General features: G+C 39.6%; 3 protein-coding genes across 22 annotated transcripts in view; 1 reads left to right on the forward strand and 2 right to left on the reverse strand.

The window, feature by feature from the left end:
* Nucleotides 1–43,547: 43,547 nt before the first annotated feature.
* LOC107828292 (septin and tuftelin-interacting protein 1 homolog 1) lies at nt 43,548–62,141 on the reverse strand. Of its 20 annotated transcripts, none has more exons than XR_012706840.1 (7): nt 61,964–62,140; nt 58,620–61,533; nt 57,459–58,064; nt 48,040–50,813; nt 45,598–45,714; nt 44,722–44,828; nt 43,548–44,557 (listed from the first exon to the last, which is right to left on the reverse strand). XR_012706840.1 is itself a non-coding variant. In XM_075248401.1 (4 exons), the coding sequence occupies exon 4, from the start codon at nt 50,802–50,804 to the stop codon at nt 48,222–48,224; it is 2,583 nt and encodes an 860-aa protein (XP_075104502.1). In that variant the 5' UTR covers nt 50,805–50,813; nt 57,459–58,064; nt 58,620–61,533; nt 61,964–62,140; the 3' UTR covers nt 47,839–48,221. The 20 variants fall into 20 exon arrangements, 2 of the variants coding, with proteins under 2 accessions (XP_075104502.1, XP_075104503.1); XR_012706837.1 differs by having other exon boundaries at nt 43,548–44,544; nt 45,598–46,676; XR_012706836.1 differs by having other exon boundaries at nt 45,598–46,676.
* A 30,832-nt stretch (nt 62,142–92,973) lies between these two features.
* LOC107828293 (uncharacterized) lies at nt 92,974–104,060 on the forward strand. The gene is made up of 6 exons (XM_016655574.2): nt 92,974–93,028; nt 93,102–93,250; nt 93,337–93,457; nt 93,554–93,635; nt 103,346–103,499; nt 103,602–104,060. Exons 1-6 carry the CDS (start codon nt 92,974–92,976, stop codon nt 103,734–103,736), a joined length of 696 nt encoding a protein of 231 aa, XP_016511060.2. The 3' UTR covers nt 103,737–104,060.
* A 32,428-nt stretch (nt 104,061–136,488) lies between these two features.
* LOC107828291 (3-oxoacyl-[acyl-carrier-protein] synthase 3 A, chloroplastic-like) overlaps nt 136,489–144,179 on the reverse strand; it is a 10,188-nt gene continuing 2,497 nt past the window's right edge. Inside the window, exons 2-9 of the mRNA NM_001326199.1 lie at nt 142,355–142,519; nt 140,101–140,249; nt 139,658–139,794; nt 138,609–138,714; nt 138,328–138,446; nt 138,026–138,090; nt 137,747–137,948; nt 136,489–136,765 (exon numbers count right to left, since the gene is read on the reverse strand). Of these exons, the coding sequence (NP_001313128.1) occupies nt 136,544–136,765; nt 137,747–137,948; nt 138,026–138,090; nt 138,328–138,446; nt 138,609–138,714; nt 139,658–139,794; nt 140,101–140,249; nt 142,355–142,519 (1,165 nt within the window). The 3' untranslated portion in view covers nt 136,489–136,543. The remainder of the gene's footprint in view (nt 136,766–137,746; nt 137,949–138,025; nt 138,091–138,327; nt 138,447–138,608; nt 138,715–139,657; nt 139,795–140,100; nt 140,250–142,354; nt 142,520–144,179) is intronic.

Consider the following 144,179-nt stretch of genomic DNA (forward strand, 5'->3'; position numbering starts at 1 on the left):
GCCTTAAATTTCCTACCCTCTCATATTTCCCTAGTCAACCCCTTTTGAGCCTTTAAAATTTTTCTTTGGCAACCATATTACAAGCTTTAACCCTCCATTCTTTATTGATCTATCTTTTGGCATCCTACCTCCCTAAGTACTTTGAAAGTGTAAATATGTGCTAAAAGCCTAAGTTTGGGGGTGAAGGTTGGAAAAGTTGTGATGTGGAAGTTGCTTAAAAGGTGAAAGGTAATTTAAAAAAAAGAATTAAAAAAATCATGCAGGATATAATGGCTGACATTCACATGAATGTCGTCTAGTATGCATGCAATGATCAAGGCTCTGGTGTATGAGACATCCGAAACATTTCCACAGGGTGATACTCTGTTGCAGATGATGTAGAGCCATATTTTGGCTTCAGCTGTGAAGTCGATAGACTTCAAACCCTTTCTCTTATTTGCCCATTTTGCTCTCTTGTCTGCTAGATAAAGTTTGGAAACTAGCCAATCTCCGTTTGAGTAGTGATCTTTTCCTCGCACCAGCTCAAATGAATGGTCAGGCAGCCCTAGAATGTTATTGATTTGTTCAGTTCCAAACCTCACTATTTTGCCTTTGATAGTGAGTTGTGGGTCGTTGAAGTTTGTTGTCATGACCCAAAATTCATTAAAGGTCGTGATGGCGCCGGACACCACTGTCAGGCAAGCCAAAAATAAATACTTAATTAGGTTCTCATTTTAATATTTTTGAAATCATATTTCCTTCAATTAAATGGTAAAAGATGGAATTTACAGAGTAAATAATAATATTATTAACAATTTCAATACAGGACAACCCAAATCACCCCAAACCCCGGTGTCACAAGTGCATGAGCATCAACTAGGAATGTAAAATAAAATACAACATCTGTCCGGAATACAAATTGGACAGGAAAAATATAAATACTCTGAAGGAGACTCTGCTGGTTGTGGATCGTAGTATAGAGTGCAGCTCACCTAAGTCCCTGCTATAATAGCGCCTCTGCGCCCACGAGGCCACTAGGAATATATGTACCTGCACAAAAATGTGCAGCAAGTGTAGTATGAGTACACATATCAACGCGTACCCAGTAAGTATCCCTCCTAACATCGAAGAAGTAGTGACGAAGGGTCGGCTCCGACACTTACTATGGGCTATAAATAAAATACTAATGATATAATTTAGCATGGATTACGTAGAACGGTTGTAAGCTCAATATCATGAAATAAGTAAACAATTCTTTTGTTAATAAGAAATTTCAAAATTTATTTTTCATCGTTTATCATTTTGTACCTTAGGCCAATGAAGCATTATCAATTATCATAAATTCGAAGGCAAACAATTCAATCATGTGCAAATCATGTCGAGGTCGTACGTCCCGATCCAACATAAATATTTATATTGTGCCCTGCCAAGGGTCGAACGGCGCGAATCATAGATGCATCTATCTGTTCCACAAAAAATAAAACACATTAAACAACCAATTCAAGATTTATTAAGGGGCAAATATTCTAAGAATTTCAAATTCCCATTTAACGGTCAAGTAAATGAAGTTTAACCTTTTTACAATTCCTTTATCGATTTTCTAAATGTTTTAAACAATTAATTTAACAAGTAAGACACAACATCATAAGTACAACATGATATGGGTCCTAGACTACCCGGATATAAGCATAATAGTAGCTACGCACGGACTCTCGTCACCTCGTGCATACGTAGCCCCCACAAATAGAAGCACATAATGATTTGATTCACTTATGGGGTTAATTCCCTCTGACAAGGTTAGAAAGAAGACTTACCTCACTCCGAAGTTCCATAGACGGCTCCCAAGGCTTTCCAACAACTCAAACCGATTCCCAATGCTCCAAAACTAGTCAATAAATGTGCAAACCCATAAATATATACTCTAATACTCATTATAATTCAATTTACAACAATTTCCAATTCCGCTCGAAATGTCGATAAAGCAACCCTCGGGCCCACGTGCCCGAATTCCAAAAATTTTCTAAGACAAACACTACCCATAGCACTACAAACTCAAATATATAATTTATTCTCGATTTCATGCCCAAATTCGTGATCAAAATCCAAGAATACCAATTTCTAGGTTTTTCTTCAAAATTCTAAATTTTTACAAATTTTCATGCTTGAATCCATGTATAAATCTTGTATTTAACTCACAACACACGGAAATTAGTTACCTTGACATAGATGATGAAAATCCCTCCTTGAAGCTCTCCAAAATTGCCCCAACCAAGTGAAAAATGAGTGAAGAAGAGCCAAATCCCGCTCTTAAAACGATTCTGCCCAGCGATGTTTTACGCACCTGCAGTGCCTTGGCCACATTTGCGGTCCCGCACCTACGACAAAATCCTTGCAGGTGTGCATTTCCCTTACCTGGCCAAGCTCCGCATCTGCAGACAAAAAGGGACCGCTTCTGCGAGCCCATCCGCTCCTACGACTACTGCTCTCGCATTTGCGGTCACGCAGGTGCGCCAAAACTTCCGCACCTGCGGTGGCTGGGCTGCCCTCACTCTTCGCTTCTGCAGCTCGTAGCTCGCACCTGCGAGCTTGCACCTGCGGCTGGCCAAGCGCAGGTGCGATTATGACAGCAAGTGGGAGCTTCAGCTGTTGCTCCTAATTTCCAACTTAGTCCGAGCCTCGCCTGATTACCACTCGGGGCCCCGGGGCCCCGGGGCCCCGCGCGAACATACCAACAAGTTTGGAATCATGAAACGGACTTGCTCGAATCCTAAAATCATGCCAAACAACATCGAAATCATGAATCGCACCCCAATTCAAGCTTAATGAACTTTAAAACTTCAAACTTCTACATTCGATGCCAAAACCTTTCAAATCACGTCCGATTGACCTCACATTTTGCACACAAGTCATAATTGACATTACGGACCTACTCCAACTTCCGGAATCGGAATCCGACCCCGATATCAAAAAGTCCACTCCCAGTCAAACTTTCCAAAAACCTTCAAATTTTCATTTTTCGCCAAATGACCCCGAAATGACCTACGGACCTCCAAATCCACTTCTGGACACACTCCCAATACCAGAATCACCATACGGAGCTATTCCCAGACTCAGAATCCCAAACAGACATCGATAGCATTGAAATGCTCTTCAACCCAAATTTATGAAATCCGTCCAAAAATGCCAACTTCCACAATAGGCGTTGAAATGCTCCCGGGTCATCCAAACCCCAATCCGGACATACGCCCACATCCAAAATCATCATACGAACATGTTGGAACCTTCGAGTCCCGATTTCGAGGTCGTTTACTCAAAAAGCACACCTTAGTAAATTCTTCCAACTTAAGGCTTCCGAAATGAGAGTTTTCTTTCTAAATCAACTCTGAACTTCCCGAAATTCAATTCCGACCACACGTACAAGTCATAATACCTGAAGTGAAGTTACTCAAGGCCTCAAACCGCCGAACGACACGCTAGTGCTCAAAACGACCTCTCGGGTCGTTACATTCTCTCCCACTTAAACATATGCTCATCCTCGAACGTGCTAAAACCTGCTCTAGAGTTGTCTGAAACCACTGTTTAACACCTCGTGCACCTACCCGTGCTACCACAACTCAGTTGAGCACATTAGCTCGAGCAAATTTGAAGATCCTCCCTTTTATTTAGGCAAATGGGCCTTAGAGCCAAATTCCAATATCCGAAATTCTCTACTAGGCCTGCTTCCAACATACGAACATCGTTTCAATCAGTACATGATGTACCAATACATGATTATATACTCTCACTGAATTCACACTATGCACCGCATTATTCACATGACCATAATAACATCCTCTGACAATAATAGCCGAAATCCCACGAATTTGATGCTCACAACACACCTCATGACACATATAAGTCTTGTTCCAATTCTTGAAATGCCACGACAGAGAAGATGTGTAGAACTCAGCCACCTACCGAATTACAATTTATGGAGTCTCTCCTCCCGATAAGAACCATTACCTCATTCTGGACTGAATAATAATATTTACTCTTTAATATGCTTTATATAAATCTGACCGCACTGATCCCAGGTCCAATAATCTCTTCTCACCCAGTAAAAGCTACTCAGGTAATAAACCACCTCAGACATTGCCAAAATTTCATATAAGGCCACAATGTGCCCACAAGCTACAAACTCGAATGTGATACATAAGGAAACGACCTCTGGAAGGATCTACTCAACCCACGTAACTAATTTAAACAACCGAAAAGATGTTATGAACCTTTCTCAGGAAACGAGAAGCAAAACACACAATAATAGATGTGGGAAATTGTACTCAATAACAAACTGTTACGGCGTGCAACCCGATCCACACATGATACCGTTGCGGCGTGCAACCCGATCCAACCATGATACCCGTGGCGGCGTGCCACCCGATCCAAACAACATATCTGTGGCAGCATACCACCCGATCCAACCATATACCCGTGGCGGCATGCCACCCGATCCACACATAATAATCTAAAGAAAACACACATCGAGCCGTAATGCTTATACTCACGAAATACCCGAATGTCAACCATAAGCACGCCAAGTGCATAATACAAATCCTGGGGAGACGGATAGCGCCATAAGCTACAAAACTCAAGCACAACTAAGGTGCAATAAATGACCTGCATCTCGAGAGCCATCCTGCTCATATAACACCACAAACTATACGGGATCTCAATACGAGTGCGAATAATTAAACCGCCTCACAACCCACATGGCGCAATAGAGACTACACGGAAGGGCCGACAACAGAAATAACATCCAAGGCCCGAAGAACCCTCCGAAAACAACGCTATGCTGAAATGAACATATCTGGCCTGATATAGAGCCCACATTCACATTTAGATCCATCCACGGACCTCAAGCCGATTTTGATCGTACCGCACTGGGCTAATAACCTTTTAAGGATCCATAATAACCCTTTTCCCATAACACACAATAACAGCCGCCAAATCCGAAACAAACTTCCACAGTCCATAATCAAATGAACTGAGCGCCCTTCAGGCATAAATTCTCAAATTAGCGATAGTACCACGATCTCCATACTTGGTTTCAATCTTTAATCAAGCAAGTGACTACATGTCACACTTACAAAATCTTCCCGTGGGACACGCTCCCATGACTTTCCGCACCAGATAACAAGTTTACACATCCATACCACCGGCCATACTAATGCTGTAAAGCAAATCAAGAATCCGCAATCAGTACGCAAAGCCTTCTACACAGGACACCGATCTCAGGTGACGCTAAAGACAATATCAACTTACTCTAACCATCTGAATTCTTTTTCCTGCTCATCCGAGCTTGTGGCATTCTTGTCAACACCGAACCACAACCTTGATCCTCAACTTCCAATTCCCATGCTACTCACTGCACCTAATCATGCCAATGCGCAAGAGTACAAGAATTTCATTATAACTCCTGAACCACTAATAGAATACACACTTCATCATACAGGAACCTCTCACTTGACTCATTTCAGGAGAACCATTGCAACACGTGATTAAATTCACATAACTGCAGAAAATACAAACTTCAAGTAGTGGTCTAAACCACCATAACTCTTCCGGGATCCATCTATACATAATAGACCATAATACTCGAATGCTTCCGAATAAAATCAATTATGGAGGCCATCAAACCTCGCACGTACCGCCACAAGTCACATGTATACTTAGCACGCTGAAGAAACTGATCATTGCCACAACCATTATGCCAATTCAACCATTGCTAACTGATCCGACTTCTTCTAATTTACTCTGGACTTGCCTTAGGAATAATAATAATGGTTTCATTCAAAACATAACGAACCCAAATCCGCACTTATCCTGAGTGACCTCATTTCACGAGACCATGTTATCTCAAAACCCACGAACCATCTCACACCCTCCTTGTGCGCATATTTGCATCTTCAACTGGTACACCCATTCTGATTATCCCTCTATGAATCCGAAGTTACTTTCCTCCAATTCTACACCGCAGACCGAAGATAACGTAGAACACTCCAAGCCATTTTTCATAATCCACTTCAAAAGCTCAATACTTAACCATACTACTGGCTCAAAATTCTTAGGCGCCGCACTTTGAATCTTTGAACCCGCTAGAACCATTGTTGAGAGTCACCCACTCTGACTTGTTCCCAATTATGATCAAACTCCAAGGCCCTGCTAGCACATGAACACCTTCTCAAAGAAGCACTCGACTGACTCACTTTTCTTGTACATCACATCTACACGAAGCATAAACTCCGAGTCTTCCCAAAGCCTGAACATAAATCGATAAGGCTAATTGTAGCACACATTCCTCAAATCCTTGGCTCAAATCACCACTGATGTTCTCTTTCCTTAGTCGTAACAACCCACTAATATGCCGATAACCAGAAACCTCACAAGTAGACAACCATGCAATCCAATTGTAGATGGTGGGGCGCTCCCACTTAGCTTGGAGCTACCATTGCATAACTCTAGGACTCACCAAGACTCCTTATCCCCCATTGACATGATTTTGCACAATCAACTCGCCAAATTCCTCGAAATCCTTCTGTTAACACTTCATAAACATTCTGAATCACTAGCCACATTTACATATCTGACCTCTTACCGGATAGCCAGTAGAATCCTTCGCAGAAGCTTTGTCAACACCACACGACCGCTAACCTACTCACAGGAGATAACCCACATGTGGAAATTACATGCCGACATCTTCCAACAGCACTGCATCGAGTACAATTACTATGAAATCATTAAAATACCCTAAGCCTGTGCTCATTCACTAGTTGTACAAGTCCGTTCACTCCCCATTGACATCAACTAAAGGTGTGACGATACATTCCGATCCAAAGTCATGTTGCATCCCTCTTCATATTAAGCAACTCCCTCCTATCACACCCAATCTTCCTCAATATAGCAGCCAATATTCCAAATTAAGCCTGTAGACCTAGTCACTGTCCCCCATGAATCCCTCAAATCACTCTAAACTTTCCTTAAGGCATGCAGTTATCCTACCACATAACCCATATGCTACTCTGCCATTCTCCCACTTTGGTCAAACCCTCTCTTTTAAGCAACTATTAGACTTATGTTTCCTTACACTTGGCCTTCTAGAAGTTTAACCACCGCAAGACACCTCCCACATGTCCTTCCTCATCCTTCGCTGCCCAGTTGTTGCCTTAACTCAAAATTTATCTCCGTATTACCCGAACCAACAGATCGCTGCCAACTCTAAACCTCCCCGAAGATCATCCTCCTTGAGCCATCAACATTAGGATTATCGATTCGATTCTGAACCACAGCACACTGCGACATCTGACAGCCGCTTCCCTGGCACCATTCACAATACTCTGCCCCAAAGGCGATTTGAAGAAGGCCATAACACCGGCGAACTTAACACATTCAATCAAGGATGATGACATCCTATCTCGGATGAAGATTCCACCACACTCAAAAATACCAAGTCTTGTTACTCCATCAATCCAACCTGAACATTCTTAGTCTGATTGCCTTTCCTCCGTTGGAAATAAAACACTAAACCTCTAAATCATGCATTGAGAAAAACCTCCTTTCGATTCATTCACTGCCCCTACACGTAGACAAATATCCTACCATTACTTTAATACTGTGCGATAACAACTCATGAACATCATAGCAATTGGTGCATAGCCCCAAAACCATCAGAAATATCATTATTGAGCTGAGATGATAGAACACCCTTCCACAAGGTGACGACATTAGCCCAATCGAATACGCAGGGAGAAACATCCTACTCTACATCAGTAGTGCCATGAGAATTCGTCAATTCTAAATTTATAACAAGCCCTTCACATCGCATAAGATCGAATAGGAAGGAAATGAAGGCATAAGCCTCAGAGGAATCAAGAAGGGAAGTGCTCTTAACAGTCCTGTAGCCTCTCGAAGATAAGTACAGACGTCTCTGTACCGATCCACAAGACTCTACATATGGTCATAGAGATGTATTTTTCTCATGCTAGATGGTAATATGACATTTGGTAACCTGACATGTATATTGGCATGTAGGCATAGAGTGTATTTTTCTCATGCTAACTAGTCGATGATAAGTCTTATCTGAGGTTGGGAATTGGTAAAACACAGTTCTTTTGATAAACTCATGTTTAATTGAATTCTAGTGGTAATATTTGGACTTTGACTGTTATAGTTGAAAAGCATGTCTACTTTACCATAGCTCTGAACGAGTTGAGCATAATATATCTTAAGTTATCTACTTCTTCTGTCTTCATCATATTATTATGAATTGTTATTGGCTATTAGTGTTGGACTCTAACCATCTTCTGAGCTCGTCACTGCTTTCAACCCAAGGTTAGGTTTGTTACTTATTCAGTACATGGGGTTGGTTGTACTCATACTACACTTCTGCACATTGCCTGTAGATCTTGGAACTGATGTTGATGTGATCGATGGGAGCTGGCATTAAAGACGTACCTTCTTTTAGGACATAGTTACCCCTTGTCCTTGGTAGTTTTAGATTCATATTCTGCTTATGTATATTCTAGACAGATGTTGAATTTATTTTCATACCAGCTTTGTAAATCTAAGTCTTAGTGGTTCATGACTTGTACTACCAATCCTTGGGTTATTGTATAGAGATTCAGTTATTTCACTTATTGATTCCTATTATCCTCATTTGAATTTATGTTTACTATTATTTGTCTTACCTAGTGAGTTGGGTTAGGTGCCATCCCGACTAGTTGGAGACAAGTTGGTTTCAGAACTCTTGGTTGATAGGTTCTTCTAGTTATGATCAATGTCCTAGTAGAGTCCTACGAATCAGTATGATGGAGTCCGTACCTATCTTCGAGAGGCTACAGGGCATGTAGGAAATCTTCCCCATCTTTCCTTCTTTATCATGTGGGCATTTATTCAGCGTGAAGCGTATATCTTTGATTTACTTCCATCCACATGTATGTTGTTGAGCACTCGGTACCAGTTGTGCCGCGATGGTTTGTGATGTCACAGATGATGAGCAAGATGTGTTCTTTGTGTTGTGGAGATAGGCCAGTCTGGGGGACTTGAGGCTAGGATCAGATCACTGCTTGGGCTCAATAGTTTCAGTTGTATGAGTTTGTGCTTTTGGACTTATATATCTGGCAGTGTCCCTAGGAGCGGGATTGATGACTCAGTGAGTGGTTGTATAGCTATATGATGAGCATTATGTGACTGAGAACCATGCTTAGATGATTTGAGTGTTGACGAGAAGTATTTTACTAGGGCTGCGAAAGGTCTATGGATGCTTGGTTTCGGTCTTGATGTGTTGTACGGTCTTGAGTTATGAGTGTGTTGAGGAATCCTTCAGATGTATATTTGTGGAATGGAGTAGATTCTTATATCCTGTTGATGAGTTCACACTTGGGAGGATTTAGCAATTACATAGTGGTCGCAACCATGATGGAGTCATAGAGGGATGCCAGTTTGAGGCTAAGTAGGTGGGTAATATCCTGCGGGATGTTTTGATGCTGTGTGATCCCTATGATGTTTCTATAAAGAGTTTCCTTTCTAACAACGAGGTGCGTATGTGATGCAAACTGAGTTTGGATTGCTTGAAGGAGTTTGCACAACTATCTCGAGGATGGATATGCGCTTAGCAGGTGATTTGAGGTATTTTATGATTTGTGCTATATGAGTTTGTGAAGGATTCAATTGATTTACAGTACGTGATCACGGCAGTTACGAAGTAAGGTATTACGGACTATCGGATATTATGTTATATGGCTTCGAGCTAAGTGGGGGAGTCCACTATCGGCGATCAGATTGCATGGTTATGTGTTGTATTGGTTTCGGTCTTAGGTATATTTGTGGAGAAGTTAGGAATTGCAGGGGTTGGTTTTGAGGATGACTTGCGCAAGGAAATTTCTGGATGCATGATGTATTGCAATTTATGGATATATGGAAATCTTGGGATGATTTGGGTTTTTTACTCGTGATGGATGTTGTATGTTAAGAAAAGGGAGTCACTCGGTTGCGTCAAGGTGGAGTTACTTCTTTGGGTGTTGGGGTGCTAATGGAGCACATGTCGTTTGGCTCGTTTGGGCAGTGCATTTGAGATTAGAATAGGGTGGATGACTCTCGAGAGGGTTCTAATGGGTTCAAGATTCATATGTGATATTTTGAGGAAATTTCGGATTTGTAAAAGGCTAAGACCTAAGATTTGCATTGGATGGTGTTGGGACTTGCGGTATTTTTGTGTCAATATGGATTATACATTCTAGTATTAAAGAGGTTAAGGAAACAACTTCAGATTCGCAGAAGGTTTCTTCAGAATGGGCCTTTCGATTGCGGTACTATTGGTTGCTCAAAAGGGAATACAATGGCTTATGGGCTTTAGGGCGACGTAGATTTCATGCTAGGATCTCTTATGGTAAGCTTTGGTTAAGGATCGTGGTTTACTGACAAGGTGAAGTGTTAACTTGAAGTCAAGTCATGAGGGACTCGAAGAAATAGGACACCTTGGTAGTAGGCTGGATCAACATGGTAATAGAAATGATCGGTTCTTTCGGTCCTTTTGGTGTGAAAAGGATTTCTAGGTGTGATGTGGCAACGCTCCTAGTTTTGGCGATTTATATAACATGGTTGAGTTAGAGGGATTCATTTTTTATGGCTTGGTTATGTGCAAATAGGTTCAGAAGAGTTCCCGATGGTGTCGACTACGACTTGGGACGGATATTTTCTACATGCATGGGGAGTTTGTTGCGCATTGTGATTTTCTCCTGGATGAGATCAAGTGGAAGGTTTCTAGCTGATTAAGTATGTATCCTACTTTTGATTCAGAGTTGATAATGGAATTCTCGTGCTTTCATAAGATGGTATGTTAGAGGTGGTTCGTCGTGTGGGAGTGAGATTAGCATGTACAAGTTTTTGGTTCAGTATCAAAGGGAAGGTCATGAATTTCAAATAGTATGGACAGTTACAGGTATTTAGAAGAATGTTGGAACTAGCTGGTATCACCTTAGAGGGTGCGCATTTCAGAAGGCGCACTATGTTTTGACTTGCAGATGCTTGACTGGTATAACGGTAACTGCCTGGTTGATCGACTGTTGATGTTCAGGTTTTGCTATGTGGCACGGCAGAATTTTGGAAGTATTTCTTATAGGATGATTGTGTATGAGGGACGTGTCAGTCATTTGAATGGTGGAGTTAGAATTGGACATTGGAATTTTGGTATTCTAGAGATTTGAAGACTAGGAGAGTTCGTCGAGGCGGATTATTCCTCGGTTGCGGACGGTGAATGTATGTGGTGAGGTTGAAGACTGGTTATATGTACTATGGATATATTATTGTTGGTTTTTCGGAGGTTATCTACCTATTTCCGGAGGATCGGAATTGATTTGGAGGTCACTAGTAGGCCTAACTAGGATGTGTGTTCAATATCGGGTCAGATTCGTTTAGCACAGCTATGGTTGAGGGATATGTCATCGGATAGAGTTGATATTACTCGTGTTCTGATATGTCCCATGTGTTACTCCTCTATACTACTATGAGTTGTGAGACTAATGGCTATTTACATACGTGATGCGGTTCTATTTGGGCCTTGTGGCAGAATTCGAGCAAAATGGCTCATGGGGTGTTGAATGGTTGATTGCGCCTTGGGTATGGTTTTCTTGTTCGTGGTATATTGTGCTATCTGTTCCTCCATGGTTATGATCATGCACTTCGCGTATTTGTTGTTGATATGCATTTGGTTATTAATTGTGAGCATCATGCCTCGAGGTATTCTATGTAGATCGGTGTATGGATTCGGTCACGCATCGCAACGGAGTTATGTTGGGATATGATATTTGTGCTCGCTTCGTTTGTTTTGCTTCTCCCTAGTGGTTGTGCTTTGTGGTGGTATTTATTGAACTTGTTGGGTGGTTCTCTTATTTAGCTCTCCTTCTATCTTTGGCTATATTAGAGTTGTTGCTTGTTGGAGGCACAGATTGCATCATTTGTGAAAAGGTGGCTTTTGGCGTGACTTGTTGGTCGAGCACCTTGTACTGGATAAGAAGAGGATTACTGGACCTGGGATGAGTAATATCGGAATTGATTAAGGTATGCTTGGAGAGGAGATGACATCACTAGTCAGCTTAGAATTTGGCTATGGTTCTTGTTGGGTGAGAGAGCTCCACAACTTGTTGATCTTATGAGTGGTTATGAGTTTCTGCATGTTTCATTCATCGTTGGTAGTGTACAAAGGTTCAACACAAGGTTTTACTTGATACGAGAGTTGTACCGGTACCGGGTTTGTTATTGAGTAGTTATTATGATCGGAAGTCAATGCTATGAATATTTGAGTAATGTGGTATACCATGTGATTACACCTTGGGTTATGGTTATGGCTTGATACAACTTTTTCAGACTTATACAGTGTGTAGATGCGAGATTCTGATCTCATGATGAGTTCCTGATGTTGGAGGTTTGAATCTAATGTCTATGAACTAAAGATGAAGTAAGGATCTTCAGTTAGGTTGCGTTGTAGGGTTTATATGGATTGGGCGATGTGGGATCACCCATGGGTATGTGTATGGTGAGTTTATACAGTGATGTGATGGCTTTGGAACGACTCTTCAAACGTTCGAGGACAAACGTATGTTTAAGTTGGGGAGAATGTAACGACCCGATAGGTCATTTTGAGCATTTGCATTCAGTTTGATGGTTTGAAGTCATGATTAGCTTCATATGTTGTATTATAACTTGTGTATATCATCGATTTTGGTTTTCGAGTGGTTCGAGATTGGTTTGAAAGAATAATTCTCAATTTGGAAGCTTTAAGTTGGAGGAGTTCACCAAGTTTGACTTTTGTGAATTTGACCTCGGATCAGAGTTTCGATGGTTCCGTTAGGTCCAGATGGTGGTTTTGGGGGCGTATGCCTGGATTTGGATGTTTCTAGAAGGTTTTGGTGCTAATTAGCAAAAGTTGCCAATTTGAAGGTTTGGAAAGTTTATAGGTTTAAGCGGGAGTTGACTTTGATGTTATCGAGTTTGGATTATTGTTTCGAAAATTGTTATATGTTCATTATGTCATTTGGAACTTGTGTGCAAAATTTTAGGTGATTCTGAGTTGTTTAGACGTGTTCGACGTAAGTTTGAAATTTGAAAATTTAAAATAGTTCATAAACTTGATTTTGAGGTGCTATTCATGGTTTTGATGTTGTTATGTGTGATTTGAGGCCTCGAGCAGGTTCATGTTATGTTTTGGGACTTGTTGGTATGTTTGGACGGGGTCCCGAGGGGCTCAGGTGTGTTTCGGGGTGGTATCAGACCATTTTTCCTTCATGTTTGATTGTTGGTTTGCTCTAAATTACTGGTGCTGGATTTCCGTTTCGCGATCGCAAGAGGTAGACCGCAATCATGATTTGTAAAGTTGGAGCTAGGTACATTAACTCTACGCGTTCACGACTGGAAGATCGCATTTGCAGGGCTTGAGTGGTTTGACCATCGCGGTCGCAAGATATAGTTCGCCATCACGAAGCAGCGTGGGTGTTGGGCGAATTGTCTTCGCGTTCGCGTGGATTTGGGTGCGTTCGTGTAGTTCTGTTCATGTGGTCATCGCGTTCATGTGGGCCTTGTCGTGAACGTGATGTGTATTTTGGGCAGTGCCATTTATCATCTACGCGATCACGTGGGATATACCGCGATCGGGATGAATATATCTAGGCAGTGTTATAAAGTACTCTATTTCAAAATTTGAGCTCATTTTATGACATTTAAGTTGGGGAGTTCGAATTTGGGCGATTTTGGAGAGGATTTTCATCACATGGATTGGGGTAAGTATTTTTTACTCATATTTGATTATTTACATGATTCCATCTTCAATTTTGGCATTTTGATTATGAATCTAAAAGAGAAATTGGGGGGGTTTTTCCTAAACTTTCCTAAAAATTGGGTCTTGAACATCGATGCGGAGTTGGATTTGAGTAAAATTAGTATGATTGGACTTGTATTCGAATGGGTTGTCAGAATTTTTGAGTTTTGTCAGGTTTCGAGGTGTGATCCCGGGTTAACCTTTTAGTTGACTTTGAGAATTTAATTAAAGATTCGACCTTTATCACTTGGGTTTGTTTCCTATGGCAATATTTGATGTTTTTGAGTTGCTTATGGCTAGTTTCGAGCCGTTTAGAGGTTGATTGCACGAGATGGCATTTCTAAAGTACTGTTTTGGCTTGTTCGGTATTGTCTTGGCTTGTTCGAGGTAAGTAACATATCTAAACTTGGAATTGAGGGTATTTATCCCTGAAAACTATGATATTTTAGATGTGTTGCGGGGGACGCACGCGCTAGGTGACCGGCGTGTGTGCGTACACCGGCGTATTCATGATCCAAGTAATTCTTAGGCTATTTTCTGCCTTAGTTTGCTATCATGCTTCTTTGATATCATATTTTTCCATTTGTATGACTAGGGAGTTACTATTCATGCTAGAAATCGTGTCTAGGCTATCTATTTAATTGTTTGAGACATGATAGGGTTATTTTTGCCATGTTGAGCTATTTGCCTTAGTCGTAGTCATACTGTTCGTCATAATAGTTATATCCACATGTTATATCTCTGTCTCTGTACACTTTTGATATACTGTCTCATATGTTATTGGTATCTTTGTATGTGACACAAGTTTGAGCTGTATCTATGGCACATTGTGTTATTCTGTGTTGTATAATTGGATTATATTTCTGTGAGTTGTGAGACATTGAGACTTGAGCGGATTTTTGACTGATGTGGGCTATAGAGCCATATTGTGATTGTTACTTGGATTGTGTGCATGCTACAACAGGCCATATTGGCTTTACTATTATTTAGATTGGGTTGCATGCCGCAACAAGCCATATTGGCTTTATTTATATTAGAATCGAATTGCATGCCGTAACAGGCCATATTGGCTTTTGATTAGCGCTTGGGCTAGGATGCGCCCCTCTGGAGTCTGACATGCCAGTAGTGAGTGCAGGCACAGTGATTTATACATGCTTTGGTGAGGGGCATTGATTCCACGCACTCGTACAGTGCTTAGTGATTGTGTGTGATGGTGTGGGGCTTTGAGCCAGGCACCTGGAGTGTGCTAAGAGTGTTTGTACTTGATGGTATCACTATGAAATTTTTTACTTGACATGTGTATTTGACATTTAGGCATAGAGATATATTTTTCTCATGCTAGATGGTAATATGACATTTTATGACTTGACATGTATACTGACATATAGGTATAGAGATGTATTTTTCTCATTTTAGATGGTAATAAGACATTCGATGACCTGACATATATATTGATATGTAGGCATAGAGATGTATTTTTCTCATGCTAACTAGTAAACGAAAAGTCTTATTTGAGGTTGGGAATTGGTAAAATATAGTTCTTTTGATAAAATCATGTTTAATTGAATTTCAATGGTAATAATTGGACTTTGACTGCTATACTTGAAAAGCATCTAGACTTCCCCGTAACTGTGAACGAGCTGAGCATAATATCTCTTAAGTTGTCTACTTCTTATGTCTTCATCATATTATTATCAATTATTATTGTCTATTGGTGTTGGACTCTGACCATCTTTCAAGCTCGTCACTGCTTTCAACCAGATGTTAGGTTTGTTACTTATTGAGTACATGGGGTCGGTTGTACTCATACTACACTTCTGCACCTTGCATGCAGATCTTGGAGCTGATGCTGCTGTGATAGGCGGGAGCTGGCATTGAAGACGTACCTACTTTACGGACATAGCTACCACTTGTCCTTGATAGTTTTAGATTCATATTCTGTTTAGGTATATTCTAAATAGATGTTGTATTTATTTTCATACCAGCTTTGTAAATCTAAGTCTTAGTTGCTCATGACTTGTACTACCAATCGTTGGGCTATTGTATAGAGATTCAGTTATTTCACTTATTGATTCATATTATCCTCATTTGAATTTGTGTTTACTATTATTTGGCCTATCTAGAGGATTGGGTTAGGTGTCATCCCGACTAGATGAGTTTTGAGTCATGACAACACGCACGTCACCTAGCACGTGTGTCATTCCCAACACATCTCAAGAATCCTAGTCCCAACACACCTCGAACAAGCCAAGACAATACCGAACAAGGCAAAAGAATGCTCTATAAATTCCATACCGCATGAATCGACCTCCAAACGGCTCGAAACTAGCTAAAAGAAACACAAAAACATCAAATAATTCCATAGGAAACAAACTCAAACGATAAAGATTAAATCTTTAATCAAAAACTCAAAATCAACCAAAAATTCAACATAGTCTCGTACCTCGAAACCTTACAAAACTTACCAATTCCAACAATTCATTCGAATACGAGTCTTACCATATAATTTTCATCCAAATCTGACTCCGAATCGATATTCAAATCTCCATTTTTCACTTTAGAAAAGTTTTGCTAAAACCCTCTTTTCTTCATTAAGATTCCTTGATTTAGAGCAAAAATCAATGATAGATTCATGTTGTAATCATAAATTCGAGTTAGGGTTACTTCTCCTAATAAAGTAGATAAAAACTCCCTCAAACATCGCCTCTTCTCGAGCTCCAAAACCTTGTGAGAAAAAGTAACTGAATTCTGAAATAAGTAAAAACACAGCAGCTGCCCCTGCCCGAATCAGATCCTAGATAATCCCGAAACTCATATTTGATAAGCCCAACATGATCCTTGCGCGATTATACCCAAGATAGTCTTTTGAATCACCAAATTTGGACTTAAAATGAGGGAGATATGATGTTTTGAAGTTTTAAAGAAATACTGAAAAATTTAGGGATATAATCGGTATTTTTGGAATTGCTTACACTAGAAAAATCAGTGTTTACCCCAAAAATGAGTAACAATTATATTTGTATGCGGTTATAAGGATACGTGGTTTAATTCGATACGAATAATTAAGAACAACATGTAAATGAGTTGAAGATAAAATAAATGATCAAACCAATCACAATGTAATGACCAAGCCTGATCTTAGATTGAACAGTGGAATTCGTCCTCGATTGGACCCTCGATACAAGCTCGGTCGCGAGTGAAGAAAAGAACAAATGAATAATGCCTTGAACAATAGCTAGAAGACAAAAGTAAACTTTTATTGCTTTGATTTGCGGGTTACAATGTGTCAGAATAAAGAAAACCTTCCACTTTATATAGTAGGAGAATTTTAGTCCTAGTACAAGTCTAAAAAAGGTAAAAATCTTCTTTTTCCGGTAAATTTTGATCTACAGCTAATATTGAACGGTATTTGTGCCGTAATATCCGGTTGAGGGCGAACATTACGGCCTCCTGCTCGTCATGCATAACCATTCACCGCACCCCCCGAAGTCCAGAAGATACATTTGGCTCGGGTCCGTCATTTCACCGTATTCGATCTCAGGTACATCGTTCATTCCTCCCAGATTTGGATACGAGGGGCTCCTGCCTTCGATTATAATTAATTCGAGTTGTGCTTACCCTTTGTTGCTTCATCGGGGAATCGGGGAAAGCTTTGCCCCTGATTTAACACGTATACATATAGTCCCCTCATTTATCGAATAGTAGATTTATCGAAGCAACGTGAAGCAATACCTTAACCCATGTTACTTCTTCCGCACGCTACAACCGAGTTGACGGGTCAGCAAAATGTCCCATCAGTCGTGACGTTCTGACTTCGGACACCTTTCAACTTCCGGTTGACCATCCTCGAATACAAAATGTCACGCATTTATTACCCTTTCTCTATAAAAGCTTTGACCCCTTTTTCACTTTTTTACTTTTTGATTCCAGAGCTCCCCGACTTACCCTCAAATTTTTCACTTATTTCTAACCCCTTCAAACCTTCCTCCATTGTTTTCCAGATCTTCATATTTTTATCTTCAAAAGTTCATACTCCTTCTTCAAATCTTCAAGTCAAACCTTCATCCCTATCTTTAAATCTTCATCTTTACCTTCAAAACTTCATCTTTACATTCAAACATTCATATTTTCCAGAATTCGATGGCAAAAACTTCCAAATCTGTGTCTCAACAGACCGCCCCTTCAACTTCCAGCCCGGCCACGGATGCGGAGGTGGCCATTCCTAAGGTGGCCCCGGATCCTCCTTTGAAGAGCTTTGTCCCCAGGGGCTGTTCCATTGAGAACGACTTCAAAGTCAAGAAGGCATCCAGTCAACAGGACCGAGGCGAGGGAATATAGAGGTAGATATGCTCCATTACTGAGGACATACTCCCCACAGTTCGGGTGGACTGCAACTGGGAGGGCAAGGAAGTGGTTGTCCCCGGGCCCAGCGAAGACATCACCAGTCATATGGAGGGGTATCTAAGTGTTTATACTTACCCCTTCACACTCGCCCCGGTGGACCCTATAATTCTCGGCTTCTGCAAAAGGTACGAGGTCTGCCTTGGGAAGATTCACCCGTCCATTTGGAAGATTGTAATCCTCCTCCGCCACTTCATCAACAACACCGAAGCACCTCGGTTCACCCTTGACCACCTGCTTTGTCTTTACAGTCCCCGAATCTTCCAAGGGGGTTGATCAAGCTCATTCGTCGAGCAAGCAAAGCTTCATTCTCGAGCATCGATGAAGATCGAGATCGAGTTTGGCAGGGGAGGTTCATTCGGGTGAAAACCGAAGACCTCATTTCCCCTGAATTCTTACCATTCCCTGAAAAATAGAACTCATCCCGTGAGTTTTCTCACCTCCCTGAGCACTCGGCATGCCTTTTATTCTTTTTCTAATTGCCTGTGTCGACCGTTGTGCAGCGGTCGCCCAAGTTCCTAATATAGTCCAAGCTTCAAGGAGTGGATCAAGGGGATCTGCAAGCAAATGTCTTACTTCGAGCACGAATGGCGCAAGTTTTCAAAGGGCAAGTGTCAGGCATGTTCCCATGGTGAGTCTTCCTCCCAAATAATTCCATTTTCATACTTAACTTTTATTTCTGCTAAGTCTTTTTCCCTTGCATAGGTTTTCCCAAAACCATCAAGCTTCGGCCGTTGGATGAGGACGAGGCCCGTCCTCGCTTGCTGAACCCTCCGCTTCGGGAAAGCCCGGGGCTGCTACAAAAGAGGAGAAAAAGAAGAAAAAAAGGAAATCCTCTGGCTCCCCGGACGCCGAGGTCAAGAATAAAAGGGTAGATGTCCGGGTCCGGAGAAGCAATAAAAAGAGTACCAAAGCTAGGGTATCGGACCTCGATTCCCTCTTCCGCCTAAGGTATTACCTTGAGGACAATGATCTAGAGTTCGTCGCTCATGGGTTGACCATCGACGAAGGAGAATAGGCGGCAACCGGAGAAGGTGGCCGAGAGGCCGATCCCCCTCTAGCACGGGAGCCAGAAGGAGAATCAAGATCCACGGTCTCCCGAGAAGCCGCCCCTAACCTGAAGGAAGTAGCTGGTGTCATCGACATCATGGAGACACCGTCTCACACAAAGTCTATGTTTGACGAGCCTCAAGCGTATAAAGGGAAATAAATAAGATGGCACGGGGCAGAGATGATGCCCTCAACATGTTTTTCGATGGGATAGACATCTTGGCCACCTGGAGGTCCCAAAAAAGGACGTTCCATCAGGAGCGGGCGACCCGAGCTCGAGCCTGAAGCTAGTGAGGCAGTCCCCTGCTCCGAGTGTGGATCCCGACCGTAAAAGAACGGCCGTGCTTACTATCCCGATGGACGTTGGGGTGTTGTCCGCTCTGATAGGTGTGGCTAGTTATCTTCGTTGCCTGGTGACCGAGGAGGACCAGGCGAAGATGAACGAAGTAGGCACATCAGGCCTCTTCAATGAGGCACAACAGGCACTGAACCGGGTAAGATGTCTACTCCTTGTTCCCTTTGTGAATCTTACTTAGTTTTGGCAAGCTCTTACAATCCTATCGTTTTGCTTTTCAGGCTTTGGTGTTCCACCATGAAAGCTTCCTTCGGTCTTGAATGGAAGTCAGCCAGCTCGAGTTCGATATCAAAGAGCAATTTCGGCAGAAGGACATGTATAAGGTTTTCAGTGAACAAAAAGATGAGGCCCTCAAAGATCTCCCAATTCTCCGAGCCGAGCTAGAAAAGGCACAGAAGGAGGCTTTGTCCGTGAAATAGGAGCATACCGAGCTGGTCAAGAAGGTATGGATTTTTTAGGTTAAAAATGAGAGGTTATGCGTAGTGACTAACGACGCAACCTCGTAGGTCCAAGAGAAGATAGACTTGATTGACCAGCTTCGTGCCGAGATGAACAAGGTCAAATCTACGGATGAGGCACTGAGGAGCAGGATGGACTGCTAGCTTCATAAAAGAAGGATACAAATGAGGAGTTAGCATCGGTCAAAGACCAGCTATTGGTGGCAAAGGACAAGTCCGAAAAGTGGTCTCGGCTAAATGACGAACTCCGGGCATAACTGGATTCATCCACCTCGAAACTGGATGCCCTTGGCCAGGAATATACTGCGCTGAAGTCCAAATTGAAGCAACCTCGATTGATTCCTCCGAAGTCGAGGAAATGTTGGCTCAGTATATAATAGATGTGGAGATAGCCGAGGTCCGCTTAAGAATGAATACCGAGTATGTAAAGCGGATGTCCCAGAGGGAGACCCTCGAGGAAGTTCACGCGTGGGTATTCGACTTGTCGGCTGATATTGAAGAAGCCAAGAGGCTTGAGGCCGAGGCAAAAGAACTTTATAAGCCGAAGGTCCCGAAGGTTCTGAAGGTTCTAAAGGTTCTGGTGCCGAGTAGAGCTCCTGTGAAGATCAAGATGAGATGCCTTAGCTATTTTTTGTTTCCTTTTTGTACATTTTCTTTATTGTTTATTTTGAGACCATTTTATCGTGCCTTTGTAAATAATTTTTGAGATACATATAAAGTTTTCCCTTTGGAAACATCGTGTTTTTAATTTCAACATCTATTTGTAATTTTTTTATTTGTGTATCGTCTTTAATGCCTTAGCATAGAATCAGATGCAATCTGGAGTATCCATTCTCCGAAAGCCTGAATGTGGCCCAATTTTGCTGATAACTCTGGATTGCTCGTGGCTTCAAATTTTCAACAAAAATCAAACGCCTTTATTTAAGTGTTTCAGTCATATGCGATGATGTTTAGCCTTACATTCTGAGTACGGACTTCGGACGTCTCCGAGCCGTTTTAGGGCGATCGTAGCCTTTCGTGATCGAGCCCTGACTAATAGGCTCGGTGCCTCCGGGGTTTGATAGCCCGGGCCATCCAATTTTTATCGTACGACAGTCGCCGAGTCGAGGTAGCCCATGGGCTTTAGGATTTAGGATCCGTTGTGAAGCATCGAAGAAGCGAAATGCGTAGTAATAAAGTATAAGGGAAGTAGAGATTCCTTTCATTGTTTTATAAGTAGGGTACATAATCGGAGGCCCATAGGCCTTATGTCGTGCCAGAGTGGGCTACATGGGTACGGTTGGTTTGACCCTTACAATGAATCCTAACTACCAAGCCTTGGCTTTTTATATCAAGTGATTGCACCTTCTAAAGATCTTAACCTAGTGGTAATGGCCCCCAGTATTTGAGGCCGAACTTGTGAGGGCTCGAATATAGTTGGTTTGGTACAAATGATCAACAACTCTAGTTTAGGGTCGACATTTGAAACTAAGGTATCACATTTTACTGTTGCCTCGTTAAAAATCTTGCTAAAAAAACCACTTCGGGAAAAAACTTGTTCAAGGGAAAAAGAGTACAACACGTACTTTTAGACCTAATAGTCATATTTGCACTCGGTCGAGCACCTGCATAAGTTAGTCCGTAATAAAATGAAATTAAAAAGGGAATTAATCTCGTACCTTAGCAGTAGTACCGCTTTAAGTGTGCCACATTCTAGTTATTCGGTAGTTGTACACCATTTCCTGACTCAAGTTTATACGAGCCTTTCCCGATTTTTTCGGCAACTCTATACAGTCCTTACCAATTCGGGCCCAGTTTCCCGTCGTTTGGGTTCCTAGTGTGTAGCGTTACTTTTATCTATTGGTATTAAGGCTTCTGCTCCATAAACTAGAGAGGACGGGGTTGCTCCGGTACGTGACTTCAAAGTTGTACGGTATGCCCACAAGACTTAGGGCAAGATTTCCTTCCACTTTCCTTTTGAATCGATTAATCTCTTTTTCAAGTTTTGGAGTATAGTTTTATTTGTCGATTCTGCTTGCCCGTTCTCACTAGGGTGGTAAGGCATTGATAATATCTTTTTGATTGTGTGGTCTTCAAAAAACTTACTTACCTTGCTGCTGACGAATTAGTTTTTGTTGTCGCAAACAATCTCGATCGGTATCCCAAATCGACATATTATATGATCATGGATGAAGTCGATGACTTCTTTCTCCCAGACCTTCTCGAATGCCTGAGCCTCGAACCATTTGGAAAAATAATCGATCATGAGTGGTATGTATTGGGCCTTACCGGGTGCCCATGGCAGGGGACCGACGATATCCATTCCCCATTTCATGAACGGCCATGGCGACAGGACCGGGTGAAGCACCTCTCCCAGTTGATGAATCATCGGGGCATGTCTTTAACACTCATTACATTTTCGTATAAAGTCTTTTGCATCCTTATCCATTTCATTCTAGTAGTAGTCGGCTCTAATTAGCTTCAGAACCATGGATTCTGGCCCTAAATGGTTCCCGCAAGTGCCCTCGTGGACCTCTCTCATGGCGTATTCGGTCTCTCCCGGACCTAAGCACCTAGCCAGTGGGCTGAAGAAGGATCTTCTGAACAATTTCCCTTCGACTAAGCTAAACCTTGCAGCTTTGGTGTGTAGGGCTTTCGATTCCTTAGGATCCGATGGCAATTTTCCTGTCTTTAGATAGTTTATGTATTTGTTTCTCTAATCCCAATTCAAACTTGTCGAGTTTACTTCGGCGTGACCTTCTTCCACCACCTAGTTCATCCGCTGCACTACTTCCCCCGAGTCGAATTTGTCAGAGTCAACGGACGACCCCAAGTTGGCCAGTGCATCGGCCTCACTATTTTGATCTCTAAGTACGTGCTGCAGAGTCCATTCCTAGAATTAGTGCAGGTTCACCTGCAATTTACCTCTGCATCCGTTCCTCTTTTACTTCGAACGTTTCGTTGACTTGATTTACAACGAGGAGGGAGTCACATCTGGCTTCGATCACTTCGGCCCCGAGGCTCTTAGCCAGTTCTAATGGACTGTCTAATTATGTTACCCGCAGGTGGTTGTAACACTATACCGAGCCCATACCTTTTTGCATTGTAGGCACCATCCGTGAATAGGGTCCAGATCCCCAAATTAGCCCCCGAAGTGAGCAGCAATTCCCTTTCGACCTCGGGTATCAAGGTCGGCGTAAAGTCAGCCACAAAATTCGCCAAAATTTGAGACTTTATGGAAGTCCAGGTTTTGTACTCGATATCGTACCCGCTGATCTCTACGGCCCTTTTGGCCAACTGGCCTAAGAGCTCGGGCTTATGCATGACATCCTCAGCGCGTAAGAGGTCACGACACATATGGGGTGGCATTGAAAGTACGGTTTTAGTTTCCTGGAAGCGCTTAGTAAGGCGAGCGCTAATTTTTCTAGGTGAGAATACCTTGTTTCGGCATCGCCTAGGGTTTTACTAACATAATAAATAGGAAATTGTGTACCTTCTTCCTCCCGAACTAGTACACCACTTACCGCCACCTCAGAAACCGCCAAGTAAAGGTATAACTATTCGTGTGCCTTCAGAGTGTACAGCAAAGGGGGGATCGATAGGTATCGCTTGAGTTCTTCCAAAGCTTGCTCGCATTCTGGAGTCCAAGAAAAATTATTCTTCTTTTTCAATAGTGAGAAGAACCGATGGCTCTTATCTCATGATCTCGAGATGAACCGACCCAACGCGGCTATCCGCCCAATCAGTCTTTGAACTGCCTTGACGTTGTCAACTACGGTGATATCCTTTATGGCCTTTATTTTGTCAGGGTTGATCTCTATTTCCGATTAGATACCATGAACACGAGAAACCTGCCCGAACCGACCCCAAATGCACACTTTTTCGGGTTTAGCTTCATGTTGTACTTCCTTAATATGTTGAAGGTTTCCTGCAAATGTTTCAAACAACAAGCATAAAATAAGGTGTGTTATGGAGATTCGTATCAAATCACCACTATTATCCTTAGCCCCACGGTGGGCGCCAAACTGTTTACTCCAAAAATAAGTAACAATTAAATTTGTATGTGGTTTTAAGGATACATTGTTTAAATCAATACGAATAATTAAGAATAATAGGTAAATGTATAATAAATTATCAAACCAATTGAAATGTAATGACCAAGTCTGATCTTAGACTGAACAATGGAATTCGTCCTTGATTGGACCTTTGATACAAGCTCGGTCGCGAGTGAAGAAAAGAACAAATGAATAATGCCTTGAACAATAGCTAGAAGGCAAAAGTAAACTTTATTGCTTTGATTTGCGTGTTACAATATGTCAGAATAAAGAAAACCTTCTCCTTTATATAGTAGGGGAATTTTAGTCCTAGTACAAGTCTAAAAAGGGTAAAAATCCTCTTTTTCGGTAATGTTGATCTACAGATAATATTGAACGAGATTCGCGCCATAATATCCAGTTGAGGGTGAACATTACGGCCTCCTGCTCGTCATGCATAACCATTCACCGCGCCCCCGAGGTCCAGAAGCTACATTTGGCCCGGGTCCGTCATTTCACCATGTCTGATCTCAGCTACATCATTCATTCCTCCAAAATTTCGAGTCGTGCTTACCCTTTGTTCCCTCATCAGGGAATCGGGGGAAACTTTGCCCCCAATTTTAACCGTACATAATAAGCAATCGAAAATTCTTCGTTTTAGCAACCAAAACTCATTCAGAATCTCCTGGACACAAACCATATATGCATTTCAATCATAAAATATGCTACAAACATACTCGCGCACTCAAAATACCGAAAATAGGTCTTCTAGACCTGATATTGACCGTGGTCAAACTCCAAATCCTTAAATTAACTAGTCTCTCAACCTTTGATCCAAAATACACCCATGCCCCTCGGGACCCCATCCAATCATACCAATAAGTACAAATACATTATCCAAACTTATCTAAAGTCTCAAAACACCTACAGAAACATCACAACAAAGAATCGAGGCTCAAACCGAATAGAACTTCTCTTAAGTTGTTAAATCTTCATTCCTTGAAAAGAGTGTCCAAATCACACCTACACACTTCGGATTACTTCCAAACATTGCACACAAGTTCAATTCAACTATATAGACCTATCCAAAGTCTCGAAACACCAATTGGAGTCCAATAACATCAAAGTCAACTCTTGGTCAAACTTATGAACTCTTAAGTTCTTCAAATTGCCAACCTTTGACAAATAGTGTCGAATTCGTCTAGGAACCTCCAAAACCAAAATCGAACATACATACAAGTCCAAAATCATCATACAAACCCATCACAACAATCAAAATCGGATTCCGAGTCCATTTATCTAAAAGTTAAACCTCGGTCAACTCTTCCAAATCAAAAGTCATTCTTCTAAATCAAATCCTAAACAACTCGAAACCAAAACCGACCATTTATGCAAGTCATACTACATCACATGAAGCTACTCAAAACTACAAACCACCAAATGAAATGTCATTTGTTAAAATGACTGGTCGGGTCGTTACAGCTAGTGTGCCAAATTTGAGGTGATTCCGAGTTGTTTTAATGTTTGGAAATTAGAAATAGTTCATTAAGCTTGAATTGAGGTGTGGTTCATGTTTTTGAAGTTATTATGTATGATTTGAGGCCTTGGGTAGGTTCGTGTTATGTTTTGGGACTTGTTGGTATGTTTGGACGAGTTTCCAAGCTGCTCGGGTGAGTTTCGGAGCGGTTTCGGACCATTTTCCTCCATAATTGCATTGCTGGGTTTCTCAGATTTCTGGTGCTATACGCCTTCTTCACGATAGCGAGAGGGAGAGCACGATTTCGATGTGTATGATGGAGCTGGGTATTGTTCCTATACGCATTCGCGACTTGAGGGTCGCGTTCGCGGAGTTTTGAGTGGCTGGACCCATCGCGTTTGCGTTAGGCGGTTGTGTTCGCGTTTCGAAGCTGGGATCTGGTGGAGTTGCCTTCATGTTTGCGAGGACAATGCTACATTCTCGAAGGTTGGTTTGTGCAATGTGTTTGCGAGGAAAGGGCTACGAACGAGAATAGTATTCTATGGGCAGTGAAGTTTTGTGTTTTGTGATCGTGAAGCTGGCCCCGCGACCGCGAAGGGTTTACTTGGACCTATGTTATAAAGTTCTATTTTCGAACTTTGAGTTTATTTTTCTATATTTTAAGATTGGGAGCTTGGATTCATGCGATTCTTGAGGCGATTTTCATGATTTGGATTAGGGTAAGTATTTTTACTCAGATTTGATTATTTTACATGATTCCATCTTTGAATTGGGCATTTGGTTGATGAATCTAAAAGAGAAATTGGTGGGTTTTGTCAAAACTTTTCTAAAGTGAATAATTGGCTTTTGAACATCGATTCGAAGTTGATTTTGGGTGAAACTAGTATGGTTGGACTCGTATTTGAATGGCTTGTCAGAAATTATGAGTTTTGTCGGGTTTCAAGGTGCGGGCCCAGGTTGACTTTTTGGTTGACTTTGAGTATTTTATTAAAAATTCGACCTTTATCGTTTGGGTTTGATTCCTATGGCATTATTTGATGGTTTTGAGTTGCTTTTGGCTAGTTTCGAGCCGTTCGGAGGTCGATTCATGCAGGATTGCGCTTCTAGAGTATTGATTTAGCTTGCTTGAGGTAATTATATTACCTAAATTTTGTTGAGGCACTAGTTTTTTGAGTTATTTGTGATAACTACGTTCTTTGGGGGCGCATATGTGTAGGATTGAGCCCATGTGTGTGCACCGGGGTGTTATTCATGCTCGGTGTAGTACGTAGGCTATATATATGCCTTGAATTGATTGTTAAGCTTCATGTTGTGATGGTTCTTATATTTGTACCCATTTTGTGAGCTATTTGAACCATGTTTGAGGTTACATAGAGGTTAATATCCTGATTGAACATGATAATTGCTACTTTCGTGATGCAATTGCATGATTTGAGCTATGATAGCACACTTCGCACATGCATATACCTTAGCATGTCATTTATACCAATCTAGGAGTATGAAATTTGATATTTATTGATCATGTAAACGTATTCTTGTATATCTGCTTTCTGTGTGATTTGGATTGGACTGGTAGCACGTGACCACACCATGCAGATTGTGATATTGAGCATGTGACCACATCGGGCGGATTGTGATATTGAGCATATGACCATGCCGGGCAGATTGTGATATTGAGCCTGTGACCACGTCGGACGGATTGTGATATTGAGCCTGTGACCACACAAGGAAAAGTGTGATATGTATCATGTAACCACCCGGAAGGATTGTGATATTGATAGCACGTGAGTTGTTCGTGCACTGTATGGATATGGATCCATCCCCTAGGGTTACCCTCTCGTGTTCCTTCTTGATGGTGTACACGCGGAGTGTGAGAAACTGGCGGGTTTCTTGTTGATGTTGACTTTGGAAGATTAGTGGTTTGGTTCGGATATGGTATTTCTGAGGAAAGACTGGCAGGTGCTTGATTTGGTTATTGTATTTCATTTTTACTTGCAATTTTCCTTGGTTGTTTACCTGATTTATTTGCATATCTTCTTTATATGTTGGATTGTTGACTAAACAGAGTATGTTAAGTTATTTGTGCACCAATGTGGCTTTATCTGTGATTCATGGCTTCATCATATTATTGTTATGTACTTGTTGGAGTTATGAACTATACAGGTGATTAGCGAGCATCATTTATAATTCTTACTTCTATTACCTCGTCGAGGTTAGTTATGATACTTGCTGAGTACATAGGGTTGGTTGTACTCATATTATAGTTCTGCATCTTACGTACAGATCTCAGAACTGAGTTGATATGGGTGGCGTAAGCTGGCATTGAAGATGTACCTGCTTACCAAATATAGCTACCATTTGTCCTTGGTAGCTTACAATTTGTAATGTGTTTATGAATATTCCAAACAGATGTTGCATTTATTTTCATACCAGCATTGTAAGGATTTCAATGATGAAGAGGAAACTCTAGTTCTCTTTTCATTTAAAAGGGGAATAAATGTCTTATTGAGAGTGATTACGGAAGAACCTTTTCATAGAGGAGAGCGATAGGTTAAATCTTAGTGGCTCATAATTTGTACTACCAATTCTTGGGTTATTTTATGGAAATTCAATTATTTCACTTATTGATTGTTTATTATTTTCATTAAAATTGTGTTGACGGTTTTTTGGCTTACCTAGCAGGTTGGTTTAGGTGTCATCACGACTAGGTGGATTTTGGGTCGTGACATTGTGTCATGGTCACAGGGTAGTAGCTTTATGTTCACCAGCCTTAGTCAACCTTTTGCAACTTTAGTGAACTTCTTTCTTGGCAAGGATATGCAGTTGTTCATCCTTTTGTCTTGGGTCCATACTACTTTATAATTGACACCACACAAAGTATTTCTAATATCCCTGGCCGAGCAGCGAACTCACACAGTGGCTCAGACGGAACACTGGATGCCCCCAAATATCTATACATAGCACCAGCAGAAATTCAGTTAACCTTCCTCGAATCGGCACTAGTTGCTCTTCCTCTTGAAGGTGCCACCCAACATAGAACTTCCCAACAAGGCTAAAATTTGCATCCCCTGGATTCTTGAACACATATCACAACCCAAGGTCATGTAGATCTTTCTATGGGTAAGGGATTGCCTCACCCTTCCAAATCTATTTGGGAATGGAGTTTGATACACTCTTTAAACAACAATAGAAATTCCTATGGGGTTTAAAGGGTTTGTGGCAATGTGGGCACAAGCCATCATATTAGACCATAAAAGCTTACAAGCTTGCTATACTATATTACCATACTAAGAGATAGAAGAGAGCATAACTTGTAGTTGATGTGAGGAAGACAATGGGAAGTGTCATGGCCCAAAATCCCAACCAAACGGAATCGTGATGGGGCCTAACACAGCTTGCTAGGCAAGCCAACACACAATAGAAAGTACGAAAGAACTACAACAAATGACTAACAACAGGATAATAATATAGTGTAAAAGCAACTCAAAAGTATACATGATAAGTCCAAAACCAACACTAACATCAACCATCCCAATATGTGGAGTCACAAGTACATGAGCTACTACAGTTTACTAAATACATTTTTTGAAAGAAATACAATATTGTCTGGAAAGTAAAAATGATATAATATAAGTAGGAAGATGACTCTAAGGCCTGCGAACATAATGCAGCTCTACCTCGAATCACCTGGCTGGTATCCGCTAAGCACCTCTCGAGACTCTGTTGGTACTAATGTTCGGACCTACACAAGAAGTGCAGAAATATAGTATGAATACAACCGACTAAATGTACTCCGTAGGTATTGAGCCTAACCCCGACGAGGTCGTGGCGAGGCTAAGACAAGATACCTACAATAACCTGTGCAGTTATATATCAAGAAGTAACGAAATAATATGTAAAGTGTCAAGTATAACAACGGGATTATAGCAAGTAATAGGGATAACAAGTAAATGGAGCATACAACGGGAAAATAAAGTAAAGTGTCACTGATTAAGCCACAAATCATAGTTTTACAAAAACTCTGAACAACCTTTCAAAAGTAAATAAACAAGCCACAAAGCCAAGTCCACAATTCGAATATCAAAGTAAGGAATGATGAATTCAACAAACAGCACGGCATCACCCTTCGTGCTTTTACTCATCGTCACATCATAATATAATAGCAAGCACGAAAACATCCTCCATGCATATCCTCACTTTTACTCAAGCACGGAAACACCCTTGGTGCAATGATATCAATATATGAATAAAGTACGAAAATACCCTTCGTGCACAATCACTCTTCCTTACAAGCATGGCAACACCCTTCGTGCATTTCACTCTTCCTCACCAAGCATCGCATACAACACAACACCAAGCAAGGTGGGAAGCATATTCAATATCTATAATAGTATTTGAACACAACTAGTCATATGAGAATTTACCAATAATTTAGCACCAACAACCAATCAACAATTCAACGATCTCAACGCCCAATATCTTAATAATCTCAACATAGAAAATAACATGAATGCGAGAAATCAAATAATTATACAATCTATCTAAAGCATGGAAAACAAATTACACAAAGTAACATGGCACAAATAAGGCTAAATCTACTCGCATGCTTCTCTCATGGCCGATGCATATATACTCGTCACCTTGAACGCCGCCCCAACACATAGATCACATAGAAAATAGACTTGATTATATCCTATTTCTCTTAGGTCGAGGTTAACCAAGACACTTACCTCTTTTCAGAACACAATCAACAATCCAAAATGGCTTTCCCTTTAAAACAAGCCTCCAAACCAACGAATCTAGTCAAATATAGTTCAAACAAGTCAAAAAAAAGCTTTAGGAACTACCCCCGTACGATAAAGGTTCAATCTTTAACATAATTTAAAAAAGTCAACATGGGCCCACGTGGTCGAAATCTGAAACTAAGACCAAATTCCGATCACCCATTCACCCCAATTATCCATTCACCCCCGAGCTCGGTTATTTGATTTGTTTTGAAATCCGAACTCAATTTGATGTCTAAATCTCAATTTTACAAAATCCCAAATTTCTACCCAAACCTCCATTTTTTAATCTATGAAATCTTAGATTTGATAGTGAAAATTCATGAAAAAGTAATGAAAATTGAATAAAAATAAGTTAAAGTTACTCACCTATGAAGTTGGAAAGAAATGGTTCTCCAAAAATCGCCTCTATGAGGTCTAGGTCTAAAAAATGGTGTAAAATGAAATAAGTCCCGAAATTCCCAACTCTTACCCAACTGCAGATATTGCAATTACCAACCATTGTTCGTAATTACAACATTTGCAAAATCGAACAACTTATTGCAAAAGCAACCGGTGCTTGAGCCTCCCGGATGTCACAAATGCGACAAAATCTTCGCATATTTGCGAAGGTCCAACCCTTCGAAAAAGCGACACAAGCTTCACATATGTGAAGTTGTCCCTAAGTCTCCCAGTGTCGCAATTGCGGCCAATCAATCGCAATTGCGATGTACGCCTATTTGCAAAAGCAGACCTGACTTCGCAATAGCAAAGTGCCCAGCCCCTTCCCAGTTATCGCAGATGTGAGTACTGTCTGGCAAATGCAAGTCTTGCATTTGCAATTAGGCCCTCTCAAATTCTAGACCTGCAGGCCATCAACACCAGAAATTCTCAGTTATTCCAAAATCATCTACAATGCATCCGAAACTCACCCAAGCCTCTCGGGCCCTAATCCGAACATCACACAAGTGTAATAATATCATACAAACTCGCTCGTAAGCTCAAATCATCAAAATTACATCTAAAATCAAGAATCGATCATTAAAACATAAGATTTCAAAGTTAAATTAATTTTCCAACTTTCCACATAAAGTGCAAAAATGACCTCGGGTCACCCGGGACCCCGACCAAATATTTTTAAAAGTAAAAAATTACCATATGAACCTATCGAAATCATCAAAATACCGATCTGAGGTTGTTTACACAAAACTATTGACTGTGATCAACTCTAGCCATTTTATAAGTCAAAAATCACATTTTCTTTAAAAGTTCACATTTAAACTTTCCGGAAGTCGACACGGACCACACACGCAAGTCATAAATTATCAAATTAAGCTATGGACGGTCTCAAAACACAAAAAGAGAAGTTAGTACTCAAAAAAACCTATCGGGTCATTACAGGGAGGCAGTGGCGTGTGTGTGAAGTGTTGTGAAATGCATGGGAGTTTAATGGCTTAGGGAGAGTTATGGGAGAGATGTGTTGTGTTGTCTTGTGTGTGTTTTATGTCTCTTTTAAAAAAATAAGAGAAACAAATAAGATAAAAATAAGAAAATACTTATCTAACGCCAGGGGTGCGACGCGGCATGGGGGCAAAGGAGAAGGGGCACAAGGAGATACTATTCGCGATGTCCTCTATCTGTGTACTTGTGCTTCGTGAGGCTAGAGGCGGGACTGTTTGGTTGCGAGGCGACCTTAGGCATGAATACCTCTGCACAGCAAACCTCGCCTCGCGAGAACGGGGCATTTTCTAATTATATTTTTCACTTTTACTGTGCTTTTGCCTCATGTCTCTCAACCCTTGATGACATTTTTCCTTCATGTAGCTCCAATGCCTATCAAAACACATGCAATTCAACCAAAACAACTTTATAGTATACCTCAACATCAAAAACTATGCGACAATACACTACATATTGGGTTGCCTCCCAAAGAGTGCCTTAGTTAACGTCATGGCATGACGAATACAACACCATCATGGGTTGCCTCTCATGAATCATCTGATTTAACATTGCGGCACGACGCGAAATACCCCTTCTAGTGTCCACTAAGTCTATCAAAGTTTTGAGCGATGAATGCCACCAACCCAATAGTATTTCACTATTTGACCATTAACAATGAAGGTACCGCCATTCTCAGGATCTCGTAATTCCACATATCCATAAGTGGTAACTTGTACTACTTCAAATAGACCACACCATCTAGACTTAAGCTTTCCAAGGAAAAGTTTCAACCTCGAATTAAACAACAGAACAACTTTACCCTACTCAAGCTCATGATGTATAATGTGCTTGTCATGCCATCTCTTTGTATTTTCCTTATACAACTTTGCATTCTCATATGCATGCAACTTAAATTCATCAAGCTCATTGAGTTACAACATTCTTTTTTCACCAGGATTTTATCAAAGTTGAGCTTCTTGATTTCCCAATATGCCTTATGCTCAAGCTCAACGGGAAAGTGATATGCTTTCCCATAGACCAAGATGTAACGTAAAGTGCCAATTGGGGTCTTATACGCAGTGAAATATGCCCATAATGCGTCATCAAGCTTGGAAATCCAATCCTTCCAACTTGCACTCATAGTTTCTCTAGAATCTACTTCACTTATCTATTCAAAACACCGAGTTGGCCACTAGTCTCTGTATGCTAAGCCATAGTCATCTTGTGTTTGACCTCATACTTAGCCAAGAGATCACCCAACAATTTATTACAAAAGTGAGTGCCCTCATCACTAATCAATGCAAGTGTTTTTCAGTGATGAATATTTATTTTTCACAAACTTCACCACCACCTTAGCATCAGTGTTTGGCAGAGCAACGACCTCCACCCACTTAGATAAATAATCAATCGCTACCAGAATATACTTGTGACCATTTGGATATGGGGACGACCTCATCAAGTCTGCGCCCTAAACATCAAAGATCTAAACCTCAAGTATGCCCTTTAGAGGCATATCATGCCTCCTCAAAATTGTACCTGTCCTTTGACACCTATCACACCTTTTCATGAAAGAGTGTACATCCTTGAACAATGTCAGCCAGTAAAATCCCGACTGCAACACTTTTGTAGCTGTCTTATCCTCACCATGATTCCCATTGTATAATAATGTAGGGCAATCATGTAGAATAGATTCCATTTCCTCCTCGGATACACAACACCTCACCGACTAATATGCACATTGCTTAAACAAATATGGCTCCTCCCATAAATAAAATCGAACATCATGAATGAACCATCTTTTATTGTCTAGCGACAACTCAGGTGACGTTACCCCACTTACAATAAAGTTCACATAGCCTGCATACCATGGGGCTTCTTTATCTCTGATGGCCAATAACTGCTCATCAGAGAAGTTCTCCTGGATCTCACCTTCTTCAGCTACATGCTCACGAGCTTTTAATCACGACAAGTGATTATTCACTTGAATTTCGGTCCCCTTGTGATCTCGGATCTCTATATCAAACTCCTACAAAAGAAGAACCCAATGAATTAGTCTCGGCTTAGCATCCTTTTTCTCAAACAAATACTTGATTGTAGCTTGGTCAGTGTTGAAGATGACTTTGGCTCCCACTAAGTAGGCTCTAAATTTGTCAAACGCCCATATTGTCGATAACAACTCCTTCTTTGCGACTGTTTAATTTACTTGAGTCGGATTCAGAGTTTTTCTAGCTTAACAAATTGGGTGAAACACTTTATTTTTTCTTTGACCCAAGACAACCCCAATTGTAGTGTCATTAGCATCACAGATAAGCTCAAAAGGCTCTCCGCAGTATGGGGCTATGATAATTGGTGCAGTCACCAATATTTTATTTAGCTCTTCAATTGCCTTCAATTAAGCATCATCAAATTTGAAAGGAGTATCTTTTTCAAGCAACTTGCACAAAGGAGTGGAAATCTTAGAGAATCCTTAATGAATCGACAACAGAAACCTACATGGCCCAAGAAACTTTAGACTCCATTAACAAATGTTGGAAGAGGCAATATTTCAATTGCTTCCACCTTGCTTTGTCGACCTCCAAACCTTTTTTGGACACCTTGTGTCTGAGAACTATGCCTTCTAGTACCATAAAATGGTATTTTTTCCAATTTAGCACCAAGTTTGTTTACTCGCACCTGGCAAGCACTTTACTAAAATTCATTAAGCATTCATCCAAAGACAGTCCAAAGACCGAAAAATTATCCATAAATACTTCAACAAATTTTCTACCATATCAATAAAGATTACCATCATACACCTTTGAAAAATCGCAGACGCATTACACAACCCAAATGGAATTCATTTAAAATTATATGCGCCATAGGGACAGGTAAAGGTAGTTTTCTCTTGATCCTCAGGTTCCACCAAAATTTAGTTACATCTAGAATATCCATCCAGAAAAGAATAATAATCTTGTCCAGCTAATTTGTCTAACATTTTATCAATAAAGGAGAGGGAAAAGTAATTTTTTCTTGTGGCATTTTTTAACTTCCTATAATATGTGAAAATTCTCCAACATGTGATAGTTCGAGTCTATTCATTATTTTCATTTACCACGATTTTCATACCACCTTTCTTTGGCACATACTAGACTGGGCTCACCCACTTGCTATCAGAGATAGGAAATATAATACATGGGTCGAGCCACTTTATCATTTCTTTTCTAACTACCTCCTTTATGACTGGATTCAAGCGACGTTAGTGTTCTATACTTGGTTTGTGATCATCCTCCATAAGAATTTTATACGTACAGAATGCCGAGCTAATTCCACGTATATCCGCTATGGTCCATCCAATTGCGTGCTTGTGTGCTCTAAGTACCCTTAGGAACTTCTATTCCTATAAGTTAGATAAATTAGAAGAAACAACAACATGCAATATTTCATTACTACCCAAATAAGCTTAATGACGGTGAGAGGGTAAGGTATTAAACTCCAATTATAGAACTTCTTCAATAGATGGCTTGGGTGGTGGCCTATTGGGTCTATCTAGAGGCTCAAAATTGATCACTCCTTTTCTAAAACTGCATGCATTCAGATTGTGCACCATCTCTTTGACCTCCTCATCAAATACATGCCGTCAAATAACAAGAGTGTTTTGTCTAGAGAATCGTCTAGATATACACCCAGGTCACATATCTTCTCTTTTTCCTCCACCATAGATATCATGGCAAGATACTCATAATGGATAGAAAACTGAATTGCCTTACACACATTGAAAATTGCTTCCATATTATCAACTCGCATGATCATTTTTCCCTCTCTAACTTTGATGACTGCATCAGGGGTGGCTAAGAGGGGTCACCCTAATATGAAAGGGAATTGTTCATCGGCTTCATAGTCCCGAATGATAAAATCCACAGGGAGGATGAATTGACAAAATTGCAACAACACATCTTTTATCACCCCATCGGGATTGATAATGGACCTATCAACTATTGCAACATGACTGTAGTGGGTCTTGGCGCGCCCAACCCTAGCCGACAAAAGACTGTCAGGGAAATCAAATTTATGCTTGTCCCTAAACACACAATGCTCTCCCCGCATCTACTTCTTCATTCTCACTGGAATAGTAAAGCCGCCTGGATCTTTCAAATATTTGGGGAAGTTTCCTTTGAATTTTTAAGGTACACTCTTCGGTGAGTGCCATAGTCTCAAACTCAGTCAGCCTTCTTTTTTCTTGTTTGCAACTATATCCTTAATGTAAGAATATTTTAAAATTTCGCGCAGCACATCAATAAGGGGTAAGTTCAATTGGACTTAGATCAGCATATCAAAAAACTTGTTAAACATCTGATCGTCATTATTTTCTATAATATTTTTGGGGGAAAGGTGGTGGAGGCATTGCAATTGCTATTTTCCCAGAAGAAGTGTCATCCTTATCGCTTTCTCCGATAGGCTTAGAGATCAATTCACCTTCAGGAGTGACATTTTCTTTCTTCTTCTTTGGTACATGATAACGTCCAAATTCACTCTTCAAAGAGTAAGTGTATACGGTTGCATGCAATATAATTTATCCAACTATGAGTCGGGGTCAAATTCCGCAGGGAATAATACATAGGCGAATAGACGAGTAAGAGAATTATCGCTTATTATGCTAAGCCAAACACTAATAGGGGTTTTGAGAAAATATTATATCTAAATGTGGAAATATAAACTATCCTAAAAAGCAAGGAGAATGACCAGTTTCTACAAGCATGGATAGAAGAGGAATTACACTCGAGTAATGATCTAATGTATTTCACGATTTTACAAAAATATGAGCAAGTTTATGTTAATTAGCCTTGGATATTAGTTCTTATTAGCTTCTTACGAAGACTAACATCACTTCCTAATTGAATTATCCCAAAAATAAGTAAGAGAATTAAGTACACCCGAATGTAGATACAAGTAGTTCAATCCTATCCCTAGGTAGAATCCATAAAATGAGGGTTAACGCCTCAAGTTATTGTTAATCTTCTCCAACCCCGCATTTGCCTTTTCCGAGATTTAACCTGAAGTTAATAGGCGAGTCTTAGGGTTAGCTAATCCCTTTGAAAATATTAAAGAACAAGAATAATTAAAAAAATAATTAACTCACATCATAATTAATAAAAATTATTCAATACATAAGCATAATAAGATTTTTAATACAAACTATAACAATTAAAAAATTTCCATATACAAATTTCAAGTAATAGAATAAAATGCTACATACTTAGATATTCAATAAAAATTAAAAAATTGAAGAAGTAAAAAAGGGTAAGAAAATCTCATCCAAAGTCTTCAAATCTTTAATCCTTAAGTGTGGTGTAAGAACCCTAGCTCCCAAAACTTGTATTTTCTGCCAAAGATATCCCAAAGATGAGCTAGATTGAGTATTTGTAGTTTCAGGATCAAGAAAATGTGAAATGGAAAATTTGACCAGAACTAAAGCCCGTGGATCGCATTTGCGAAGAAAGGTTCGCATTTGTGAACTTGGATTTACTGTTGACCATCGCAATTGCGACACAGACGCATTTTTTTTTGACTTCTTCACTTGTATTTTGAGATCAAGGAGTCCGCATTTGCGAACGTTAACTGTCTGATTGACTTCGTATTTGTGACCTCAACCTTGTCTCTACATTTTGCAATTGAGGTTAAGCAATTCGCATTTGCGAGCATTGACTGGTATGGTTCACTTTGTATTTGTGAGCTCCTGCTGTCATTTGCGATATCTAAGGTATTTTTTAGATTTCTTCCTTTCAACTCTTTTTTGGCTGAATTCCACTTTGTTTGATCTCTATTCTATTCGTGACCCATTGTACCTGAAATAATAGCAATACATACCATAAATAGCATCATTTTATAGATAAAGGATACAAAAAATAAAGGAAAGAGACTAGATTAAGTGGTAAAATCACCACTTATCAATACCCCCAACTTAAAGTCTTTGCTTATCCTCAAGCAAATCAAAACCAACAACTCAATGGGGTTCTATCATCTCAAGCTCACATAGTATCATTATCATTTCCAAAATACATTCCTTAATTAAGCACAACACACACTCATGACTTTGGTTGGTACAAATAATTAGACTACAAGCATGTGAACTTTAACCAAATAACATCCTCATTTCAAAACACAATTTCAAGAAGGCATTAAAGTTTCAAAACAATCAAGTGACAACAAACAAGGCTCAAAGACAGATTCAAACCACTAGCCTACTAGATATGCTCATTTGACTCAATTTGAAATTTATCAACATTACCAATCTATCATAATTCATATGCCCTCACAAGAAAGAAAGTCCTAAAATCACTATATTCACAACAACAATACAAGGTACATATGCATAAAGTCACTCACACTCAACAAAGAAGTTCAAGTACTAACAAATATCATACCATAGGCTTGCCCTTATTTTCTTTGGCCACTAACTTAGACATTCGGTAGGAGATCACATAAGGACTTTGTAAGCTTGTAATATAGGCTGCAGGAAGGGTAAGATAAGTATTTGGGATACAAGTGACTACTCCCTCCTGGAACACTACTCATATTTTTCTTTCTTTTCGCAATTTGCATCTTTTTTAAACCACGTAGCCCCTATTGACCTCTAGTTGCCAACATTGAACCACCTTGAATTTCGAAACTACCCTCTAGTTATGCTTCCTCTTGAATGTGCTCAAGACTCTATTCTCTCTTTTTTTTCATTTGTTTTTGCTTTTGGTTTGTAGATTGAGAATTTCATGGCTTAGGATGATATGAAGCTTTTGGTTTCAAATATGTTGGCTCTAACATAGCCACACGCTTCACAAGACACAACCTCGAGGGATTTGCTTCTACACATGATACTCATCTTCACCATTTCCCAATTGACACCAACACCCCCAACTTAGGCTTTTAACCCCATTCTTAACATTCAACGAGGAGCGGGTTCAAAAGAGAGAATTATTCACAAAAGGGGTAAAGGTTTATAGTGTGGTAGCCAAAGAAAAAGTTAAAGGCTCAAATGGGGTTAACTAGTGATAACATTTATGCAATGGTCGCCTCGAAAGGCTAATGAGGCTTTTTCAAAGATCACAATGAATTCCAAAGGTCATCCCTACAACCAAACATAACTAAGATTATCATAGCTTAAATCAGGCAATTGTATCACGAAAATAACAATTATCAGGTTCAATTAGGAGATTAACCTTTATGTGACCTCAAATATGGTCCAAATAACTCACAATAGGGGTACAAATATAAGAAATACCACAGCACTAGGCTTAGAAACCAAATCAAGTCATATGATATCCTAAGCACTACCCCGAGCATGAAAACCACCCCGGTGCATGCACATGGGCTCAACCCCACACATGTGCGCCACCTATAGCACGTAGCTATCATAAATAACTCAGGAAACTAGTGCCTCAACCAAGTTTAGATAAGATACTTACCTCAAAAAAGCCAAATCAATACTCTAGAAGCGCCATCCCTCACGAATCGACCTCCGAACGGCTCGAGACTAGCCACAAGCAACTCAAAAATATCAAATAATACCATAGGAATCAAACTCAAATGATAAAGATCGAATCTTTAATCAAATACTCAAAGTCAACAAAAATATCAACTTGGTCCCTCACCTCGAAATCTAACAAAACTCACAAATTTTGATAACCCATTCGAATACAAGTCTAACCATACTAGTTTCATCAAAATCCGACTCTGAATCGATGTTCAAAACCCAATTATTCACATTAGAAACGTTTCGACAAAAACCCCAAATTTCCCTTTTAGATTCATTAATCATATGCCGATCAAGATGAAATCATGCAAACTATTCAAATCCGAGTCAAAATACTTACCCCAATTCAAATCGTGAAAATTCCCTCCAAAATCGCCCAAATCCGAGCTCCCAAATTCAGAATGTGATAAAATGAGCTAAAAGTCCGCAATAAAGTACTTATAAGCGCTGCCCAGTTACATGCATCGCGATCGCGACACGGCGCTCGCGATTATGTACAAGAAAATAGCACTGCCCCTGAGTAAGCCTAAGTGTTCGCGGCATCACCCACATGAACGCGATAGACAACATCTGCCATGCCTGCACACCTTTGCAAACATGACATCAAGACGCGAACGCATAGCACCAAATAGCCTAACCATCGCGAACACGATGCCCCTGTAGCGAATGCGAAACACAAACTCTCCCAGCTCCAAGAATCACTATGCGATCGCGGCTTGTTCCTCGCGATCACGAAGGACATCAGCAACAACAGAAAAACCAGCAACACTAGCTTGAAAGAAAATAGTCTAAAACCCACCTGAAACTCACCCGAGCCCCTCGAGACCCCGTAAGGTCATACCAACAAATCCCAAAATATACCAAATACCTACTCAAGGCCTCAAATACCACAATATAACATCAAAATCACGAATCGCACCCTAATTCAAGCTTAATAAACTATTTCAAATATCTAAATTCCAAATTACGCCGAACACGTCTAAACAACTTGAAATCACCCCAAATTTTGCACATAAGTTTCAAATGACTAATGAACCTATTCCAACTCCTGGAAGAACAATCCAAACCCAATAATATCGAATTCAACTCCCAGTCAAACTTATGAACTTTCCAAATCTTCAAACTGCCAACCTTCACCAATCAGAGCCAAAACCTTCTAGAAACATCCAAACGCAAATACGGGAATATGCGCAAGTCCAAAATCACCACACGAATCTAACAGAACTACAAAAACTCTTATCAAAGGTCAAATACACAAAAGTAAAATCAACTCTTCCAACTTAAAGCTTCCAAATTAAAAATCATTCTTCTAAATTAATCCCGAACCACTCGAAAACCAAAACCGACGATACATGAAAGTCATAATACATCATATGAAGCTACTCATGAAAAAGGGGTATTAATGCAAGGCAGTGTCTGAGGCACTGGCTGGATCTTGCTAGGCTTCGTCTGGGGCACAACTCTGGTATCGCGAGGCGCTATGAGGTGCGGCAGGTTTGGCACCATTGGTGAAGTGGGGCACCGTCTGGGGCTCTGAATTTATCGTGCCATGTGCCGACTTCCCTTTCGTGCTCTACTTCCACGTCTTCAATGCTATTTTGTGCAACTTCCTTCCTACTTTGCATTACAAAGTTCCTATATATATAACCAACTCAATTAGTCTCAAGCATCACACTTATCATTAAATCCTTAAAATGCAAGGCAAGTAATGTCATAAAATATTAAATAATCGCCAAACATCACCTTACGAGTCTAGAAAAGTACACAAATTAGAAGAGTCTAGTTGCGGGTACATAGACAAGAAGAAGCTATAGCGGGCTTCGGTTTCTTTAATACTCTGAAGATGTGATAGCATACAGTGAATCTCGAAAATTGACCCGTGGATCGTAATAATTGGCTACATGGAACTTAGTTCGAGGGAAAGAGTATTGTTGGGTGTGCGAACAAAGTCTCACTTTGGTAGCTGAAAAGACTGGGAACCTACATATAAGGTGTAGGGATCTCTTAATGATGTGAGACCTTTTGGAAAAACCGTACGGATTTAGACCAAAACGAATAATATCACTATATATTTAGAATATCTTGGGCTTGTTGAGCCCAACAATACTGTATTGTATGAGAAGTTTGAGAGCTGATATTAGAAATCTCCTCCTAAACCTAACAGTGTAAACCCCCCCCCCCCAATACCCCACCCAACCCATATAAAAAAGAAATATACCATCCATGTACAAAATTTACATACATGAGTAATTGCATACTCAATGATATTTTGAGAAAATAATTAGACTATGTATTTTCCAACTCCAAAATCTTTTGAGGGATCAGTAAGTGCACATAAACAAGAAGAAGCTTGTAGCAGGCTTCGGTTTTTATAGTACTCTAACGATATGGGTCACACACAGTGAATCTTAAAATTTGACCTGTGGATCGTGATAATGGGCTACATGGAACTTAGTTCGAGGGAAAGATTATCGTTGGATGTGCAAACAAAATTTTTCTTTGGTAGTTGAAAAGATTGGGAACCTACATATAAGGTGTAGAAACCTTTTAGTCAAAACCGTACAGACTTGACCCAAAGTAAAAAATATCATACCATATTTAAAGTATTTTGAGCTTGTTGAGCCCAACAATATTGTATTGTATCAGAAGTTTGAGAGTTCATATGAGAAATATTCTCCTAAACCTAATAGTGTAAACCTCCCCCCACACCCCACAACCCAAATAAAAAAGAAGGATTATATATTGTCTGTTTGACCCAAAATTTAGATCTAAGTTTAAACAATTAGATTTTCTTATAAAATAGAGTTAATCTTAGCTAATATTAATATCCAAAAGATAGATTAACCTATTTTGTAGCGAGATACCACGGATACTATTTGAGTAGAAATAAATGGCGACAATAATGCTATATTCAATGATCCAAAAATAAAGTAAGTAGCACTAAATAACAGTAAATAGCAATAAATGGCATTTATTTGAATAAAAGCATGTGAGTCACCCGAAAAGGGTGAGATTCTTTGATATTCTTTCTGACGACGACAAATGATTAATAAGCCTTTATTATTTGGATTCTCCTTGGATCGTGGGAGAAAGGATAGATAAAGATCTGAAGAAAAGGTGTATTTTGTATGTGTATGATAAAGCAAGAATCTTAAGAGAATGTAAATGTGTTATTTTTTACAATGAGTGTTTCATCCCCCCTATAGCTACATATCTTTCTATTTATAAGGGCACATGGACCACAAAAACTCTAATAGTACAGGAATATTCACTGGAATATTCTTAGTAAAGTCTTATTTCTAAAACTAATCGTTACTGCTCTGCTAAAGGGAGTACTCGTCCTCGTCTTCGACCTCCGCTGAGTCCTCGACCTCGCCTTCATCCTCTGTCGAGATTGAATTGATGACACGCAGCGGCCTTCAAAGGCCTTCTTAATACTGGTTAGGCCCACATATAATTATGATAATTTTTAGCCCACACCCCGTCCATGTACAAACTTTACATAAATGAATAATTGCATACTGAATGATATTTCGAGAAAATAATTAGATTAAGTATTTTCCAACTCCAAATCTTTTGAGTGATGAGTAAGTGCACATATGGCTAATTACTTAAGAAATAGATTCCCAGTCAAGTAGATTCGAATTATGCTGCTTGATCACTATTCATTCACTCCTCTTTACTCATGTGTCCACCCAAAGATAAGTCGGCCGCAAAAGGAGCATTCGTGTTTCTTGGGCTCAATGGGTAAGTGCTTGAAACGAATCAAACTGTTTCTTGCACTCAAAGATTTTACGTCCTAGTGACTGATACTGATTCTTCTTCTCTGCTTCTCTTTAACGCCATGGCTTCTACAACTTAATTTCTAACGCAGTTGCTGTATTAAGGCTATATATATATATATATATATATATATATATATATATTGAATTTCATCACCTTGCATAGTTACTTGTGTAGTTGTCTTTTAGATGATGTCATAGTGTAAGAATTCACTCACCATAAACTCTTTCCTTTCCTTTTCTCCTTCCAAATTCTGTCAAAAGTCCATGTATGGCGCTTGAGAGTAAGAATTAAGGGGGTAATAATTAATAAAGTTAACTATCATGCTCCTGTCAATTACAAAATTCTAGTTCAATTTCAAGAATTGACTAAACACCTTATATTTGGTAGACAATTTTATTTATCAAACCATAGGATTGGAATTTGGATGTAAGGCTCCTTTAAAGAATGAGAAAACAAGTTCAGTGAATGGCAGGAATTGAAGGTCAATGGGTGTTGTATTTATTCCTTGGAAGTTAGAAGTGCAAAAACGAAATGGTATGTAGGAAAATTTTACAAAGTAACTGTAGCAGTAAAATCACAAAACTTTACAGTTTACAGTGGATTGACTGCATGCATGTTTTAATGAGATCACATGCTACATGGAGCTCAAAATTGAAACTTCACACCGCATGCATGCTCCCTTCTCAATTTTGATATTGGCAGGATCACAATTGCCTTTTGCTCTATTCCAGGATACAAAGCAATAAATAGAGGAGCGCAATATTGAACTGAATGTTATCCCTACATAAATTAAATGAAAATCAATCTCGCTTAGGAACACTATCAACAATAAAATCCTTGAAACTAGAAGCTCAAGTGTGTTTCTCCTTAAAAATGATTGAAAAAACACCAACAATTGCTCAGCGGCTAGACCTGCCAGGCTTCCAAAAGATACTTGTGCAAGTAGAAAACACAAGGGAAACAGGGTAGCAGTTAATTCCTTGGTGAGGAGTGAGGACCATCTGCAAATTATTCGAGCTCTTCTTTCATGTCGTTCCAAGAATGAAGCCTCAAAGCGAGACCAATTTCACTTCTACATCAAACTTACACACATTATGTGTCTTGACAACAAACCAGGGACTCATGAGCAGAGAAAAAGCCATTCACTATATTCTGAAACTTTTGCTACAAGCTACATGGACACAACACATAGCTAAAGGAGCCTGGAACTTCCTAAAACTCCATTTTTACTCCCTCATGCCCTAAGAAAATGTCGTCTTACAATTCCGCTCTACATCAGGTCACCAAAAATAAACTCAACCAACAAAGATAACCTCACAAAAATAAAATCATGACCGCTTTACCAGGGTAACAAAAAACAAAATTACATCTATGGTAAATTACCAGTGACGGGCTTTGCATTGTTATCTTAATTAAGCATTATATCTTGGCTTTCTACCTGTCTCTTTTTCTTCCTCCAGCATCCATTACACCTAACCAATTAAACTACACCAAATAAAGAGAAGCAAATCACATAAAACAGACTCACAAGGGAAAGAAAAACAAAGTTCAATACCATGACCTATTATATATATAAGAGAAACGTTTAATCCTATACAGAACTATACTATTATTCCTAAGACAAAGCGGCTAAGTATAGCAAAGTCAACCTTCGTTTCTATAACTTCAACATCAGAACCCTCAACTGAGATCTCAGTTAACAGCTTGCCATGTATCCAACAGATTAGTGATGTTTCATACGGAAAGATCTAGATTCCTGCAAAAGTAAGACAAACCACAAGTTTTCGCATGCTTTATCACTCATGTAGTAAATAAATATTGCAATAAGTGAATCTCTTCATGAAACTAATTTCTAGAGTTCCTTCTCGAACAACACTAGAAGGAATTCACTGGGTTTGTTATTGTTGTTCTTGTTGTTGTCTTCTCGAACAACAGATTTTACTGAGCTGAATCTCTACTTCTGTCCCCAGACCTGTAGCACTGAGACCTAAACCGGAGTTCGTATCTCGTTACAGTTCCAGCTAGCTAAGGACAGAGAGGATCTGTGAATCCTTCCTTCCTGCATATCTGGTTTCAATTTCAGCTAGTTAAGGACAGAGCAGAAATTTGGGATCATTGCGACAGCAAGTTAAGTATCAGCATTGGACTGTCAAACACTACTGTACTAATTAAGCACTTTATTAACTTTAATTGTTACATTTGCTGGTATAATTCCTTCACCATCTTGAAGCTAACTTATGGCTCAAGAATAGCTGCAAAATACAGCAGGGAGATATGTGCAAGCCCAGTAGCTGGACATGGCTTCTCATTCCTGCTAGTTTGAAGAAGGAGAAGGCAATACCTTAGGTCAAGCAAAGAAAACATTGAGCAGTGTAGAGGGGAAAAAGAAAAGAAAAAAGAAGTAGCAAAACAATTACCGCAAATATAGAAAGGATTAAGTTGCAGAAGTGGGGCAGAAAACAATAGAAAAAGGGGAGAAGGAAAAGCACCAGTGGAAATACCATTCAGTTTTCATAGAAACCCACCTTTCACAATGGATCAGGACAACACAATCAAGCAAAACATAGTGTCATTCATAATTTGCTCAAGAGGCTGGATACAGTGTAAGACTTCCAAGTAGTACGACACAGTTGAATGATCACCTGAAGGCCAATGATAATAAGCTGGAAATAATTACTCACTTGGCAAAATGACTGAGTGACTCATTGAAATTTATTAGACTTCAGACTAGCCGTTCTGATCAATTGGAAAAATTCGATGAAAACAGATTGTTCTAGGAGAGTTTTTCCTGTACCCAAAATTGAACTGCTCCGTTCTTAGTTACGGTTCTTGCTTAATGAGGAGTTCCTTCTTTGATCTTGGATAAGGAATTAAACACTCTTAGAGCTTCTGATAGACACCTAGACTAAAAATAAGCTAACAGTTTACTAGAATTAAAACAGACAAATAAATTTACAAGATTAGAATAGACATAAATTAACTTAAACACAGCTCCTGACGCACGGAGAAGTTTTGCTGATCGTCGTGAACCCATAACCTCACTATAGACCTCCAACAGCTACTCTCTATCAGCTACTAGCTTCTGCATCACGTGGGGATGCAGAAGTATCAGGTTACACCTTAAAAACAGTAAGTAAGGCCTAGAATATGAGAACCCAATCTGTGCTTGCACATTCTACTTTCTAATTACCACAATATCTGACCATTAATCAGAAAAATGTGCAGAAGAACAACAACTACTATGTCTCAGTCCAAGCAAGATGGGGAATCAAAAGATTGTGTCACGTGTCTAAAGAAAACTTTTAAACCTGTATCATTACTCGTATGACCGCGATATAATATGCCAGAAAGTCCACTTTAGGATCAAAGAAATACATTATGATCTGATACTACCTGGACAAAAAACTAATTGTTCAGAAAAGCTTCTTTCCTTCTTTTTCCTTCTTACATTTCTGTCTAAAGCAAAAGAAATACATAGAAGGGATAAATGTGCTTTTATTATGGCAAATTCTAATTTTGATTTCTGGCATACTTGACACTTGAAACATTTAGATCCTTTTATTAATAATACCGTCAGCTATTGGTCCCCTCCATTACCAAATTTCTGCAAATGCAAAAGATATTATTATAAAACAAAAGGTACCAAAAATTCTCCAAGGCATAAAATGAGTAATCTCATGATTTAATAATTAAAAAACACTGAATCTTGAAACATTTATCTGTAGTAGGACTAATAATTGAGGGACCAAAACTGCAACCTTCCACCACAGGAACTTTTAGATACTATACATAAATTTAAACTAAAAATTTTTGGGAACAAATTCAAAATCTAGAACAGTAAGAAAAAGTTAAGAGAAGAATGATTGTACATCCTACCTCCTTGTACTTCTGCTGAATGAAATGAACAGGTTGGGGTCAGCCCAAACCTCCCCCCACCAACACTTAGTAGCTTTGACCCAAAAAAGAAAAGGAGAAAGATTGTACAGAGGAAAGTGAATTGTGCAAAGCTCTAACGCTACTGAACCCTAATAACTCTATCGCACACCCAAGTTAATAGCAGAGATTAGACCGTCAGATACTGAAGCAGCCAGCAGAGATTGAATTGAATTGCAATGGCTCTGCTGCAGCACCTTAATATTCATATCATACTGAGCAGGAAGTCTATTTCTTCTCTTTTGATTATATTTCTTCTCTTTTGACATTAGCTCGAGTAAGAGCTCCTAACAAGAAAGAGGAGAAAGAAGAAGACAACATGGTTTGGGGTTTTTTTTGGGGGGTTTTGGGGTTTTTTTTTTTTTTGGGGGGGGGGGGGGGGGGGGCGACACGGAGGTTTAAACTCTAATCTTTCGCAAATCTCCTATCTTTACACCTTAATAGCTTGTCTTTGATATTTCACTATAAAGTAAACGACATATAGAGGTCAACTCTTAGAGTTTTCAATTCAATCCATTAATCTTTCTCTAAGGAGCAGCTGTCCTAATTGAAGAATGGAATTTTCTCGACAGCCTCTGATGCATTCCTTAGTTTCTCTCTTTTAGTTTTCTTTTTTACCAGTACAAGCCCGCATGCATCAACTATTCACAGATAATAAGCACCCTCCTTCTCTGGTTTGCATCAGATAGACTTCAAGGAGTTAGGTAACTCCTTTGCATTCAATCATCATTATTTCTAAATCAACCCGCCTTTATCCTCCACAGAATAAAACAGATTAGTGGCCGATCAAAACAAATCTATGAAACAGTTATAATATGGCTGAACATTAAGAGTTGATAGGAAAATCTAAGTTAGGATTGACATTTATATAATTAAATAGATATTGAACATCTAGTGCTTCTATATAAAGAAATTCACGAACAAAAACAATATGAAATCTATGTAAAAATTTCTGAGCCAGAAAGACTGACACTCACGTCTCTCTCATTTCTAGTGATTTTGCCAAATGCAAATGTAGAACGAAGGAAACTTACACGTTAAAATCTCACTAAAGAAGCAGTAAAATGCCACTAGGGAGAAAAGAAGCACTTCATCTTCTCATGACTTGCTGCAGCACAATGAAAGATCCAGTGCAGAAAGGTACGTGAAGCCTACACATTAGTTTCAGAAAACTTGGAGTTGATTTTGTACTGTAAAATTCAAAAACTTAAGACGCTTATCGGCTCTTTAACTTTTGCAGGTCCAACAGCTGCTCAAGTGACACCAAAGACCACCTGTCCTCTACTTGTGCAAATACCTTCTGATTGAGAGAATCTATAATAATGCTGATTTTACCAAAACCATATATCTGATGACCATCTTGCATTCGCCCGGGCTTAAGCTGGAACAACAAATCATTCTGTTGTGCATAAACTTCAATAACTCTTTTCAAGTTCATCTCATCCCCGCCACCTGTACCGTCCATTTGGATTCCACTGTTCGAGCCCACAGAAGGACGGGATTGAAATTGCGCTGCTGCTTTTTTCTGAGTCTCAAACTGCCTTTGTTCAAGAACCCTAATATAACTTATGTTCTCCCTCAAACCAGGTTCAGCCACCTCTGAGCCTTCAACAGCCTGGTTCATCATGTCTAGACCGACATTAAGTCGATAGCGAACGTGTTCATTTGCCAGAAGTTCAGGTGGAATAAGTTCCTTCCAACCCAAATACCATTTTGTCACTTCTTCAAAGTTCGGGTTTTTTGAGCATAACCAGTGGTACAAAACTACTTCCCACTTGTTGAAGAATATATCCAGTATTGGAAGCATGTGATGGATGGGAATAGCAGTAGCCCAAGTACGGACCCAATAGAACTGATCAAGGTTCTGATTTGCTGGATTTATTTGGAATTCATGCATTACATTTAACAACTTTGGAACAATAAATCTGACCATCAGTTTTTCCCAGTTAATTGTATCAAACACGGTCTTCCAAGGAAACAATATGTAGTATGCAGACATATCACTTGGGTGCCAAGCATGCAGTACACTTTCCAATCTGTTACGTATAGTGTGATAGCAGCTTTCCAACCTTTGACCCAATAAGGGCAGCCATGGATGAACCCAGGAATGGATTGGAATTGTTTCTCGACGTGGATCCCAGGAGTCCACAGCAGCTGATAATTTGGGAAAGACAATGTTTTCCAGTATTGTCTGAAGGACTGCAGGAGGCAACAGCTTCTCCCAGGACTCCAAAAAACGAAGCATTGGTTCAGGGTCCCTTGCCTGCCAGGTATTGGTGCCGGATATTCTAATGGCAGGGAAAACAACTTCCATGAATATTTGAGTATAAGGAGATGCAGCATCAGAGATAGTAAAAATGTCATCCCCTTGCAAAAGATACTTCCACCTGGAAACCACCTCCATTCCATGTGTTGGAGTTTGAAGTGGATCCCATCCTTGAAAAACACGTATAAATAAAGGCTGAGCATATGAGCATGCTATGCTTGACAAGTTGCAGAGTTTGTATTCCTCAGAATACTGCTGCTGCAAGTCTGCAAATGCTGCTGCAAGGGAGTCTAGGGTCAGAGTACCAGATGTGCTCTCTTCCCCAATCCGGTCCAATACACTGACAATCTCTTTCATATTATCAAGCTGCCTTTTCTGGCGAGCTGCCTCAGCTTGGAACTTCTCCTTCTCCTTCTGCAAAGCAACAACTGTTTCTCTCTCATTTCTTAAATCACTGTCAATTTTCTGTATGTCAAGTTCCGCCAAATCCACAATCAACCTAATATTATGCTGAAGTTCAGGCATTGGAACATCATTTTCCCTTGCTTTATCTTCAGCGTTCAAGTTCTCCAGATTCGTCAAGACTCGAACCTGTGGACCCCTCATATCAAAGACCTTCTGAACAACTTCCAGGCCCTGCTCCTGCTTTTTGGCTAACAACTCTTCAGCTGTAATGTAAACCTTCTTCAGTTTTTTAGCTTGCTTTGACCAAAGCTTCGCTTTTGAGTGGCCTTCCACAGGTTGAGCAGGACGAGCAACAGGCTTTCCCTCTGATTCTTGAAGAGCTGGTGCACTAGTCTCCTTATAGTCGTTGAAGCCCATTCCCATATTCTTGGGCCTAAGCTTTGCCTCGACCGGAGCCAAAATTCCTTGCTCATTTTTCCCCAACCCACCTCCCTTATAACCCATCTTCTCAAGCAACTTCATCCCAATCCCCTTGGTATGCTTCTCAAAGCCACCAACATCACCATCAGGTTCCCTTCTCCCTGATTCAGAAGATTTCTTGGCCAACATAGACTTCTCCTTTTCCCTTTCCTTCTCACGTCTTAGGGCACCTTCTTTAATCTTCCTCCCAAAAGCAGTGGGCAGAAAGTTTTCCTCTTCAATTTCAACCTGGGCCTGTGTTTTGGTGTATTCATCAGCAGCAATATTCTTCGAGGAACTAGTACTAAATCCAAGGCCAACAGATGCTCCAGATCCCAAACCTTTGCTCTCTTCGGACATTTTCTGGTTCTTCTCCTCTTTGAAATTGCGATCTGTTTCTTGGTCGGGCATGACTGTTCCAGTTGAAACAAAGTTAACAGGTTTGGTGAGGTCAGCCTTCGTGGAAAGGCCTTTTTTCCGCTTCTTGGAGGATCCCTCATAGTCAGAGTCACTATCGTCAGAAGCAAAAACACCATAGAGGACATCATCCTTGGTTTGAACACGCTTCTTTTCTTTGCGCTTCCGGTAGTAGAACTCACCACCGATCCACTGACCATCTTCAAAATCGTTCTCCATCCCAAACCTTTCCATTTCCTGATGATCATCCATGTGGTGGAACTGCAGAAAACATGATTATACAGTGTCAAACCACCTATAAAACAATGATCTCCATACTGGAAATTTAAAATCAGAGGCAAATCTTTGTGGAAGCCCTGAATGAGGCAAAACCATTAAAAGTTATAAAAGGTAATTGGTAACATAACCAATTAACAAATGCAGCAGGCAATCCTTGGTGGACAAAAAAAATTGTTAATTAGAAGATTCTTTCCATAATAAAATTTCCTAAGACCCTAACATAAATAAAATGCCCCCTTGAATACAATATTTTTTCCTGATAAAAAATATTAATTATCAAGTTCTCTAGGACATTGTTGATATACCAAGTAGTTGGATTTAAGGGGGATTTTCACACAACGAATTCCAAATTATTAGATATAAAGTGATTATACTTTGGAAGAATTGGGTAAATGACTTAGGGTGTGTTTGGTATAACGGAAAATGTTTTCCGAGGAAAATGTTTTCTTGGAAAACAAGTAGTAATCTTATTCATTTTCCGGTGTTTGGTACACAAATTAAGGAAAATAACTTCTCAAGAGTATTCATAAATAATTTAGATACAATAAACATGAAGCCATAAACTTTCGAACCAACAACCTTCCGAACCCACAAATTTCATAAACTTCCGAACCGCTAAGGTTTCGAAACCGCGAAATTTCAAACCCGTAAACTTTATAATTTCTAAACCCGTAAACTTCCAAACACATAAACCTCCGAACTCATAAATTTGGAACTTGTAAAATTTCGAACCTGTAAACCGAAAGATGAAAAACTAAAACTGAAAATATATATAAAAAAAAAATCCGGGGGGCGGGGGAGTTGCAGAAAAAAAGAAAAAACAGAAATTTGAAAATTACAAAAAGAAAAAGTAAAAAAATAAACTTTTTTTGTGTGGGTGTTGGGGGCAGTGAGGGGTGGGGTTTGGCAGGGTGAGGGATGGATGGTGCAGAAAAACGAATAAATAACAAATTGAAATTAAAAAAAAAAAAAGTTGAGCGCGCGGGGGGTGGTAGGGTGGGCGGTGACGGAAAAAAAACTGAAATTTGAAAAAAAAGCCTTTTTGGAGAGAGAGAGTGAGGTGGGTAGGCATGGGGTGGGGTTAGGTGGGTGTGGGGGTGTGGGGTGGGTTGGTGAGGGTGGGGAAGGTTGAGAAGAAGTTTTGGAAAATATTTTCCCTTCTCTTGATAAGGAAAACATTTTCCTCCAATTGGAGAAAAATGAGTTTAGAAAGAAAATGTTTTCCAAAACATTTAAACCAACCAAACATGGAAAAATTGAAAAACATTTTCCGAAAAATGTTTTCCTTCGTACCAAACACACCCTTAAAGTTTGTAGCTTCATCCCAAAAACTCAAAACTGACAATATAAGTACATGAGCATTTCATCTCTTGTAGCCTTATCTTTCCCTTCCCAAACGTCCTTTCAGAGTAATTTCAGCAGATCAATAAGTAATACTAAAGAGCAGATTAACGCACCCCAAAATGGCCTCAAAGATGAGCGCTTTCTAAGAATATCCCAACAACAACCCAGTAAAATCTCACAAATGGGGTTTGGGGAGGGCATAGTGTACGCAGACCTTACCCCTACCCCGAGGGGGTAGAGAGGCTATTTCCGGTAGACCCTCGGCTCAAGAAGACGAAAAGAGAGATAATATATCAGTACTATCAATAAAAAACAATAGAAATAATGACAGCAACATAAGAAATAGAGAATAGATGCAAAACACTAACAACAACCAGTAGATAAGGCCCGGCACAATGAAAAACGGGAGAATAGTGTGAACATAATATTAATTAACCACTAGCCATCTAAGACAAAACCCGATCAGACTAGCCTAACACCTGTGCAGAGTAGAAAAATGTTCAACTACCACCTAACCTAAAACCCTAATGCTCGACCTCCACACCTTCCTATCAAGGGCCATGTCCTCGGAAATCTGAAATCAAGGGCCATCTCTTGTCTGATTACCTCTCCCCAATACTTCTTAGGCCGCCCTCTACCTCTTCTCGTACCCACCAAAACCAACCGCTCACACCTCCTTACCGGGGCATCCGGACTTCTCCTCCGTACGTGCCCGAACCATCTGAGCCTCGCTTCCCGCATCTTGTCATCCCTTGTCGTAGGACAAATGTTCTCTTTTTCTTTTAGATTTTTGCTGCAAATTGGAGTTGCCCAATTATATAAAAGTTGGCTAGATTTCTGGGAGGTTTGATGGACTTTCTTATACAGATTGTCTCGGAGTTGTACCAATGTATTTATACTGAAGAAACGGGACCAGACATACAACCCCAATTTTGCTACGATTTTTAATTTAAAAAGACACCACCACATAAAATCTATTGCCATTTGTTCCACAAACTTACAAAAATAGGTAACCAGTAAAATCTAGCGTGAAAAGGTTCAAAATATTGCCTGCCACTTCCTTCAGAATAAACAGCAGCAAAAGGTTAGCTATTTAGCAATCTAATTCGGGAAGAATGAGGCTTTTGATCAAAAAGTCATGCTCTCACATGTGTAGACCTAGAATGATTCTGCATATATCACCTCTATTTTTATGGTCCGTTCTGAATGTTCTAAAAATAAGAACAGAGCTGAGACTCAACTACAAAGTTTCCATCAAACAATCAATCAACTGAGCCTCAATCCCATCTATATGACTCATCTATATCTATCTTACTCTATTTTGGCCTACCTCAAAATTTCCATAAATATTTTTATTCCCAGCCAAATACACTACCGAGAACGGGCTAGTCCAAGAATTTCATCTTATTTAACTGCACATAATCATTGGCATTCTAATGCACACAAGAAAAAACAACAATTTTTTCGTGGTTTCGTTGACAAACTACAAGTAATTTCTCTAAAACCCCGCGAAATGAAAGCTGATATTTTTTTTGACATCAAGGACATACGTCCAGAGCCAACCCTTAGAACCAACCGCAGCCTTCATAATGGGCCCGCCCTTCTACTCTTCACCACTTAAATAGTTAAATACCAGGCCTAGTTCGCATGATGCAGAGCTCGAACTTGTGATGCAACTCACAAATCCCCCGATATTTTGCCACTTGAACTAAGCCATGGGGGCTAAAATAAGAGTTGATGTTTAACACCCAAGGGTGTGGCCTGGTGGTCAATAAAGTGGGTTCAGAACCATGAGGTCTCGGGTTCAAATCTCGGAGACAAAAATATTGGGTGATTTCTTTCCATCTGTCTAAGCCTTGGTGGACAGAGTACCTGATTGCTGGTGGAAGGTAGCAGGAATCTCGTGGAATTAGCAAGCTGGCCCGGATATCGCGGTTATCAAAAAAATGAGAGCTGATGGTTTCCTAGCTAGTTCCAATTCTATCTCACAAATCAAAGTTGAACATCATCAGTCATAGCTAAGTCAAACCAATAAACCGAAAACCCTAATCACCTCCCACACCAAAAGCACAACATATAAACCTACAACAAATTCAATCTCCTGAACACATGCCTAAGTGTGTAATTTTGTGCTTACCTACAATTTCAAGGAACAATAGTAAAAGGTTAAATATATCTATCAATCAATCAATCACCAAACTACACCTCAATCCCAAAAAACTAGTTTAATTGACTATACAAATCCTTTATATCCATTTCGCTCTATTCGAGTCAATTTCATTTAATAATACAAAATTATACAAATTAGGAAGCTAAAACAGAAAAAGCCAAATGCAATTATAATGAATAAAGGACACAATAGAACAAAAAATGAAGCTCACCTTTTTGTCTGCCGAGTAATCTACGATTTGCAGTAACGAAATACTACGGGCGATATTTTGCTTAAGTCGCCGATAGCACTGACCCTCGTTTTCTGATAAAGACTTCTAAGAAAAATCGATGATTTTCTACCTTCCGAAAGTTGCGATTATTACAGTTTGCACCCCAAGAAAAACTAGTAATCCACTTGTGATGCACTTGGTTTAGGTTTATTTCTGTTTCCCACTTTTCTTTATATACTCCTGTGATGCTTAGCAACCTTGAGGATAGGCCTATTCTTTTCCTTTTCTCTACTACTTAATTTGTGAAGATTTCTTCAATAGAGTGGATTTTGAGATTGGTTGTTACATAACTGAATTAAGTTTATGTATATAATATTCACTAGTGAGGTTATGCCCGGGCTAAGCCCGGGCCCAACGGCTAGATGAAGCTTCACGTTAGCAGATCCACGAACATTTTTATTTCTGTTGAAATTATCAAAACGAATAGCAGAAGCAGCAACTACATCTAACATTTCTGTTACTATTTTTGCTAAAGAAAATATAGACTGTTTGCTCCACTTTTAACGGAGTTTAAACCAAGACGTGACAACATTAAAATCTATTAAGAGGTATTTGTGAGCTTAACACATATTTCAAATTGCAAAGGCTTGTAAAGTTTTTTAATTTCAGCTTTTATGAAATGAGGTATAGGTGTTTTATTTTTCTTCTGAATCAAGTATTTGAGAAGACATGTGATTTACACTGTTCTGCAAAAGCATAGTGTTTAATGTCATTGTACGCCTTAACATATATCTGTAACTCAGAAGTTATTTGGTAAGATCAATTCATAAACTTCACATAAGAACGAAATAAGAATTATGAAAATTGTGAAAGTTCCTTCCCGTCGATCTTATGCTCAAAGTATATCACAGTATTCCAAGAATTTTAGAAAGGGCAGTTCTATACTGAATCTAAACCTTAACTATGCACAAGATATCACCAACAAAATCTTAGTTCCTATATATCATATAACTGCCTGAAGTTTCTCTCTATGTGCCAAGCCAGCTACTGAACAACTTTGGTTTTCTTCAGTTCCCTGTGCTTGTTAGAGCTATCAGGCTTTTCTTGAACTGTGCACATTCTCATCTAAGAGTAAAACAGAAATAAAGGAGCATTAGAGTTAAACTTGTATTGACACAATCTTAAGCTCGAAGGGTTGAATGGCCTTGAAAGTTAAAACAAGGCTCTAAGAAACTACTGATATAACTGGGATAAAATACCAAAAGAAAATGAAATTAAAAAAAAAAAAAGACGAAAAAAGAACAACTTAGAATTTCGCTCTGCAGAAAGACAGGTGATTCGGGGAAGTTGGAGACACCACAACTCCCTAAACTCCCTCTACTCTGTAACAAACCAGTAACCATTCAGAAGAATAACTTGAACATAAAAAGAACACAACAAAAATATATATTTTTCACACTAGATTTTACTGGTTACCTATTTTTGTAAGTTCGTAGAACAAATGGCAATAGATTTTATGTGGTGGTCTTTTTAAATTGAAAATCGTAGTAAAATTGGGGTTGTATGTCTGGTCCCGTTTTTTCGGGATGGTAGAATACGTTGGTACAACTCCGAGACAATCTGTATACAAAAGTCCATCAAACCTCCCAGAAATCTAGCCAACTTCTATATAATTGGGCAACTCCAATTTGCAGCAAAAATCTAAAAGAAAAAGAGAACATTTGGCCCACGACAAGAGATGACAAGATGCGAGAAGCGAGGCTCAGATGGTTCGAGCACGTACGGAGGAGAAGCCCAAATGCCCCGGTAAGAAGGTGTGAGCGATTGGTTTTGGTGGGTACGAGAAGACGTAGAGGGCGGCCTAAGAAGTATTGGGGAGAGGTAATCATACAAGGCATGGCGTGGCTTCAGACTTCCGAGGACATGGCCCGTGATAGGAAGGTGTGGAGGTCGAGCATTAGGGTTGTAGGTTAGGTGGTAGTTGAGCATTTTTCTACTATGCACAGGTGTTACGCTAGCCTTATCGGGTTTTGTCTTAGACGGCTAGTGGTTAATATTATGTTCACACTATTCTCTCAGCTATTCTCTGTTTCTTATGTTGCTGACATTATTTCTATTGTTTTCTGTTGATAGTACTGATTATTATCTCTCTTTTCGTCTTCTTGAGCCGAGGGTCTACCGGAAACCTCTCTACCCCCTTGGGGTAGGGGTAAGGTCTGCGTACACTCTACCCTCTCCAGACCCCACTTGTGAGATTTTACTGGGTTGTTGTTGTTGTTGTTGTTGTATCCCTACTATCCCTCAACCCCACACAAGTTGAGGTCAGCTATATGAAGCCTCTTTACCATTCTACTCTATTATGGCCCGTCTCTATTCCAATACTGAATCTTTGTCTAAGGGTACTCTAGATTTCATAGTCTTATATGGACATACAAGTTGAGCTAGCAATAACTAACTTAATAAAATAGCATCTCTAACAGTTTCTCCATAATAGAGAAGACATAATAAACAAATCCGAATCAAAACTTAAATCAACTGGTCGCTGCACTTGGAAGCACAGATCAGTATAGCCACCCAACAACTAAAAACTTAATCAAAAGAGGGAACTGGCCATATAAAAGACCATCAATTTCTTGTCTTTGAACTCTGGCTAAGAGCTCTACTTTTAGGATTCCACCAATGCAAAGAGCAGGGTTGTAAATAGCGCTCGCCTTAGCGCTAATAGCGTGAGGCGTAGCGATGCGAGCATCCAGCGCTTTTTTCCTCTGTTGCATTGCGTTTTCAAAATAGCGCTCGCCTCTACCTGTGTAGCGAGAGACGACAATGTAGCGAGAAGCTACTGCAGCGTCGCTTTTTTAAAAAATAAAAGAAAAAACGCAAGGATTAAAAGAAAAAGACTCACGATTAGGGCTATCAGGGATTTCTTTCTTCTTCAAGCTTCAAGCAGACCAGCGATTTTTTTCTCCAAGTCGACCCAGCCACATCAATTCTATTTTCTTCTTCATCTCTTCTGCCATTTTCTTCTTCATCCAAGTCGACCCAGCCAGGTACGCTTCTCGTCTTCTCCTTTGTTCTTCTGCCATTTTTTTCTTTCTTCTTCTTTCTTCTTTCTTCGGTCTTCTTTCTCCTTTCTTTCTTTTTCTTCTTCTCTCTTTTCTTTTTGGCTCTGTTTTTTATCGAGCAGCACTCAACAAAGAGTAGCATTCAACTCTGTTTTTGCTCTGTTTTTGATCGAGCAACACTATCTATTGAGTTTTTAATTTTTGAATTGATATATTTATTAATATATTATTGCTATTGAGTTTTTAGTTATATATATAGTATTTTATTTTTTTATATAAATTGTAGATTTAAAATTTTATTTTTTTGGATAAATTGTAGCTTCACATCAAAAAGGCAAGCGCTTCGCTTCTCGCCTCTCGCTTCAATGAAGCGGGCCCTCGTCGCTATTTGTCGTCGCATGCTAACAAAAACACCGGCAAAGAACAGGTTCTGGCAGCTTAAACTTCTGCAAGTGGTACCGATGAGAAGTAAACTTAGTTGTTCCAAACTCAAGACACATAAAAAGAAGAAATCTTAACCAAAACTGAGTTGCAGCAGAAATCGATTTTAAATTGCTTGCTTTCGTAGCAGAAAAGTAGATTAGTTCATGAATGAGCACCTAACAACTGTGTTAAAATGAGTAATATACTTCCACTAAGTATATGTTTCGACACAAGCAAGATCAAGGATAGGCTTAGTTAGTAGAAACCACTACTACTTATATGTTAAAGTTAACAGAAAAAGTAAAAGTAAGAAAGGACCTCAGTACCAAAAATAAGTATATACACGTAATCGGAGAATAATGTTTCCTTAGAAATTAGTTTTGGAAATCAAGATAAGTAGGTGTATTTATATCACAGTCTCATCGAAAATGAGATGGTAAATCCTCAGGCAAACTCACTCACAAAGAGAAAGTGTGAAAATTAAACACTTAAAAGAGTTTATCGCAAACTTAATATTGAAATTTCTCTTATTTATGTGAAAAATACACAAGGTATGGATGGTTTAGTTCAATTCGTACCTGTTGAAGTGGAAGCAACAACAATTGTTAGTATTTCGTCATATGTTTCCCCAACTATGCCACAACCGAAGCTAGCATTGTTGCGAGATAATGCTGGATTTATCATGAGAAGTTTCATGTAATTTCTTCCGTGGGTTTTTTGAGGTAGTAATACAGGTAAAACTTTTGATTCGACTTTATGTTATTGTGCCAATAGAGAACACCCCTCTAAATTGAAATCAAAACAGGAAACTATAACTAAATCTTCTGTATGAAAATGACAGAATCATGGATAGACATAAGCCAACTATTTTTCACATGGATAGACATAAACCTTGGATCCTTACACTAATCCGGGCAAAATTCTGAAAATAATTTCATGGAGAAGGTCAATTCAGCAATAGTGTTATGGCAGAAGAAACATAAACACTGATCCATATTGAAAGCAAAATAGATAACCATAACCAAAAGATTTATATGTACAGCATGTGCTGATGAGGTACTTTTATGTATATATGCAAAAGAGGACATAAGTATATTGTACTTAAAGCCCTACTGCTATTTAGTTGAACCATACATAAAAGATAGATACATAATACCCCAAAATTCGGGAGTGTTTGCATCTTCAAGCACATCGAAGGCACCTCTTAATTCATCATCTCCTATTAGTACCATTGCTTGGTCCCAAACTTGGTAATGATCTTTGCTATTCCAAATGTGCAATATGAAAAAAGTTTTTAGGTACCTTCATAGCGAGTAAACACCAATGGTATAGGACATTATGTGAATAACTGGTAGAGGAGAAAGTTTACTGCCAACAACAAAATAAATCATAGAATAAATGGAAGAAAAACAAGTGAACTCTACAACCACCAAAGAATCTGAACTTATGGGTTAGGTGACTTGATGTACTAAAGAACTTTCCAGATTTTAGCTTGCCAACAAACGCTTTTATGACAGACCATATTCAGGTTAATAACATGATAAGTGCTAACTAAGTAAAGTTGGAAATACTACAACTTTAGGAATTGATTGTGGTGGATTTAAGAATCAAGAATTTCTAGCATATCCTAAATTTAGTGATATTGGTGAATGCCCATTAAACATAATTAGTCAATCTCACTAAGAAAATCTGTGGGGCTATGATAAACTTACAGATAACAACACATAAACTTATTAAAAAGGAAGGAAGTTAGTAGCTAAAAATCCCAATGTCCAAAGAGACAGGGACCATGTTCTTATCAAAGCAACCATCAACAAAGTAGGTAATCGACATACAAAATTTTCATCTTAGTTTTTGTCCACTTCGCAGACGTAAAAGTCCAAAGTTCAGTTCCAGACTACATTATTCTTCGTGTCATCGCACAACAAATCATAAACTTGTTGATAGCAAGCTGATAAATTAAAATTAGAAAAGGAGATAATGAGAAAAACATATTGTATTTTTTGAGTAAGAACACATATATATCATAATTCCACAGAAATCCAACATAGAAAAAAATTAAGATAACAATCTGCACCAAAAATCCAAAACTAATGTATAAAAAGCTTAAAACTTTTCATATAAAAGGGCAAATTGGAATATGAAAAATCCCATAAGCTTTTTACAATAGAGATGATATACTAACGCCATGAGGTTGAAATTGTATGTAATTTCACAAACAGTCGCAACCAACAATTTACCCAATTTGAACAAAAAAAGGAAAAAGAAAAAGTCATAAACTGTGTAGCAGAGAACATATTTAAAAGACAGAGGAAAGTCGGAGAAGAATTGAGTAGGTCGAAAAAACTGGATAAAGAAAAATGTAGAAGTGTTCGTTTTGAGGAATATACGCGTCAGAACTGTAAAAAAAATAATGTATTTCATAAGAAAGAATCATGAAATCCGGAGTCTAACATCTTTGTAGACTTTTCTCTAAACAGCTTTAGCCGGACATTTTTACTACAATTCCGTGGAATTTTTCTAACCAATATGCTTTGAACAAAGAAAAACACAATAAAGCTGAAAGAGGAATTTTATCAAACACGTACAGGACAAAGAGGGTAAAGATAAGAACACAGAGGAAAACCTGGAGAAGAAGAACAACAAAGAGCTTGGTACTAAACAGAAGCAGAGCAAAGAAAACAGCGGAGATAGAATTGAGATGTAAGAAAATTTGAAGCGGTGTTTTCTACCTGGCAAATTAGGGTGAACGTGTCAACACCACAAGACAAAGACAAACAACACATGCTCCCCAAAGAAATCAGACCGATGCAGCTAAAAAATGAGCTATTATCATGCATCATTAATCTCAATCACTACAGAAACTAGAATTTGAAAAAGCAGCACAAATAATTTATGCAGAAAAGTGCAAGTTACAAACCAATTGAACCCTAATGTGTGATTCCAAGCTACAAAAACCGTGGACTATGCCATTACATGATATTATCCAAAAACAGAAAATAAAGATAAAATGATGTGAATTACGCGCAAAAAAAAGGAAGATCAAACACCACATGCTCCTCGAATGTATCGGACCACCGCAGAAAATACAAAAGTTAGCACCCAGCATCAATACGCGCCACATAAAAACTAATATTTCCGGGGAAAAAAGGACCTAATGAGAGTCGATTTCCCACCAACTCTATGCATACAACTGCAAGGAACATGACAATTAAACCCTAAAGTACAATATCTAGCTCCAATAATCTAAATTAAGTTGTTACCAAATGTCATCCAAAAAGAACAAGAACATAAATAAAGAGCAGCTAAAAAATGATTCTAATTCTATATCAATAAAAAGTAAGCCCAAATTAACTTAAACAAAAGGAAAAGAAGAAGAAGAAGAAACAAAACCTTGAGGGAAAACCAATTGCAGGGGCCAACAAATCACAGCAACTCAGCGTGAAACCAGAGGAAAGATTCCCGTTTTACCGTGCAGCAAAGTCAAAAACCCTACAATAAAGTAGAAATTTATGATTTTTCGATAGAACAAGCTCAAACCTCAAAACCCTAGAGAGAGGAAGGAGGAGCAAATGAAGCGGCGGTCTTAGAGAGAGAGAGAGAGAGCTCAGAGAGATTACTTATAACGAAAATTGAAAAATACGAATGGAGAAGTAGATGTTTGTTGTGGATGCCGAATATCGTTGTACTTATTTCTTAACAGAGAACGCAGTTACGAAGCCGTTTTCATGTCGGAAACAAAAAAGAAACGAAAAAGGACTTTTCAAAGTCGGTGATGGGGTTTTCTTTAAACAAAGGGAGTGGGAACAGAGCAGTTCACTTCAATTCAGAAACATACTCAACAAACAAAACATTCAAAGAAAGAAAATAGAAATTAGGGGAATTTAACAGAACAATAAGAAATATCAGTGGAGAAGTATACCTTTGGTATCCACACGGAGGCTAATAAGGGGAATGAAAGTCGAGAAATTGAGGGCGGAGGTAGTACGGCGACCGGAAGATGGAAATGAAGGTTTAGGGTGCGGTTGGAGTTGCCAGGAATTATTGAAAAAAGCAAATTAACAACTTGCTTGGAAGAGGGTTGTTATTGTATCGTCTTAATCAACGGACAATAAACTTGCAATATTTATAAGAAAAAATTAAGATATGAGATAATATTATTATATAAAAAAATAAAGTAAAAAATAAAATATAAATATTTAATAATTAAAAAGGGCAAGATGATAGAAAGAAATAAGTTAACGATGCGGCCACATTAAATTAGTCGTTCAATAAAGTGGCACTTTTCGCTTTTACGTAACTACGTATTTAACAATACCATACAATAAAATTTAAGTAACAATCAAAATAAAAATAAATATTGTATTTAAAGTAACAATATAATTTAATACAACAGGTAACAACCATTCAAACAAAGGCTCCACTATTGTTAAAAGAAAATTTGAAGGTACCAAAAAAATAAAATATTTAGGGCCACTTACCCATAAAATGTAAAAAATTAGCTGGATTGGCCACTTTTGGTGTCGGCTATTAGAACGTAGCCATTTTTTAAATTATAATGGCAAAGTAGCCATTGATCCGATTAAATTAACATTTTCACCCCAACTAAAGTACAAAACATAATTCCAGCAATGGGTACTGGATTTCAAAGCTTTGACAAGTGCAACCCTACTAAAATATGTTGGAGTTCAAACCTCATGAATAATTCCTGCTATTTGAACCTTTACTCGTTTAAACTCCAATAACGATTCCTGGTGTTTGAACCTTTACTAGTTCAACGGTAACCCTAATAGCAAGGTTATTATAGAGGATAGCTTCAATTTAAACTCCATAAATTATTCCTGGAGTTTGATATGTGAAGTTAACTCCGGAAAAAATTATAGAGATTGAACTTTTATTATTTCGAACTTCAATAATCGTTCCTGGAGTTTTACTCACTATGAAACTCAAAACAAGAGAATCTAAAACGTTAGGAGTTTTCACCACACCAGCAAGTTTTTTGTCTCGAGTTCGATTAAGTGTATCAAACCTTTTAGCAATTAGTATTCATTCATTAATCTAAGATGGTTGATCATATCGTTGCTGCATACCACGTGTGTTTTCGTCGCCATATTTTTTCTTCTGGGTTTGCTACTGGTTCGCTCTAGATATAAGTAGAGCTTTGTCATATTTTAAATGTAATGATCCGATCGGTCATTTTCAGCATTAATATTTCATTTAATGATTTAAGATCTTGAGTAGCTTCAAATAATGTATTATGACTTGCGTGTATGGTTGGTTTCGATGTTCGAGAGGTTCGGAATTGATTTGGAAGGAAAAATTTCATTTTTGGAGGCTTCAAGTTGAAGAGTTGACTAAGGTTTGACTTTTATATAAACGGTCTCGGATTCGTATTTTGATGGTCCCGATGAGTTCGTATGGTGATTTTGGACTTAGTTGTATGTTCGGATTTAAATTCGGATGTTCTTGTAAGATTTTGGCTTTATTTGACGAAAGTTGACAATTTGAATATTTAGAAGTTCATAGGTTGTCACGACCCGGAATCCTAACCTCGGGGTCACGATGGCGTCTAACGTTAACTTGCTAGGCAAGCCAACACTAGTTAACCAATTTAATATTCAAATAGTTCAAAACAAAATAATAACAATTATTAACAATGATTATAGCTAAAATACATGAAATAAACCCACATCATAACACGGTCTAGTCTATTCCTAGAAATCTGGTGTCACCAGTACATGAGCAACTAGAAGTCTACAAGTATAGTTTGAAATAAATACAACTGTTAGAATGAGATAAATTGTAAAGATAGGAAATGGATGGGGACTTCAAGGTCTGCGAACACCAACAACTCTCCTCAAGTCTCTGATGCAAATATGATCCAAGCAAACGCACCTCTAAACACCGCTAGGATCAATACCAGTATCTGCACAAGAAGTGCAGAAGTGTACTATGAGTACAATTGACCTAATATACTCCGTAAGTGTCGAGCCTAACCCCGACGAGGTAGTGACAAGGCTATGACAAGCCACCTACTAAAACCTGTATAGATAGATATACGTAGAGTAACAAAGCAACAAGTAGGGCAATTAACACGTTAACTGGGAGGGGATATGCGAAAGGGGATATATCATAAGAACGACAAGTGTGAAATTACCAAGTAATGGCTTTCCGAAGTAAACAATAATGCGACCAAGTAAATCACCAATTCGGAAACCAAATAAGGCAATGAAATAAAAATGACACGGCATCACCCTTTGTGCTTTTACTCTCGTCCTCACCATGTAATATCATAATGAAATGGCACTGCATCACCCTTTATGCTTTTACTCTCTTTCTCTCATAATGTGATAAATGATCATAATCAGTCGGTGGCACAACATCACCCTTCGTGTTTTAATCCTCTCAATCTCTCATATAAATGATATTGTATGCAAATAAGGCACGGCAATATCCTTCGTATTTTTCTCTCCTCCTCACCAAGTAACAACAATATTTCAAGATAGCAAAACAAGGTGGAAAGCAATTTTACTTCATTCATAATGTAATTAAAACACAATTCATCTTTTAAAAATCTCAACAACTTCAAAATGAACAATAGATAAGAAGGCGAATAAGTAATAATCTAAGTAAGCATGTAAAACATAGTCAATGAATCAACATAACACGATAAACAACTTCCACCCGCATGCTTTAACCCAATGACAACGTATATATACTCGACACCTTATATATACGTCGTCTCCACACATAATTCACATAGCAATTAGACCAACTAGTCCTAATTCCCTCAAGTTAAGGTTAACCACGACACTTACCTCACTCCGCAACCAAAGCAATCAATCAACCATGGCCTGGCCTTTTTGAACAAGCCTCCAACCAACCAAATCTAACCAATTATCGATCAAATAATTCAAAATAAGCTTTAGAAACTACTCACAAGTGAAAAAATTCGATCTTTAATGATTTTTTAAAAAGTCAACCCCGGGCTAGCTTGGTCAAAACCTGAGATTCGAATCAAAACCCGATTATGCATTCACCCCCCGAGCCCGATTATATGATTTGTTTCGAAATCTAATCTCAATTTGAGGTCTAAATCTCAATTTTATAAAATTCTCAATTTCTACCCAAATCCTTAATTTCTACCATGAAAATCTTAGATTTAATATTGAAAACACATGAAAAGTAATGGGTAATCGAAAAGAAATGGATTAAAATTGCTTACCAATGATTTTGGGAAGAAAAGTCTCTTGAAAAATTGCCTCTAGAGTATTTAGGGTTGAGAAATGGTGTAAAATGAGTTAAGTCCCAATTTCTCCCTTTTTTACCCAGTTGCGGATATCGCAATTGCGAGCATCGCCAAATGCCAGACAAAGGTCGCAAATTTGAACCCTGCCTCAAAAGCCCAAAAGTCGCAAATGCAACAAAAGGTTTGCAATTGCGAACTGTCCCACCTTCGCAAATGCAGACAAATTCTTCGCAAATGCAAAGCTCACCCCTCAGAACACCGAGTCGTAAAATGCGACTCTGATATCGTAAATGCGACCTCTGACAATTTTCAAATGCAAACTTATTCCTCGCAATTGCATGATCACCCAGCCCAGGCCCCTACTCGCAAATGCGATGTCTTGATTGCAAATGCGAGATCTGCAAACCACACCAACAACAGAAATGCACTAGTTATTCAAACTTCAACCAAACTATTCCTCAATGCATCTAAAACTCACCCGAGCTCCTCGAGCTCCAAACCAAACATGCACACAAGTATAATAACATCACATGAACTCGCTCGCGTGATAAAATCACCAAAATAACATTTATAACTACAAATTGAACATCAAAATGAATGAAATTTCAAAGGGAAACTCAAGAACAACTAGAATCACAACTAATTGTCTGAATCAATCACACCAATTCCGAATTGCACTGAATTTTGCGGACAAGTTTCAAATAATAAAACGGAATTGTACCAAGTCCCAAAATTAAAATCCGAACCCGGTAGACATAAAGTCAACCTACGGTCAAACCTAAGAAATTCCCAACCTTCAAATTACTAGCTTTTGACAAAACAAGTCAAATCAACATAGGGACCTCCGAATTCAATTCTAGACATATGCCCAAGTCCAAAATTACCGTACGGACCCACCGAGATTGTCAGAATACTAATCCAGGGTCATTTACCAAGAATGTTGACCGTGATCAATCCTTGCCTCATTTTTAGTCAAAATTTCCATTTCTATCAAAATTCCATATAAAAGCTTTTCGAAAAGCGACACGGACCATGCGCGCAAACCAAGAAACATCAAATGAAGCTACGGGAGATCTTGAAATATGAAAGTAGGGGATAGTACTTAAAATGACCTATCGGGTCGTCATATTCTCCACCTCTAGAAGAAACGTTCGTCCTCGAACGGACATAGAAAAAGTACCTGGACTGGTGAAAAGGTATGGGTAATTACTCCGTATATCGGTCTCAGACTCCCACGTAGTTGCCTCGATTGGCTGACCTCTTCATTGCACTTTCACAGGAGGAAAACTCTTAGACCTCAATTGATGAACCTACCGGGCTAGAATAGCCATCAGCCCCTCCTCATAGGCTAAATTCTCATCAAGCTGAACCGTGCTGAAGTCCAAAAAATGCGATTTGTCCTCATGGTACTTCCGAAGCATGGAAATATGGAATACCGAATGTATTCATGATAGACTCAGTTGATTCCGTGGTACTGTATAATTATCAAATCTTGTTGTTATTCATGTAATCCCCATATGTTATAGTAATTCAGTTGTGATCCATGTTAGAAATCATGATTAGGCTATATGCTTGTATTGTTGGGACCCACCGAGGTCATTTATGTTGAGTTATTTACTTAAATTGCAATTATGTACTCAGTCACATTCATCATTTGCATATCATATCTCAGTTTCTGTTATCATTTATTGTTACATCATGTATCATTGTTTGGGTTGATTGGCATGAGATTTGTGTGCCCGAGAGACTGGAGAGGTTGATGACTGAGTTGAGGTTGAGGGCCTGATTATGAGTGATATTTATGGGATCGAGCTGCAGGCCGTAGCAGGCTTTATTGATTTATTATGGAATCGGGTTGCACGCCGCAATATGCCATGTTGGCTTATATTAGCGCTTGGGCAGGATCCGCCCCTCCGGAGTCTGACATACCAGCAGTGAGCGCAGGTACCGTTGAGTGCTGAGTGCGAGTGCCGAGTAATTAAGAGTGCTGAGCGATTGAGCGTGCTGAGTGAGATTGAGTACTCCGAGAGTGTAAGTACATGAGTGTATTACTGTGTTGCATTACATGTAACATGCATATTTGACATGTAGACATAGAGACGTAACATTCCTCTTACTGGCTATACTTAATATATTTTATCAGTATTGAGCTTTAATTGTTGAACCTGAAAACATGCCTACATTTCTGTATTGTGTACAAACCGATTATGGGGTTTCTCTGAGTTATTACTGTCATTTCCCTGTTATATCTCTACCGTTATTATCTGGATTTGGACTATACCTTTATGATCTCGTCACTACTTTCAGCCCAAGGTTAGTCCTGTTACTTATTGAGTATATTGGGTCGGTTGTACGCATACTATACTCTGCACTGCATGTCAGGTACATTTGCACCCGGTGGTTGCTAGACTCGGAGCAGTATATGCTATGAGACATTTGAGGTAGCTGCTTAGATGCTTGCAGACCTCGACTCTCCTTCTTTTTAGATTTATTCTGTAGTATTCTATCTTTCAGACACTTGTATTAGAGATTTCGACTGTGTTGACACTTAGTAGCTCATGTACTCAGTGACACCCGAATTTTGGGGATTTTGTAGTTGAGTCACAGTTGTTCCTATCGGTTATTTATGAGATTTTTCAATGTTAAACTTATTACATTATGTTATAATTTTAAATGTGTAGTTAATTTGTGATTGTTTGCTTGCCTAGTACTGTGATAGACGCCATCACGACATGTTGAGATTTGGGTCGTGACAATGGTGTACACGCAGTTTGAGGAAAGCTGATCAGGGTTTCATTTGGTTATTGGAAATTCTGAGGAAAGGCTGGTTAGTGTTTGACTTGGTTATTGCATTTCCTCTTTACTTGTAAGTTCCTTGGTTGTTTACCTGATTTATTTGCATATCTTCTTTATATGCTGGATTGATGGCTGAGCGGAGTACCTTAAGTAATTTTGTGCACCAAAGTGGTTCTTTATGTGATTCACGACTTGATCATATTATTGTTCTGTACTTGTTGGATTTATGAACTGTACAAGTGATTAGCGAGTATAATTTATAATTCTTGCTTTTTTACTTCGCCGAGGTTAGTTATGATACTTGCAGAGTACATGGGGTTGGTTGTATTCATACTACACTTTGCACTTAATTGTGCATATCCAGGTGTTGGACCGAGCCACCAGTAGTTGAGGCTCTTTGCTGAGTTATCTTCGGAGAGACGAGGTAGAGCTGCATCTCGATTGCAGTCTTGACGTCTGATAAGTGGTGATTTTACCACTTATTTTAGTCTACTTTCTTTAGGTTTTGTATCCTTTAGTCATAAGATGAGGTAATTTATTGCGTGCATTGCTAGATTTTCAGGTACAATGAGTCATGAAGAGAATTAAAATCAATTGAAGTAGAACTGAACAAAAATAGTTGAAGAAATGCAAAATTTCTTCCAGTGTTCTAGCATCAGCGGAACAGTTGCGGCATCCGCGGGCTCGCATCTGCGAGAAGCTGTGCGCATCTACGGAGAAGAACCATTACTTTAAAAATCGCATCTGCGACTATTACACCGCATCTGCGGTAGCACTTCTGCACTGGAAGTCCGCATCTGCGGAATCGCTTTTGCGTTCATTTTTCCGCTTCTGCAGAAATTCCATTTACCACACAAAATTGCATATGCGAGCAGAATTCCGCATCTGGGAGCTGCACCTGCGATGATTCTTCCGTATGTGCGGTCAACGGGCTTCAGACCTGGGCAGACTTGGTATTTCACATTTTCTTGATCCCAAATCCACAAATACATGACCTAGTTTGTTTGGAAAACATCTTTGGTAGTCTTTGGGAAAAAAATACAAGCTTGGGAGCTAGGGTTCTTGCACATACACTTGGGAATTGAAGATTTGAAGACTTTGGATGAGATTTTCTTACCCATTTGTACTCATTTTTTCATTTACTTGCTTTGTATTGAATATTTAAGTGTGTAGTTATTTACTTGAAACTTGTTTATGAGAATATTCATTGTGATAATCTGGATTAAATCTCTTGTTATGCTTATGTATTGAATATTTTTTATTAATATTGAAGTGAGTTAATTGTTTCTTTAATTATTCTTGTTCTTTAATGTTTCCAAAGGGATTAGTTAACCCTATGATTCGCCCATTAACTTTGAATTGATTTTGGAAAAGGTAATTTGGGATTGAAAAAGATTAATTAACAAGAACTTGAGGCGTTAACCCTCATTTTATAGATTCTACCTAGGGATATGATTGAACTACTTGTAGTCACATTCATGTGTGCTTAATCTCTTAATTATTTTAGGGATAATTCAATTAGGAATTCTTATTAGTCTTCGGAAGAAGCTAATATAGAATTATTATTCTAGACTAATTAACATAAACTCGCTCATATTTGTGAAATCGTGAAATACATTGGATTGTTACTTGAGTGTAATTCCTTATTTATCCATGCTTGTAGCCATTGATCATTTTAATTGCTTTTTAGGTTAGTTTAAATTTTTGCATTTAGATATAATATTTTCTCATAACCCTTTTTAGTGTTTTGCTTAGCATAATAAGCGATAATTCTCTTACTTGCCTAATCGCCTACATATTATTCTCTGTGGGATTCGATCCCGACTCATAGTTAGATAAATTAAATTGCATGCGACTGTGTCCTCTTAATCTTTGAGGAGTGGATTTGGACGCCATCAAAATTGGCACCGTTGCCGAGGACACAATTTGTCGCTTTTAGGTTGTTTGAGAAGTAAGCGTACGTGCTTTGGTCCAAACTTGTGAATATTTGTATAGGTAGTTTTCTTATCTTTGTTTATTTTCTTGTTTATTTTTCCTAGATTTTGAAAATGGCATCATATAATGAAAATTGGTGGGATGGTATTTGTTCATATTTTGATGACCCTTGTCCTTATTGTGGAGGACCACACTCATGGAAAAATTATTAAATTCTCCGGGGGGCGGATTGTGCGTACAATCTCAAACCCATAAGTGGAGTATATGTGATAGGTGTTGTGGTCACAATGGCCATTTGGGCAATTGTGCTTGTTTGTTCTTCCCTTCCCCGAACCTCCACTATGTCGATTCTACTTTTGATTTTGACATTTATAGGGATTTGGAAGTGGGAGAAAATGAGCATGGGAAAAATGGAGAGTTCAAATGAAGTGCCTACTTGAAGAAGGAAACAAAGAGCAAAAAGCCTTAGAGGAGATCTTGGAAAATAGTCTCCAAAATGGTTTGGAGCTTGAATCAAGAATTAAACATTCGCCAGCCGACTCCATGCTTGTTGGTTATGCCAAGAAAAAAATAAAATTAGAGTCAACCGATGTAGTTGAAAATATGGTTGAAGTTGACTCTAGTACGGGGAAACAAGAGGATATCATGATCCTGGCAAACTTTCAACTTGGAGGCTTGATGTCTCATTTCTAGCATTTTTCTACATTGGAGTTGTGTGGTGATATAGGAATTGAGCCACATAAATCGATGAGGAATTACGAAGAGGAAAAACAAAATCCGTACATTTTGAGAGTTGAAGGCGCAAGGCGACAAAATGACATTCCTCACATGAAAGCCAAGAAATGCAAAACGAAGAAATTAATGTTTGGCTTGATTATCTACTTACGACCCCCCTCCCTCCCGCTGCTCGTGGTCACACACTTGAATCTAAGTTAGGTGCCCAATTCATTTCCTCTAAGTAGCGAGAAAATTAGTAAAGTTGATTCGCGTCGTGCCAGGACGTTAAATATGGTGCTTGGTGGGAGGCAACCCATTGTTTCAAATTTTTGAGTCATTTTTAAAATTTTCCTTTTTAGAATAGTTTATTATATTAGTTTTGACTAATCTACAAAGTTTTAGATTTTATGGAGTTGAATTGAGGAGTTTGAGGTGTTGGAGGCATGCCAAAAGAGTGGCTGCCAGTTTTGTGCATCAGATATCTGGTGCAATCGCATCTGCGAAAATATCCTCACAAATGCGAAAACGCAGAAGCGAAAAAGTTGTCGCAGACGCGCATTTTGTGCAAAAGCGGTCTTCTTACCGTATAAGCGGCTTCACAGAAGCGCTCAAAATTCCGCAAATGCGGATCGTCGGGTAAGTTTAAAGAACCAACACTGTTTTAGCATGTAAAACTCTAAACCCTCTTCTCTCAAACTCTAACTTCTCTCATCTCTCGCATAATCTGCTACTCTCACTCAATTGCATGCACACAACAACTCGGGTATAATCATCACCTCTCTCTTCTACTTCTATTGCCTTATTCTCTCTTCTTCTTCTCTTAGTCTCCATAGCCATTCCCTTAATCCTCTATTTCCCCCTCGATTTGTGTTAGTTTTATGGGTGAGGAAATTGGTTGAGAGTGTAGTATTGTGTGCTGTTGAAACATTAAAAAAGTGGGGAAAGTCTGATTATGAATTAGTTTGAAGAAACATTAAAATAGTCTGTGCCTGTCATGTGGTCAACAATTTATCCGAGAAAAATTTATGTGCTAAGTGCCTTGAAATCATGTGTAATCAAATCGTGCGGACTTGAAATTTATCTGAGTTTTTGAAAAGCTGAAGAACATCGCTTCTACAAAGAAAGGTCGTAGATGCGGACTCGCACCTGCAATGAATATTTCGCATATGCGAAGTTGGCTGAAATATGAAGAATCATAGAAGCAGAACTTTTTAGCCGCACCTGCGTTGAATTTTTCGCAGGTGCTATGCATGGCAAAATTTTGCAATTCCAGTAGCTTTGAAAATATGGCTTGCTGGGCCCGTTTTGTTCGATTATTTGGCCTATTTGATGTGTTTTGAATTGCTTAACATGATTCTAATGTTCAACTAATTTAGTTTTGAGTTTTTAGATACTTTGAGCTTCAAAAATGGACCCAAACATGAACAAAAATTCGGTACATGACCATGAAATTGAAGAAGAAGTTGTGGATGAGCAATATGACACTGATCGATTCATGTCCGCTGACTGTCATCGTCGATACCATGACAAAGTTCTTACAAAGAAGGTCCTACTTGAAAAGGGGATCTCCGGGGATAGATTAACCGAGCTACTTCCAGATTTCTATGGTCGTCTACAGACCACTAGTTGGACTTGTTTCATGCCTACTCTGTGCGATGCCAATGAGAAATGGGTTCGCAAGTTTTATGCCAAAATTAAGCGTACAAACATCAACAACCCGGAACTCACCATAAGGGGAAAAATAAAGAGATTTAGACCTGAACAAATCAATGATGTTTATGGGCTTCCGAACCATCCAATCGAGCCGAGGCGAGAAAAATATCCATGCTCCAACGTAGAGTGCCTAGTGTCTATAGTTTATCATGGAGACAAGCGAGTGAAATGGGCCAAAAAGAGGAAGGGTTTACAATCCATTATCTTCATAGCTGAGGCCAAGATGTGGCTTTACATCATCTATAGCAGAGTCTCACGTTGTGGCAATGTCTCTAATGTTTCATATGTTACGGCCCTAATGATCACATGCATACTTGATGGCATTCATATGAATGTCGGTTATTATATCATTCAGGAGCTGAAAGAGTACTTGCTACAAGACAGTCCAGACTTGATATTCCCTTCGGTGATTACAGAGTTTTGTCGGCGGGCGGATGTTGATGTGCGTAGAACCGATCGTTAGTTACCAGTCGACAAACCCTTGCACCCGTTGAGGGTGGTAGGAGAGGGTAGTGTACAAAGAGTAGGACATGGAAAATCACCACAGTTGCCAGACCAGAGTCCTCATAGGCTACACAGCCCGAGGGACCATTGGTGATGCTCAATTCTCAGCTTTCCTCCACTTGTGACTTAGTGTCACAACTCCCTAGTGGACTCTCGCACTCCCATTCTATGCCTGACTATTGCACTAAAGAGGAGATGGAGACCAACTTGGAGGCCTAAAAAAAATAGGCAAAGTCTCATGAGAAGTTAGTAGCTTTTGTTAGTAGGCTCGAGACAACATATGGAAATATGGCCAAGGCATATGTCGATCTTCAGGCAGACTTCAATAAGGAAAAAGAGAAGAACAAAAAGAAGGAAAAATTCATGGTAAAGATGTGGAGAGGCATCAAGGCCATCTTCGAATGGGGGCAGCCGAACAAGAAGATACCAGTCGAGGACGAGGATGACATTGAGGGGTATTATTTCTTGTCGGATGATGATGATGATGATGATGATGATGATGATGCCAATTATGATGAGGCCTAGAGCTCTACACAGCAGTGATGATAAGCCCTTTCCGCCCGTCTGCTAGTCTGATGCAGACTTTAGGGAGACCCTCAAACAACTCTTATTTTATTATGATATTATGCAGTGAGGACACTGTAGTGTTTTTAGTTGGGGTGGCATTAAGGAGTACACTTTATCTTTTACATCTATTCTTGACTTGTGCCCTTTCCGGACTTATACTTTTGTATAGATATTTTGTACCCTTGTCTGGCTTATTGTACTATTGTGGATGATCATGTGCCCTTGTCGGGCTTCGTTTGTGATTGGTGATGTATTTGCGGATTAGTCTCTTTTGTTATTTTATTTTATTTTATTTATTTTAAATAATAGTTTTCAGTTTATATTATTTTTATTTCTTTGTAGTAATATATTTCTTAATAAATCTCCTTTTCTTTATGCCACAGTTCTTTCACGAGGAATATATTTGTGTTGAACCAGGTGACTTTTTCCTATAATGGATGGCGTGACAACTTTCTTAAGGGAATTAGTCTTCTTTAGTTATGTGGAGACTTTTGGATTGTTTGGTACTAATAAAATTGGTATCTTGCATGTGAGTTGTGAATTGACAATACCACTCCGAAATTTGTGTTGCAAATCGAAAAAGTAAGTTGCATGGGGTAAAATAATTTTTATGATAACTTTTTGGGTCATTTTGTTACTCTTCTCCCACTAGTTGGCATGATATTGCTCTAATTGTTCTTATTAAGAAGTAAAATTGATCTGTCTTGATTAGTTCATGTTCCACGTGTGTTAGTTTCTGTTAAAAAAAAAATCTTGTGCTTACTTTTATCATCTAGTAACTTGCCCGGTTGGTCTTTAAATGTTAGTTTTAATTATGTTTGGTTGGAGGGATGACCTTAGGCATTCTTTGTAATCTTTGAAAAAGCCTATTTAGTCTTTCAAGCCCACTATTGTATAAATATTATCACTAGTCAACCCCATTTGAGCTTTTAACCTTTTTTTTGGCTAAACATTTACCTCTTTTGTGAAATAATACTCTCTTTTGAACCCGTCCCTCCTTGAATCTTAAGAATGAGGCTAAAAGCCTAAGTTGGGAGTGTTGGTGTCAATTGGAAAATTGTAAAGATGTACATTGTGTGTAGAAGCAAATACTTTGAAGTTGTGTTATATGAAGATACTCAAGCTCCAAAAGAAAAGCAAAAGGTGTGTGTGTGTGTGTGTGTGTGTGTGTGTGTGTGTGTGTGTGTATATATATATATATATATATATATATATATATATATATATATATATATATAGGAAAAAAGGGAGTATTGAGAAAATTAGAGAGGAAATTCAAGGTGGTCCAATGTTGGTAACTAGAGATAAATAAGGGCAATGTGATTTAAAAAGAAGCAAAGTACAAAAAGAAAGACAAATTTGAGTAGTGTTCAAGGAGGGTGTAGTAACTTGTATACCAAATGCTTATCCTACCCTTCACAAAGCCTGTATTACAAGATTAAAAAATCTATATGAGATCTCCAACCGAATGTTCTTAAATTAGCGGCAAATTAAAATAAAGGCAAGCATATTTGTTAACACTTGAAATTCTTTGTTTAGAGTGAGTGTCTTTGTGCATTTGTCCCTTGTGTTATTATTGTAAATATGGTGATTTTGAGACTTTTTTCTTGTGAGGGCACATGAATTATGAAGGATTGGTAACATTGATATATTCCAAATTGAGTTAATTGAGCATATGTAGTAGACTAGTGCTTTTGAGTCACTTCTTGAGGCTTGGTTGTTATCATTTAATTATTTCGAAACTCCATTGCATTCTTGAGATTGAGTTTTAAATGAGGGAGTTATTTGGTTGAAGTTCACATACTTGAGCCTAAATGTTAGTACCAACCAAAGCCATAAGTGTTGTGATTAATTGGAAACTATTTGGGAATGATAGCGATGCTAATTGAGCTTTAAATGGTAGAGCCTCGTTGAATTTTTGGTTTTGAATTGCTTGAGGACAAGCAAGGACTTTAAGTTGGGGGTGTTGATAAGTGATGATTTTACTACTTATTTTAGTCTCTTTTCGTTAGTTTTTGTATCCTTTAATTATAAGATGAGGTAATTTATTGTGTGCATTGCTAGATTTTCAGGTACAATGAGTCATGAACAGAATTGAAATAAATTTAAGTGAAAATGAGCAAAAATAGTTGAAGAAGTGCGAATTTCTTCCAGTGTGCTCGTATCTACGGAACAGTTGCCGCATCTGCGAGAAGCTGTGTGCATCTATGGAGAAGAACCATTACACTAAAAGTCGCATCTGCGACTATTGCACCACATCTGCAGTAGCGCTTCTGCGCTGGAAGTCCATATCTGCGGAATCGCTTTTGCGTTCATTTTCCCGCTTCTGCGAAATTCAATTTCCCACTCAACATTGCATATGCTATCCGAAATTCCACATCTGCGGAGCCGCACTTGCGATAATTCTTTCGCAAATGCGGTCAACGGACTTCAGACCGGATGATGTTCTTCCTCGGCTTACGGGCTGCCTTCTTCTTAGGTTCTGGATCCTCGGAGGGTGAGGTCTTTTTCCTCTTTTTGTCCTTTGCCGGTTTTGGTACCGGAATCGAAGTCTCCTCCTCACCAGATAGGGGCCTCATAACAACATCTTTGCCAAGGCCTATATGAAAAAAACAAATTAAGTGAGAAATGCCTTGACAGAACCATCAAAGACATGGAAAAGGGGCTTACCATGAGTTTTGGCCTCCCATCGGCCCTTTGATAAATCGTGCCATGAGCGCTCAGCGTACGTAGAGGTCGAGGCAACCCAGCATTTGAGGTTAGGAATTGCACCGGGCATCCAAGAAACCGCTACATCACGGAAAGGGATATCGATAAGAAGAAGCGAAGGGGCAAAATAATAAATAAGAACTAACAGTGGAATTATACTTACGCTTCATATTCCATTTCTTAGGAAATGGCATCTTCTCGGTCGGGATTAGGTCGGAAGTCCTCACTCGAACGAACCGGCCCATCCAGCCTTGGTCCTTGTCCTCATCTATGCTCGAGAACAATACTTTGGTATCCCGGCATTGGAGTTTTATTAACCCACCTCGATAGAGGCGGGGGCTGTATAACCTGATGAGGTGGTCGAGGGTGAAAGGTATCCCCTCGACTTTGCTCAGGAAGAATCGGAGCAGAATGACAACTCGCCAAAAAGAAGGATGGATTTGGCCTAGGATTATTTGATATTGACGACAAAAATCAATGACAACGGGGTCGAGGGGGCCCAGCGTGAAAGGGTAAGTGTAAGCACTTAAAAACCGTTCCACGTGGGTGGTAATGTCTTCTTCCGGGGTCGGGATCACCACTTCTTTGCCTTTCCAGTTGCAATCTTTCCTTACCTGCTTAAGGTACCCTTCGATTATCGAGCATATATACCTCGACACTGACTCACATTGACCAGAAATCGATGAGGCTTTATCGGTCTTGAAGTCAGAAGTGAGAACACACCCCCCGGGAACACACTCTTCAGGTCGTGGTTCCACTGGTGTTTTGTTGCCGGCCGGCCGCGATGAAGAAGCGTTTTACTTTTAAGGAGCAATTTTTGATATTTTTGCCATTTTTGTATGGGTTTGAAGTTAAAAATAGATGGAGATGATAAGATTTGGTGTTTTGACAAGATGGTAGCAGTGAAAATCGTAGATTTGCAGATGAAGAAGTTAGAAGATATAAAAAGCTTTGGAGATGATAAATCTGAAAGTAAAAGTTCGAAATGGTGGAGAGAGGGGCTATTTATAAATTTCACAACGACGGTTCAATATTGGCGGTGGCCGACCATCGACTGACGCGTATTTAATACCTTGGTAACTGTACAGACGGGACGTTTCAGTCACTTCTGTCGCTTAGGTCACAAGGATGACATCATGACAGGTCGAGGTAGAAAATCAAAGGCTCAATTCGTTTCTTGTCATTACACTCCAAAAAAATAAGGGGACTATCTGTATACGGCTAAAACTAGGCCCACCCAATTTTACTGTTTGACCAAGATCGGGGGTTTTCATCGAAGGACGGTCTCGTAATGGAATAGGCCATATCACGAGGATAAGGTACCAAGCTCAGAACCGAGGTACCTGTCGAGATCGAGGCTAGTAGCGATCGAAGCCAAAAGAGACAGACATCGAGCAAGATCGGAGATAGCATAATAACAGAAAGGCAAGATATCCATGGCTGACCGAGGTTCAAGGCGTAAATCTCGGTGACTGGTCGAGGATCATGGCGTTAATGTCGGAATGGATCAAACCAAAAATGGTTAATTAGCTAATCATGGGGTTTCTTTCTGTAATTAGAATTGTACCATAAGTGGAACTCCTCTACTATATAAAGAGGGGTTCTAATCATTTGTAGGACATGATTAACATACACAAAAAGCAATATAATTCTCTTTATTATTCTCACCATTGTGATTCAGCTTGTTATATTTTCATAGTTCTTGCACCAACCAGTTTGAGGGTATCCAAACTCGAGGGCTGTGTTTCATTCTTACACTAGTTTGCTTTACTTTATTGTTAATTTCTATTACTCATCCTCACATTTATCAATTGGTACTAGGTGAAATCACGTGTCCTCAGAACCATATTATAAGTTTAATTGTTATCCAATTTTAAGGGTAAACAGTATCTGAACCTCCTGTTCCGGAACTGTTTTGCACAGATTCGTTATAATCAATTCTGGTACTAATAGTTGTGGTACCAATATACGGATGTACATTCTTAATTTTTCTCTGTTTGTTGCTTAACTATCATTATCATGGCTATTCTTCAATTTTTATTTTGCATGGTAAAGTCATCTCCAATTTGGTTATCCTCAACTGTGTTGATTGGCAAATTTCGGCCATGACGAAGGTTTAAACCGAAACCAAGCGAATATTAACAAAAAATGTTAGTATCTTTGGATGAATAGCAAATTTACTTGAGTTCCCGGCAACGGAACCAAACTGTTTAACCCAAAAAATTATTTTCCAGGTCAAAGTAATAAATTTTACATGATGGACCACAAGCAACCGATTAGATCCAAAAGATATAAATTTTTGTTATAATGTGATAGAGAAGTGAAAAATAAATTCAATGACAGATAATACAATAAAAATAAAGCAGAGAAGGAATAATTCTTATTGAATGATCATTGATAGGATGATGAGCCGAACAGAGCTTGAAGGGCCGAACTGTGGCTAACTTGGGAGCAAGATGCTACGAATTACAAGTATAGAACTGTAGAGAAGAAAATTAGATGACCACATGGTGATAAAATGTGTCTATTTATAGGGCTAAATCTAGATAACTATTCTCCTTAAATTATGAGTTCATTATGAGCATTTACTCAATCTATCTGTTACTTTTGGAGGACTTGTAATAGCTGTGTAAATGCTGGAATTCCATAACTGATGAGTTAATTTCCTAACTGATGAGTTAATTCCATATAAGATGAGTCAATCCCGTGTCTCACGAGGGTCAATCTCGTGCATGTTGAGTTAATCTTGTAATTGATTGCCTTATTCTTACCATTACAACCATTTATTGCATTTACTGTACGTATATAATTGATTCGTAACTGATGGCATAATGATGGTAAATCCCATGTAATCCTGAATTAATTAATTCTTTCCTCATTTGTAATTATGAGCTATTCTCCCATAACTGATCCGAAGCTATTCTATGATGGTCAGTTTCGAGACTAACATGCACGGTGCGAGTATGCTCGGTCTCGAGGGTGTTTCACATGTCAGCTTTTCATATCATACTTTACTTTTCTCATAGCTTTACTGACATGTGTCTCCATTTAATAGACCCACGTGGCGAGTATATTTTTCACTAATACAGGTGATACACAAATGATTACTGTTTCAGGCACAAAGAAACATAGTCAAGAAGAAGTCACGGGCATGCTATCTTTCATCCGAAATTGTAAAAGTAGGGGCATAAATTTCTTAGATCCACATATGCTGCATCAGCTCCTATTTCATTCCTCGTTTTGACTCTGGTATATTAAAACATAAGAAACAAATAGGCAAAACTTTCAAGTCTTGGATTTACAAACAAGTACCAGTTGCAGAGATGTGAATTATCGTATGAAATACATCGTGTTTTAGAAAAAGCATAAGAGAGTCGGAATTATAGCAGGTGGTTGTCAGGACAAAGAGAACATCGAGCCCACTATCAATTACCAGATTTTTAAAAGATAATAAATTGATCTTGACAAAAGAAAGAGCAAGCATTCATACATATCCAACATCTTTAACAATAACTACCACTTTTTGCATAATTAACTAATTCCACTTGTATTTCAAATAAACATAAACATGAAACCATGATGAGAAACACTAAGAACTTTACTCGGTATCAAAATATGGAGGAACTTTGATTGATGACGCTTGTCTCACATATAGCTCCTGGGCAAGCCAAAAGGGCATTTCTATTTGTGTGCTAGCTTCCACTTGAGGGAAACAGCAATCAGAGTATTGTCACGAAAATACAATTGATTCTGACATAAAGTTTCCTCATAAATGTACCTTGTTAATGTCATCAGCACAATCAAATATCCCAAATTCATTAGCTGTTTGCAAGAACACTCATGGAACCAGTTGAATTCCAAAAAGAGTATCAACCCCATAAATATAATTACACCAATAACTTAAGCGAATTAGTTTTTGCTAAGAAAAAGCATAAAGAAAATTCAAGAACTAGAAATTACCTCTTCTTCAGCTAATACATCATCAATATCGTAGATTTGACATCTTTAATGAAAAAAAAACCCAGGAACTTTTCAACAATTTGTTGCTGAAATTATGAAAACCAAATAGTTATGAACAATTCAAACCTAAATTTAGATAACCTCAAAAACAATTGGTACGGAAATTAAGGAAAACATAAATCACATCTAGAAATGACTGCTTTATTTGAGATTTGACAGACACAATGGAATTTTGTTGTGCAGTATTAGCGTAAATGATATCAGGAAAATACATACCTAGATGCATATGGGGGAGAGAGAGAGATTTTGATAGAGGCCAAAAAAGAGGTTGATGTTGATGCTGATCCCCACGGTAAGCACCATCATACCTAAACACTTGAGTACCGCCTACGACTTCCAAAAGAAGTTCCCTTCTGCAAACCTTCGAACTTGCGCTCTTAGTAGATATTCTTCTTTTATTCGCCCTTCCAATATTCCTACTGTGAAGGAGGATTGTGACTGCCATACCCTAAATATCATCGCTCCTGACCCGGTGGAGTATGTGACCTTCACCAAGAAGGGTTTTTCGTATGTTATACCTACCCCTTCACTTTGGGCCCATTCTCATTGAGCGGGAGACTTGACCCCATGATCGTGGAATTCTACATCAGGTCTGCTTGGCATAAGTAGGCTCTTCTATTTAGCCAATGGTGGCTAGTCTGCACCGGCTGTGCTTGGAAATAGGGGAGACCCTAACCCTGGCACATATGATGAACCTCTACTCCCCCAAAATTCATGCCAAACCAATATAACTCAAGCCACAACTGCGCAATCCGTGTACCCAAAAATGAAAAATGTCTCAAAGAAGAGAACCGTATTGCAAGTTCAACAAGCACTACCACAACTGCAATGCTATAAGCTCATCATATATAGTAGAACCAAGACACACGAATCTAACAACGGTAACCAGCTCTTCTAGAGCTCATATTAACATCAACCGTACTGATAACTCACGTGCTATAGTATCAATATCTGGACCCGCACGGACAACTCACATACCAATAATATCAGTATATGGATCCGCACGGACAACTCACATGCCAATAATATAATCTTCCTGGCATGGTCACATGCCTCCAGTCCAAGCATATCATGCATGAGTGATCAAATAAGTACACATGTATATGATAAATGAATTATGATTCTCATGCTCCTGGACTAGTACAAATAACATGCCATGGAGTAGGCAGGTGCAAGGTGTGCTATCACCACTCAAACCGGCAAGTTAACACAGAAATAGTAACTACCCAATTTATGCAGGGAATTAGTTTCTTTGTAACCTCAAGTATAGCCCAGATAGTTTTCAACAAAGGTACGAATACGGAAAACGTTATAACTTTACACTTAACAGTCAACTCTAGGCATATCATAGCCTAAGCAATCTTTTGAGTATGAATACTTGCTCTAATGCTCGCACATGGGCTCCAACCTCACATATATGCGCACTCATAACGCGTAGCTATCACAAATAATTAACGTAATTAGTGCCTCCACTGAGTTTTAAATAAAACAGTCACCTCAAACAGGTCGCAACCCCGTAACAATATGCTTCTGAGAACTCCTAGTCTCCAATTTCATAGAACACATGAATTACCGTAATTGGTCCAACTCCAGCACTCGAATGACTAACATATCTTTCATGCACAATCTTCCCACTATGAATACTTTCAAAATTCTTCCGTGCCATATAGAAATAATTGAACATCAACAGTCTATGAACCAGGTGAGTACCGCAATACAATGAATATTCGTAAATAAAAAACAATGTCCTTTTGAAATGCGCACCCTTCTTAGGGATTACCGAGAAAATTCATACACCGGGCACACTACATCCGTCACGAATGACAACTTAATCATTCCATGATTTTATTTATTTATTTTTATTTCATAAATGCATTATATCCCGTATTCAGAAAATTTTCTTACTCGAATCATCCTCGATCTCAGCCTCTGCAGTCATAATTGCTCCACAAGTATGTCTCGGACCAAAACTTTATTTAACTTATAACCACAAAATCGTTGTCAATAGTAGGCTCCCCCACTTGGCTCAAAGTCATAGATCAAAACATTCAATAATTCACAATACCCATACTTTATTACTGCCATAATACTGCAGTCAGCTCAACGAAAATTCTTCTCAAGCTTATGTAACACCCACCATAAAATACCTCAATCATCCGCTAAACTTGCATTCATTCTCTTGATACTCAAATCAACTTTCTCAACCAGATTCAAATTCAAGTCTCAATACCTATGCCCCGCTGGCAGAAAAGAAACTCTCCACTCAACATTATAAGGAACACACCTACGTAAATTACTCCGCATGGGATAACCCACATGTTTAGCCTCAAATTGGCATCTTGTTATACCCTTTTGCATTCACAATTACTATGCAATCACTTAATCTTTCTAAGTTTGAACTCATCAACAAGACATGAAAATTTAATTTGTTCTACAATCCCACCACGTGAAAGATCCTTCAACACATTCACAACTCAGGACCGTACGTCACGTCAAAACAGGAATTAAGTACCCAATAGCAAACTCTTGAGTCACAGGTAAACTTTATTTGTCTCATTCAACCCATCTGAACACATCCCATATTCACATCATACTTATCATATAGTCATTCAACCGCTCATCAAGCCACAAATTCCACTCATAGGAATACTACCGGATGAATAAGTCCAATCGCATAGGTTCTCACAACCGAAACTACCGAGCTTAAGCTGCAGTCTCACTCCGGCCTCTAGTCCTCCAGACTAGCCCATCAACAAAACATAGAATACTCATCTCAAACCTCGTTCATGGAATCATAAGACAACGATGCACAACTTATACTGAGCGCTCACATGCACACACGAATGCGTGGAAGGAATTCAAAGAGTTATGTTTCAAGCTGAATCAATTCTGCACGATAGAATACAAGAAAGTGAAATTTTCCTAAGCGTTCGGTAGCCTCTCGAAGATAAGTACAGACGTCTCTGTACCGATCCGCAAGACTCATGTAAACCTGATCATGACTCGTGAGACGTATGTAACCTAGAGCTCTGATACCAACTTGTCACGATCCAAAATCTCATATGTCGTGATGGCGCCTATCTCAACACTAGGCAAGCCGACAATCTCAATAAACATCCATATCTTTTAAGTTTGAAAACATAATATTTAAATTCAGTGGAAGAAATCTCACAATTACATATATAAATACTCCCAAAACCCGGTGTCGCTGAGTACATGAGCATATAATATGAATATAAAGTCTGATTGACAAAACACTGTCTGAAAGTATAGAATAGTACAATAACTGAAAGAAAGGGAGTCAAGGTCAGTGGACTCCAGACAGCAACCTTGATAGTCTCCAACTGATAGCACTCTGAGATCTAACAGTCGTCGTATCCGAAAGCACCTGGATCCGCACATGAGGTGCAAAGTGTAGTATGAGTACAACCAACTCAATAAGTAACAAGACTAACCTTTGGGCTGAAAGTAGTGACGAGATCCGCAGGTACAATCCAATATAAATAAGAAACAATACAGAAATGTAGGCATGCTTTCAAGTTCAACAGTTGTTTTCAGTACAAATAAAACAGATCAATTCTGAACAATACGAGGAATATGACATCTCTGTATCTACATGCCAATATACATACTGTATGTGATGCACCATAGTGAAAACTCTGTGTACTCACAATCTAAAATACTCAATCACTCAGTACTGTATATGGCCAATCCAGCCCAGGGAAGATCCATCCCAAATATATATGTATATCCATCAACTGACAGTCAGTCACTCAGTACTGTATAAGGCCAATCCAGCCCAGGGGAAGATCCATCCCCAAATATCAATGATTCAGACAAGATCCATGTCCAGAAAAAATCCATCCCTTAATATAAATGCTTTGGGCAAGATCCATGCCCAGGGAAGATCCATCCCTCAATATAAATACTTCGGGCAAGATCCATGCCCAGGGAAAATCCATCCCTCAATATAAATGCTTCGGGCAAGATCCATGCCCAGGGAAAATCCGTCACTCAAAATAAATGCTTCGGGCAAGATCCATGCCCGGGGAAAATCCGTCCCTCAATATAAATTCTTCGGGCAATATCCATGCCCAGTGAAGATCAATCCCTCAATATAAATGCTTCGGACAAGATCCATGTCCAGGGAAGATCCATCCCTCAATATAAATGCTTCGGACAAGATCCATGTCCAGGGAAGATCCATCCCTCAATATAAATCAACTGCGCTCACTGGGTGTGTGTGCAGACTCCGGAGGGGCTCCTTCAGCCCAAGCGCTATAAATCAACCGCGCTCACTATGGGTGTGTGCAGATTCTAGAGGTCACTCATAATCAGGCCCTCGGCCTCACTCGGTCATCAATCTCTCCAGTCTCTCTCTCACGGGCTCACAATGTCATGATACTAGCCCGAAAACAATGATATGATGCATCAATAAATAACAATAGAGACTGAGATATTATATGCAAGTGATAGATATGACTGAGTACAACATTGTAAATTTAAACAAATAGTTCAATAACAATACGACCCATGTGGGTCCCAAAATATATCGCCGCGTAGCCAAATCATGATCTTTAACATGAATCTCAGCTCAATTTCTCTAACACGTGGAGGATGTGTGGATAATGTTATTTATTTAATTATGCAACTCCACGGAATCAATTAAGTCACAATTCCTATGATGCACGCTCACACGCCCGTCATCTAGTGTGTGTGTTATCTCCAAACAATTCATACAACATATAATTCATGGATTCATACCCTCAGAACCAAGTTTAGAAGTGTTACTTACCTCAACCTTCAAACTCCGAAAATACTACAATGCTCTAATTGATTAAAATGTCCAAATATTGCCCACAATTCAATACCTACCATTAGATATCCCAACTACATCAAAATAAATACGAAAAGATTCATAAATATCCATGTAGGTTTTCACAATTCGGCAAAAAGCCTTCAACCATCACAAATTACCCAATGGGATCACCCATTAGCCTATTCAATTCCATTCTTATCATTTAATACTCATTTGGAGTCATTAATAATACTATGTTAATTACCCAACATCATTAAGTCACTATTCATTGTCTTCTCCAACAAAACCCTATGTTCAAGAACACCCATTTCAAGAACTAGTGTTGTATCTTGTCCAAATGGTGATTCCCTATTCAATTCGTTCATCAATTAAGTTATCAAGTCTATTTGAATCATTAGAAACTCAAAAAAATTCCTTTTATATCAATTCATCACTATTCATCTTTTTCTTTGCCCAAAATATCATTTTCAAGACCTTCCCTTAGGGTTCATACAATATCCCATTACAACTTCAAATAAAACTCATAAACATGCAACCCATACTCCAATATGACATATATATGAAGCTCAAGTGAAGGGATTACCTCTTGGTAAAGAATCTAACTTTTTCTCTTTTTGGTGTTCTTGAAGATTCAACCCATTTCCTATGGATTTGATCCATGATAATGTTAGTGTTATCACTAAATGATGTTATATAATCATCCTTGTACCAAAAATAACTTACCTTGAAGTGTATCCGTGGTGGAAGAGCTCCTACTTCTCTCTAAAAATCCATTCCAAGATGAAGAACTAACACATTCTCTCTCTAAACCCACGTTTTCAGCTCCTTAAAATGACCCTTGAAGCTACTGGATTTGCCTATGCAATGGTGCGTAGGCTACGCAAGATTCGCGTAGCTGTTCTGCCACCCTTTAGTAAAAAGGTCATAACTTCTTGTAGTAATCTTCAAATGCCAAACGGTTTGAAGAAGTAGAAACTAGACACATAGACCTTTCTTTTAATAGGTTATACACCATATAACGCTTCATATTTTGAGAAGTATTCTCGTTTGAAGTTAGGTCTTGTGCAAACTCACTTGAAACTTTATCCCATCGTATAATTTTCAACTTGACTTAGCCTTAGGGCTCTTCGTAGACCATAAACCATTCTTAATGCACCTCATACATATATTATCATGATCAATTGATATTATTCAAATTATCAGTCTTGTTCATACCCGAATTAATATAATTAGCACCCCGTCAATCTTCTTAATGGTCTTAAAACTCTTCGAAATTTTCCGGGGTGTTACACTTTCAATCCGCATAAATCTTCTTCCTGGATTGGGCTGCACGAAGTCGATCCTTAATCAATTTAACCTTTTCCAAAGCATTCTGAACCAAGTCTGTACCCAATAGCCTAGCCTTACCCGGCTCAAACTAACCCACCGAAGACCGGCACCGCCTACCATACAAAGCCTCATACGGGGCCATCTGAATGCTCGACTGATAACTGTTGTTGTAGGAAAACTCCGAAAGTGGCAAGAACGGATCCCAAGAACCCTCAAAATCCATCACACTTGCACGAAGCATATCCTCCAATATCTGAATAGTGCGCTCGGACTGTCCGTCTATCTAAGGGTGAAATGTTGTACTCAACTCCACCCAAGTACCCAACTCATGATGTACGGCTCTCCAGAACCGCGATGTAAACTGCGTACCCCGATAAGAGATGATAGATACCGGCATTCCATGAAGCCTGACAATCTCGCGAATGTACACCTAAGCCAGCTGCTCTAAAGAGTAAATAGTCACCACTGGAATGAAATGAGCTGACTTGGTCAATCTATCCACAATCACCCAAACTGCATCGAACTTTCTCTGAGTCCGTGGGAGCCCAACAATAAAATCCATAGTAATCCGCTCCCATTTCCACTCCGGAATCTCTAGCTTCTAAAGCAATCCACCTGGCCGCTTATGCTCATACTTCACTTGCTGGAAATCTAGGCACCAAGATACATACTCCCCTATGTCCTTTTTCATTTTCCTCCACCAATAATGCTGCCTCAGGTCCTGATATATCTTCGCGGCACTTGGATGAATAGAGTACCGCGAACTGTGAGTCTCCTGGAGAATCAACTCACGCAAGCCATCTACATTGGGCACACATAGCCTGCCTTGCATCCGTAATACACAGTCATCTCCAATAGTGAAGTCCTTGGCATCGCCGTGCTGAACCGTGTCCTTGAGGACAAGCAGATGGGGGTTGTCATACTGATGATTTCTGATACGATCATAAAAGAGAAGACCGAGAAACCACACAAGTCAAAACTCGACTCGGCTCAGAAACATCTAATCTAACAAACTGGTTGGCCAAGGCCTAAACATCCAAGGCTAATGGCCTCTTTGCTACCGGTAGATATGCTAAGCTGCCAAAACTCTCCTCCTTGCGACTTAAGGCATCGGCCACTACATTGGCCTTCCCGGGATGATATAGAATGGTGATATCATAGTCCTTAAGCAACTCTAACTACCTCCGCTACCTCAACTTAAGATCCTTCTGTTTGAACAGATGTTGTAGACTCCGGTGATCGGTGTAGACATCACAAGGGACACCGTACAAATAGTGTTGCCAGATCTTCAAGGCATTAACAATAGCTGTTAGCTCGAGGTCATGGACATGATAGTTCTTCTCATGCACCTTCAGCTGTCTAGACACGTAGGCAATCACCCTACCGTCCTGCATCAACACCGCACCGAGACTAATGCGCGACGCATCACAATACACATTATAAGACCTCGAACCTGTGGGCAATACCAACACTGTGTTCTAGTCAAAGCAGTCTTGAGCTTTTGAAAGATCTCCTCACACTCCTCGGTTCACCTGAACAGAGCACCCTTCTGGGTCAATCTGGTCATAGGTGCTACAATAGATGAGAAACCCTCCACGAATCGACGGTAATACCCCGCCAAACCAAGAAAACTCCGAATCTCCATAGCTGAGGACAGTCTGGGCCAACTCTACACTGCTTCAATCTTCTTCGGATCTACCTTAATCCCCTCACTCGACACTACATGGCCTAAAGTTTCCACTGAATCTAGCCAGAATTCACACTTTAAAATTTTTGCATATAACTTCTTTTCTCTCAAGGTCTGAAGCACAGTCCACAGGTGCTGCTCATGATCCTCCCGACTCTGGGAGTACACTAGAATATCATCAATAAACACAATGACGAACGAGTCAAAATAAGGCTGAAATACATTATTCATCAAGTGCATGAATGCTGCTGGGGCATTGGTCTGCCCAAAAAACATCACAAGGAAATCGTAATGTCCATACCGAGTCCTAAAGGCAGTATTCGGGATATCTGGCTCCTGAATCTTCAACTGATGATAGACTGAAAGCAAGTCGGTCTTAGAGAATACTCTGGCACCCTGTAACTGATCAAATAGGTCATCAATACGTGTCAATAGATACATGTTCTTCACTGTAACCTTGTTCAACTGGCGATAATTAATACACATACGCAAAGAACCATCTTTCTTTTTTACAAATAAGACTGGAGCACCCCATGGAGACACACTGGGCCGAATGAAGCCCTTATTAAGCAAATCTTGCAACTATTCCTTTAACTCTTTCAACTCTTCTAGGGCCATATGATAGGGTGGAATAGAAATGGGCTGAGTGCCCGGTAATAAATCAATACCAAAGTTGATATCTCTGTCGGGCGGCATGCCCGGAAGATCCGCCAGGAATACATCTGGATAAATCCCTTACTACTGGAACTAACTCGATGGTAGGAGTATCAATACTGACATCTCTCACATATGCCAGATACGCATCACACCCCTTCTTAACCATCCGTTGAGCCTTTAGAAATGAAATAACCCTGCTAGGAACATAATCTAAAGTACCTCTCCACTCTAACCGCGGTAGACCTGGCATAGCCAACGTCACCTTCTTGGCGTGACAATCAAGGATAGCATGATAGGGCAACAACCAGTCCATGCCCAAAATAATATCAAAGTCTACCATACTGAGCAATAATAAATTGACTCTGGTCTCAAAACCACCAAGAACAACTAAACACGACCGATACACACGGTCAACAATGATAGAATCTCCCACAGGTGTAGACACATAGACATGCGAACTCAAGGAATCACGGGATACGCCCAAACACGGAGCAAAATAAGATGAAACATATGAATAAGTGGAGCCTAGATCAAATAAGACTGATGCATCTATATGACAGACCAGAACAATACATGTGATGACAGAGTCGGATGCAATTTCCTCCATCCTAGAAGGAAGAGCATAATATCTGACCTGGCCTCCCCCTCTAGGGCGACCTCTACCTGCCCGACCTCCACCTCTAGCTGGTTGTGCAAGTGGGGTGGCAGATGGTGCAGCGACCATGGACTGAGAAGCCTGAGGGCCCGGTGGAATACGCAGAGCCTGAGTAGTCTGTGGAGGTGCACCCCTCCTGATTCTGGGGCAATCCCTCACCATATGACGAGTGTCACCACACTCAAAATCAGCTATCGGAGGACATGGCTGCTGAGACTGGCTCGGGCCTGATGGACTGGACTGGCCGCTGAAACCACCCCGTGCAGGAGGTGCACTAGATAATGGCGGTGCATAATAGGGAACCTGAGGCCTAGGAGTGGCCGGAATATCGCTGGAAGCTGGAAGTGCTGAATGAACAGGGCGACTCACATAGCCCCTACCATGACGAGCTGCAGCTGGGGCACGGGTGCCATTATATGTGCCCGGTCTCGAGACCTCTTGGCCTCCCTCTCCTCTATCTCCCGAGTCAACATACCCTCCAATGTCCTAGCTATCAGCTCTACTTAGGCTAGGCATGCACCATCCTTTGTTGCTATTGTTTTCATAAAGTTTTCGGAATCACAATGGCCCGGCAGAAATCGCGTGCGACAATAACAACCGCACGACAGAAATCTTGTGCAAACAACCAAACAATCACCTCAACAATAACATGAAAACCAATACACAACAACTGAATAAATGATATTCCAAGGATAGCAATTTCAAGTAAAACATTTTCACAGTTAAGTAATGAATACAGAAATCAAGAAAAGCAAGTAATTCAACTAAACATGTGATACAAGTTGCAAATATGAGATAAGACAAGTAGACATGTGAAATTAGGCTAAACATGATGACTATAACGTGCTAAAGTAACTCAATTAAGGCATAAAAAGGAAATTGCGTAGCAAAAATCGGAATTTCAACATTTAGCTCAATCATAAGGTTAGACAAGTCATCTACCTCAAACCACGCTCAATCAATCAATTAAAAGGCCTTTCCCTCGATTTTCCAACTCCAAACGGCTCGAATCTAGCCAAAATAATTTCATACTATAAATATAAATATAGAAAACTAATTTAAATAATAAAATAATGATCTTATCTAAGAATTGAAAAATCACTCCAAAACGTCGACCTTGGCCCACGTCTCGGAACCCGACCAAAATTACAAAAATCGAACACCCATTCGATATCAAGTCCAACCATACAAAAATTACACAAATCCGATACCAAAATCTCGCTCAAATCCCCAAAATTCGGCCTAAGAAGTTTCTTCCAATTTTTTTTTAATTTTTCAACCCAAATTACTAATTTAATGATAAAATCAATGTATAGATTAAGGAAATTTAATCAAAAATGAGTTAAGAACTCTTACCCTAACAATCTCTCTAACAATTCTTCAAAATATCACCTCAATCCGAGCTCTCAAGTCCAAATAGTTAAAAATGACATAAACCCTCGATTTTGAAACTTAAATCTACTACCCAAATATTCCTTCTTCGCGAACGCGGAAATTGCCCCGCATTCGCGAAGCACAATATGTCACTGGCCCAATTTTCCTCTTACGCGAATGCGAGGGTGCACTCGCGAATGCAGTTCACTGATCCCTCATACCTACGCGATCGCGAATGACTTCACATGATCGCGATGAACAATCGCGCGTGAATCCCCAGCCTTCTCTTCCCTCTACGCGAACGCGATCGTACCCACGCATTCGTGATTCTCTACTACACCAACTTACGCGATCGCAAACCTAGTCTTGCGAACGCATAGAACAAAATCCCAGTTTCCACCAATAACACTTCGCTTATATGGCCCCACTCTCGCGATCGCGTACAACAACACCAGCGCCAGCAAAATCTGCAATCTCCCAAGTTTCGAAATACGCCGAATATGTTTTGATTCACACCCGAGGCCCCCGGGACCTCAACCAATTATACCATCAAGTTTGAAGCGGCCGCAGGTGCGAAAGTCGGGCTGGGCAGTGTGTTTCTTTAAAACGAGGGTTTGACTCAATTTCACTTCATTTCATCCATGGGAGCCGATTTTGGAGCACTTTTGGAGTGCCATTTTATCATCCTTCATGAGGTAAGTGATTCCCACATATTGTGAGTTAAATACAAGATTTATACATGGATTCAAGCATGGAAATTGATAGAAATTGTGGAATTTTGAAAGAAACCTAGAAATTTATATTTTTAGATTTTTGACCACGAAATTGGACATGGAATTTGGAATGAATTATATATTTGAGGTTATGGGGTTGTGGGTAATATTTATCTTCGAAAATTTTCGAAATCCGCCTGAGGGTGATTTTTATCAACTTTTCGAGCCGAGTTGGAAATTGTCCTAAATTGAATTATAATGAGTATTTCATACAAGAAGCCAAAATCCAATATTATTGCTTATGGTTCAACTCTAGTGAATCTGTAATATGGCCAATATTTTGGCTAATGGAGTCTATCTCACATAAGAATAAGCATAAGCATATTTGCAAAGTGTAGACTTTGTTGGCAAAATTCTTTGGGACCCAAAAATATTGCATTGTATGGTGGATATCATTTGCACAAGTTGTATATTTTCTTTTACAACTAAGAGGCCAAGACTTTTTTGCCTATAAAAGGAAATGACATTAGTTCATTTTAATCACACCAACAAGACTTGAGTCTTCATTTCTTGTTTCTTCCTTTCCTCCTTTATTAAGAGTGTTTTGTATGAGAGTTGAGTGTTGGGAAGCACTTGTGTGAACCCTTTCTTTGGAGTGATCTTGTGAGGTTATTCTCTTAGGGTATTATTTCACCAGGTGCCTGCTAATCCCACCAGTACAAGTACCGGGCAACTTTGATCACTAAGACTTAGGTAGATTAGAAAGAAAACACCTAATCTTTTTAGTCTCTGTGGGGATTTGAACCCCGGTCTTGCCTAGTTTCACCCACTTCAATGCCCGCTAAGCCACACCCTTGATTGCTGATGTAAGCTAGTATAGTAGTGTGCAAAAGCATGTGCAGATTGGTACAGGAAGATCACAAGTCAACTTTGCATATAACATGCGAAGTTAGCTTCCAATCTGAATAGTGAAGATATTTAAGGAAAACCAACTTGGTAAAAGGAGGAAGTTTTAAAGCAGGGCAACTATAACGAGAATGCACAAGCTGAGATTAATGAAAGAGGCAGTTATAGTTCCTGAGAAGCATTAATTTGCCAGAAAGTATGTCAAAGGATAGGGAATGTTGTTATTTACAGCATGCGTTTTTTGTTAGTAAGGTGATTTCTAGTTTTGGTAGTGTCGCAATATTCTTTTGGGTTTCTTCTCATCTCTTCTTTCTTTATTTCTTGGGAAGGTGGTGTAGTGGACAAGGTTATGCCATTAGCACACCCTTAGCTTGCAAATGAGATCCCTAGGGGAAATGGCTTGACAAGCGAGTCGAAGCACCATACGAGCCTGATGAGCTTTTTGTTAGTCTTTGATACGTGCTTGAGTCAGCAAAGTGCTAATTTAGCAAGTTTGAATGGTGTTATATATGTGTGATGAGCACTTTATTGGTAATAACTAATAGGTAGTGTCTTCCGACTACCTATCACTCCTTAGCTAGAATGTTTGTCGAACTGGATAACCAGTGCTTCCTGCAACAAGGATTAACTGCTGACTGTCAATGGTGTTGATCAGTCTTTTAATAGATATTTTATTTAAAAGATTACCTTCTGTTTATGTTTTTCTTAAGTTCTTAGATGCTGGATGCAGGTGGTTCTTGACTTGGATGATACTTTAGTTTGTGCATATGAGACATCAAGTATGCCGACAATCATGCGTACCCAGGCAACAGAGGCTGGGTTGAAGTGGTTTGAGCTCGAGTGCGTATCTTCGGACAAGGTAAACTTTCTAGTTCCTACTAGTTGATATAATATTCTGGCAAGTTTCTTGAAGAATTCTGCTCTAATTCCTCTTGGAGGTTTTAGGAATATGATGGCAAACCTAAGATCAACTATTTCACAGTTTTTGAACGTCCTGGACTACACGAGTTTTTAAAACAACTTAGCGAATTTGCTAATCTGGTTTTGTTTACTGCTGGACTTGAAGGTTAACTCATTACTTTCTGGTTGATTTAGTTATCTTCCTTTTCCATTGTCGTCTTCATCCAAAATTGTTGAATTTTTAATTGTTATGTGCATACAGGATATGCAAGACCCCTTGTTGACAAAATGGATCCTGAGAATTGGTTTAGCCATAGGCTTTATCGGCCTTCAACTATTAGCACGTAAGTAAAGATACTGGTTTTGTCTTTTCCTTTCCCTGTTGAATAACCATGATCGAAATTCTTATCTGGCATCATTTGACATGTTGAATATGACGCTAATCTAATTTTTTTAGAGAAATATCAAAGAGTAAAGAAACACTATCTGAAAGTAAATGGCATAAAAGGAATAGAAATCTGATGCTATTAGAAGGAAAATTGGATAAGCAATATATCGTGTTGCCTTTCATCTTGATTAGTAAAAGCTATAGATCTACCTTATGGCATATCAACCTTTGAGACAACAGTTGTATTTTTTATGCATATAGTGGTGCTAATTGGTGTTGAGCACTTGTTCTGAGCATTGGTCTTGAAAATGTTGTACATCCTATCTTTAATCAGTAGCCAAACTTTATATGGTGGTTTCAAGTGTAAGAGTTGAAGAATTGTTACCTTTCTCAAAAAAGATAGTGTTAAGAGTGGAAAAAGTCTGATTGTTGGGGGAGGGAGGGAGAAGTGGAAGTCATGCTGCCTCATCAATGATAAATGCCATGAGCTCCATTTGAAGACATTCACTGTCCTTAGATTGCTAAAGCTGAAGGGATGAATTGATTGAAAGCTTATGCTGATCCTGCTTTTTGTTAGTCATAAAAACAACTGCTCCCTCAGTCCCAATTTATGTAATGGTGTTTGATTGGGCATCGAGTTTAAGAAAGAAGGAAGACTTTTGAAGCTTGTGATCTAAATGAGCGATACATATTTGTGTGGCTATAGATTATCTCATTAACTAAAATGGGCATTTTAAAGTTAAATTGTTACTAAATATAGAAAGGTATCATTCTTTTCTGCACTGACTAAAAAGAAAAAAGTATCACATAAATTGGAATGGAGGGTGTAATTTCTTTATGCACGATCTCACAAAATTTGAATAATCTTTGTCAAAATAGACTCGTCTTTCTGTATCCTGTTTATCACATTGCAGACCAAATGTACCATCGAAAGAAATGATAAATTAATCAATGACGTAAATGACATTATAATAGGAGGGGTCCGAGGAGAAAAGGTATGAAAATAGTAGAGGCAGTATGGAAGATCTTTTTTGCACTTGCTGATATCTATAGAGAATCTGTTATGCATCTGTTTTATCTACTCCAATCCGTAGCAGGTGAAGGATTCATTCTGAATGACTTGGTACTGAGAATGATCAACTTTTACTTTCTAACTGATTATGAGGACATCCCCTGGCTGCTTTATTCATTTGTCCTGAAAAATCAGTGCAAAGTACTAGGATAGCTCTTCGTCATTCATCTTTTTTCGAAACATTAGCACAAACTACTACTAGTAGCTCGCAATAGCTTTAAGATTTCTTCGATCATGCTATCATGAGATGAAGCAGAGCAGATGATGGAAGTTACAGTTCGTTGCAGGAGTTTGTTTCTAGCAAAAGATCTTAAGTGACACCGAGCACAGCCTTCTTGAAGAATTATTTTTTGAAATTCTGTCATGCTAACTAAGCTCTGTATGTTAATCCTGAATTGAGATCTTAGTGTGTCAGTTTAGGTACCCAGTCTTTTTATTTTAGTGCCTCAGCTCTCTGAATCTGATCTTCAAGCATATGTTACCGATTGAAGATTATCTTTTCCTTTCCAACCCCCAGTTTCATATATTATATCTCTGGAGCATGTATAATATTTAAGCAAATCTAATCCTTATTTTTTCTGAAGTATGACGGATTGACGACTGACGTGTTTCTATTCGGGAAGTTAAATACCCGGACTGATTAGCAAACGTAGTGGTAGTACCTAAAAAGGGAAATAAATTAAGAATGTGTGTAGACTACAAACACTTGAACAAGGCATGCCTTAAGGACTCTTTTCCTTTGCCTAACATCGATCGCATGATCGATGCGACGGCCGGCCACGAGATGCTCAGCTTTCTTGATGCCTATTCCGGGTACAACTAGATTCGGATGGATCCGAGCGAACAGGAAAAGACTTCCCTCATTGCTAAATACGGCAACTATTATAACGTAATACCATTCGAACTAAAAAACGCTGGTGACACTTACCAATGTCTAGTAAATTAGATGTTTGAAGAACAAATAGAAAAATCAATGGAGGTTTACATTGACGACATATTAGTTAAATCCCTGCGAGCAGATGACCATTTGAAACATTTGCAGAAAACCTTCAACATACTGAAGAAATACAATATGAAGCTGAACCCGGAGAAATGCGCATTCAGAGTCGGATCCGGGAAGTTCCTTGGATTTATGGTGTCCAACCGGGGAATCGAGATCAATCCCGACAAGATCAAGGCCATAGAAGACATTACCGTGGTGGACAATGTCAAGGCCGTTCAAAGACTAACCGGGCACATAGCCGCCTTGGGTCGATTCATTTCAAGGTTCTCCGATAAGAGCTATCGGTTCTTCTCGTTATTAAAGAAGAAGAATAACTTCTCGTGGACCCCGGAGTGCCAACAGGCTTTGGAAGAACTCAAATGGTACATTTCGAGTCCGCCTTTACTTCATACTCTGAAGGCAGACGAGCAGTTGTACCTGTACTTAGCAGTATCCGAGATAGTAGTAAGTGGAGTCTTAGTCCGGGAAGAAGAAGTTACGCAATTCCCTATATATTACGTTAGCAGGACTCTAGGCGAGACTGAAACGAGGTATCTTCACCTGGAGAAATTGGCGCTCGCTTTGCTAAGTGCCTCCAGGAAGTTAAGGCCATATTTTCAATGCCATCCCATATGTGTCGTGACCACTTACCCATTGAGGAACATAATGCACAAACCTGAGCTCTCGGGAGGATTGGCCAAATGAGCCATGGAAATTAGTGGGTACAGTATTGAATATCGACCCTGTACCGCAATCAAATCTCAAATTTTGGCAGACTTCGTGGCCGATTTCACGATGGCTTTAATACCCGAAGTCGAAAAAGAATTGTTGTTAACCTTGAGGACCTCCTTGGGGATTTGGACCCTTTTTACGGATGGTGCTTCGAACGCAAAGGGGTCCGGACTCGGCATCGTGTTGAAGTCGACCACGGGTAACGTAGTTAGGCAATCTATTAGAACTGTGAAATTGACTAACAATGAGGCCGGGTATGAGGCCATGATTGCAGGTATCGAACTGGCTAAAAGCCTGGGGGGCGAGGTAATGGAAGCTAAATGCGATTCCCTCCTTGTGGTGAATCAAGTCAATGGGACGTTTGAAGTGAAATAGGAGCGAATGCGAAGATACCTGGATAAACTACAGGTAACACTACATCGATTCAAGGAGTGGACCCTGCAACATGTACCCCGAGATCAAAACAGCGAAGTTGATGCTCTAGCCAACTTGGGGTCGGCGGTTGATGACGATGAATTCAGCTCGGGAACGGTCGTACAACTCATGAAATCGGTAGTGGAAGAAGGCCACACCGAGATAAACTTGACAATCTTGACCTAGGACTAGAGAAACAAGTATATAGATTACATGAAGACCGGGAAGCTGCCCTCGGATCCTAAAGAATCGAGAGCTCTGCGCAGGAAGGCGGCCAGGTTCAACATGTCCGAGGATAACACCTTGTTCAGAAGAACGTTCAATGGCCCACTCGCCATATGTCTGGGGCCGGGAGACACCAAATACGTTTTGAGGGAAGTTCACGAAGGTACATGCGGGAACCATTCGGGGGCCGAATCAACGATTCTTAAGATAATCAGAGCCGGAGTTTACTGGGTCGACATAGAGAAAGATGCGAAGGAGTTCGTACGGAAATGCGACGGCTGTCAGAGGCACACACCGATGATCCATCAGCCCGGGAAGCTACTGCATTCGGTCTTGTCACCTTGGCCATTCATGAAGTAGGGAATAGACATCGTCGGTCCCCTGCCATGGGCACCCGGTAAGACTCACTTTATATTATTTATGAATGATTATTTTTCTAAATGAGTTTAAGCTCATGCATTTGAGAAAGTGAGAGAAAAAGAAGTCATTGATTTTATTTGGGACCATATAATATGTCGGTTCGGAATGCCGACCGAGATCGTATGTGACAACGAGAAGAAGTTCATCGCCAATAAGGTAAACAAATTTTTCGAGGACCATAAGATCAAAAGAATCTTGTCAACACCCTATCACCCTAGTGGGAACGGGTATGCGGAGTCTACGAACAATACCATACTCCAAAACCTTAAGAAGAGATTGACTGATGCCAAAGGAAAATGGAAGGAAATTTTGCCCGAAGTCCCATGGGCATACCGTACGACCTCAAAGTCTAGTACCTGGACCATTCCGTTTTCGTTGGTCTATGGTGCCGAAGCGCTAATATCGGTTGAGGTAGGAGAACCGAGTTTCAGGTTCCGATATACGATCGAAAAGTCAAACGGTGAGGCCCTGAGCATAAGCCTGGAACTATTGGATGAGAGGCGCGAGGCTGTCCTCGTTCGGTTGGCCGCCCAGAAACAACAGATCGAAAGGTATTACAACCGGAGAGCCAACCTCTAACACTTCAATATCGGAGACTTGGTGTTAAGAAAGGTGACACTGAACACCCGGAACCTGAACGAAGGGAAGCTGGGACCGAATTGGGAAGGTCCATATCGAATTATCGATATTACCGGTAAAGGTTCGTACAAACTCGAAGTAGAGAACAATGAGCAACTACCGAACAACTGGAACGTAACCCACTTAAAACGATACTACTGCTAAGGTACGACTTTTTTTTTTTTTACATATATTGCGAATTGGACTAACACCTGCAGGTAACAACCAAAGGATAGTGTAGTTGTTAGGCCTGAAAGCACGTGTTGCACTCTTTTTCCCTTGAACCGGTTTTGTCCCAAATGGGTTTTCTGGCAACAGTATCCGATCCCTCTCGACGATCGACCTCGAATACTGGGGGCCATCACCCTCGGGTAATGATTTTTAGCAAGGAAGGAAACTTTGTGCTTGAACAGTCTGGGTTCGGTAGATAGGATTTATTATAAGGGCCAAACCATCAAATGAACCGTGCCTGCGTAGACCACCTAAGCCATAACACGAAGCTTGTACACACTTACAATCTTGTATATTACGCACATGAATGAAAGAAAGTTTCTACCTTGCAGATACATATTGTCCCTTAAGACTATTACATTTTGTTCCTTAAGGATATCGAGCCCAAGATCTGCCTCTATTCGGATCCAATAGATCACCCCCACTCGGGGACTGTCGTCAAAGACAAACTCGGACGGCTCGGGCTATCGAAGCCCGGAGGCACAAAAGCCTATTAGGCAATGCCTAAACTTAAAAGGCTATGACCACCCCCACTCGGGGACTGTTGTCCAAGGCAAGCTCGGATGGCTCGGGCTATCGAAGCCCGGAAAGTACCTGAACTTAAAAAGGCTACGTCTACCCTACAAACTGCTCGGAGACGTCCGAAGCCCATAATCAAAACATAAGGCCTTTAAAATTCCAAACCGGTTCAAAGGTTACCCTTAACAAAATTATAGTCTAAAAAATCTAAACAAGCACTTTGGGGAAAGCTTCCGGTCATACCTAGCCCCCACAAGTTTCAAACAAAATTCACATTGAGAACAAGTCTTGTTCGAACCTCCAAACAAAAACTTATTACTACGTTTTATTCCGTGCTAAGGCATTAGAAATCTTTGCAATTATAAAGAGGATGCCAAAATTAATAGACTCGAAAATTTCCAAAAGGGAAAAAAGTCTTTACAGAGGCCAACGAAAACGGCCTCAACAAAATAAATGTACAAAGTGCAAAAATAAAGATTCCTAAGGAACCTACGCCTGATTTTTACCAGAACTCGCCTCGTCACCGGAGCCGTCAGGGTCTTCTCTATCCTCGGGTTCGCCGGAGCCCTCAGAGGCTTCCTCGCCCTCGGGTTCGGCTAGCTTCTTGTGGCCTCGTCCTCGAGCTTTTTTGCCTCTTCAATCTCGGCCGACAGGTCAAAACCTCGGGCATGGATCTTCTCGAGGGTCTCCCTTCGAGACAACCGCTTCACATACTCAACAGTAACTTTCAGGCGGGCCTCAACTGCCTCAACATCAACCTTATACTGGACCACCATCTCTTCAACATCAGCCTTGGTTGTTTCTCATACGGACCTCGCTATTTCGAGCTCCTTGCCAAGGGCATCCCGTTCAGCAATGGCCGAGCCTAGTTGAGAATGGAGGTCTTCGATTTGTCAAGCCCGAGCTTCGGCCTTTTCTTTCACCACTCGAAATTGGACCTCTACCGATGCCAGCTACTCTTGGGCGGTCTCCTTTTCTGAAGCCATCCGGTCTATTTTTTCCTTCCAGACATCGTCCATGGCCTGGACCTCATTTATTTCAGCCCCGAGTTGGTCGATTCGGTCAATCTTCTGCTGAACCTGCGAGGTTTGGTCATTAGTCGCCATGGCTAAGTCGTCACTGCTAACTTTGAAAACTTCTACCTGTTCCACCAAGTCGGCATGCTCCTTCTGAGCCGCATCCAACTCGGCACGGAGACTATTAACGACCCCTTCGTGTTTCTCGCTGAGAAGCTTATACATGTCTCTATTCTCGGCAAGCTCCCTGGCCTCGACCTCGAGCTGGTTAACCTCAGCTCGGTACCGAAGAAAGCTTTCTTGATGGAATACCGAGGCCTGTAAAAGGATAAAAGAAAGAAGTCATGAGTAAAAGAACTAAGTCAGTACCCGATTCAGTGCCTGTTGTGGCTCGTTGAACAGGCATGACATGTCCACCTCGTTCATTTTTGCATGGTCTTCTTTGGTTACCAGGCACCGGAGGTAGCTCGCTACTCCAACGGGAGCAGAAAGAACCCGGGCATCCTCCGGGACGGTGAAGATTATTGACCTCTGACGGCCAGGATCCGTGCTCGGGGTGGGGAACTGATTCATTAATATAGGTCTTGAGTTCGGCTCGCTGGCCTATGAAGACGGGTCTTTCCTCGGCACCTCCAAGTCGCCCAACCCGGAGAAGTCTTCTAGAGCGATCAAGTCCACACCTTCGAAAAAAGAATAAAGGGGATCGTCCGTACCGTGGGCCCCTTCGTTGGATCACTCCTTCACCATTCGGGATTTTTCAAACATGGACTCGGTGAATGAAGGTGACCCCAAAATTTCTATGACACCGGGTGGAGCGGAACCTGCGTCGTGAGAGGCCTCAACCCTCATCCCTACATCGACATCCATTGTTTCTCCCTCGGCTACCGCCCGCTCTTCGGGGGAGGTCGATTCACGGGCCACAAGAATATCATCCTCCTCAGGCTCATCCCTGAGCCGAAAAAGCGAGTCCGAGTCGGGTGCTCGAGAGCCAGAACTCTCCTTTGGCCTACGGGCCAACCTTCTCCTTGGCTTCTTCTTCTCTGAGCTCGGGGAACTCAGAGCCTTTCTTTTTTTCTTCTCTCCTATTGCAGCCTCGAGCTGTCCCGAAGCGGAGGGATCAACGGACAAGTCCTTGTCCCCTACTGGAGGCCTAAGCTCAATGGTCTTAGGCAAGCCTGTGAAAATAAAAGAAAAGAAATGAGAATGTGATGCTAAAAAGGGAGGCTAACGTTACTTATCGGGAAAGAGATCTTACCGTGAGAACGGGCCTCCCAACGGCCCTTCGAGAGCTCGCGCCATGAGCGTTCAGAATAAGGCATCTGCGAACAAATGCCCCTCGATCCACTCCTTAAGCCGAGGAATGACGTTTGAGACTCGACCAACAACTGCACCACCACAAATACTGGTGAGGAAAAAGGAGATGAACATAAAATCGACATTTAAAGGAAAGTTGTGCTTACGTGATACATTCCACTTCTCGGGGAATGGCCTAAACTCCACAGGGATCAAGCCTGTGGTCCTCGCCCGGACGAAGTGTCCCTGCCAGCCTCGATCCTGGTCCTCATAGATGCTTGAGAATGGGGCTTTGCTAGCCCGACGTATGAGCTTTATCAGTCCCCATCGGAAGATTCAAGGGCTGTACATGTGGAGTATATGATCGATGGTGAACCGACAAGAGTCGATTTTGTTCATGAAGTATCGAAGGAGGATTACGATCCTTCATAACGACGGGTGAATCTGACCGAGACATACTTCATACCTCTTACAGAAGTCCAGAATAACCGGGTTCACTGGGCCCAGATACGTGTAAACACTCAGATACCCCTCCACATAAGTAGTAATGGCGTCGTCGGGCCCGGGGATTACTACGTCCTTATCCGCCCAGCCGCAGTCCCTTTGAACCGCAGGAAGGACGTCTTTGGTGATGGAACAAATATACCTAGATACCTCACATCGGCCTTGCATCGATGAAGGCTTTTCGACCTTAAAGTCATCCGCGACCGAACACTCCCTAGGCACAAATATTTTCAAGGGAGGCTCGGCAACCGGTTCATCGGTGGCCGTGCCTAGAGCAGATCTCTCGAGGACGGACACATCGGGAGTGGTCTCCTCGACTTCGGTGGTCGGCTGCAAAGAAGAAGAAACAATATTTTGGGGAACAATTTTGGAAGTTTTAGCCATTGTTATCTGGAAAAAAATTCCAAAATATGAAGAAAGGTTGGGAGATGAAAGGTAAAAGCTTTACTGAGAAAATTAAGTGCACTGATTTGGGTAGAAAATAAGTAAAAGATTGCAATTTACTGAGAAATCTTGAAGAACGGATGTAAAAATGTTGGAGTAAGAAGAAGGGCAGTGATATCCTGAAGATTCGAAGGTAGAAGCTTGGTCAAAAGGTAAAAAAATGAATGAAGGAGGGGAGTATTTATAGAGGCCTCGCGTCGTTTCACGTCCAGGGATGGCCTGCCGATGGCTGTCACGCGTTTGAAGTCATAATGACGCAACTGACGAGACATTTCAGATTCTTTGTCATTTCTGTCACGGCGTATTGAAGAAGGAATCGAAGTGCACATGTCATTTCTCATCATTTCCATAAACTTACTCTCCGAGAAACGAGGGGACTATCTGTATACGGGTAAAACCGAGCACATGGGACGCCTCGATTTTCGATGAAGTAAATGGAGCAAAAGACGTGACGGTAAGGGATCAGAATCGAGGCAAGGAGCCCCTCGAGCCGGGGTCTGGGCAAAATGCCTGCCCTCGGGAGTATCGGGGCCATGACCCCCAGGTTCGGTTCGAATCCCAAAGGCCTCGGAGAGCATTACCAGATAATCGAGCACGACCAACAAAAGGCCGTGATATCCGTGACCAGCCGGATGTCACAGTGTGAATCTCGGCATGTATCGGCAGAAAATCGGTGATTAGTTAAACAAAAGATTTTTTACCTTTTATGGAATTGTACTTAAGGTAAAACTCCCCTACTATATAAAGGGGGGTCTGATTATTTATTAGACATACTGTAACACGCACATCAAGACATATACTCTTATTTTCTTTGTTATTCAAAGTTCTTACTTTTGTTGGTCAGTTCATCATTAATGTGAGCCCGGGATCGAAGGCAGGCGTTTTATTAAGCTATTACTGAGTCTGAGATCACTCTATTTGATTGGTTTAACAATTTATTACGTCCTTTATGTGTTTAATCTAGCGTTATTTATTATTTGTATTGAATTAACCCGCGTATCCTTAAAATCACTTACAAATTTAATTGTTATCCGTTTTTTAGGGTAAACAGTTCTAAATGCCGCTTTCAGTTGATGCCACCTATAACAGCTTAAATAGTTTAAAGCCACTGGTACCTGTTTTAAAAAATAGTTTAAACCACAGTTGTTTCTATTTAATATAATTACGGTAACTTTGACACCATATTCACATCACAGGGAATTCCGGGAACATGTGAAGGACCTGTCATCCATATCAACGGATCTATGCCGGATTGTCATTGTTGATAACAACCCATTCAGTTTCTTGTTACAGCCTTTAAATGGGATTCCGTGCATTCCATTTTCTCCTGGACAACCCCATGACGAGCAGGTATAAGAGATGGAAATTTTTATACATAAAAGAGGGTAATTCCTCAAATTTTCGTTTCTTTGATGCAACGAGTTTTGACTTGGCTTTCATTTTCTACATTAGCTTTTGGAAGTAATCCTTCCACTTCTCAAGCATCTCTCTGAGCAGAAGGATGTAAGGCCCGTGCTCCACGAAAGGTTTCAAATGCCTGAATGGTTTCAAAACCATGGAATTCCCGCTTATCGATTTATGGATTGACAAATATATGATGATCTTGGCAAGTGAAATTGTTGCTATTCAGGGAGACACCTATACTCTTATATGTTGTACAAGGTTAGTACTTCTTCACCAGAAGAACGAATTTTTGTATAGCTTATTTGTGCAGAGCAGTAACCATCTACGAAGTCCCAACTTCCTCATGGCTCACTTGATGTTCTCCACTCTTCATTGCACACATAAGTATTACTGTGGAAATCTTTTAAATTCTCGTGTAACTTTGTTCATAGCATCCGATGTCGGAAGATATTTGATCACCTATAATTATACCTTCACCAAAATTTATGTATATATTTGATGCCTAGATACTCTTTTCAGTAATTAGAAGTGTTAACTTGTTTAAACAGTCTCATTTCATCTATAGCATTATTCTTTTTGTTGTCTTGCATCACAAATCAATGAATCATTGTTATGATTATTTAACTCCTGTAATCCACTGGTCTACAGTATTTTATCTGGCGATCCCTCGGGGCTCTAACACAACTAAAAACGCATTGATTCTTTCTTTAACTTTAATCAAGATTTATCTTAAGAAATCCAAAGGATTAAACGAAAGGATGGACAAGGCTATGGATATGTTTGAAGCTTTGGGCTTCTATATAATGAAGCTGGTTGAAGGCAAGCCATGTGTTCTTGAAGCTTGAGGTACAAACCAAATAAACACCTAATGCTTATTTATAAAAAAACACAACCAACATGCATTCTTTTATGTATTTGATGCTTATCACTTATTTTCTATCAGTTAAGCTAAGTGGTCTTTTAATAATAGCAATCTTCCATAAGATCGAGGCTGAATATCTGTTAGTCCACACTCTTGAGTTTAGAAGGTAACAATGACCACAAAAAAGTGTGGAATCAAGCAACAATAATTCAAGACTGCATAAGAAAGACTCATTGGAGACCTTAGCGGAGCCAGAATTTTTATCAAGAAGTGTCAAAATATAAAAAAATTCGATATACCGAAAAGTTAAAGAGAGTCAACATATAGTAAATATACATAAAACAAAAAATATTATCTAGCAATATGGTGTAATTTTCCGGCGAAGTTGAATGTGGCTCCGCCACTGGTTGGAGACTGCATGTTACGTATCTATTGGTATGTATTTCTACTTGGATTCACAATATCTTAAGTACTTCCTCTTTGAATTCACACTTAATATATATCGTCAGCGTTTACACTGAAGTGTGTGTTGATCTTATCCTATTGTCAATTGTGGCGTCTTGGAAAATGAAAGAAGAAGAAACAGCTTATAATTTACGCGTTGTAACTAAAGGAGAAATTGTATTGGCCATGTTTGCAGAAAGAGTCATCAAAGATACAAAGTTCTAGGTAATAGACGAGGACATGGCCTACAATATAATCTTGGAAAGGCTATGGATTCACAATATGGATGTTGTCCCATCCACGTTGCATCAAATTATCAAATTTCTTTCACAGTGAAAAATCCAACAAATACGCGGAGATCAACAAGCTTCACGAAATATTAATTTGGTGGCAATTTCCAACACAACAGCCAACGATGCAGATACAGAATAACAATTAAAGAATTCAGTTGAGGACACTTTTGTTCATACCTCAACTAAAAACACACAGAGCCAAAAAAAAATGAGAACATTAAAACAATCACGGAGGAGCTCGAATCTATAATATTATTTGTCCACTGGCCATACAGAAAAGTTTACATCGGAGCAAATTTGAGCCAAGAGATGAAAGGTAAGTTAATTGAAAAGCATATTGCTTTGCTTGGTCGCATTCAAATATGACATGTATACCACCAAAGGTGATGACTCATAAGCTAAATGAGGATCCATTACACCCACTTGTCAAGCAGAAGAAAAGGAAGCAAGGGGCCTTAAAAAATCAAGTAATCCAGGATGAGGTACAAAACTTTTAAAAATTGGTTCAATACGAGTGGTAAAGTATCCTGACTGGTTAGCTAATACTGTTGTGGTTCCAAAAAAGAATGGGAAATGGCGAGTCTGTGTTGATTATACTGATTTAAATAAATCTCGCCCTAAAGATTTATTTCCTTTGCCACACATAGATCAATTAATTGATTCTACCGCAGGTTATGAGCTTTTAAATTTTTTAGATGCATATTCTGGTTATAACCAGATAAAAATGGACCCTCTGGATGGGGAGAAAATTTCGTTTATCGTAGACAGGGGGACTTATTGCTACAAAGTCATGCCATTCGGTTTGAAAAATGCTGGAGCCACATATTAGAGATTGGTGACCAAAATATTTCAAGAGCACATGGAAAAAACTATGGAAGTCTACATAGACGATATGTTGGTCAAGTCAACACATGCAGGGGATCATTTACAGCATTTGTCTAAGACCTTTAAAATTCTCCGCAAGTACAACATGAAGTTAAATCCGGAAAAGTGCGCTTTTAGCGTGGCTTCATGTAAGTTTTTAGGTTTTCTTATTTCTAACAGAGGTATTGAAGTAAATACCGCACAGATCAAAACTATTGAGGAAATAACATATATACTCACGATCAATAAAGAAGTGCAAAGATTAACATGCAGAATAACAACTCTAGGAAGGTTTATATCAAAGTCATTAGAAAAATGCTTTAAATTCTTCTCAGTACTGAAAAAGCAAAATTAGTTTGAATGGACTGACGAGTGTCAACAAGCTCTGAAGGACTTAAAGATGTATCTATCAAATCTATCTTTGTTAGCAAAACCAAAAGACGGAGAGAGGTTGCAGATTTACCTTGTTGTATCAGAAGCAGCGGTAAGCGCGATATTGGTACGTGAAGATAAAGATAAACAATCTTCAATTTATTATGTTAGTAAGTCTTTAGTAGATGCTAAGACACGGTATCCTCACCTAAAAAACTTGCTTTAGTTTTAATTATGGCATCAAGAAAGTTATGACCTTACTTGCAATGTCATCCTATGTCTGTTATAACTGCTTTCCCACTAAGAAACATATTGCATAAACATGAACTATTAGGTAGGTTAGCTAAATGGGCAATAGAACTCAGTGAATATGATATTATATATCATCCTAGAACCGCTATAAAATCGCACGTGTTAGCAGATTTTAGCCCGAACCTAGTTCCTGAAGCAGAAAAAGAGCTACAAATATATACCGGAGTTAATCCGGGGACTCATACCCTATTTACTGACGGTTCTTCAAATGTTAAAGGAGCAGGTTTGGGGATTGTTTTAATTCCACCCTCGGGAGAATTCATAAGACATGTAGTAAAATGTTACCCAATTACTAACAATGAGGCAGAGTATGAAGCTGTGATTGCAGGCCTGAAACTTGCACGAGAGCTTGGTATTGAACAAATTGTGATCAAAAGTGACTCACAACTGGTAGTTAATAAAATGCAGGGGACTTATATGGCAAGAAAGACACTAATGCAGCAATACCTCGAAAAGGTAAGAGAATTGCTTAGACAATTTCAGACATGGAAAGCTGTGCAAATACCCAGGGAGAAAAATACAGAAGCAGACACGTTGGGAAATCTCTCGTCTATCGCTGATGCAACAAATGCAGAAAATGCTGTTGTGGTATATTTGTTTCATTCAATACTCGGTCAAACCAAGAGTGAGGCAAATTTCAATAATTTAACTTGGGATTGGAGAAACAAATTTGTGAATTTTTTATAGTATGATATTTTTTCTAAGGATAAGAAGAAATCCCAATTGTTACGGTTGAAAGCTGCACAATATTGCTTAATTCGCGGAAATTTATATTGCAAAATATTTAGTGGACCTTTAGCACGATACTTTGGACCATCACAAACGGAGTATGTAATGAGAGATGGAGTATGTAATGAAAGAAGTACATAGGGGCCATTGTGGCAATCATGCGAGGGGAGGATCATTGGTGAAGACATTAATAAGGGCAGGATATTATTGGCCAAAAATGGAAGAAGCAGAAAACTTCGTAGCAAGGTGTGATAAATGCCAATGATATACCAATAATATGCATCGACCGATGGAACTGTTGCATTCAGTCATATCACCATGGCCCTTCATGAAATGAGGGATGGACATCATAGGGCCTTTGCCTCAAGCTAAGGGAAGGTACGGTTTTTGTTAGTTCTAACAGATTATTTCTCAAAATGGGTAGAAGTAGGTGCCTTTAAACATGTGCGATAAAAGAAAGTTATGGATTTTATTTAGAGATAAAAAAACAATTGGAAGAATCAAAAGGTAAATGGAAAGAAGTACTACCAGGTGAGCTATAGGCTTACCGAATAACGACGAAAACTAGTACGGGCGAGACCCCATTTTCACTTGTATATGGAACGAAAGCTTTAATTCTGGCAGAGATAGGTGAACCAAGCACGAGGTACACACATACTACTGAAGCAACAAATGAGGAAGAGTTACGAGTAAATTTGGATTTGACAGAAGAAAGGAGGGAAGCAACATTAATTCGGATGGCAGCTCAAAAGCAAATGATTGAACGATACTATAACAGGAAGGCTAACTTGAGGTACTTCAAGATTGGGGACTTCGTCCTTCAAAAGGTGTTCCGGTCAACAAAAGCGACAAACGCAGGAAAGTTAAGTCCAAATTGGGAAGGCCCGCATAGGGTTAAAGGCATTGATGGAAAAACAAGCATATGAGTTGGAAACCATGGGTGGCAAAGTGTTACCATCACATTGGAATGCAGTCCATTTGAAGAAGTATTACTTCTAAAAGAGATTAATACCCACGATCAGGTATCAAGCAAGTTCGATTTTGTTATGTTCATTTGAATTTTACTAACTATTTTAGATGATAGGCAAAAATATGGCACGTACCAGATGATGATATTAGACCCGAAAGACACGCGAAATACTAAATTATTTCCGGTCTAGGTTACAACATTTCTGATGGCAAAAAGGTTATGCAGTCATCATATAAAAGATTATCTCTGAGTCCCGTATGTGTTAGGGAAAGGACCAAAAGTAAGGAGTTGATCCAGTGTTCGAGATCCCATGCTTCAATGCTCTAATACTAGGGGGACTATGCATATAGAAGGATACACAATGACAGAAGATATATACCAAGAGCATAGTTCAGCTAGAATCAAAACCTTGAAGAAAATTCTTTTTTTCAAAGGCATTCAAACTCGCAAAAAGGTTGCAGGATATTCCCACGAGCTTCTGGCTTAAGGCCATAAATTTAGTCACGGGAAGATATACCCGAATTTATAAACCTGCTACAAAAATAGTAGTTATGAAAAAGTTGTATAAACTTATTTATTTGAAAGTTCAAAAAATAAAACAACCTCAAATTACTTCATGTCTACTTATGTTTCATATCTTTGCACCAATATGAAAATGAGACGTCATCTTCATCAGTGTTGTTAATAAAAAAGGGCCATCTTTTATAAAAACCCGTGCATATTAGAGTCACGGTTTACTAAAGCATTTTAAATGCAAGTATAAGCTCAATAAATAAATAAATCAAAGAGCAGAAAGCATAATATGCAGTAAAATCCAAAAGATATTTATATCATCAGCCAAAAAACAGGGGCGAAAAATCTTCCAAAAAGTATCCAAAACCCAAGAGAATTCCAACATAAACCAAAAATAAACTATTTCAACAAAAGTCAAGAGGGGAAGAACTAGGGAGCATCATCCACGGAAGAAGAAAGATTAACTTGAGAAGATGAAGGTTGAACATCGGCTTCACCAGGAGTAAGTCCATCACCATCACCCTTGGAACCTTCGTCCTCAGGTGTAGAGAAGCTTTGACACTGCTGAGTCTGTTCAATCGTCTCTTAAGCCTTTTCAATCTCAGCATTAAGGTCAAAACCCTCCTGGCTAGCTTGAGTTAGAGTCTTGAAGCGAGTGTTCAAAAAAGCCCAGCTAACATCAAGTGTTGACTTGCCTTCTAAGGCTTCATAAGCCGCCTTCAAAGGAGTAAGAGAACTCTCAAGGAACTGAACCTTGTCTGTAGAGGCGTAGCGGTCTTCTTGAGCCTGGGTAAGCATCTGTACCAGATCACCCGCGTACATTTATTTCTGATTAAGGAGCTCTTTCAAACTCCTTATCTCTTCAGTTGCCTTGGAATGTTGTTCAGCAAAGGAGGATTCCAATTTGTCCTTGTCTTTCTCAACCTGATTGGAAGAAGCTTTTAAAACCTCTTGTTCATCGGAGATCATCCTCAGTTGTTGTTCCAAAGCTCCTTTATTCTCAGCAAACGCCTTTCTCCAGTTGAAGGCCTTCAAACTGTTCTTTTAGGTATGTCTCTATACTCATTCGAGGACGAATGTCTATCTTAAGAGGGGGAGGATGTAACGACCTGGCTGCTTGTTTTGAGTATTTTAGCTCCGTTCCACTATTTATTGCCTCCTCTATGTTATATTGTGGTTATGTGACTTGTTGGAGTGGTTGGTTTGGTTTCGGGTGAGTTTCAGAATGAATTGGGACACTTAGTCCTAAAGTTGGAAGCTTAAATTGAAAGAGGTTACCGGAGTTTGACTGCATAGGGTAAAACCGGTTCATATTAAATACTCAAATAATAGAACGACACATGGAACCGGAGATATACGGATGACAAAGCAAGTGGAATCCAAAACCGAGGACAGCAACATCGGTTGGCATAGAGAAACCCCCGAAGGGAACGTTGTTAATGAGGACAAACAAATATTTGCCACCCAATGACATTCAGTGAAGAATATTCTTCAGTATTAAATGCACAATCCGTTACAAGGAATTTTGCCATTCATAGCATGTCGTTATATATTCATCAATAGCCCCCATAATTATCATTTAAGAGGGACTTGATCCTAGGATCTTGTTCCCTAGGTGTAGCTATAAATAGTGACTTCAACAGTCATAGTAAGTTACGAGAATTCTGACAAACTTATGCTACACATTATTCTAAGCTCAATAATACTTTATTTTCGTTTATCAATATTCAAATTGCGGTCTTCGAAAGCCTTGCTCCCGGAACCAGGCTGTTTGCTATCTTATCTCGATTTCAATGCTAAGTCTTTCATTTTATTTAATTTATTTATAATTTTGGGATCAAATCGATTCGCTTGTCTATAAACCACGTTATAAATTTAACTGTACCATTTTACGGGTAAACAGTTTGGCGTCACCGTGGGGCTTAGACAGTTGCGTAATTAAGTTGATCCTTGCATCTATTGCTAATCTGTTTGATTCTTTGTTTCTTAGAAAAAAACGAAATCGTAAAAGATGGCAGCTAACCATAACAACAACAAAAAACCCAAGATATTGTAGACTGAATAGTAACGCAGTCAAGTGGTCATGGCTACTGCTCCATCGTCTACCGGTGGAAAGACACCGGACAATCACCAAGATATGGTTCTTAAGATAACGCATCAGACCCAACAAACATTTGCCCAAAATAACACCCCAGTAAATACTGATTTGCAAAATGAAACAACGGTCAATGTAGTGAAAAATCTACTGGGCTCCCAAAAAACTACCTCCCTCGATTCTGGGTTTAATCGAGCCATTTCAAATATTGGAGAATCTTCTTCAGGTCCACATCAAACTCCTCACCACAGTGTGAATCTTTCCACCATCGGAACTGACAAGCAAGACCGACTGAACTGCCCAGCGGAGCACAACGTAGGTGCGCATGTAATCCCAGAATCAGAAATTGGCCAACGTTAATGCAAATTGTTTGGTAATGATGCAACGATTGTTATTGAAGTGCCCAAAGGGAAGTTAGATGGACGGAACATCTCAACAATGCAAAAATGTAATTCTGCAGATTCAAAAGTACCAGCTGCTCGATGTAATGCCACAGTCAATTGTATCAATAATTTGACTGAGCAAATTGATGTACATGCTTCCTATCTTGATGTTGAAGGTAGTCATCAAGGAAATTCACACAGAGAATCAACAAAAGATTACGATCATTTTGTGCCCACCCCAAAAGCTACCTTGTTAGCAAGGCATAATGAACTACCTGATAAGGCAACTACGACCCAAATGCAACAGCAATATGTAACTAACAAGAACAGTCACAACATATGTAAACCAGTGCAACATCAACAACATTCAACAGACACAAGACTCCTAGTTACAGATGCACTGGTAGTCGACCAAACAACTGTTCCTCTAGCCCGAGGTAACTCGTCAGCAAATATTGAGACCCATGTGAATGTTCAGAATGACCAGGAACTCAAAACTTTACCAAATACTATCCCAGTTACTAAAGCACCTACCACAAACAATTTCCCCAAGATATCGTCCAACTTTGATAAACACAATGTCCACCAAAACGCTGCAGTACACTATCACCAAGGAAATCCCAATTCTAACCCAACACCTAAAGATATCAAAAAACCAACCAGAAACACTGCACCGCCACCTCATACATTTACGCATTCACTAGCGACCAAATTAAGAGCTAAACAAGCAGCAGAGACTACCCCAATCCGTTTCACACCTCCAAAGATCATCACCAAATAAGGCTAACCAGCAGTCATATTCACCAGAAAAGATTACATGATCACCTTGGCCAGTAAATGCCAATAAACCATCATAGGCAAGTTCCTTAACTCCATGCCAAGAATGAAACAAATCAGGAGAAGTTTTTTTGCACAAACTGAACTAAAAGGAGGAGTCAAAATTGCTCATTTCAATTCTAGAACTGTCTACATTGACCTCGACAATGAATATGATCACACCACTGTCCGGACAAAATAATTCATGTTTATACAGGGTCAAAGAATGCAGCTCCAAGCATGGACTCCTACTTTTAAGGCTAATGAAGAATCCCCTGTGGTACCTACATGGGTGATAGTACCAGAATTACCATGGCATTTCTATTACATGGAGGTTCTTACAGTATTGTTATCTCTGGTTGGTAAAGTACTACACCTGGATGTTGCATCCATGCAGAAGACTAGGGGAAGTGTTGCAAAGGTGAAGATGTAGATGGATTTGACAAAAGCAAGACCTTAGCATGTCTTGCTTGGATTTGATGAAGAGCAGGATGAGAATGGGGATGGCCAATGCCTTGAAGTAGAATATGAGTATATGCCTACTTATTGTCTACAATGAAAACACCTGGGGCACTCGATGAAACACTGCACAACCAAACAAAAAGAGGAGAAGGGAAAGAAACAAGATGTTACAGAAGCATCAGGTAACCAGGACAACCAAAGCATCATCAACAATGTATGAAGCACAAGCATGCAGCAAACATAGGTTCAGCCCTTACACATGTAGGACAAGCAACAGAACTTGACACAATAAAAAGGAAACACAGGACCAAATGAAGGAGCACAATCAAGAAAATATTCAGACATCAGCAAAACAGCAAACAATAAAAAATAACCATTCTAAGGACCAATGGCAAGAACAAAGAGAAGAATTTCAGAGGTGTTAACACAAAGGGTAAAATGCAGAAAAACACCCAAGTTATGAACATAACGTCTGAGAACCATCCACCAGTGGTTACCTCTACTTCACTGGAGATTGTGGAGATGGTACCATCATGTGATACCACAGTTCAAGAAGGAAAGGGGATTACTCTGAATAATCCTATAGAAGGTTCTAAAGAGAATGACTATTACCTACCTGCGAATAGTAGTGAGAAATCAACAACAATCATTAACATATAGAACACTACAGAAATTGAACTTCGACAGACCTCTAGTTTTAATGATAAGGATCACAAGAGTACAGTTAATCATGGAAAAGATTCTATGGGGGCACATTCAGGTACTTCCCCATCTAAATCTAATCCTAGCCAAAAGAAGAGGAAACAGCTACGAAGGCAAAAGGAAGCAACTGAACTGGCTATCGAAGATGGAACAATTACTGATCTATCTATGGAAAAGAACTCAGGAACTTTTCCTGATAATGAAGTTGGCATATTGTCATCTGTAGCACCAGTAAATAAGAAACTGAGCACAATGTCACCTACAACAGTAACTTCTAAGACTGCCAAAGATAGAGTACAACAACAACAACAACCCAGTCTAATCCCACTAGAGGGGTCTGGGGAGGGTAGTGTGTACGCAGACCTTACCCCTACCCTGGGGTAGAAAGGTTGTTTCCGATAGACCCTCGGCTCCCTCCCTCCAAGAACTCTCCACCTTGCTCTTGGGGTGACTCGAACTCACAACCTCTTGGTTGAAAGTGGAGGGTGCTTACCACTAGAGCAACCCACTCTTGCCAAAGATAGAGTAATTCCAAAAAATCCCTCTGCATCTACTTCAAAAGTAGCATGATCTGGGACACATGTAACTACCACACATCTGGCCATGGAAGTAGGACCTGATCCATCTGTAACACCAGCACCAAACTCTGCAATAGTAGGTGCAATGGTACATGATACACCCTCACTTATGCCTTGGGCAGCACATACAGTGGAACTTTCAACACCATTGCCTCTGACAGAACTATGTCAATTCAACAAGAGCTCCACTTCTGCTCTTGAGGAAGATGAATTTTTGACCATGCATTCTGAGGATGAAGTTCACTTACATCTTGAATTTCAAGATGACTATAATGTTGACTCAGAGGGAGATGAACTTCGATCCAAGATGATGCTTCAGACAGTAGGTGAATTGGAGCAGCAACATGAGGTGATTGAAGAGCATGCTATTGCGATAAAGACTGTTGCAGCTGTAGACTCAATGAAAATTGTGTGTACTTCAGTCACAGAGCAGAGTATGCAACTTCAGCTCAATGTTCCTTTGAAATCCCCAATGCAGACATTCTGAATGATCTAGTTACATACAATAAGGCAAATGTGGAGTTAGCCTTGATGGAGCAACACCAAATCGAAGAGGAAGGAGATGATGAGTCGACTGCGGGGAATTTTAAACAAGTGGCAAGATAGGCTGATTTATCTGTTAAAACAAGTGAAAAAGGAGGTAAGAAAACAAAGAAGCAGACTCAAAACAAAGCTACACACCAACCAACAAGAATCTTGCCAAGAAGGGCAGCTTCACATTATAAATGATGATTAAGACATTAATTTGGAATATTAGGTCCGTTAACACACGACAGGCCTTCCCCAGAGTGATCAACATGCAAAGAGAGCACAATTTCTTCGTCATAGCCTTAATGGAACCTTTTCAGAATGCAAGGCATATACAGAGGTACAGAAGAAGGTTAGATATGGAGACTGCTTTTTCAAATTTAAATGGCAAAATATGGCTATTCTTCAGTTCTGACACAGAGTGGGAATTGATTATGGAGACCGATCAACAAGTTACAGTAAAACTATTTCACCATGACATAGGGAATCATATCATGATGACTTTTATATATGCAAAGTGTTCATCAGTAGATAGAATAGAACTATGGGATAGCCTGTATTACATGGCAAGTGATATGGAACTACCGTGGCTAGTAGGAGAAGATTTCGATGTGCTTTTACATAAAAATGAGAAGATAGGGGGCCTGCCTGTTCATCCTCCAGAATATGAGGATTTTGCAGCCTCATTAACTTATGTGGACTATTTGATCAATACTACAAGAGAAGCCCATACACTTGGTGGAATGGGAGACCTAATAGTGAGTGTATATTCAAAAGATTTGATAGGATCTTTGTGAATTTACCGTTTCAAAACATTCTTCCATCAATTGAAGTGGAGCACTTGATTAGAACTGGTTCAGATCATGCCCCACTCCTGATGACCTGTGGAGAGCACATTACTACCTTTGTCAAGCCGTTTAGATTCCTAAATTTCTGGACAAAACATGCTACATTCATGGATGTAGTGAGACAGAACTGGAATGCTGATTCCATTGGAGATCCTTTCCTCATGTTCAAGCACAAACTGAAGAAGGTCAAGGCGGCACTATCTAAGTGGAGCGGAGATACTTTTGGAGATATTTTCAAACAAATAGCAATACTGGAGGATATTGTCAAAATTAAGGAGCAGTTGTTTGAAGATGAGCCTACAATTGAGAATAGAATTGTCCTTCAGAAATGTCAATAAGAAATAAAGAAGTACCTCAATATAGAGGAGCAATACTGGAAACAGAAATCAGGAATGACATGGTTTACTGAAGGTGATAGGAATACTTGTTTCTTTAACAATCATTTCAATGGAAAGGGGAAGAAATTACAACTGAAAAGAATTCAGAATGAAGATGGAACCTGGTTAGAAAATCAAGAGCAAAATGGCCAATGCTGTAGTTCAGTTCTTCCAAAACCAGTTCACAAAAGAAGAGGATCCTACAGATTTCTCTATGTTGGAACATATTCCTGATATGGTTTCGATGGAGGAGAACATGGAGTTATGCAGGTACCCAACTTTGGATGAAGTTAAGGCTGCAGATTTCGACCTAAGTGGTGATAGTACAAGTGTCCAGATGGATTCACGGGCATTTTTTATCAAGCCACCTAGGAGGTGATATGTCATGACATTCACAATATGGTCCTAAATTTCTATGGAGATGCAACTTTGCCAAAGTCCATTACCCATACAAATTTGGTCCTACTGCCAAAGAAACCACAAGTTCAGACATTTTCCGACCTAAGGCCTATAAGTTTGAGAAATTTCATCAATAAAGTGATCTCTAGGGTCCTACATGATAGACTGACAAAGTTCCTGCCTACTTATATCTCCCCTAATCAATCTGGTTTTGTGAAAGGAAGGAGCATCTACGAGAACATCTTACTCACACAAGAAATTATCACTGACATAAGGATGAGAGGCAAGCCTGCCAATGTGGTGCTTAAACTGGACATGACAAAGGCATATGATGGGGTTTCTTGGAAATATCTGATACATGTTTTCAGAAAAATGGGTTTTGCAAAACACTTCATCATCATGGTAGGGAACCTATTAGCTAACAATTGGTATTCAGTTTTAGTTAAGGGGCATTCCTTAGGTTTTTTCAAGTCAACAAGGGGAGTGAAACAAGGAGATCCTCTATCTCCGGCATTATTTACTTTGTCAGCTGAAGTATTGTCTAGAACTTTGAACAAACTGTTTGAAGATAAGTCTTTTATTGGCTTTGGTATGCCCGAGTGGTCTGATCCGTTAAACCACTTGGCATATGCCGATGATACTATTAATTTTGCATCCACTAATCTTTACTCCCTGAGGAAGATAATGACAATGTTAGGAGGTTATGAGCAGATGTCGGGACAACTAATCAATAAATCTAAGAGTTTCTATTACATGCATGCCAATGTTGCACATGCCCTATTCCAGGAAGTGGCTGATATTATAGGTTTCACTAGAGGATAATTTCCTTTCACATACCTAGGGTGCCCCATATTTTATACTAGGAAAATGAAGGACTATTATGATGATCTTGTTAAAGAAGTGAAGGCCAAGCTACATTCTTGGAAAGGCAAACTCTTATCCTTTGGAGGAAAGGCCACTCTCATTACAAGCGTACTACAAAGTATGCCACTACATCTTCTTTCAGTTCTTGACCCTCCCAACAATATATTAGAACATTTACAGAAAATCTTTGCAAGATTCTTTTGAAGCACCAAGGAGGAAGGGATGAGTAGGCATTAGGTATCTTGACAAAACTTATGTCTTCCTAAAGAAGAAGGGGGACTAGAATTCAGATCTTTAAATGATGTATCAAAAGCTCTATTCGCTAAGCTATGGTGGAGGTTTAGAACTAAAAAATCCTTGTGGTCAAACTTCATGTGGAATAAGTATTGCAAAAAGGACTTATCTACTGTGGTACAATTTAGTCCTGTGTGGAGGCAAATGTTGCATGCTAGGGAAGAAGTCGAGCATGAAATCCTGTGGGAGACGAAGAGCGGAACAACAAGTGTATGGCATGAAAACTGGACTGGTTTGGGGGCACTCTATGATGTTTTACATCCAGAATTCCCTATTGATGAGAACCTGCAAGAAGTAACCCAACTGAGACATGGAGGAGAATGGAATGTTCAACTACTTGACTAGACTGTTCCAATAGATATTGCTAACCATATCAAACTCAATATCCATTATAATGATAATCAGGAAGCCTGGGACATACCCCACTGGATGCCAACTGCATCAGGAAAGTTTTCTATCAAGATTGCATGGAACATTCAGAGACATAAGGCAAATATTTGTCAAGAATTCAAGCAAATATGGATTAAAGGTCTGTCATTCAAGATCTCATTCTTCCTGTGGAGACTTTGGAGGCACAAGTTGTCTACAGATGATTTGTGGAGAAGGCAAGGATATATAATTGTTTCAAGATGTTGGTGCTGTAAACATCCAATTGATAAAACATTTGAGTACATTTTCTTGACGAGCCATATTGTTTCAAAGGTGTGGCAACACTTTCTAGGAGCTGTAGGGAATTATGTACCATTAATCCAAGTAAAGAAAGTGATAAGGGCATGGTGGAATATAGATTGTTGTCCAAAGTTAAAACCATTGTTTGAGGCAGCTCCAACAATCATTACTTGGGAGCTATGGAAAAAGAGGAACACATTCAGGAATGGAGTAACAATTTCTACAAATAGAGTCATTCATGAAGTAAACAACTTGGCAAGGATTAAGTTTCCATGGCTATCTCATATACATGTGTTATGGCCAGAAATGATCCAATTTTTTGAAGCATACAAGCCAATTTTAATCACCAGAAAAGTTACTTGGCAGTTCCCTCATGAAAAGTGGTATAAGTGTAACACTGATGGTGCTTCAAAAGGGAACTTCAGACCTAGTTCACTTGGATTTTGTGTAAGAGATGATGCATGTAATCTAATATATGCAAGATCAGTGAACCTAGATGAAACCACCAATGTGGTAGCTGAAGCAAAAGCTATACTACAGGGGTTGGAATACTGTTCTGCCAACAGTCTTCATCCACTAATATTAGAGACAGACTGCTTGTTGTTGAAGAAGCTTATTGAAAGGGAATGGGATACACCTTGGTGTATAATGGCAGAAGTGCAGAAGATTCAGGAGTTGAGGGATCATTTCAATGTGATCTTTCAACATGTTTACAGAGAAGGAAACATCATAGCAGATTATCTAGCTAACATTGCTTTTTCTTTTGTAGGGACAACTCATTTTCACTCTTTCGCAGAACTTCCTACAGTAGGGAGGAGATTAATAAACATGGACAAGTCACAAATACCAAATCTAAGGGTTAAAATTGCTAAGAGAAAATTCCTAGATTGATGTGCAAAAGTTTCTGTTAGTACACTAGGATGTTATGTTGCTGCTGTTAACCTTTAATATGGAAGGATACTTCCAACTGGTATTAACAGAACATGATCAGCATGGGGGGGGGGGGGTTCTCTGATGGTGAATGGATAACCAAGCACAAGAATAACATGACATCAGCACATGGTTGCAATGATAGTAAAGATGCCAAAGATTAATGCAAACAGTGCACTCGTAATTTTTGCAGCTCTTACTGTACGTTGGTAGCAGAACAGGTCAAGTACTGTTGTTATTCAGGAGGACTCAAATAGTAACATTTCTGCGTGTTACTCAACAAAGAACACATTGGTCTGTTTACTAATGTTGATTATCTGCGCACTGTTAGACTGCCTCCCAGTAGTATTAGCATGTTACCATGCTCAGTCTGGGGATGGTCTAACGGTGTGAGGAGAATCACATGAAAGCAAGGGTGGACAAATTGTTGCACTGCTAGTAAAACTGTACTGTTTACAGTGTACACATCAAATTGAGTGGTGCATAGAGCAAATGCTATATCAGGTTACAATTCAAAGTGTAACTCATCTGGAAAAGGGTCTAACACTTGTGAATTTTTGGCCAGTGAGAGGTGCATAGAGCAAATGCAATATCTGTTCACAAAGCTTCTTCAAAGTATAACTCTTCTGCGTGTTACTCAACTAAAAACACTTTGGTCTGCTTTTATGTCTGATTATCTGAACACTGATAGGCTGCCTCCCAGTGGTATTAGCATGATATCATGCTCATTCTGGGGGTGGTCTTATGGTGCAAGGGTAATTACATAGTAATAGGAGGAGGAACATTGCACAGAGAAAACAAAATGCAACTATCATCAAGGTCTACTACTACTGCAATGCGTCTGCAACTGTATAATGCTACGCAAGACAAAAGAAAATGGTAACATTTCTGTTTGTTGCTCGTACAGACACATAAACAGGTAAAGATCGTACGAGAAGAATATCAACAATACTGCCAGAAAGTTGGCCACTCATCTGTGATTTCAGCTAATGCAATATCTGTCAAAACTTCATCTCTACTTCTGATGCTGATTAACTGAACACTATTAGGGTATCTCCCAGTGGTATTAGCATGTTATCATGCTCAATCTAGGGGTGGTCTTATGGTGCGAGAAGAATCACATGAAAGCAATATGTGGACATATCACAAAGGTGTACACAAGGATGAAACAAGACACAAAAGGGTCGAGGGTTGATGCTAATCAGGAAACATCACACAGTAACAAATCCGACAGTTACTTTCATAGTAAATGGAAATAACGAGCTGCAGTCAAGGTTATGACGACCATTTTCAAGAAGTATGCAAGCAAGTTTGATAATTGTGAAAGCTAAACGTGTTAATGGTGATGCTTGGACACTCACAGTTTGATTGCAAAACATGGCGCCTGGTGAGAGCGTTGAGGTGCTACTCGGAGGTTTTGCACTTGACTAGAGGATACGAACCTCCAGTTATAATCAATTGTAACAGTTAGAATTTATTTTTATGCACCTTTTCCTTTGTATTTTGTACAAATCTTGTATTAACTCATTTCCTATTTTTGATTATTATTTATAATATATCTACCACAAGGCTACAAGCCGAGTGGTATATTTGCTCAAAAACAATATAACAACATCGTACACAACATTCAGGCCCAAGAAAATCCGCCTCAACATGGGGATTCGATCGGTGATACCCGCAACAAGGAGGACATAGCCACGCCAGTTCATAGTGGGCAATATCCATGACACGTACGGGAGGCAACTCCTGATGATGTTGGAGACGAGCACGTTGTGGAAACGGTGAGGATCCTGAGAGAAAAACAAAAAGCTATTATGGGACATCTCTCATGGCAAGACCAGGCTATGACAGAATTGAGTCAAGCGTTGTCGGGTGCTTCCAACAATGCGAATAAAAGAGGTCAAGTTCCTCCCGGTGCTCTAGCAAACCAAGCAGTGCAAAGGGTCGATAACAACACCCTGAGGGGTGAGATCGGCTTCGACGGGGCAGGATCGGCGGTGGATATGGTAACAACAATGGCAATGATCCCTTTAAAACCAAGCTCATGCGGTTTATAAGGGAAATAAACACCCGAATGGACCAAATTCCGGGCGCACCGCCAGTGTTGAAGGGACCGGACTCAAAGAAATACACCCAGTTGTCATTCAAACCAAGCACAGCACCAGAGTTAATCCCGAAGCAGTTCAAAATGCCAGAAGTACCAAAATATGATAAGACTTCGAATCCTCAAGAGCACATCATCACCTATAGAACGACAGTGAAAATTTATCTCCACACGAGATTGAGTCAGTCCTGTTGAAGAAGTACGAGGAAACCCTCACGAAGAGGGCCCTGACATGGTATTCACTTTTACCCCAACAGTCAATAGATTCCTTTAAGATGCTTGTAGATTCTTTCATCAATGCCCATGTCGGGAACAGGAAGGTGCAGGCCCGAAAGGCCGACATATTCAGAATTGCGCAAGGAGAGTTCGAATTGCTGCAGGAGTTCGTGACCAGGTTTCAGAAGGAAAGGATGCTCCTACTGGCCGTGCCAGATGAATGGGCGGTTGAGGCATTCACTAAAGGGTTGAACCCGAGAAGCTCCGACGCTTCCCGAAAATTGAAAAAAAGCCTGCTCGAGTTCCAGCCAACCACATGGGTAGATGTCCACAACCGTTATGAATCAAAGATAAGAATAGAAGACCTCTAGCTCGGTTTCCTAGCATCAACCAAGGGACGGGATCGAGAAAAGAACAAGGATAAGTCAAAGGATGATTTTGACGCAGATCAACGATCTTCTAAGGGCCGATTTTTGCCCTACGAAAGGGCCAAAGGATGCGGCAGGGGTTTTTGGTCGGCGGACAAGTTCACTCCAGAAAGGAGAACTGACTGTGGCCGGAATAACAGGTCATTGCAGGACAAAGAGATATCAAGCTCTCGGGATTCCACCTACCTCAGACTATCCGAGTATAAATTCAATGTCAGTGTGGTGGAGCTGGTATCGGTGATGAGGTACATTAAGGAATCACGGTTCCCGAGGCCGATGAGATCTGATCCTGGTCAGAGGGATCCTAATCTATGGTGTGAGTATCATGGGACTAACGGCCACCGGACCAGGTTCTACTGACATCTGCGCGAGGCATAGCGATGTTGCTGATAAACGACCATCTCAAAGAGTTCTTAAGCGACCGAGCTAAAAATAACTACGGTCGCAAGCAGGATAACGTAGAGCCCACGAAGATAGGAGAAGATCCTCCTCGACTAACGATCAACATGATTTTTGGGGGGAACAAGATCAATGGTGTAACCTTTTCAGCAGCAAAAAGGACGAAGGTATCGGTGACTCATAACAAGAGACTCCGGGAAGTCGCCGAGGATGATATCACCTTCACAGAGGATGACGCCGGTGGACTTCTACTACTGCATAATGATGCCCTGGTAATATTTCTTAATGTTTTAGATTTTAAAAGTAAATGTGTTTTGATGGACCTAGGAAGTTCAGCCAATATCATTCAATGGAGAGTGCTGCAGCACCCCAAGTTAACCGGAACCATCATTCCGACCACAAAGCTCCTCGTTGAGTTAAACTTAGCAAGCGTGACAACCCGAGGAAAGATCCTACTTCCCACAAACGCTGAAGGGGTCATGAAAACTACCCTGTTTGAAGTGGTAGATGGCAACATGGGGCAACAATATAATTCTTGGCAGGCTGTGGCTACAAGAGATGAGAGTCGTGTCGTCAACATACCACCAACTTTTGAAATTTCCAACTCCAGAGGGAATCAAACAAATAAGAGGAGATCAACTGGCAGCAAGGAAGATGAACACAATATCAGTTTCCAGCAGTAAAGGGAAGGAACATGCGGCATAGCAATTACAGGAACCGACGCCTGCTCCCGAACCAAACGAAATCGACAAAAGGGAGGAATCATCAGAATCTTATCAAGTACCAAGATATTTCCAGGTACCGGAAGAAACGGACGCAACCAAGTCCATGGCAGAAGAACTTGAACAACTCGCATTGTTCGAGAAGTTCATAGAGAGGAAATTCCACTTGGGGACAGGATTAAACCCCGAGGTCAGGTCAGAATTTATAGAATTTCTTAAAATTAATGTTGATTGTTTTGCATGGTCGCATGTGGATATGACAGGTATTCAGCTTGAGGTGGTCCGTGCACAAGTTAAGTTTGAATCCCACATCCCTACGATAAGACGAAAGAAGCGCCTGATTGCTGAGGTCAGAAACAGGTTTGTAAAAGAAAAGGTAACTCGATTGCTTGAAATTGGTTCAATCCAGGAGGTAAAGTATCTCGAATGGCTAGCTAACATAGTAGTAGTTCCAAAAAAGAATAATATGTTTCGCATGTGCGTAGATTATATGGATCTGAATAAGGCATGACCAAAAGACTTGTTCCCATTGCCAAACATTGATCAAATGATTGATGCAATGGTAGGGCATGAGTTGATGAGTTTCCTTGAAGCCTACTCCGGGTACAACCCAATCAAAATGAACCCGGAGGATCAGGAAAAGACTTCGTTCATAATGAACTTTGGCATATATTGCTACAATGTAATGCCTTTCGAGCTTAAGAACATTGGAGCCACTTATCAGAGGCTCATGAACAAAATGTTCAAAACGCAAATAGGGAAAATGATGGAAGTTTACATAGATGATATGCTGGTTAAGTATTTGAACGCAGGTGACCATCTGAAACACCTCCAAGAAACCTTTGACATCCTAAGGAAGCACAACATGAAGCTTAACCCCAAAAAGTGTGCATTCGGAGTCAGCTCCAGTAAGTTTTTGGGTTTCCTAGTATTGCAGATGGGGATCGAAGCCAATCCCAATAAGATTAAAGCCATCGAGGACATTCCTGACCAACTGACAAATGTGAAAGAAGTACAAAGGTTAATTGGAAGACTGGCCGATCTAAGCAGGTTTATTTCTCGGTCTTCGAAAAATTCCATCACTTCTTCTCACTTCTAAAGAAGAAGAACAACTTCGAATGGACTCCTAAATGCCAACAGGCTCTAAAAGACCAGAAAATGTATTAGTCAATCCCTCTGTTACTATCAAAATTGGAGGAAGGTGAACAATTGGTAATTTACTAAGCGGTCTCGGAGGTAGCGGCAAGTGCCGTTCTAGTGCGGGAATACTAAGGTACGCAATCTCCTATCTATTACGTTAGAAAAATTTTAACGGGAGCGGAAACTCGTTACCCGCACCTTGAAAAATTGGCCTTAGCTCTCGCAGTCGCCGCTCGAAAGCTTAGGCCTTATTTTCAATGCAACCCGATAGCCATGGTGATAACTTTTCCCCTGCGGAATATCCTTCACAAACCTGAATTGTCAAGTCGACTGGCTAAGTGGGCAGTCGAAATGAGTGAATTTGACATCGAGTATAAACCCATGACTTCGATCAAATCACAAGTTTTGTCCAACTTTGTGGCAGATTTCAGTTTCGGGTTGCTGCCTTTGGCCACCAAAGAAGCGGTGGTGGTGTCAGAAATGACATCAGGAGTTTGTACCTTGTTCGCGGATGGAGCTTCTAACGTGAAAGGGTCCGAGTTCGGGGTAGTATTAATGAAGCCCTCAGGAGAAACCCTGAGGCAGGCCATAAAAATTGTTCCTTGACTAACAATGAAACCTAGTATGAGGCTTGGATTGCAGGACTTGAACTGGCCCGGGGACTAGACTCTGAGGTCATTGAAATCAAATGTGATTCCCAACTAGTGGTAAATCAGGTATACGGAATCTTTGACAACAAAGAGGAATGTATGCAGCAATATGTGGTGAAAGTTCAAACTCTGCTCGCACGATTCAGGGAATGGTCAATCACTCACATCCCAAGAGAAGAAAATGCGGAAGTAGACGCACTGGACAATCTGGCTCGTCTATAAAAATGAAGGGAACAGATTCGGGTACGGTCGTGCAGCTCATGCACTCGGTATAGGAAGTGGACGGTTATGCGACGAACTTGGTCTGGAACTAGAGAAATGAAATCATCGACTACCTTGAGCAAGGCAAACTGCCTGAAGACTCGAAGGCATCCCAGGTACTTTGCACCAAAGCAGCTCGCTACAGTTTTTGGGGAGGACAGTTATATAGAAAGTCATTCCAAAGCCCGTTGGCCCGATGCTTAGGAGCCTCCGAGGCAAATTATGTCATGAGAGAATTTCACGAAGGAATCTATGGAAATCACTCAAATGTGGAATCGTTATTGTTAAATTTAGTTAGGGCAAGATACTATTGGCCCCTGATGGAACAAGACGCTAAGGCGTTCGTTCAGAAATGCGACAAATGTCAACGCCATGTGCCGTTAGTACACTAACCGGCAAAGCTATTGCACTCAGAATTATTGCCATGGCCATTCATGAAATAGGGGATGGACATAGTCGGTCTGCTGCCGCCGGCTCCTGGTAAGGTAAGGTTTCATTTGATTTTAACTGATTATTTCTCTGAGTGGGTTGAAGCAGGTCCTTACCAGAAAATCGGCGAGCGCGAAGTGGTTGATTTCCTGTAGGAAAACATAATTTGTAGGTTCGGAATACCTAAGGAGATAGACTGCGACAACGGACCATAGTTCATAGATGCAAAGGTCACAAAATTCTTTGAAGACTTGAAAATCAAAAGAATCACATCTTCACCATACCATCCGAGCGCAAATGGCCAAGCGAAGTCAACGAACAAGGTGATTATTCAAAACCTCAAAAAGAGATTGGAAGCAGCCAAAGGCAAGTGGCCCAAAGAGTTATTGGGAGTGCTATGGGCATACTGGACAATGACTAAGTCAAGCACATGAGAGACACCTTTCTCTCTCGTATACGGAGTAGAAGCCCTGATCCCGGTGGAAGTGGGAGAACCTACCATGAGATACTTCCGGGCAGATGAAGAAACAAACAACGAAGCTTTGCTAGTCAAATTGGAGTTGCTTGACGAATGTAGGGACTTGGCCCATATAAGGATGGTGGCCCAGAAACAAAGAATGGAAATATACTATAATTGAAGAGCCAATATCCGTTGTTTCAAAGTGGGAGACTTGGTTTTAAGAAAAGTGACTCAAAACACCTGAGAGCTCAACGCAGGGAAGCTGGGTCCGACGTGGGAAGGCCCCTACCGGGTTTCAGCTGTCACCGAGAAAGGATCATATGAACTGGAAAACTAAGACGGAGTACAATTGAAGAGCAACTGGAATGTGGCACACCTAAAAAGGTATTATTGCTAATGAGCACCGTTTATATTGAAAATATGTGTTGCACTCATTTTTCCTTCATCCAGTTTTTGTCCTAATTGGATTTTTCTGGAAAGGTTGTTAACTAGGAATCAACAGAAAGCATACTACGAAGGAAAAGTCATCAACAAAAATAAAACCTTTAAATGACAAGGCATAGAAATAACAAACCACTACGGGATGGTTAGATAGTCTTTGGCTCGATAGCAAAGTTCCTAACAGGAAACAAAGCTTGCTATCGGACCAAAGGCTATTCGACCATTCACAAGTGCTCCTTCCCTACAAGCCACTTAGGGGTGGTTGAATAATCTTTGGCTCGTTAGCAAAGTTCCTAACGGGAAATGAAGCTTGCTATTGGACCAAAGATTATCCAACCATTACCTAGTGGAATCCTCAAAGGAGCAAGACTTCTAGTGTTCCGATTCACATTCTTCACATTTGAACACTGGGGGGAATGCTATGAGAATACGGCAACCTGATTTCCACAGAAACCGGGACTACGAAATTCGGGAACAAAAATGTCTCATCGGGACGGGGAACTATGCAGCCAGCCCCGTAGAAACAAGTTGTACAAAGTATCCACAAGTAATGGCAATTTCATTTTCAGCGAAACGAATGCTTATGTACTTTTAAAGATAGAAGAAATAGAAAAAAGTCCTTTTATTTTTATCTTGTTACTTGTCCAAACAATGAATTAATTTTATCATTTGAAAGTTAATCAAGTACTTCAAATGCTAGTGCCGAAATGAAAAGGAGACGTCCTCTTCAAGAGCACCGTAAACATAAGAGAGCCCTATCTTATGAAATCATCACAGTAAAGGGTTGGTTGCGGAATAGTTTATGCCTGGAACCCAAATGTTGTCGCGGAAAAATGCACCCGAAGCCTTGCACAATACGATGCAAAAAAGTAAACTTTGCGTAATGCTTAAACAAAAAACACTTTTATATATTAAACGTGCCAAGTAGCACAAGTACAAAAGTATGAAAATAAAACAACAAAGGTAAAAGAAAGCAAAAAACTAAACTACTGCACCTTAGAACTCGGGGGAAGAGAAGCATTTCTGCCCCCAGGAGAAGTATACGGATCTGTCGTCGGCTCGGGCTCTTGGCCTTCATCATTATCCTCTTCAAGTTCCTCCCCAATTCCCTAGAACTCGGAACCGGAACCGAAACCAGCAGAGTTAGTTACATCGGGCCGAGCTGGGAGGCGCCTACGAGTGGTTGACTCCAGATCTTGGGACTTGGTGATTTTGGCATCAAAATCAATGACGCACACTTTGGCCTCTTCCAAGGTTTTTCTTCTCATGCTATACATAGAATGTATTTTGTCAATAGTGAGGGAATCCGCTCAGCGCTGGAGTTTTGCTGTAAGCAGAACAACCTCGGTCGAAAGGCCATCCCGCTCGGATCTCGTAGACCTAAGACTGAGATCAAGGTCACAGATAATTGTTATATTGACCTTATTGTGTTTCATGACCCTCTTATACTTATCCTCCATCTGGGCACGCTTCTCCTCAGCAGTAGCAGCCTCTTCAGCTTTGGAGTTCAACGCTGCCTCCAAGTTATTCAATCTCTCAGTGGAGGCAACCTCGTGCTCGTCAATAACAAGTACAACATTTTGGACTTCAGAACATTTAGCCTTGGCTTCTTGAAACTGTACATTTAACTGGGAGGCTTCTTGGCTTTGGGCCATTACTTCCTGCTCGCTCTGCTGCAACCGAGCCTCCAACTCACCGGATTCAGCAGCTTATACTTCCAGTACCGGGAGGCGAGTAGCAACTTAGTCCCTCTCGGCCAACAGTTGATCTCGCTCGGACGTAAGCTTTTCTTTATCAAGGATCAACTTTTGAAGACCCTCGGAAGCAAGGAAGTTAGTTTGCGAAGAAAAAATCCAAGTTAGAAATCATGCCATATCAAATCAAGAGAAAACAGACAGTAAAAAGAACGAGTACCATATCGTTGTTGCGTTGCGCATGGCATTATTTATCATGCACTCCCCCGAAAGAGAGTGTATTTTCTTCTGTCTTTATCTGAGTAATTGGCGAGTTCCACCAGCTAGGACATCAAATGGCACTCGGTAGAGACCGAGAGGGAGACACTCCTCCTCCTCTGGGGATCTGCAAAAGGGTGAATAGTTGTGCCCTAAATTCCCATGGTCTGGGGATTGGGGAAGAGGGATATCCTCCTCTCGGGTGTCTGTGGCCGGTAGGGGTGACGTAGTAGTTGCTGGTGATGAAGGTATGACCGGCATGGAAGGAGATGAAGCTGATTGTGTTGTGGGTTGAGAAGCAGCTATGACAAAGGCAATGCTGGCTGTAGGTTACGCACCAACCGAAGACAGAAGAGGCTCGATACTCAGCCTCATAGTACAGAGAGCAGCAACTGGGATTGGAAAGGGAGAATTGGCATTCTCCACAAAGTCATGCTCTCCCCATAGTGCTTGGGCATCGTCCTTGGTTGGGGTTATAAGCTCTTCAAATTGAGCATTATGTTGAGCTGATGAAGGTCGTTGTCTCCTTTGTAGGGAAGCCCCTTCATCACTAGCTTCCCCATCATCATCAATCACCACAGTGACTGCGGCTGGCTCGGACAATGCTTTCTTCACCTTTTTATTTTTTCCCTCGGCCGAGGAAGAGCGCCGCCTTTTTGGTTGCTTGCTCTTCGGCCGGGGACTCCTAGAGGAAGCACGTGTACCAGAAGCGGATCCGATGGCGTCTGTTTGGGTGAAGGCCTCCTTCAGCAACCTCGCAGCCTCTGCGAGATCAGCCAAAACATCCTCCTCGTGGATGGTAACAGAGCCCTGTGGAAGACCTAAATTCATCGAAAAAAGAAGTTAACCAATTTTCTTATACAAAAAAATGAGATGAAGACAAGATCAGTTTCACGAGCCAACTTACCATGATTTTTGGCCTTTCACCCGTATTTTGGAGCCAAATTTTTCCATCGACAGGTCTCAGGCGTGGTAATGTCCAGAATATTCTAAACCCACTGGTCCAAGCCTTCAACCCTTGGTAGTGTCCACCGAGTTGCTGAAATAATGAAAAGAGAAGGATCGGTAACAACATGAAACAACCTTTTTTCAGAGAAAATACAAACTTTGAACTTATGTGTACGAGTCCAGGACTCATTGAAAGATGGAGTTGTGGCCGGGATGATATCCTTGGTAGAAACAACAACAAACCGCTCCATCCCTCCATGGTCGTTGGCGTCATCCATGCTGGTGAGCAAAGTATGGTAGCCACGTTTGCTAAAATTTATTACTCTCCCACGGAAAATCCTGGGAGAGTAGAGATTCATCATGCGAGCTAAGGAGCTCTTCCTTCGTCTCCTGGCACAGCCGCCGTAGACAGGCTACCGTTGCCACACTGAAGGGCCCACCTGTGCCAAATAAATCTAGTATTTATGGCACAGCTCCAAAATTACGTGGTTAATTCCCCTGCTCAAAGAAAAGTACCCAAAGTAAATGGGTACGTATAAACGTACATGAAGCCTTTCTTAGGGAAGGTTACTCCCTCCACCAATTCGGGAGCGATGATATTTAGATAATGGCAATCACAATCCTTCTTCACAACAGGAATGCTGGAAGGACGGATGGAAGAAGGGTATATGCCAACAACCCATGTAAGAGAACTTGTAGAAGGAAACTTCTATTCAAAGTCCTTGGCTGTATTGAGTCTTCTGGGAATGATGGTGCTCACCGTAGAGAGGTCAGCATCAACGGTGTTTTCTTTGTTTTTAAGAGAACTTGATTTCTTGGAAGAAGAAGAAGTCGTGATCAGCAGAAGGAAATAAGAGTTCTTTGAATAAGAAGATTAAAAGAGGAGTGAAAGCAAGAAAGAGTTAAATGCAAAGAAGTTAAGAGAGTTTGTAGAACTGCGAAGTGTAAAAGAAGAAGAATGAGGCATATAAGTAAAGAAATATGCGGCTAAAATCGTGGCCATGATTACCTTGAGAACCGGCGAAAATATTGCTAAATCATGGAGTGACACATGTTTGGCGTATTAAATGCGGAGAGGCGTGCATCTAATCAAGCGACAGAAACTTTTCAGAAGGGATCAAAAAATTTCCCGCCAAGAAAGGAATCTTCACCAACTTTCCGATGACACAAAGATGTGCTTTGGAAAGCAGGGGGACTATCTGTATAGGGTAAAATTGGTTCATATTAAATACTCGAATAATAGAATAACACGTGGAACTGGAGGCAGACGGAAGACGAAGCAAGTGAAAACCAAGACCGAGGACAGCTCTTCGGTTGGCACGGGGTAAACCCCGAAGGGAACGTTGTTAACGAGGACAAACAAATATTTGCCACCCGATGACATGCCATGAATAATATTCTTCAGTATTAAATACACAATCTGTTACAGAGAATTTTGGCATTCATAGTCTGTCGTTATATATTCATCAATAACCCCCATAATTGTCATTTAAGAGGGGCTTGATCCTAGGATCTTGTTCCCTAGGTGTAGCTATAAATAATGACTTCAAAAGCCATTGTAAGACACGAAAATTCTGACAAACTTATGCTACACATTATTCTAAGCTCAATAATACTTTATTTTCTGTCTATCAATATTCTTATTGTTGTCTTCGGAAGACTTGCTCTCGGAACCAAGCTGTTTGCTATCTTATCTCGATTTCAATGATAAGTATTGCATTTTATTTCATTTATTTATCATTTTGATATCAAATCGATTCCTTGTCTATAAATCACATTATAAATTCAACTGTACTGTTTTATAGGTAAATATTAACTTTTGTGTAAAAGACTTTGGAATAGAGTTTTGATAGTTCTGATAGCTTGGTATGGTGATTTTGGACTTAGGTGTATGTCCGAATATTGATTTGGATGTCCTTAGGTCATTTTGGTTTGAATTGGCAAAAGTTAGAAGTTGAAGGTTTGGAAGATTGAGAAGTTTGATCGAGAGTTGACTTTATTGATATCGAGGTCAGATTCCGATTCTGGGAGTTGGAATAGGTATGTTGTGTCATTTATGACTTGTGTGCAAAATTTGAGATCAATCGGAGTTGGTTTGGTATGGATCAATGGTAGTTTAGGAAGTTGAATGTTCATGGATTCAATAGGTTTGAATCGGGTTGCAATTCATAGATTCGATATTTTTTGATATGATGTTAGGCCTCGAGTAGGTTCGTTATGTGTTTTGGAACTTTATGGTATGTTCGGATGGGGTACCGGGGACCACGGGTGTGATTCGGATTGAAATCGGGTTCATTTTAGACTTAGGTGATTGCTGATGAACTGTTGAAGTTCTGGTGTCATCGCACTTGTGGTGGGATTGGCCGCAGATGCAGCTTGGTTATTGCAGAAGCGGAAGAGGCTGGACAGGGGGAAGGTCACAGATGTGGACACCTGAGCACAGGTCCGCACCCGCAGAAGCGACAGTCCTTCCTTAGAAACGGACTTTGAGTTGGTTGTGAAGGACCGTAGGTGCAGTCAAGCTTCTGCAGAAGCGGGCTCGCAGAAGCGAGCCATGGTCTGCAAAAGTGGAACTGCAAAAGCATTTTTTTCCCGCAGAAGAGGAAAGTCCTAGGCTTAATGAAAAGTCGCACCTGCGATGGATTTTCCGCATGTGCGGAGCCACAGAAGCGGCTGTTGGTCCGCAGATGCGAAATCACTGGGTAGAAAAGGGGCAGATCGAAGGTTTTGTTCCATTTTTCATCTTTTGAGTTAAAAACTTCGATTTTGGGCGATTTTGAAAGAGATTTTCAAGGAATTGATCGGGGTAAGTGATTTTGACTCGGATTTGACTATTATACATGAATTTATCATTATTTTTATCATTTAATTGGTGTTTTGAGTTGGAAAGATTGGGAAATTTTGTGAAAATTTCCTAAGCTATAATTTGACAATTTGAAGGTCGATTTGAGTTCGGAATTGAATAATTTTAATATGGTTGGACTCGTTATTGAATGAGTGTTCTATTTTGTAAGTTTGGTCGGTTTTCGAGACGCGAGCCTGGTGTTGACTTTTTGAGTTGACTTTTTGATTTTCTTTAAACATTACAACTTTATTATCCGGAATAGTTTTCTATAGTTTGTATTTATGGTATAAAGTTATTTTGGCTAGATTCGAGTCGTTCGGAGTTGGATATTCGCAGAAAAGGCTTGCTAGTGGATTAAGTTAGCTTGTTTGAGGTAAGTATCTTGCCTAACTTTATGCGGGGGAACTACCCCTTAGGATTTGGGTTGATTGTGCTATTTGTGATATGTGAAAGTCGTGTACGTAAGGTGACAAGTGAGTACATGGGCTATATGTGATATTTGACCGGTTTAGGTTATTTGGACTCTTTTCATGCCTTTAATTGAATTGTCATATTATTGAAAGTACAGGGGGTGAATTGTAGCCGATTTGTAAAACTTCGTGTAGAAAATTAGTCGACTAGACTTTACACAGGAATTAATCGTAGCAGAAATAAACTGAGCAAACAGAAAAGTAAAGGAGGAGTAGCAGTTTTTATACTGGTTCAGTACCAGTGTGGTACCTATGTCCAGTTCCCTTGGGTCACAAGGATTCTCTTAGATCTTCAGTAAGCATTTATAAGAGTGATGGTTTTAGTACGTTCGCCACCAAAGATACAGCAACAATGTTTCTTTCTAGTGTTGACACAACTCTTGTTTTGTTTTCTAACTCTTCCTATCTTTTACGACACTTGTAGACTCAAGAAGACGGTGTTTGTACTAAGAACTAGAAAGGTGTAGAAACAGATGTGAAGTTGCGTATCCTTCGATTCCCTTCTACTTTTTCCTTTATAGCTTGATGAGTCTTCTGATTCCTTGTCTTCTGGGATCGCATAGCAGCAATTATTGGAGGCCTTTCCTTGTGAGGCATATATATCTAAGAGTGAGACCCAAGGGTAGCCTCATGAATCTAGCTTGAAAGGGTAACCAGATTCATCCTTAATCTTAACGAATTGGTTCCTCCATTTATCCTTGATTAGAACTTCCGCAGATTGTTCTTGATTTGTTCTATAGCCGTGATTAGCTCTCTTTCCTTTCTTGCGCGCTTGAGGATCTTTAGCAAGTTTGATTAATTGACTTTGCTTCTTTGTTCTTTGATTGATTGATTCTCTTTCCATTTGATGCAATTCAAAATATATAGCCGTTGAGTTCCTCTGATTTCCCATATGATCTTCTTTCCTTTCATCAATGTCGTTGCTCTTTGAATCTGCACACAATAAGATGTCATTAGTCAATTCTTCTTTAGATTATTGAATATTATTAAAATTCTAAACTTAACAAGTAAGTTATATTTTTCATTGTTAGCCTACCCTTACATGTATTAATCTACCCTCACATGCCTTAATTGATATTGTTAACACTTGTTCCACCTTTTACTTGTTATTTGTTCTTATATGCTTTAGTTGAAGTTATTGTCTTCCTTATTGTCTGTTACTTCTTTGATTGTTGAATTGTTTACTTGAAATTGTTGTTTTCATAGAATATCTTCTTGTTGAGTTATTGGTGTTGAAGTTGTAAAGGTCGTGATCACATTGAGACAAAGTTGTTAATTGTTGAAATAACATTCTAGTTAAGCTATTCACTTTCAGTTTGCTATTGTTGAGACTCTTGTACACATTGTGGTTGAGTCATGGGCTATTTGTTGTGGAAACATTAGTATTGTTGATTCTTTTGGCTAGGTGTGACATATAGGCACTTGTAGTGCGAGTTGTGATTATGTTGTGATATTGATGTGCATGCGGCGGTATAAGGATAGGGATTAATGTACATGCGGCGGTATAAGGATAGGGGTTAATGTGCATGTGATGGCATAATGTGAGATTTATGTACGTGTTGCTAGTAAGAGAATTACTTGAAGTCACGCGGCGACATAAGGTGGGCTAAATTGCGTCTATCTATTTCGGGAAAACTATTTTCAAAACTATCTAAATGTAAGGCTCACGCGGCGGTATAAGGAAAGATTGTGATTTTGATTGTGATTGTGAAATGAGATTACGAGGCGGTACCTTAGCTGTTATTCTTGTTGTTATCTCTCATTTACTTCACTTGTATTTGTCCGCATTGTTTTCTTGATGTTCTTATTATGAGTTTCTTCCTTGTTGCATTTATTGCTTTAAATTCAATTGTAGTCTATCTTGTTGTATTTTTTTATTGCCTTTTTTTCCTCGTTTCCATTCTTAGACTGTGTTATACTTGTTCAGCTTCTTATTCTTATCCTAGTAGGTCTCTTGACCTGGCCTCGTCACTACTCACCGAGGTTAGGCTTAATACTTACTAGGTACCATTGTGGTGTACTTATACTATGCTTTTGCACTTCTTTTTGTGCAGATTCAGGTACCTCATATCATGTAGGCATTAGTGATTTGGCTATACATCTCGGAGACTTCAAGATATACCTGCTTGGCGTCCGCAGGCCTCGGAGTCACCCTCTATCCTTGTTTTTCTACTGCTTACTCTTGATTTAGACAGTGATGTATTAGGGATTTTTCGGTATATTCGTGTAGAGCTTATGACTCAATCTTACCAGATTTTAGGAGTTATTGTCAGCGGTATTGTGGAGTTCTATTATGGTAGCTAGATGGTTTAAAATTGAAGTTCTATTGTTATTTCTACTATTTCTTCATGTATGTTAGGCTTACATAATCTTAGAGACTATGTGTCATCACGACATCCTACTATGAGAGATTGGAGTCGTGACAATAATGTACATATAGATATTGTTGGGGAAAACTTGGGAGGTAGAGTTAATCTGCAACAAATAAGACACATAAAAGCATAGTTAATTACAAATTTGGGGAAATTTTACTTCTTCGTGATCTCTCTTCGTTATATTGTCGGCGCTAATTTAGGAAGTGAGTGAGCTAGAAGAGAAGAATCGGGGAAAAAACTGTAAATTGTTTTGGACCTATTTCTAGGAATTGAATGCTTTGGATTTTTGTTTTTAAAAAACGTGATTCTTAGTCAATATTTATAGCTTCCTTCTAAAAATATATTTATTTAGCTGCCTGTTATGTAAAATGCATACTATTGCTAGGTATCTGGAAAATTTTCTTGAATATTGCCCACTTATAATTTTTTTCCCCCCCTTAATTTAGTGGATTTGGTTATCTATTCTAATAAAAGATGGGGAAATAAATACACACATGGCGTCCATATGTCATTTTAAAAAGTCAGTAGGGACATCTGTTAGGGTAAAGGGCATATGTGATAAGTTTACTAATAATAAGGGTATTTTTGTTCGAATAATATAACGGAGCTCAAACGTAAACTATTTACGAATATAGATGGTAAATATGACTCTTTTCCCTTGTAAAAATTACAGGCACCCTTGTTTAACTTGTACCCACTTTTTAAAAAAAGATTAACTGGTACGCAAGTACAAATAACTTCTTCTCTATTTTCCTCCTCTCCTCTTCTTCCTCCTCCTCCTCCTTAGTTGCTGTGAAAATAGAGGGTGACATCAACTTTACATGGTGCTTGTGAGCAGATTTTAAGATAGTTTATGGTGTTTTACTGCAGTGAGCAGCTACAACGCTCCTTTTTTGGTTACTACTTAGGATTTCTTCTACTTCTTCTTAGTTGCAAAATGGGTTTGTTAAATTTATTATTGTTTTGGCAAATAGATAATTAGGGTTTGTTCTTTATGATATTTGGAACTTATGTTTCAAATTCGAGCTCATTTGGAGTAAAGTTGAACGTTGAATTGTATGTTGGATTGTTGAAATTCGAAGAACAAGTTTCTATTTCTGGGCAATCTGAATTTCAGACGAAAACTTCTTAAGTGCATCCAAAAAGTTAGTTATACTTCATACGCACACGTCTTAAGTGCAAAAATTGGTCTGAAGAGCAAGCAATTTTTTGCATGCACGCAAACATCTTAAGTGCAATAAAATGCATTCAAGACGTATGCCTCTGAAATGCAACTAATTTTTTGTATACACTCAAGACGTGTTCGTCTTAAATCCCTAACTTCAGACAAAGTTTGTAGCTTCAGACACGAATTGTGCTACTTCAGCCGCGTATGTTTGAAGTTTTGTCCAAAATGGATAAAATTGCAAAAAAGAAAAAAACATTTGAACTTAAGGTACAGCTGATACAGTGGCCCTAAAATTGGGTGTTTGTTCACTTCCCATTTCCCATTTTATAATACCAGTTTACCAAACTTAAAAAGCAAGACATGTTACATATTAAAACCTAATACACGAATAGTAAACATTTAAAAAATTGCAGCATGAGGTGCTTTTGAGGCTCAAAGGTGTACTCTTTTATTAGAGGAATCCAGTTGACCATTACACAATTCTTCCTTTTGTCAAGCAAAGTCACCTTTCAGAATATATTTATATTTCAATTTTTTAAATATAATTTACATTTTTAATTAAAAAAATCAAGAAAGAGGGAATTCAGGTGAACTAGTACCATTTAGGTCTCCTCCGTGTTGATAAATTGAGAGGTTTTTACCACCATCTGAATGATATGAGGCCAGCACCGGTTATATTCACCTCCATCTGAGTATTGCAGAACCCCATGTAAGGCCAGCCCCAAATCCAGCAGCAGCAATGACGTGTCCCGCCTGCACCTTCCCGCTCCGAACAGCTTCATCCAATGCCAAGGGAATGGATGCAGCACTGGTATTTCCATAATTTGCCAAATTGGAGATGACACGTTCCGATGGCACCTCTAACCGTGTTGCTACAGCATCGATAATCCTTTGGTTTGCCTGCACATAGCCATACCCTATAAGCAGCTTCTCTCGACTTCATACTCGTGTAAAATTTAATGCATGAAAGGAGCACTAACAACGTTACTGAATTATCTTTAGCTGTATTTCTGTCATTAAATAATAAGAAATGCTTCTATAGTTGGACTCTTTTACTTGGAAGACTTAACCCTATTATCTTGAAATTAAGTTTAGTATCATATATCAGTCAAACAAGATTGGCCTAGCTTATAAGGTATTGTGCACCATTATAAGATCAGTGAAGAGTAAATAGCAATCTAATTCACAAAATTACTGTGCTTTTACTGCAAAGACAAAATTACTGTGCTTTTACTGCAAAAACGTGAAAGTTTGCACTTTTGCCAGCAAGCTGCTTAGTCTTTTATGTCTTCCTCCTCTTTTCTCTTTTCCTTCTACTATTTCTTTTTTTCTTCTTCTCCAATAAAAATACTTAAGTGATACAACCGTAGCTTCACCTTTCTCCCCTTTTTAACTTTTGTTCTTCTTTTTTCTTTTTGGTTGTTCCCTTCCTTCCTGATCTATTCTCTTTTGCAATTTTTATCCACAGTGCTAGCAATCACTGCAAATTCCAGCGACTATTCTGCTATATTTCTTTTTCTTATTACAGTCAGAAACCCGCCAGAATGAAGGGCCGAAGAGCATTGTAGTATGAAAGGAAAAAAGTTGGAATAATAATAAAACAACATACTTTTTCTTGCATTTTCGATGGCAATGCATGTGTGAAAAGAATTTGGTCTCTTTCATCCATGAATATGAGGCATTACGAGGACTTTTATCATGTGTGCCTCGAATGATAAATATATAGGGGAGAAGAGCACTCTAGTAATGATTGACAAAGCGAATAAACCTGTTTGAAATGGGACATGTGCCTTGTTGCCAAAAGCCAACATTTGAGAGTTGTATAGAAAACAGGATCCATTTTTGGGATGATTGACTTAAATTTCTATCTCAAAATCATACCTGATGGAGGAGCAACCAATCAAAATTAGATCCAGTGAAACCTGCCCTTTCTAAAGCTGCTTCAATTGATTGTGGCACAACACGGACAGCAAACTTAAAGATCTCTATGCCATTCATCTTGAGGCAGGAATACGAGGAACCTTTGGGTGGAAAATGACTTGTACTTGATCCTTCATTCTCTATAAAAGGAGCAATCAAGTGCCTGACGGTGGAAACCACTAGTTAGTGTCGATCTAAAGATGAAAGCACAGTAATTTATCCTAACACGACTATACGTACCTTTTGCCATCACCGTCACTATGCAAGTCAAAACCAAACAAACCATCTTCTCCAATATCACAGGCCTAAGAAAAATGTTAATGTGAATTTGGAGAAATGGATATAGGAAAATATAGAATCCTGCATTAAACTAATTGCTAGAGAAGAATTTTTATTGACAACAACAGAACAAGACACGAGGTCACAAAGACTTTTTTTGACAATGACAAATTTTTAAGATAGTCCTGAAAGAAAACCTAGAATAAGTATGCCCCCCTGTTTTCTATTCAGCAACTGGTTCAAAAACACTCCTTTATCAATACCTGCATAAGCACAGCACCAGCAGCATCGCCAAAGAGAATACATGAACCTCTATCCGTCCAATCAACAAAGCGAGAAACAGCGTCAGCCCCAATTACAAGAACATTCTTAAAACCACCAGCTGCAATAGGAACAGAAATCTAATATTAGCAGAGCATATCCAGGAACAAATAAAACAGCAGCATTAGCTACGTATTCAACTTTTAATACATAGGTATATCCAGAAAGGAATGATTATACAGTTCATAGAACTTCATAGATGGCAAAATTTACAAGGTTGTACCTTTGATGTAGCAAGAAGCAGAAAACAAACCCAGCAAGAACCCGCTACAAGCAGCTGTAATATCAAAAGCCAATGGATTGCTTTTGCAGCCGAGTGCTTTTTGGATCTAACAACAGAGAAGTATCAGAAACTGATGAAGTGTTACCCATAAATTCTGAAGCAAGCATGGTTAAAGCTATGAGTTCAAAATCCATGACAGAACTAGAGAATAGATAAAGACAAGAAAGGAAATAAAACTTGAGTAGGTAAATGTATCCCTAGTCAAACTTTCAGGATGGAGAAGCTATAATGATTTAAACATCAACGAAACACTTTCCAGTCAGTCTAACCAGCAAACCATGCAGTTTTGCAACATTCACCAATTAAATGAGCCAAGCATTTCACTTCAAAATTGCAATTTGTGAGAATCTAGTTTTCAGATAGCAAGATCACACGTGGCCAAAGAAGTTCAATCAGTCCCCAAGAAGAGCAACCTTATATCGAATTCTCAACTCTTCATTGCTATTGTTTATATGACTATGAGGGAAACACGTTTGATGCTCAATTTTCATATCAAGACCAAGAAATGAAAAAAGAAACATGTTCTTAACATCTGGTAAAAAGTTAAAATCTTTGCTAGTTCTTATTCACCGGGTTAATGATTACTTTGCACAAGTTTTTATCTTATCTCTGCAAGGAGCTGCACTTAATTGTTTCAAGCGGGATATCAGCTCCAATCTTAGAAAATGCACCACGAGAATTAAACAATATACTGTGAATGAATTGCTGGATGTGCGTTGTGTTCTGTAGGTCAAAATAGAGAAACAAGAAGTGAGAGAAAAGAAGAAACGACCTCTGAGCTCGGAAGCTCCACGGCACATGCATTTCATGTTTTTATTCTGGTTACTTCATACTATCCCTATGTATAAAAGTGAGCACAAATGCAGATTCTTTCCCAACGCTTTACTCAAAATTAGCAAAACCATTTCAGTATAGCTAATCTACTGTACAAACTAGTGAATTCTGTTGCTCCATGATATAGAAAAAATTGCTACTTTACCAAGTCATACCAGGGTAGCACCGCCAAAACAGTCATCTCCAGTTGAAGAACACATTAAAATTAGGTCAACATCTTTAGGATTAACCTCTGCCATCTCTAGAGCTTTCCTTGAAGCCTCTATAGCCAGACCTGTTAAATTCTCTTTGCCTGCAAAAGCATATATCAGATTGTGGCCGTAAGGAAATGTGTTCTGATATTTCCCATAAACATCAGAGTTACAGAGAACATTTGCTAACAGGTCAGCATAATTTTAACTAGAAGAAAACTTAAATGTATGCAGTAAATTGAAATATGAAAGATCTTTATAATGGACAGAGTAGAGGAATGAAACAAATATTACTAAACAATTGGCTGATGTATTAACAAATCATGTTACTATTACATTTTCTTGTCAAAGAGCAGAACACGATAACCTGTATAGGTAGTATGCATCAAGAACAAAGGAAGATTCACCTGAAAGAACTCTACGGTTACGAATCCCTGTCCTTACAGATATCCATTCATCATTAGTGTCAACAATTTTTGCAAGATCATCATTGGAAACATTCAGACTTGGTACTGCAGAGCCACATCCTACTAGTTTGCAGCCAGTGTTAACTAGTCTGTACATGGGATAAATAGTAAGGTAAGATGTTCTGTGACAACAATCTAGAATAACTTTGAGCCTGCTCTCCCAAAATCAGAATTTTATTAATAAGATATGGCAAAGAAATACTCCAATGGGCAGAATTTTAACGAAAATGGACAAAAAAGAACTCAACTGGAGCTAAGATAATACTACAATTCCATAACTCCCTTTATAGGCTTCTTAGGATCCAAAGAAGATAAATTCACTAGAAAAAATGAAACTGAAGAATATAAGAGCTCCGAGCAGGGATAAGCACTCCACCAAAAAGAAATCATCTACTTCACATAGTACAATAGACCATAGGTTTTGGCTGTTGGAATTTCATCTGGCCTTTTATCTTGCTCAATTTGCAGAAATTGGCATAGATTAGCCTAGCTCACATCCTTACTGTCAGAAAACTACTTCTAACCCTATTTCAGCTTTGCAATATTTTACTTGTAGCTGCTCTTTTCAATAAATTTCTCTGGCTGTAATTTCAACCTTACTTTTTATATCTAAATTTTAGGGGTTCCTCAATATGTTAAGATACAATGTAATGTGCAAAAGTCTACTTCATTCACCTAGCCGTGGAAAATAGGCTGACCTTCTGATGCAAAGTAGAAACACAATAAATCCCAATCACAGACTAACCTGATTTGATATCTAATTTGTGCAAGGGAGTATCAAAATCAGATATCCACATTAAGAAGTTGATAAGGTGTAGTGATACTCTTCTGTGAGGCCTTTAGGGGAAAACAGTTTGGCCAAATCAAACAATATCACACCATAAAAGTATCTTTGGGTTGGCAGCCTGGCTTAGCCCAATAAGTGATATCAGAACCAATGGTTTAGACAAACAAGTATGTAGATGATAGCGTGGGGATCGGCTTAGTGCCTTTGCCCGTCTACGAGCCGGTTTACTACGGTTATCCATAGCTTGGAGATGCACAAACATGGTAGCCAACTAAGTTACTCGGACTCGGCAATTTGGGCACCGTACCCGTGTCGACACGACACTGACATGGGTAAGGGTGTGGGATCTGTGTCGGATCCGGTCAGACGAGATCGGGTGTGTTGACCAAAATTTTAAGGAAAATTTCCGTAAATAAAGGAAGTGGTACAAATCTCTTTATATTTTTTATTGTACTATCCCATGAAAAGTGGCTTTCTTGTCAAAAAAGTGGGGTACAGAGTGAACTTTCTTGTCAAAAAAGTGGGGCTGTGAGCTTTATTGTCTAAAAAGTGGGGTATAGAGTGACCTTTCTTGACAGCAAAATACATCCTTCCTATCTTTTCTCTACCTACTTTCCCTCCAAAAGACCAAGAAAACGGACAAAGAAGTCATTCTCTCTATGCTTCATCTCGACTTTCTGTGACCAAAGCCAAAAAAATTTAAATTTTTTTCTTCATACAATTTATAGCTATATTTCTAGATTTTTAATTTATTTTTTCCCGAATCCCCGCACACGTACCCGTACCTAGATCCATATCCTTGAATCCTAAAATTTAGATCATGAAAGATCCGATCTTTGGATCCGTACCCTTGTCGGATACCCGTACTCGAGTCCGAATAACTTAGGTAGCCACAAATGTGGGTGACACACATTGAATCTCCGGATAAGCCTAAGAATCATGGTGATGGGTACGTCATAGTTGGGCGTGCAAAATAAAAGTGTAGTGATACTCTTAGGGCTCGTTTGGTAGGAGGAATAATGGATAATTAATCCCGGAATTAAATTTAAGAAAAGTTTATCCCATGTTTGGTTGGGATAAAATTGTGGTATAATTAATCCCGGGATTAGTTATCCCGGGATTGTAGTATTTTTTTTATTCCCATGGAAAGGTGTAATAACTAATCCAGGGATACTAATCCCGGGATAATTAATCTTGTTATAACTTCTTTCCAACCAAACGAACCCTTAGTTGTTTGAGACTCTTTGGGAAACCATATGGATTGACCCAAAACAAGCAATATTATACGGTATCTTTGGGCATAGTTAGCCCAACAAAACACATGATACGAGAATTTTTAGGAAATAAACAGCTATCGCAAACTTCATTAATTGAAATGCTTCTGAGTAAGGAGATGAAATACATTACCTTGAAAGTTGAGATTGACTGAGCGAAAGCTCATCTGCACCTTTAAAAGTAGTGGAACACGTTATGCTGTTGATAGTTCCAGCAAAGAATGAACACTCAACCCTTTGTATGCCTATAGATGGAGAAAATCTCCTCCTTAAAATAGGCACTGCTCGCGTGAAGTACCTATTTCATTGGTTATTCATATGCAGCAAATCAAAATTTGACAGATGTATAGAAGGGGAAGACACAAGGTGAGACGTTTTAAATATAAAGGAAAAGGGCCAAAACTGTTCCCCGAGGGCTAAATATATCCTTGGTCCCCCAAAAATACTCCGGTAAATTTCTGTCTTAATGACCAATAGTTTAGGGGTAGTTTTGGTTCTTTTCTATTTACTTAACTGGATTAGACTAGTTAAGTAAATAGAAAAGAGCCAAAATTACCCCTAAACTACTGGTCAAGGGCTAAATATACCCTCTGTCGACTTATCGGTCCAAAAATAACCCAGCAGTTTCACCCAATTGAAAAAATGGCCAAACCCACCATAAACTCGTTTTTCACCTTAAAAGATCTATCTTAGAAACTTTTTGTCAATTTATAAGAATCACAAAGAAAGAAACTAACTTTTTTTCTTCATTTCATTTGTATTCCTTTAACAACAATGAAATAATACCTTGTACATATATAGATAGATCTATATACATATAGAAAAATCGTAGAATTACCATATATTATAAACAGAAGCAACTAAATATCATAAACAAAAGCATGTTAAATATCATGATTCTTTCATAGATCTTCTAATTAAAAATAAAACAAGGTAGTGAAAGCTAGCATTCTAATAAAAATATTGGCCTCTTATTGAGATTTTCACAAGAAATTAAAATTGACCACTAGGAGTAATGAATATGCATAATTTGATTTCTTATTTCCTCTGAAGAATCAGATATCCAATAACTAGTGGCCAGTCACCGACCAATATTACCCTATCAATCTCGGACTAATTTGACCACCTAGATGTTCACTAAAAAAAATTAGTTCTTAATATTAAAAAATATTAAAAAGAATAAACAAGAGGGAGGAAGTAGAACAAGAATGGTCATTAAAATAACTTTTCCGGAGAGATTTTATTGCTTTCCAGGTGGGTTAGTATTTGGGTCGGGTAAGTTAGAAAACCAGGCAATTTTGGGGAGCCTTTTTGAACCGATAGGTGGGCGGGGAGTATATTTAGCCCTTGGCCAATAGTCCAATGACAGTTTTGGCCCTTTTCTATTTATTTAATTGAATTAGACGAGTAATAGAATATATGACATGAGGAATTTAAATAAATAAATTTAAATTCAAGTTGTCATAAGGGCATAAATGAGCCTCAAAAGTAACGTTGGGGGCTATTTTGGACCGATAGGTGAATGAAGGGTATATTTAACCTTTGGCAAATAGTTTAGGGACAGTTTTGGCCTGTTTCCGTAAATATAATATAATCATGGCCTGAGCCCTGAGTCATGAGCCCGATGAATTTTTTTAACTTTTACTCATAATAATTTGAGAAAGAATAGTAACATTTAGAAGTTGATTACACGTGAAAAAGTATTGTCAAAGACAAAAAGCTTTAAAAATTGTTTTAGGTCTATTGGGGCTTTAAGCGCACTTAAAGTGCGGGCTTTGGTACCAAAAATAAAAAAAATAAAATATATATATATATATATATATATATATATATATATATATATATATATATATATATATATATATATATATAATTCAAGAACAAAGTACCAAATTCATTCATAATATTTTCCTTTACAGCTAATAGACTTGTTTTACGATTATATTTGTTATTTACTG

The sequence above is a fragment of the Nicotiana tabacum genome, chromosome 24 (genome assembly GCF_000715075.1).
Source record: "Nicotiana tabacum cultivar K326 chromosome 24, ASM71507v2, whole genome shotgun sequence".
Lineage (NCBI taxonomy): Eukaryota > Viridiplantae > Streptophyta > Magnoliopsida > Solanales > Solanaceae > Nicotiana > Nicotiana tabacum.

What these genes read in the sequence shown, in the direction of transcription:
- LOC107828292 (XM_075248402.1), bottom strand. Translation starts at nt 50,804, where the DNA reads ATGGATGATCATCAGGAAATGGAAAGGTTTGGGATGGAGAACGATTTT.
- LOC107828293 (XM_016655574.2), top strand. Translation starts at nt 92,974, where the DNA reads ATGTTTGTCGAACTGGATAACCAGTGCTTCCTGCAACAAGGATTAACT. An exon ending in AGTGCGTATCTTCGGACAAG is followed by an intron (nt 93,251 to 93,336) that starts GTAAACTTTCTA and finishes TGGAGGTTTTAG; the next exon opens with GAATATGATGGCAAACCTAA. An exon ending in GTTTACTGCTGGACTTGAAG is followed by an intron (nt 93,458 to 93,553) that starts GTTAACTCATTA and finishes ATGTGCATACAG; the next exon opens with GATATGCAAGACCCCTTGTT.